The sequence below is a fragment of the Solanum dulcamara genome, chromosome 7 (genome assembly GCF_947179165.1).
Source record: "Solanum dulcamara chromosome 7, daSolDulc1.2, whole genome shotgun sequence".
Taxonomy (NCBI): domain Eukaryota; kingdom Viridiplantae; phylum Streptophyta; class Magnoliopsida; order Solanales; family Solanaceae; genus Solanum; species Solanum dulcamara.
In genome coordinates, this window is record NC_077243.1 from 78,908,984 (window position 1) to 79,034,626 (window position 125,643).

General features: G+C 33.3%; 8 protein-coding genes, 1 long non-coding RNA gene and 3 pseudogenes across 12 annotated transcripts in view; 6 read left to right on the forward strand and 6 right to left on the reverse strand.

Moving 5' to 3' along the window:
- Nucleotides 1-20,007: 20,007 nt before the first annotated feature.
- LOC129895757 (uncharacterized) lies at nt 20,008-21,006 on the forward strand. The gene is made up of 3 exons (XR_008767842.1): nt 20,008-20,086; nt 20,164-20,637; nt 20,889-21,006. It is a non-coding gene; the product is annotated as an uncharacterized LOC129895757 (long non-coding RNA).
- Nucleotides 21,007-23,360: 2,354 nt separating this feature from the next.
- Nucleotides 23,361-28,581, forward strand: LOC129893769 (uncharacterized). Its single transcript, XM_055969151.1, has 7 exons — nt 23,361-23,509; nt 23,620-23,714; nt 25,565-25,764; nt 25,851-25,990; nt 27,032-27,178; nt 27,309-27,368; nt 28,103-28,581. Exons 3-7 carry the CDS (start codon nt 25,587-25,589, stop codon nt 28,277-28,279), a joined length of 702 nt encoding a protein of 233 aa, XP_055825126.1. The 5' UTR covers nt 23,361-23,509; nt 23,620-23,714; nt 25,565-25,586; the 3' UTR covers nt 28,280-28,581.
- Nucleotides 28,582-28,657: 76 nt separating this feature from the next.
- On the reverse strand, nt 28,658-31,533 carry LOC129894915 (probable purine permease 10; annotated as a pseudogene).
- A 709-nt stretch (nt 31,534-32,242) lies between these two features.
- Nucleotides 32,243-39,007, reverse strand: LOC129893768 (probable purine permease 10). 2 transcript variants are annotated; one of them, XM_055969149.1, is made up of 2 exons: nt 38,831-39,007; nt 32,243-33,581 (listed from the first exon to the last, which is right to left on the reverse strand). In XM_055969149.1, the coding sequence occupies exons 1-2, from the start codon at nt 38,865-38,867 to the stop codon at nt 32,473-32,475; spliced, it is 1,146 nt and encodes a 381-aa protein (XP_055825124.1). In that variant the 5' UTR covers nt 38,868-39,007; the 3' UTR covers nt 32,243-32,472. The 2 variants fall into 2 exon arrangements, with proteins under 2 accessions (XP_055825124.1, XP_055825125.1); XM_055969150.1 differs by lacking the exon at nt 38,831-39,007 and adding an exon at nt 36,319-36,640.
- Nucleotides 39,008-44,068: 5,061 nt separating this feature from the next.
- On the reverse strand, nt 44,069-54,153 carry LOC129895629 (protein REDUCED WALL ACETYLATION 1-like). 3 transcript variants are annotated; one of them, XM_055971360.1, is made up of 16 exons: nt 53,778-54,153; nt 51,564-51,655; nt 49,381-49,518; nt 49,236-49,292; nt 49,082-49,154; nt 48,145-48,303; nt 47,631-47,780; nt 47,249-47,504; nt 46,398-46,513; nt 46,219-46,305; nt 46,032-46,120; nt 45,771-45,833; nt 45,467-45,523; nt 44,834-44,930; nt 44,585-44,743; nt 44,069-44,473 (listed from the first exon to the last, which is right to left on the reverse strand). In XM_055971360.1, the coding sequence occupies exons 1-15, from the start codon at nt 53,811-53,813 to the stop codon at nt 44,588-44,590; spliced, it is 1,626 nt and encodes a 541-aa protein (XP_055827335.1). In that variant the 5' UTR covers nt 53,814-54,153; the 3' UTR covers nt 44,069-44,473; nt 44,585-44,587. The 3 variants fall into 3 exon arrangements, with proteins under 3 accessions (XP_055827335.1, XP_055827334.1, XP_055827336.1); XM_055971359.1 differs by having other exon boundaries at nt 49,381-49,521; XM_055971361.1 differs by lacking the exons at nt 51,564-51,655; nt 53,778-54,153 and adding an exon at nt 49,945-50,912.
- Nucleotides 54,154-58,533: 4,380 nt separating this feature from the next.
- Nucleotides 58,534-63,025, reverse strand: LOC129894916 (two-pore potassium channel 3-like; annotated as a pseudogene).
- On the reverse strand, nt 61,669-67,460 carry LOC129895728 (uncharacterized). Its single transcript, XM_055971484.1, has 4 exons — nt 67,187-67,460; nt 64,575-65,230; nt 64,108-64,206; nt 61,669-61,994 (listed from the first exon to the last, which is right to left on the reverse strand). Exons 1-3 carry the CDS (start codon nt 67,314-67,316, stop codon nt 64,114-64,116), a joined length of 879 nt encoding a protein of 292 aa, XP_055827459.1. The 5' UTR covers nt 67,317-67,460; the 3' UTR covers nt 61,669-61,994; nt 64,108-64,113.
- Nucleotides 67,461-75,640: 8,180 nt separating this feature from the next.
- LOC129894917 (ABC transporter B family member 9-like) lies at nt 75,641-89,130 on the forward strand (annotated as a pseudogene).
- A 1,202-nt stretch (nt 89,131-90,332) lies between these two features.
- On the forward strand, nt 90,333-94,911 carry LOC129894252 (eukaryotic translation initiation factor 4E-1). The gene is made up of 5 exons (XM_055969857.1): nt 90,333-90,654; nt 92,683-92,848; nt 92,960-93,085; nt 94,535-94,600; nt 94,681-94,911. Exons 1-5 carry the CDS (start codon nt 90,371-90,373, stop codon nt 94,729-94,731), a joined length of 693 nt encoding a protein of 230 aa, XP_055825832.1. The 5' UTR covers nt 90,333-90,370; the 3' UTR covers nt 94,732-94,911.
- Nucleotides 94,912-95,193: 282 nt separating this feature from the next.
- Nucleotides 95,194-98,405, reverse strand: LOC129894251 (bidirectional sugar transporter SWEET2a-like). Its single transcript, XM_055969856.1, has 6 exons — nt 98,272-98,405; nt 97,244-97,280; nt 96,910-97,126; nt 96,245-96,403; nt 96,027-96,146; nt 95,194-95,324 (listed from the first exon to the last, which is right to left on the reverse strand). The coding sequence occupies exons 1-6, from the start codon at nt 98,339-98,341 to the stop codon at nt 95,214-95,216; spliced, it is 714 nt and encodes a 237-aa protein (XP_055825831.1). The 5' UTR covers nt 98,342-98,405; the 3' UTR covers nt 95,194-95,213.
- A 13,384-nt stretch (nt 98,406-111,789) lies between these two features.
- Nucleotides 111,790-115,655, forward strand: LOC129895641 (GDSL esterase/lipase At5g45670-like). The gene is made up of 5 exons (XM_055971373.1): nt 111,790-112,052; nt 112,839-112,963; nt 113,206-113,451; nt 114,685-114,940; nt 115,328-115,655. The coding sequence occupies exons 1-5, from the start codon at nt 111,806-111,808 to the stop codon at nt 115,549-115,551; spliced, it is 1,098 nt and encodes a 365-aa protein (XP_055827348.1). The 5' UTR covers nt 111,790-111,805; the 3' UTR covers nt 115,552-115,655.
- Nucleotides 115,656-124,476: 8,821 nt separating this feature from the next.
- Nucleotides 124,477-125,643, forward strand: part of LOC129895560 (GDSL esterase/lipase At1g29670-like) — a 4,802-nt gene continuing 3,635 nt past the window's right edge. The window contains exons 1-2 of the mRNA XM_055971284.1: nt 124,477-124,776; nt 125,611-125,643. The exon at nt 125,611-125,643 is cut by the window's right edge and continues 92 nt beyond it. Coding sequence (XP_055827259.1) covers nt 124,524-124,776; nt 125,611-125,643 — 286 coding nt within the window. The 5' untranslated portion in view covers nt 124,477-124,523. The remainder of the gene's footprint in view (nt 124,777-125,610) is intronic.

The following is a 125,643-nucleotide window of genomic DNA, read 5'->3' on the forward strand; positions in this document are numbered from 1 at the left end:
AATGAATTACATATCCGATTCCTAATAAAAGGGATGTTTTAAAAAGTACTTTTAAAGCAAGTGTCTATAGCAAATTTGATATGAAATCAGGATATTGGCAAATTCAGATCTCTAAAAAAGATAAATATAAAACTGTTTTCAATGTCCTGTTTGGACAGTTTGAATGGAACGTTATGTCTTTCGGGTTAAAAAATGCTCCTTAAGAATTTCAAAATGTTATGAATTCTATTTTCAATCATATTAGTGATATCTCTATTATTTATATTGATGACGTATTAATATTCTCTAAAGACATTGATTCTCATTTTAAACATCTGAATATCTTTTATAACATTGTTAAAAAAACGGTCTTGTGGTTAGTGCCAAGAAGATCAAACTCTTTCAGACAAAAAATAGATTTCTTGGACATGATTTGTATCAAGTTAATTATAAACCCATCTATAGAGCCATTGCGTTTTTAGATAAATTTTCTGATATTATAATTGACAAAACTCAACTTCAGAGATTCCTTAGAAGTCTTAACTATGTTGTTGATTTTATTCGTAAGGTTAGGCAACTTTGTAAACCTTTGTATGACAGGTTGAAAAAGAATTCAGTCCCTTGGAATAAGGAACAAACTGCCGCAGTCATTAAAATTAAACAAAAATAGTTAAAAACCTTCCTTGCTTGGGTATCCCTAACCTTGACTGTTTTATAATTGTTGAAACTGATACATCTGATATTGGTTATGGAGGAATTTTCAAACAGAGATAATTTCCAGAGTCAAAAGAGCAATTAGTCTGCTACACTTCGGGAATCTGGAATTTCACACAAAAAAACCATACTACTATTAAAAAAGAGGTTCTTGCTATAGTTTTATGTATTACTAAATTTCAGGATGGCCTGAATAATAAAGAATTCTTGCTTTGTGTTGACTGCAAATCCGCTAAAGACATTCTTCAAAAAAATATCAAAAATCTTATGTCTAAATAAATATTTGCTGGGTGGCAAGCCTTGTTATCCAGTTTTGATTTTCAAATTGAGTATCTTAAGAGACAAGATAACTCTCCCCTAGACTTCCTAATAAGGGAATTTTTACAGGGCAAGTCATGAGGCCAAGAGCACAAATTAGAGGACCCTTCAAGGGGAAAGAAGTAGAAAAACCTACTTCAGCAAAACCATTTAACATTAGGCCAGAATTAACTGAACCACCACCAAACATATATTCAGTTTTAGCACAGTTACCACCCATAAATCCTACAGCTTACCCTCCATTTCCTTCTAGCACCTCGTCAAATATGTTGGTAATGAAAAAACCTTTTGCTCAGACTCAAGAACCTAGTTCTTACTCCCCGTCTGGAAAATCAGATTTTCCCAGACAGATAAAAGATAGTTATGCTATGAAAGCTCTAGAAAACTTTGCAGAAGCTATTACACCCACTGTAGCAGCCCAAACTTCCAGCCCAAAATCTAAGGTAAAGGAAACGTTTAAATTTGTTTCTTTGCCAGTTGCTCCTAGCCTTGCATTTGATAAGGAGTATGAAGGCTATGAGGTTAAACACCTCCTTAAACCAGTCTAAACCAACAGAAACTACGTGGATACAGAGAATCCACTCAAAACTAGAAAATTCTATAAATTCATTCTAGTTGATACTGGCTCTATCGACATAAAGCATGAACTCGCAGATAAAATAGATACTAATAGCATTGCATATTCAAAATTCACGATTAAAAAGATTTTAACCCCTTTTGAATGGCGGGTTGATCATTTGTACATTTCTATCAACTTTTCTAGAGTGCATCGATCGAAGGATTCTATCTTCATCTGGATTATTGTCCAGTTCAAATAAAGTTTTTGAAGTCTCTTATTTAAATCACTTTTTGGTGATTTCTTTGTTGAAGGTGATGAACCTTTCTGAGAAGGTTGTTGAGTCTCCTTTGAAGTTGGTGACCATCCTTTGATAAGGATTTCCTTAGACAAGTATTTGATCCTGTCAAATTCTGCAATTATAAAAGTCTAACTAATAATGTAGAAAATTCTTTTCTGAATAAATTATTTACACATTTGGGTGTGTTTTGGTAAAAATAAAATTCCTTAATCAATTTGAAACTGACAAAATTTTTCAGAAAATATTTTCAGCATAGATAGATGATTTCCACCAAAACAATGCCGCCATTGGTAAAACTATCTTGAGATGATGGATTTGGATAATTCAGGACTGTATTTTACGAACCAAGTATGGTAGATGGACGTAAATACATAAACTTAAACCATTAAAATGCTCCTAAACTCTTCTAAAGCGCAGCTGGGGCTACTACAATCGTTTCTTAGGTCGTTACGGATGCTACTATGGAAGAATCAAAGAAACTTTGACCCAGACCCCTGGTACCTAAAAAATCTGTGGCTAACACACACGAAAATCTGACAAAATCACCAAATTCTTGTTGCATCGCCAATAAAATACTCATAAACCCTTCTAAAGCGCCGCCGGACCTACGAAAGTCATTTCCCAAATCGTTACAGACGCTATTATGAAAGAATCCAATGACCCGGACCTTCGGTACCCAAAAAATCCATGCACTAACACACATAAAAAACTGGCACAATAGCCTAATTGGGATTGCGTCAACAATAAAATGCCCCTAAAATCCTCTAAAGTGCCACCGTGAAAACTGGAATCGTTTCCCAGGTCGTCAAGGACTCTATTATGAAAAAATCCAAGAAAATTCGATTCAGACTCTCAGAACCTAAAAAATCTGTGCGCTAACACACACAAAAAATTGGCAAAATCGCTTAATTCCTATTGTATTGCCAATAAAATACTCTTAAACCCCTCTAAAGCACCGTCGGAGATACTATAGTCGTTCCCCAGGTCATTACAAATGCTATTATGGAAGAATCAAAGAAAAAATTCGACCAGGACACCCGACACCTAAAAAATCTATGGGATAACACATAGAAAACACTAGCAAAATTATCTAATTCCTGTTGTATCGCTAATTAAATGCTCCTAAACCCCTCAAAATCGTTGCTGGAGTCGCTCCCCAGGTCGTTACAGACGCTACTATGAAAGAATCAAAGAAAATTTGACCGGACACCCAACACCCCAAAAATTCGTGAGCTAACACATACGAAAAACTGGTACAATCGCCTAATTTCTATTGCGTCACCAATGAAATGCTCCTAAACCCCTTTAAAGTGTAGCCGAAGATAATGGAGTCATTCCCAGGTCGTTATAGATGTACAATTGTAGAATAAAAAAAAAATCAATTCAAACCCCCGACACATTAAAAAATTGTGGGCTAACACACACAAAAAACTGGTAAAATTGCCTAATTTCTATTGCGTCGTAATAAAATGCTCCAAAACCTCCGTTAAGTGTTGCTGGAGCTACTGGAGTCGTTCCCTAGGTTGTTATAGACACTACTATGTAAAAATCCAAGTAAAATCAACTTGTACCCCTGACACCAAAAAAATCTGTGCGCTAACACACACAAAAAACTGATAAAATCGCCTAATTTCTATTACATCGCCAATAAAATGCTCAGAAACCCTTCTAAAGTTCCGCCAAATCTACTAGAGTCATTCTCCAAGTCGTTACGTAAGCTACTATGGAAGAGTCAAAGAAAATTCAATCCAAACACCCGGCACCTAAAAATTTTGTGGGCTAACACACGAAAACCTAGCAAAATCGCCTATTTCTATTGTGTCGCAAATAAAATTCTCCTAAACCCCTCTAAAACACCGTCGAGTATATTAGAGTCACATCCACGGTCGTTATGGATGCTACTATTGAAAAATCCAGGAAAATTCGACCCGAACCTTGGCACCTAAAAAATTCGCAGGCTAACACACACGAAAAACTATCAAAATCACTTAATTCCGATTGCATTGCCAATAAAATATTCCTAAACCCTTCAAAGCGCCAGCAGGGCTAAGTCGTTACGGATGCTACTATAGAAGAATCCAAAAAAATTTGACTCAGACCCCGATACCTAAAACATTCAGTAGCTAATACACACTGGTAAAATCACCTAATTACTATTACGTTACTAAAATTGCTCCTAAACCACTCTAAAGCACCGAAGGGGCTATTGAAGTCGTTCTCCATGTCGTTATGGATCCTAATATGGAAAAATCAAAGAAAATTTGACCCCGACACACGGCACCTAAATTATTTATGGGCTAATACACATGAAAAACTGGCAAAATCGCCTAAATCTTGTTGCGTCACCAATAAAATTCTCCTAAACCCCTCTAAAACGTTATTCGGGCTACTGGAGTCATTTTCTAGGTCGTTATAGACACTACTATTAAATAATCTAAGAAAATTCAACTGGATCTCCGACACCTAAAAAATCCGTGAGCTAACACAAACGAAAATTTGGCAAAATCGCCTAATTTCTGTTGCGTCGCCAATAAAATACTTCTAAACCTTTTTAAACAAATGTTGGGGCTACAGAAATCGTTCCCTAAGCTGATATAGATGCTACTATGAAAAATTATTCAAGAAACTTTGACCCGGAGCCCTAACACCTAAATAATCTGTGGGCTAATACACACGAAAATCAAGCAAAGTCGCTTAATTTCTGTTGTGTTGCCAATAAAATGCTCCTAAATCCCTCTAAAGCACCACCGAGGCTACTAGAGTCATTTTCAGGATCGTTACGGATGCTATAATGGAATAATCCAAAAGAATTTGGCCAGGACCCCTGACACCTAAAAAATCTGTGGTTTAACGCACACGAAAAATTGATAAAATTGCCTAATACTATTGCATCGCTAATAAAATGCTCTTAAACTCCTCTAAGGCGCTGCTGGGGAATTGTAGTTTTTTTAAAAGTCGTTACGGACGCTACTATGAAAAAAATCCAAGAAAACTAGACTCAAAATCTAAGTACCTAAAAAATTATTGGGCAAATAAACACGAAAAACTGGCAAAATCATCCAATTCATGTACGGTTGCCAATAAAATGATCCTAAACCCCTATAAAGCATCATCGGGGCTACTAAAATCGTTCACCAAGTCGTTACAGATGCTACCATTAAAGAATCTAAAAAAATTTAACCCGAACCTTTAGCACCTAAAAAATCTATGGGCAAACACATATGAAAAACTGGCAAAATAAACTAATTCTTTTTGCTTCACCAATAAAATGCTCCTAAATCTATCTAAAGCACCGCCGAAACTACTGGAGTCGTTCCCCAAGTCTTTACGAATGCTACTATTGAAGAATCAAAAAAAATTCGATCCATACCCCCAACATTTAAAAAATCTGTGGTTAACACACAAAAAAACTGGCAAAATCGCCTAATTCTTTTTGCGTCGCCCATAAAATGCTCTTAAAATTTGATCCAGACCTCCGCTACCTAATAAACCTGCGGACTAACACACAAAAAAAACTGAAAAAACCACCCAATTTCTATTGTGTGTCCAATAAAATGATCCTAAACCCCTCTAAAGTATCATCGGGGCTACTTGAGCGCTCCCCAAATTGTTACGAATACTACTATGAAAGAATTTAAGAAAATTCGACATGAACCCCCGATACCCAAAAAATCTGTAGGCTAACACAAAAAAAGTAGCAAAATCGCCTAACTCCTATTCCATCACAAATCAAATTCTTCTAAACCCCTCTAAAGCACTGCCAGGGCTAATGGAGTCATTCCCCAGGTCGTTACGGCTGCTAATGTAGAAGAATCTAAGAAAATTCAACTCGGACCTCCGGCACTTAAAAAATTTATAGGCGAACACACAAAAAACTAGCAAAATCGCCTAATTCCTATTGCTTCGCCAATAAAATGCTCCTAAACCTGTAATATCCCCTAAAAACGTTGTATACGATATTTCAATTCTCTCCTAAAAATGATACAGCCTCTGTATTTTGGGCATAACGTTTTATAGAATTGTCCATATTGGGTGATTCAAATTTCGGAGTAACCACAAGATCATTACCTACAACTTTTGTGAAGATCATAATTTAAGTTTCAGAGGTTAAGTAAGTCAAATAAATTAATTATTGTAAAATAGTGTGCTATGATGAAATAGAGTATTTGTAGAAGAAAATTCATATCTCACTGTAGGTTGCTCCAAATTGGTTGATTCTTAAACGACATGAAATTAGATTTCTATATCTACAATTCTTATGAAGACACCAAATCCTAATAAGGAATTTATCTTGTTCAAAATCTGCTCCGCAAAGGAGTATTCTATCAAAGATAACTCATTTCACCTACCATGGAAAGATCTAGATACATTTGAAATCACTCATGACATAAATTGTCCTCCAATTAACATCATCCATGGCATCATAATTTTTCACTAAATTTTTAGATTTTTTTTATAATTATTTTATTTATTGTTAGGTCCTTCTTTTCCACCTATAAATACCCACCTTATTTCCTCATTTTATTCATCAAGCTTTCTCAAGCAAGTCTTCTCTCTATACACTTTTTTACACTTTCTCAAATATAGTTTTAGTTTTTAGTAGTAAAAAAATACTATTCCGGTGATTCATATACTCCGGGTAGTACACAAAACGTTCCGACGAGGAGAAAAGCTAGAACTCAAGAGTGTTTATTAAGTCTTTCCGTTCCGACTAAAGCTTCGGATTCCAGGTATGTAAGGCTTCAATGAGATTATTTCTTTCACTCTCATGTCTAAATTATTTTGATTATATGATAAATTATATTTATTTTCTTTAAGCTCTACTCTAAGTTATGTGAGTATTTATCCATGGGTTCTTCCACCCACGTAGTCCAAAAACTCTTTCAATTAAGTCTCTTGATTTCAAGTAATATTTTATTATGATAATTCTTAATTTTACTTAATAGTATGAATCATGGTTAAACTAATGATTATTGCTCTATTTTGATGCAACATAATTTCATATGTATGAATTGATGGTTTACAAGTAATTTCTCTATTTATCTATTTAAAGGTTCTTGAAATTTATGGTGGATTGTTTAAAGCATGATTTTTAATTAATAGATTTCAAAGTATTTATGTATATTTATTTACATACATATTTGCAAGTTGAAGTGATTTAAACCCACCTAGTTTTATTATGTTTTTAATAAAGTTTGACTTGAAAGCTTTGACTCCAAATAAATATTTATGAAAACAATATCTATGATAAAAAAGAGAGTCTTATGAAATGAAAGAATGATGAAATAATATGAATGATGAATTCTTTATGCAATAAGGACAATTCTTGCATATTTGAATTATCAAATGTTTTAATGAGCTATTCTATCGAATATGATGTTTGAATTCTCAAGTTATATGCTATGAATATTTTGAAGTATTAAACTATTCAATGGGATTGACTTAGCACCGAATGAGGCATTGAGGTGGGATTCGGTAGGGGATTCCTAGTAGCAACCCCTTGTCTCATTAACTATGTGCCAACATAGGAGCCCTTGTAGGCTTAGGCTAATGGATCCATGAAAGCCTTAAAGTTAAAGCTAAAGAAATAAATGAAATTGACGGAGTTCTACCTGGCAAGTAGTCTCCCCGGCCAACGTAGGGAGTTATGTTGGATTCCATGTAATAATTGGCACGGTCTTAAATGTCGGTTATGGTTATTTTCCCACAAAATAAATGTTTTAAAGAATATCTATATGATTTATTATGCATGCATTATATTATGTTCCATATTACATAATTGTTATAATGTTTCCTCAATGTTCATGCATCCTTACATACTTAGTACTTCAAAGTACTAACGCATACTCTTTTGCCTATATGATATCACCATGTAGGGACCAGTGCTCCTCCTCGTTCTCCTCTACGTGGCTAGTTGAGATTTCATTGAAGACTAGTTTTGGTGAGTTCCCATGTTCCAGGAATAATACTCCTTTATCTTTTTAGCTTATGATATGTTAAGATATTTTACTATGACATTTCTTCTATTATGATTGAGGGTGAGCTAGAGACTTGTCTTAGCCCCGTTAAATCTAATAGTTAGAGGTATTGTTGGACATATGTAAATTGAAGATTTACTATTATGATTTCCGCTTGTTTATTTATCATTATTACCTATGAAAGGCTAAAAGAATGCTAAGAGGCTTGTTTGAGGTACTTTCGGGTTCCTCATTCGCCATGTCACGACTAGGCCCTAGGCTTGGGTCATGACAAAACCCCTTCAAAGTGTCGTCGGAGCTACTAGAGTTGTTCCCCAGATTGTTATAGATAGTACAATGGATTAAGCCAAGAAAATTCAATTCGAAACTCCGACACCTAAAAATTCTATGGGAAAAGACATACGAAAAACTGACAAAATTATCTAATTCCGATTGCCTCGCAAATAAAATGCTTCTAAACCCCTCTAAAGTACCTATGGGGCTGCTGGAGTCATTTTTCAAGTCGTTACAGATGCTATTATGAAAGAATCCAAGACAATTCGACCCAGACTCCTGACACCTAAAAAATTCGCGCGCTAACACACATGAAAAACTGGCAAAATCATCTAATTCTTATTGCGGCACCAATAATATGCTCCTAAACCCTTCTAAAGCACCGTCGAGGCTATTGGAGACATTTTCTGAGGGAGTTACGGATGCCACTATGGAATAATCTTAAAAATTCAACCTGGAATCAAGGCACCTAAAAAATCCGTGGGCTAACACACATGAAAAACTGACAAAATCGCCTAATTTTTGTTATGTCGCTAATTAAATGATTCTAAACCACTCTAAAGCACCGTCGGGGCTACTGGAGTCATTTTCCATGTCATTACGGATGATACTGCTAAGGAATCCAAGCAAATTAGACCCGGAACCCCAGTATCTAAATAATACGTGGACTAACACACACAATAAATTAGAAAAATCACCTAATTACTATTGCATTGCCAATAAAATACTTCTAAACCCTTCTAAAGAGCAGCCAGAGCTACTGGAGTCATTTCTCAGGTTGTTACGGATGCTACTATAAAAGAATCCAAGAAAAATTTGACCCAAACTCTCGACACCTAAAAAATCTATGGGCTAACATACACGATAAAAGGCAAAAATGCCTAATTTCTGTTACATCACCAATAAAATGCTCTTAAACCCCTCTAAAGAACTGCCGAGGCTACAAGAGTTTTTACCAAGTCGTTACGGACGTTAATATGAAAGAATTCAAAAAAATTCGACCCAAAACCCCTACACCTAAAAAATCCATAGGTTAACACATAATGAAAACTTGTAAAATCGCCTAATTCCTATTGAGTCGGTAATAAAATGCTATTAAACCCTTCTACAGCACCTCCAAGGCTACAAGAGTCATTCCCCAAGTTGTTACAGATGCTACTATGGAAGAATCCAAAAATATTCAACTTGGCACCCCAACACCTAAAAAAATACGTGGGCTAACACACACGAAAAACCGGCAAAATCACCTAATTCCTATTGCGTCGCCAATAAAATACTCCTAAACCCCTCTAAAGCATTGTCAAAGCTACTGGAGTCATTCCCCAGTCGTTACGGAAGCTACTATGGAAGAATCCAAGAAATTTGACCCGAAATCCTAGATACCTAAAAAATCTGTGGGCTAACATACAAAAAAAACTGGCTAAATCGCCTAATTCCTATTGCGTCGCCAAAAAAATGCTCATATACCCCTACAAAGCGTCGCCTGGGCTACTAGAGTCATTCCCAAGTCGTTATAGACACTACTATAGAAGAAACTAAGAAAATTCATAGCGTACCCTCGGCACTTAAAAAATCTGTGAGCTAACACATATGAAAAACTAGCCTAATTCCTATTGCGCCGCCAATAAAATGCTCCTAAATCCCTATAAAGCGCTGCTGGGGCTACTAGAGTCATTACCCATGTCGTTACAGACTCTACCATGGAAAAATCCAAGAAAATTCGACCTAAACCCCCGGCACCTAAAGAATTTGTATGCTAACACACACGACAAACTGACACAATCGCCTAATTTCTATTGCGTCACCAATAAAATGCTCCTGAACCCCTCTAAAAAGTAGCCAGGGCTACTGCATTTGTTCTCCAGGTTTGTTCTCCGGGTCATTACGAACGCTACTATGGAAGAATCCAAGAAAAATTTGACCCAAACCCCCGGCACCTAAAAAATATATGGGCTAACAAACACGAAAAACTGGCAAAATTGCCTAATTTCTATTGCATCGCCAATAAAATGCTACTCAACCCCTCTAAAGCACCGTCGAGGATACAAAAGCCTTTTCTCAGGTCGTTACAAATGCTAATATAGAAGAATTCAAGAAAATTCAATCTGAAACCTCGGCATCTAATAAATCTGTAGGCTAACACACACGAAAAAAAGAAAAAATCACCAAATTCTTATTACATCACCAATTAGTGCCGCCGAGCTACTGCAATCGTTCACCAGGTCGATACAGACGCTATTATTAAAGAATTCAAAAAAATTCGACTCAAACCCTTGGCACCTATAATATCCTTATCGTTCAACTAGCAAAATTGTCTAATTCCTATTGCGTCATTAATAAAATACTCCTAAACCCCCCCTAAAGCACCGTCGGGGCTACTGAAGTCATTACCCATGTCGTTAAAAAATCCATTGGCTAACACACACGAAAAACTGACAAAATCACATAATTCTTATTGTGTCGCTAATAAAATGCTCCTAAACCTCTCTAAAGTTCTACTAGAGTCATTCACCAGGTCATTATGGAAGCTACTATGAAAGAATCTAAGAAAATTCGACTCTGTATCCTTGGTACCTAAAAAATCTGTGGGTAACACATATGAAAAACTAGAAAATTCGCTTAATTACTATTGCATCGTCAATAAAATATTTCTAAACCCTCCTAAAGCATCGTCGGGATACTGGAGTCATTACCCATGTTGTTACTAACGCTATTATGGAAGAATCCAAGAAAGATTAGACCTGGACCCTCGACACCTAAAATATCTATGGTCTAACACACACGAAAAACTAACAAAATCGCCTAATTTTTGTTATGTCGCCAATAAAATTCTTCTAAACCCCTCTAAAGCACTGTTAAAGCTACTGGAGTCGCTCTCATGTCGTTACATACTCTACAATGGAATAATCCAAAAAATTTTGACCCAAATCCCCAGCACCTAAAAAATCTGTGGGCTAACACATACGAAAAACTAGGAAAATATCCTAATTTCTATTGCGTTACCATTAAAATGCTCCAAAACCCCTCCAAAGCATCCCTGGAGCTAATGTAGTCATTCCACAGGTCGTTGGAGACTCTACTATAGAAGAATCCAAGAAACTTTGAACCGAACCCAGGCGCCTAAAATATTTGTGGGTTAACACACACGAAAAACTTGCAAAATCACTTAATTCCTATTGCAGCACCAATAAAATACTCCAAACCCCTCTAAACCGCTATCAGGGATACTGGAGTCATGTGCTAGGTTGTTACGAAAGCTACAATGGAAGAATATAAGAAAATTTAACTCGGACCCTCGGCAGCCAAAAAATCTGTGGGCTAACACAAACGAAAAACAGGCACAATCGCCTAATTTTAGTTGCATCGCCAATAAAATGCTCCTAAACTCCTCAAACGTGCCGCTAGAGATACTAGAGTCATTCCCAAAGTCATTACGGATGCAATATTGAATAATCCAAGAAACTCAATACATACCCCTAGCACCTAAAAAATTCGTGAGCTAACACACATGAAAAACTAGCAAAAATTGACTAATTCCTATTGCGTCACCAATAAATTTCTCCTAAGCCCCTCTAAAGCATTGTAGGGGCTACTAGAGTCATTCCCCATGTCATTACACAGATGCTACTATGAAAAAATCCAAGAAAAATTTGACCTGGACCCTCGACACCTAAAAAATTCATGGATTAACACACGAAAAATTGACAAAATCGCCTAATTTCTGTTACGTCGCCAATAAAATACTTCTAAACCACTCTAAAGAACCACCGGGGCTACTGGAGTCATTTTTCAGGTCATTACAGATGCTACTGTGGAATAATCAAGGTAAATTAGACCTGGACCTCCGGCACCTAAATAATTTGTGGGCTAACACACGATAAACTGACAAAATTACCTAATTACTATTGCGTCGCTAATAAAATACTCATAAACCCCTCAAAAGCATAGACAGAGCTACTGGAGTAGTTCCTCAGGTTGTTAATGATACTACTATAAAAGAATCCAAGAAAAATGTGACCCAAACCCTCGACACCTAAAAAATATGTGGGCTAACACACACGATAAACAGGCAAAATGGCTTAATTCCTATTGCATCGCTAATAAAATGATACTAAACCCCCTAAAGCACCACCGAAGCTACTGGAGTCATTCCCCAGGTCATTACGGACACTACTATAGGAGAATCCAAGAAAATTTAACCTGGATCCCCCACACCTAAAAAATTTATGGGCTAACACACAAAAAACTGACAAAATCGCCTAATTCCTGTTACATTGCCAATGAAATGCTCTTAAACCCCTCTAAAGCGCCACCAGGGCTAATGAAGTCGTTCCCCGAGTCGTTATGAACGCTAATATGGAAGAATCCAAGGAAATTCCACCCACACCCCCGATACCTAAAAAATTCGTAGGTAAACACACACGATAAACTGGCAAAATCATTTAATTCCTATTGCGTTGAAAATAAAATGCTCCTGAACCCCTCTAATGCGCCGACAGAGCTACTAGAGTCATTTCCCAGGAAGTACATACGCTACTATATAAGAATACAAGAAAATTCGATCCAAACACCCGGCACCTTAAAAATCTGTGGGCTAACATACACGAAAAACTAACAAAATCGCTCAATTCCGCCTGCATCGCTAATAAAATGCTCCTAAACCCCTCAAAAGCGCCTATGAGACTACTGAAGTTATTCCTCAGGTATTTACAAATGCTACTATAGAAGAATCTAAGAAAATTCAATTCGAAAACCCATGCACCTAAAAAATCTGTGGCATAACATACACAAAAAATTGGCAAAATCGCCTAATTCCTATTGCATCGCCATTGTCAATAAAATGCTCTTAAACCTCTCTAAAGCACCGTCGAGTCTACAAGAATCATTTTCCAAGTCGATACGGATGCTAATATGGAAAAATCCAAGATAATTTAACCCAAAACCCTGCACCTAAAAAATTCGTGGGTTAACACATAAGAAAAATTGGCAAAATCACCTAATTCCTATTGCGTCGCCAATAAAATGCTCCTAAACACTTTTAAAGCACCTTCGAAGCTACATGAGTCATTCCCCAAGTTGTTACAGATGCTGCTATAGAAGAATCTAAGAAAATTCAATTGAGAACCCTGCCACTTAAAAAATTCATGGGCTAACACACGAAAAACTGGCAAAATCACTTAATTCTTATTACGCTGCTAATAAAATGCTCTTAAAACCCTCTAAAGTACTGTTAAGGCTACTGAAGTCATTTTTCAGGTCGTTACGAAAGCTACTATTTAAGAATTCAAGAAAAATTCAACTCGGACCCTTAGCACCCAAAAAATGTGTGGGCTAACACACACACAAAACTGGCACAATCACCCAAATCCTCTTGCATCGCTAATAAAATGCTCATAAACCCCTTTAAAGCGCCACAACGGCTACTGTAGTAGTTCTCCAGGCCGTTGTGAATGCTACTATAGAAGAATTCAAGAAAATTTAACCCGAAATCCTATGCACCTAAAAATATCTGTAGCCTAACACACAAGAAAAATTTACAAAATTGCCTAATTTCTATTGCATCAACATCGCCAATAAAATGCTCCTAAACTCTTTAAAGCACCGTCAAGTCTACAGGAGTCATTCCCCAAGTCGATACGGACGCTAATATGGAAGAATCCAAGATAATTCAACTCGAAACCCCTGCACACCTAAAAAATCCATGGGTTAACACACAAGAAAAACTGACAAAATCGCCTAATTCTTATTGCGTCGCCAATAACATGCTCCTAAACCCTTTTAAAGCACCTCCGAGGCTACAAGATTCATTCCCCAAGTCGTTCAGATGCTACTATGGAAGAATCCAAGAAAACTAAACCTGAAACCCCGGCACTAAAAAAGTCTGTAGGCTAACACACAAAAAAAACTGGCAAAATCGCCTAACTCCTGTTACGTCGCTAATAAAATACTTCTAAACGACTTTAAAGTACCGTCGGGGCTACTAGAGTCGTTCCCCAGGTCGTTACGGACGCTTCTATGGAAGAATCCAAGAAAATTCGATCCGAACCCCAGGCACTTAAAAAAATTATGTGCTAACACACACAAAAAATTGGCAAAATCGCCTAATTATTATTGTGTCTCGAATAAAATGCTCCTTAACCTCTTGAAAGCACGTCAGGTCTACTGGAGTTGTTCTCCAGGTCATTACGAATGATACTATCGAAGAATCCAAGCAAATTCGACCCAAAACGTCGGCAGCTAAAAAATCTGTGGGCTAACACACACGAAAAACTAGAAAAATTACCTAATTCCTGTTGCGTCACCAATAAAATGCTACTCAGCCTCTTTAAAGCACCTTCGAGGCTACAAAAGTCATTCCATAGGTCGTTACAGCCTGTAATTTGGAAGAATCCAAGAAAATTCGACTAGAAACCTAGTATCTAATAAATTCGTAGGCAAACACACATGAAAAATTGGCACAATCACCAAATTCTTGTTACATCATCAATTAGCGCCACTGGGCTACTGCAGTCATTCACTAGGTCATTAGAACGCTACTATTGAAGAAACCAAAAAAATTCGATACAGACCCCTGATACTTATAATATCCTTGTCGTTCAACTAGGAAAATTATTTAATTCTTATTACATCGTCAATAAAATACTCCTAAATCCCCTAAAGCACCGTCGAGGCTACTGAAGTCATTACCCATGTCGTTACAAAATCCGTGGCCTAACACACACGAAAAACTGGCAAAATCAGCTAATTCCTATTGCGACGCTAATAAAATGCTCCTAAATCCCTCTAAAGCGCTACCGGGGCTACTGGAGTCATTCCCTAGGTCGTTACGGATGATACTATGGAAGATTCCAAGTAAATTCGACCCAGAATCCCTGGTACCAAAAAAGCCTATGGGCTAACATATACGAAAAACTAGCAAAATCACATAATTCCTATTATGTCGTCAATAAAATGCTCCTAAACCTCCCCTAAAGCACCACCGGGGCTCTGGAATCGTTACCCATGTCGTTACAAATGCTACTATGGAAGAATTCAAGAAAGATTCAACTCGTACCACCGGCACCTAAAAACCTGTGGGCTAAAACACACAAAAAATTAAATTTCTATTGCGTCGCCCATAAAATTATCCTAAACTCCTCTAAAGCACTATTGGGGCTACTGGAGTCGTTTTCCAGGTCGTTACGAATGCTACTATGGAATAATCTAAGAAATTTCGACTTGAACCTCCGGCACCTAAAAAATATGTGGGTTAACACACGAAAAACTGGCAAAATTAACTAATTTCCATTGCGTCACCAAAAACTTACTTCTAAACCCCTCTAAAGCGCCACTAGGGCTACTAGAGTCGTTCACTAGGTCGTTACGGACTCTACTCTGGAGAATCCAAGAAAATTTGATTCGGACCCTCAGTACCTAAAAAATTTATGGGCTAACACATACGAAAAACTAGCAAAATCACCTAATTCCTGTTGCATCGCTAATAAAATACTCCTAAATCCCTCTAAAGTGACGACGAAGATACAAGAGTCGTTCCCCAAGTTGTTACGGATGCTACTATGAAAGAATCCAAGAAAATTAGACCCGAATCCTTGGCACCTAAAAAATTCGTGGGCTAACACACACAAAAAGCTAGCAAAATCACCATATTCCAGTTGTATCGTCAATAAAATACTCCTAAGCCCCTCTAAAGTGCCACTAGGACTACTAGAGTCGCTCCCCAGGTTGTTACGGATGCTACTATGAAAAAATTCAAGAGAATTCGACTCGGAACCCCAGCACCCAAAAAACTAGCGTAATTGCCTAATTTCTATTGCGTTACAATAAAATTCTCCTAAACCCCTTTAAATAGCTGCCGGGGATACTAGAGTCATTATCCAGTTCATTACGGATGCTACTATGAATGAATCCAAAAAAATTTGATCCAGACCCCGGCACCTAAAAAATTAGTGGGCTAACACACATGAAAGATTGGCAAAATAGCCTAATTTCTATTGCATCGCCAATAAAATGCTCCTAAACTCCTCAAAGCATCATCGGAACTACTAGAGTCATTATCTAGGTCGTTACAAATGATACAATGGAAGAATCATAAAATTCGACCCAAACTCTCAGCCCCTAAAATATCTGTGGGCTAACACACACAAAAAACTGGCAGAATCGCCTAATTCCTGTTGCGTTGGTAATAAAATGCTCCTAAAACCATCTAAAGTGCCACCGGGGCTACATGAGTCATTCCCCATGTATTTACGGATGCTAATATGGAAGAATCTAAGAAAATTCGACCCGGACCCTCGGCACCTAAAAAATTCGTGGGCTAACACACTCAAAAAACTAGCAAAATCGCATAATTCTTGTTGCGTCGCCAATAAAATGCTCCTAAACCCTTCGAAAGCGTAGTCGAGGCTACTGGAGTCATTTTACTTGTCGTTAAAGATGCTACTATGGAAGATTCCAAGAAATTTCAACCCAGACCCCCAACACCTACAAAATTTGTAAGCTAAATGATACGAAAAACTGGCAAAATCGCCTAATTTCTATTGCGTTACCAATAAAATGCTCCTAAACCCTTCTATAGTTTTGCCAGGGCTACTAAGGTTATTCCCTATGTCATTACGGATGCTGCTATGGTAGAATCTAAGAAAATTTGACCCGGACCTCCGACACTTAAAAAATCTGTGGCTAACACTGACGAAAAATTGGCAAAATGGACTAATTCATGTTGCGTCACAAATAATATGCCCCTAAACCCCTCTAATGCACCACCGGGACTACTAGAATTGTTTCTTATGTCGTTATGGACTCTACTCTAGAGAACCAAGAAAATTCAACCTGGATCCTCGGCACCTAAAAAATATATGGGCTAACACACGCGAAAAACTGGCAAAATCACTTAATTCCTGTTGCGTCACTAATAAAATGATCTTAAACTCCTCTAAAGTGCCGACGAGGATACATGAGTAGTTCTCCAAGTTGTTACGGATGCTACTATGGAAGAATTTAAGAAAATTAGGCCCGAACCCTCGGCACCTAAAAAATCTGTGGGCTAACTAACACACACGAAAAGCTAGCAAAATCACCATATTCCAGTTGTATTGCCAATAAAATACTCCTAAACCCCTCTAAAGTGTCACTGGGCTACTAGAGTCGCTCCCTAGGTTGTTACGGACGTTACTATGGACAAATTCAAGAAAATTCGACCCGAAACCCTGGCACCCAAAAAAATTTGTGGGCTAACACATACGAAAAATTGGCGTAATCACCTAATTCATGTTGCGTCGCCAATAAAATGCTCTTAAATCCCTCTAATGCGCTATCGGGGCTACTAGAGTCATTCCCCAAGTCGTTATGGAGCTACTTTGGAAGAATCCAAGAAAATTTGATTCGAACCCCTGGCATCTAAAAAATCTGTGGGCTAACACTGATGAAAATTTAGCAAAATTGATGCTACTATGAAAGAATCTAAGAAAATTCGACTAGATCCTCCGCACCTAAAAAATTTGTGGACCCACACACACGAAAAACTCACAAAATCACCAAATTCCTTTTGCATCGCCAATAAAATGCTCGTATACCCCTCTAAAGCACCATTGGGGCTACTAGAGTCATTCTCCAGATTGTTATAGATGCTACTATGAAAGAATCCAAAAAAATTTAACTAAAGCCCCGAGACCTAAAAAATCCATCGGCTAACACACACAAAAAGCTAGCAAAATCACCTAATTTCTGTAGCGTCGCCAATAAAATGCTCGTAAACCTCTCTAAAGCGCTATCGGGGCTACTGGAGTCATTTTCTTGGTCGTTATGGACGTTATTATAAAAAATTCTAAGAAAATTCAATCCGGACCCTAGCAGCTAAAAAATCTGTGGGTTAACACACATTAAAAACTAATAAAACACCTAATTTCTATTGCATCGCCAATAAAATACTCTTAAACCCCTCTAAAGCGCCGCCGAGGCTACTGGAGTCATTTCCCAGGTTGTTGCAGATTCTACTATGGAAGAATCATAGATAATTCAACCCGAATCCCAGGCACCTAAAAAATCCATTGGCTAACACACACAAAAAGCTGCCAAAATCATCTAATTCCTATTGCGTCGCCAAAAGGTTTCTCCTAAACCCCTCTAAAGCGCCATCGGGGCTTTTGGAGTCATTCCCCAGGTTGTTACGGATGCTATTCTGGAAGAATCCAAGAAAAATTCGATCCTGACCCCCGACACCTAAAAAATCTGTAGGCTAACACACACGAAAAACTAGCAAAATCACCTAATTCCTGTTGCATCGCCAATAAAATGCTCCTAAACCCCTCGAAAGCGCCGACAGGGCTATAGGAGTCATTCCTCAGGTTGTTACAGAGGATACTATGAAAGAATCTAAGAAAATTAGACCCGAACCCTCGGTACCTAAAAAATCTGTGGGCTAATACACATGAAAAGCTAGTAAAATCACTTTATTCTAGTTTCATCGCCAATAAAATACTCCTAAACCCCTCTAAAGTGCCACTGGGCTATTGAATTCGTTCCTTGGTTGTTATGGACTCTACTACGGAAGAATCCAAGAAAATTCGACCCGGCCCCAATACCTAAAAAATTCGTGGGTTAACACACATGAAAAACAAATAAAATCACCTAATTCCTATTGCGTTGCCAATAAAATGCTCCTAAACCCCTCTAAAGCACCGCCGGGGCTACTGGAGTCATTCCCCAAGTTGTTACGGATGCTACTATGGAAAAATCTAAGAAAATTTGATCCGAACCCACGGGACCTAAAAACTCTGTAGGCTAACACATAAGAAAAACTGACAAAATTGCTTAATTTCTTTTGTGTCGCAAATAAAATGCTCCTAAACCCCTCTAATGAGTTATTGGGGCTACTGAAGTCATTTCCCAGGTCGTTGTGGACGCTTCTCTGTAAGAATTCAAGAAAATTCGATCTGAACCCTCGACATCCAAAAAATCTGTGGGCCTACACACACGAAAAACTGGTAAAATCACATAATTCCTTCTACATCGCCAATAAAATGCTCATATACCCCTCTAAAGCACCATCGGGGATACTGGAGTCATTCTCCAAATTGTTACAGATGCTACTATGAAAGAATCCAAGAAAATTCGATCTAGAGCCCCGGCACCGAAAAAATCCGTGGGCTAACACACATGAAAAACTAGCAAAATCACTTAATTTCTGTTGCGTCGCCAATAAAATGCTCGTAAACCCCTTTAAAGCGCCACCAGGGCTACTGGAGTCATTTTTCAGGTCGTTATGAACGCTATTATCAAAAGATCTTAGAAAATTCGATCCGTACCCCAATACCTAAAAAATTCGTGGGCTAACACACATGAAAAACTAACAAAATCACCTAATTCCTATTGCGTTGCTAATAAAATACTCCTAACCCCCTCTAAAGCACCGTCGGGGCTACTAGAGTCATTTTCCAGGTTGTTACGGATGCTATTATGGAAGAATCCAAGAAAATTAGATTCAGACCCTCCGCATCTAAAAAATTTGTGGGCCAACACACACGAAAAGCTAGCAAAATCGCCTTATTCTAGTTGCGTCGCCAATAAAATACTTTTAAACCCCTCTAAAGCACCGCCGGAGCTATTAGAGTCATTCTCTAGATTGTTACGAATGCTACTGTGAAAGAATCCAAGAAAATTAGATCCGGACCCTCCGCACCTAAAAAATTTGTGGGCCAACACACACGAAAAGCTAGCAAAATTGCCTTATTGCAGTTGCGTCGCCAATAAAATACTTCTAAACCCCACTAAAGTGTCATTGGGGCTACTGAAGTTGTTTCTGTGGTCGTTACGGACGCTACTATGGAAGAATCTTCAACTTGGACCCCCAACACCTAATAGTGACACAACTGACTTGCAGGTAAGATTAAGACCATTGCTTTGACTAATTTTGACACCGAGAGATTAAGGATAATTCTAGAAAATGGGATTCCGGTTGTTAGCAATCAGGTATCGAGTTCTAGGCAGTTCTCATTGTTCTGCTTTTCGTATTTTCAGCTCTAAAATAAAAGGATTTGTTTCTGTAGGTACAACATTCAATTGTTGATATGCGTCCTCAACAGAAAATGGCAGAGATTTGTCAGCTTACAGGAGTCAAACTTATAACGTCTCTCTCTCTCTCTCTCAACTTGTTAGGGTGCCGCAAAATTATTGCAACGATACATCATTTATTTAATTTGTTAATGTGATTGTCTAATAGGAATCCAACTAGGCCTGCCGCATGCTTACATAACTGCCTGATATTAGATTGAGTCTAGTTTTCTCTAATTCTGGGATTCCAAGAATGAGCATCTCCTTTATTACTTCTCAGTAATTCTGCAACCGGAAAAGTACCTTCATTTCTATGACCTAAATGACTGATGTATTACTAAATTTTCTTTGAATGCATGTATGGAACAGTAATGGGAGGGTTATTATCTAAAAAGTTCCTTGATACCAACTTAACGATACCTTTTGCTGGTCCTGCATTGAACACTCCTTCACTACAGAAGTACAAAAGGGTAATTTCCCTGGAAAAACTACTTTTTGCAGTAATGTTTGAATGTGTTATTCCAACATCGAAACTTCAGAACTCATAACCTTTAAATCGTAGATTCACCTATATTTGGGGAACTGGAGCACAACGAACTGTATTGTGTCCCTCCTGTTTCGTCAGCATTAGAAATGCTTTTTTTTTTAACAAGATATAGTTTCTGGATTATATGAGGTATTTACATCAACAAATTTACCGTGTTTGAAAAACAAATTGCAGATGGTTGACGCTTGGGGAGGGTGGAGTCTCTTCCAAGAGTTGCTCAGGACACTGAAAACTGTGGCCAACAAACATGGAATCTCTATTCCAACAGTTGCTGTGAGATTTATACTGGATCGGGTATTTTCCAGTTTTCATCATTTTGTTGCATACACAAAAAAAAAATTGAGTTTACGTATATACACCATCAGGTCAATAAATAACGAATCTCCTTAAAATGTGAAATTCTTAATCTCGAAGCCAGAGAAATTAGGATGACCTGATAGCCTAAAAGATACTTTACACTAACGGTGTATATAACTTAAACTCTAAAAAGATTCATGTCAACTCATCTGATTCATTTTGACAAAATCTGTTGCACTACTGCAGCCAGCCATGGCAGGATCAATGATAGGTGTTAGGCTCGGTCTGTCACAACACATTAAAGATGCTAATGTTGTGTTTTCTCTTGTTCTTGATGAAGAAGACATTAGCAACATCCTACAAGTTACAAACAAGGGTAGAGATCTTCAAAAAATTATTGGCGACTGCGGAGATGAATACAGGCGTGCTTAGAGCAACAGGGTCGAATTCGTTGTGTTAAGAATTCACTTGATACATATAAGCATTCTATCAAGAACCCCGATAAGCAAAAAGGATTATGTTCTAGAATTCAAAAACTTCAAATCCTGAAAATGGCTCTGTAGAGCTATAAAAAGGGTCATTTTTTTATCTTCTCTACAAACTTGTATAGTAGTTGCATTTGAGTTGTAGATATTGCATTGCAACAACCCCTGTGTTACTTTTTCTACTATATAAATAATGTACTGTAGAAGTTCAATTTATAAAAAGGTAAACATCTGTGTGTGATTATTCAACAGGAAACTAGAAATATGATCAATTTAGTTAAGTATGTTACATATTATATGCAATGTGGTTGGGTTTTATACATTGATTTTTCTTTTAAAATGTAACATACAATTATTCTTGTGAGAAACATATTGTTACATATATAACTAGATAATTAGAATTATTTATATCAATGCAAAATACAATATACAATGAATGCGATTTTTGAAATGTTATTGATCATCAATTATTGACCAACTTAACAAGAAACTCTTTTTTAATGCTATTGATCTTATTTATTAAGTAGTTTATATAGTATCATTTCCTTAATTTAAATCGTAGTTTAATGTACTGGAAATTGCACATGCTTAATTGGACTTTCTATCTATAAATTATAAATCGAAAATCTTAAAATTAAAAAATAAACTATTTAAATATCCTCCTTTTTAATTAACTTATATATACCTTATTTAATTTAACAAAACAAAAAATTCATACGCCCAATAAAAGCCCATTAATTTGTTTATAACAAAAGGTTGTTTTTAAAGAGTTAAACTACCAATACCTAATGGTGTCAAATGGGTGAGAATTTGGACAACATAAAACAAGAAGTGTTAATAAATGGTATGTTAAACTACACAACAAATAAATGAGATAAAATGAAATAAAAATGGATCATAATTTAACCCGTTTAATTATCATTAAGTTTTAATTTTCTTTGTTTATCTCTTTGTTGTTTTTTTTTTTAAAATGCCTTGTTAAAAAGGGAAAATTACACCTAATAGATCAATTATGAAAATATTTACCCAAATTGGACCTAACTCAAACTATTTACCTTTAATAGACTTATTGCCCAAACTATTTATCCTCTTACCCCACTTTTTTCCTTTTGTTTTTGAATAGAAAAAATAATTTGGGTATTTAATAGAAAATTTGTTACCTAGAATAAAAAATTAAAAATAAAAAATCATGATTTTAAAGCAGTAAAGAGAAAAAAGCCAAAGGTTGATAATACAAAGGGTAAAATAGGCATTTTGAAAAATTAATTAGGATAAAGGGGGGAAAATGATTATTGTTGAAAGTTGGGGGAGGGGAGTTTGATTTTTAAACCAAATTTTGGGAGTGGGGAGGAATGATTTTGATCCTTTTTCAAACTCACTTTCACCTTTAAAATTGTATTTAAGTACGTTCAATTTTGAATATTATTTTAAATATTGTTTACAAAAAGTATAACTAAACACAACTCCATCTTCTAACTCTGTAAATTTCAAAAACGATAAAATATATTTGAAATCTATAAACGTCTACTAAAAGTGTGCATGTTTTAGTAAATATCAAACATGTCATATTGAAATCTATTTAGTTATTCAAATTAAGTATGATATTTGATATACATTTTAATTATTAAGTGTTGGATATATATTATTTTTTTTCAAATAAAGATTTTGCATTATCAGTGAAGAATTACAAAGCAAAAGAAAAAAAAAGACCAAAATTACAAATTAATCTTAGTCGAGCATAGTCTCACAACAATAACAAAATAAACATGATATTATTATGAAAAAAAAAGTAAATAAATTTTATGACCAAACGGATGATAAAGTCGAGTGAATATATTTAAGGAGCAAATCATCAAAAACAATAAGAAATTGAACCAAAGTTAAAGGTGCAGAAAAGCAAAGTACTCTCATCTTAAATCAATTGAACGGTGGAAAAAAAGGGAAAAAAGCCCTAACTATACATAGAATTCACCACAGCCTTTGGCCATTTTTTCTTAGCTTCCAAATCTCAGAGTAAATTCTCTCTTTCACCTATTTTTTCTGATTTAATCTGTTGTTGTTGTTTTTGTTCTGATGTGTGTAATTATTATTATTATTATTATTAATTTTGTGTGTATTTGTAGATAAGAAAATGAAGGTTATTGCTGCTTATTTGTTGGCTGTGTTGGGTGGTACAAATCTCCATCTGGTGCAGATTTGAAGAAGATCCTTGGTTCTGGTATTGTATTTTTTCTTTTACCTCCTTATATACACGTAAATTAGTTCATGTGGGGGATGGATAGGATGGAGGTAAATGATTCATATGAATGCGATTAGAGTTTTACATATTTAAGCCAATGAAAATCTATCATATAAACATGAGTTCACATGAATCTAATAGTTTTTACACAAAACACATATATGTATTAAGAAATTCACTGAATATTGTATTTATATTTGACTATGAACTCACATATCATTGTATTTTAACTTGAGGCCGCTGTAGGGACCCCTCAAACTTCAAATCTTGAATTCGACTCTGTAAAACAAACTCCAAAGAGTACAAAAGTAACAATTTGTTGGATGGTGAGGGAGTAACCATTATTTTCACCAGAAGGACCATTTTTTATTGGTGAAGATACCTTCAGCTGTCTCATCCTTCTTTCTGTTCTCCACTCCCCCCTTCAGTGCCTCCAGCCTTCTCCTGCATGAGGATTAAATTCAAACAAAAGCTTCGACACAAGGAGGTACGATATGCATCAATGGAAGCACAATTTGCGTATAGCTTCATTGTCAACAATGGTCTTTCAGATAGTTCTCTCCTAAGATTTCGCTTTTAGTTGAATAATAATAAAAAAGAAATGTCATTGATTTAAGGACACCATAAATCTCAAGAAATGGATTGCAAATACTCCAGCTTACTCTGCTTCGACAGGACCTAGTAGCTTTGATTTTGTTAAGTTCAAGCTTAAGATAGATTCATCTCTTACAAACCAAGTTCAGTTTATGCATATTTCATTGTTAATCAAAGTTATAGCTGCACCTTCATAAGATACACTATACCATGGTTTAAGGAATATTATGATCTCAAAATAATCCATCACATATAGGATTCTCCATTGAAAAATTGAGATAGAATGTCTAACCATTTGACATGGCTGATTTTACCACATGCAAAGTAAACAACATGTAGAGGAGAACCATGAGGTCTTAGACTCTCAAATTCCAGGTGAACTCTTCCTATTTGCCCAAACCTTGGTGGACAGAGTTACCCGGTGCTTGTGTCGATGGGAGATAGCAGGTCCCTGTGGAATTAATGGAGGTGCACGTAAGCTGGCCGGATACCACCATCATAGAAAAATTAATTTTTGAGAACAATTTCCTTTTTTGTTTTTTGGTAACTAACCAAATTGTATTAATCACTAAGTGAAGAATGTACAAGAACCATAACAAGGCTATAGCTCAGCCTGTTATCTCATCAGGAAATATAGCCAACACAGTATTATTTTTCATTTTTGAGAGTTAATTCGTCTGATATAGCATAACAGATAACGAGGATTCAAATTGCTGATCCCTAGTGTCCTTTTTTGGTTTTTACTTTGAGGAATAGCTGATAGATTGATATGAAATGTTCACGACAAGAATTTGGATTTGGGATGGAAAGTTTAAAGTCATTACCAAATCCTTATATCAATACTGTGGATTTTAAAGTTAGACCTTTCAAATAAATTGATTTGTAATAACCATAATATTCACATCTCTACTCAAACAGACATTTGAGTTAATGTTTGTATAAAGGGACTTTGATAGTTATTATCTCATGTAACTAATAGTTGTTTTATCTATCAAGATAATTAACCATTAGAGAATGTTCTGCATTGTGCATAATGAACTATTCAAGCTTTAGATTTTCACTTCGGCTTTGTAAACAAAACATATCTAATCAATACTTATCTTGTATAATTGGTATTTGAGTTTCCATTAGAAGCATGCTCAGGTTAATAAAATGAATATCGTGTCCTTTTATAAGCTTGTGTTTTGGAAGTTATGCTGATTGATTGAACTGTAATTTACGATCTCTGTCTTCAGCTGAGGGGCAGAGCTTCTTGTAATGGAGAGGGGGAATTTATGCATCTCCACCATGGCATCATCAAATATTGCAGTTCTATTAACTATTGGTGTCATCACTGTACTTGTGATACGAATTATTTATGTTATTAATAGGAGCAACAAACCGCTTCACTCCAAATCACCACGATCCCTCAGTACTCTTATTGTTCTGGGTTCAGGTCTTGTTTTATGTCTGATAGTTCTTCTGTTTTACTGCCTTTTGCTTATACTTGTTCTAAATCTTTTAAGTTCAACTACAATGTAGGTGGTCACACAGCAGAAATGTTAAACTTATTATATGTCCTTCAAATAGAGAAGTTTAAGCCAAGGTATTATATTGCTGCTGCTACTGATAATATGAGTCTCCAAAAAGCTCATGTATTTGAGGATTCCTTGCTCGGCAAGGTATACTACATCAGTTTAATTTATTTGGCAGTTTTTCTTCCCCCTTTTATATTAAGATACCTGTATGTCAAAAACCGATGACTGAGATGGGGTATGTCGTAGCTTGTGTCTATGAACTGAGAGGCGATAACAGTTTTGCATTAGGCTGCAAATAATTCATGGTTCTCGTGACTTTTTAAACAATTTTATCAGTCTTAAAATAGGATTCTAATTTTCCTGTGTCTTTTAACACCTTGTTCGCTCTTTGCTGTGACCAAACATATGATTGCCTGAGTTGCTTAATGACTAATATAACCATCAGTCTCCCAGCTCCATCCTTATTCCAAGTTGCTTGTCCGTGCAGTTCAATGTGAAATGTTAGACTTCATTTTTTCTACCAGTAGAGGTGTTAAAGAGCCAAACCATGTATGTTCAACCTCAGGCGGCAATTTTCAGGAAGTTCGGCTTGAATATCATTATAGCGTAAAGATCTCTCCGAATCAAAATGTGTTGTTTCTTGTAGAGCCTAATCTTAGAACATGGTTGGACGGGTAGTCCTTATCTTTTACAAATATATCAAAAACAAAGACTCATAGAAGGCCCAGACACCGGTTTGTGCTTCCAGTATGGTAGATCACATGATTTCTCATAAGATCAAATGAATTTTAAAAAATCAAATTATGTATCAAACAATCGGTGTTACCAGCTCCACATAGATACATAGATGCAGTATACCAAGTCCTTTTACTTATTATTTGCAGTAAGAGATAGAAAATGTTTGTGTGAATGTGTTCCATGTATATATGTTGGGAATAGTTAGCTATAAGTTGTCTGCATACAACCATGTACATACCTTGCTTTTCGCCTCTGAGGTAAAACCTTAGTCTTTATGTTCTTCGGGATTGTGTATCTTAGGTCTGGGTGGAGTGTTCATTCTCTTCTAGTTGTTTAGAGTATTCGAAATACATATGCAACACCACTGAAACCTCCTCTTCTCCCTTAACTGATCATGATATTCTATTCCTTAATTGTCTATATTAATAGGACTACCTCTTATTCTAGGAAGTGCTCGAGGAAGTAGGGGGAGCTAAATTCATGCAGATATATCGAAGTCGAGAGGTTGGTCAATCGTATATAACCTCTGTCGGAACCACATTGGTTGCACTTGTACATGCGTTGTGGTTAATGATCAAGATCAGACCCCAAGTGGTATCAGACAAACCTCTCATATTATCTTTTACTACCCTCCCCCTTAAAACCGAAATTATCAATCTTCAGATGCTTTTTACTTTTTATATCATTGTCTTCTAACTCATCCATATATGGTACTTTGTCTCAGATTCTGTGCAATGGTCCAGGAACGTGTATTCCACTGTGCGTAATTGCCTTCCTTTTTAAGGTCTGTTTATTAGAGGGTAATTTTTTTTTCTTTTAACTTATTTGTGTAGTTAAGTTGGATGCTAGAATACTGATTACATGCATAATATCTGTTAATGTCCTGATTTAGAAAAAAATGGATCATACTACCTTGATCTAAAAATAACGTCCATTCCTGTAATTTCAACTCTGTTACTTGGACTCTTAAAAATGCTGATGGAGGCATGTCGGATCCTCCAAAAGTAGTTCATTTTGGAGCATTTCACCTGGATGATACTTCCTGTATTTTCAACTCTGTTACTTGGACTCTTAAAAATGCTGATGGAGGCATGTCGGATCCTCCAAAAGTAGTTCATTTTGGAGCATTTCACCTGGATGATACTACAATTTTAGTGCCTGAGCAACATAGATTTTCAATTGTATAGGATGACAACAACTTGGACCATTTTGTCTTTTACTTGTAGGTCCATAATTATTTGCCTCGACTTATCATGGCATGATGTTGTTGAGAACTCTTATCCTCTAAAATTTCTTGAGCGTATTTGGTTTTGTGGCCTCTCCAAGCTTGTTGGCACCATCCCTGCAGAAAAAAATGAACAGAGATAACAAAAGTTGGAAGAAACGAGTTGGTGAATCAAAAAAGAGAGCACTCGACTACTCACAGTCACATTGATATCGAACTTCCCAACTTTTTTACTTTCTTATGATCTTTTAAGGTGACATTCGAGGTGCTAATTGGAAGTTCAATTGCTTCAGGTTTTGGGAATTAGGTGGTCATCGATTTTCTATGTCGAGAGCATTGCAAGAGTCAGGAAGCTGTCTTTGAGTGGTTTGCTTCTTTACAAGCTACACATGGTAGATCAGTTATTTGTGCAATGGCCACAGCTAAAAGAGAAGTATCCCCAAGCTCATTACGTTGGTCGTCTTATGTAATCAATCAGTATCTGATCTATTATAGCGAGGTACGTAGTACTCGAGCTCTGTTGATGCTGTCTGAAGAGTTCTACAAATGGATGTAAAGGATCTTCGTTTGAAAGAGAATATCATTGCTATCTTCTTGAGGCAAGGAAAAAAATTAATGGTCATTTCGAAGTGATTGGCATCATTGGTGTTGTTTTAGATCATATAGTTTGCTTGTTAATGCTATTTAAAAATTCCAGAGAAAATTAACAAATACCAGTGTATTTACATTACACTTTTCCAAAGTTTTATGCGTGAGTAAGCCTTTTGACATATTTTAATATGAATTTAGACTCGAAGCTCATAACTAGTTGTTAGATCAAACATTCTGGGCAATCAATTCAGTGGTAAACTTGTCTCCATGTGACTTATAGATCAGGGGTTTGAGCCATGGAATCCGTTGCTGATACCTGCGTCAGGTAAGCTGCCTATGTCATACACACCTCAGGGATGTATCCCTTTCTTGGACCTACAGTTCATGGGGTGGATACTTGCGTCAAGATAAGTTGTCTACATCACACCCCCTCGAGATGTGCTCCTTCGTGAGACCCTACCTCGAGATGCAGGCCTTTGCAAGACCCTGCCTCTGGATGCGATCCTTCGCAAGACCTTGCCTCGGGATGTGGTCCTTCACAAGACCCACCCTCGGGATGCAGTCCTTTGCAAGACCCTGCCTTGTGATGTGGTCCTTCGTGAGACCCTTCCTTGGGATGCAGTCCTTGAGATCCTACCTGAACGCAGGATTCTTCGTACACCGGACTGTCCCTTTTCTTGGTCTTGTTTTTTGAATCATCAAGGTAATGCTGATACATGTATGACAAGAAACCCCACATAGCCAAAAATATAGATATCACCTTAACACCATTCATCTTCTCATGAAGAAATAAAACAGAGAAAATAGGTGCCATTGGCACGCCAAGAATGCTAATAACATTGGTGAATAATGAAGACACCTTGAAAATCAATCCTGTTGAACCAATTGTGAAAAATTGCCAAGAAATTGTTGTCCCAATCAAATTCATAACATATGACTCTTTCCCAAGTTCAAACCTATTCATCTCGTCTCAAATTCTTCCACTCTCCACTTGTAATTGTAATTTCATAATCGCAAACTTTCTGTCTTAAATATTTTCTCAAACGATAGCCTTGTGATGGAAAGCATGAATCCATAACCAGCAGATGCAGCAAGTGTACATAAAAAACCAAATATGTACTTCCTCTTAGAGTACTTTTTACTATTATTTGAGTCACTTTTTTGGAACAAAAGCAGTGACGAAGATATTGTGAGAAGTACTAATGAGTTCACTATAAAAGGGGTGATATTTTGTTTGTTCAAAAAGAATGAAAATAAGGCATTGAATTCCAATTGGCTAGTACATATAAGTGTATAAGTTGTAATAGGAAGATAAAATTGGCCTATGGAATAAAGCATACAATTTCCTCCTAAAAATAAGCCTAGTGAGATATAAAGAGGAATAAGAACCAAGAAAGATGGTTTTTTTTATATCAAAATTATCTTCTATATTTTCCTTACTATTATTGGTTGATGATAATAAGAGAAAAGGGATGAGAATTGGGAATCCAATATTTTGTACTAATGAAGCTAACCATATGTTATTTCCTCCATTATTAAAATATAATTTACCTAAAAGTGTACCAATTGCTTGGCCACATAGAACAAAAGTTGAATAAATAACCATTTGGATCCACCATTTGTGTGGTACAAAGTTGGATAATTCTTTTTTGACTTATTTTGATTCTCAGAGATCACTTCCTTTTGAGATTTATCACCTGTTGCAGTAGATATTCTAATTAAAAACACGAAAATAGGAGATATTTGGTCGTATTAAATATGAAGAAATTAATGAAATCATTTGAGCTACAAAATAGAATGGAGCAACCTTGTTTTGGTGGCATCCCGCATTAGCAGGGTCGGGGAAAGGGTCACATTTCAAGGGAGTGTGACATGGACAATCTAACCTGATGCAAGCATTAGTGACTTCTTCCACAACTCAAATATGTGATCTATAGGTCCCATGAAAACAATTTCACTATTTCTCAAAGGCTCCTTTCATGGAATAATAATATGTATTTATGATATTAATAGCACTCTAATTTTTGAAAATACGAATATGATTAGCAAAAACTTTGCATGTGTGAGCTAGCTTGCTCATATTGATGGTCCGAAGCACCAATGGAGGAGTACCAGAAAGGATAGGATGGTTACATCCCAAGGGTTTCGAGTTTATGCCCTGAGTTCGGGAATGAAAATAATGTTGGTAGTCTCGAACATGATTTTCTCCTCTAATGATCCTTAAATAGTACGAATCCAAATAAGTTGGGACCCACATTAGCTAGCAGACGACAAACGTAAGATGGAAAACAAAATTAAGAAAAGAATGACTAAGATAGGTTGACAACCAACATAAAATTAGTTCATAACGATGAATCCTTACAATATATAAATTTATATGCCAGTTGAAAATATATAAAGCTTGTAATACTTTTCATTTTTTTTATTTTATATAATAATAAACTGAGATGAGTTTAGATGAAGAAATAAACAATAATTAATAAATACAAAGTTTAATTTGGACCTAAGAACAAAGGGTGGCATTTAATTAACAGTCTTGCAAATTTGAATTATTAACTGCCAGCCTATTCTAGACAAATAAAAAGAGCAGTTTGGTGTAAAGTATTTCGTGTTTATGCAGGTCCGTAGAAAATAACTATCTTAAGAAAGTGTAAAGTAGGCAATTTATCTTGACTTAATGTCTGGTTTCACAGTGTGAAATTCTGACCTATAGATCACACAAATAATTTTATCGTTATTCCAAAACATTCCTTCTTATTATTGACCAATGATCGAAATAAATAAGAGAAAATAAACGAAATACCCAAGAATCAAATAAAAATATCATTCCCTCCATTTCATTCTATCAGCGGTGTTTGATTGAGCATGAAGCATAGGAAAGACAAAAAAAGATATTTGAAACATAGCAAAAGTACCCTTAAAACTTGCAATCATAAACATGTCATGACGTTTTCATGGCTATAGGAACATGTTATTAAGGTTAAAATAAAAATTTAAAGTTAAAATTTTTCCATTTTTTTTTTAAATATAGTTTTAAACATATTCAAAAGGAAAAAAAATAATCATATAACAGAGGAAATAAGATACTAATTTCACCTGGAACATGGGACTGCAGTTCTGATGCATCAACCATTTCCAAGAATTTCCAAATTTAAGATGTCATAAAGAAGAAGAAAAGAGAAAGAAACATTTAAAAGTCTCTTTGATTTCTCATTTCATTTTGGGATATGTATGTATGTATATATATATATATATATATATATATATATATATGAGACTGACTTTCAAGACTCTGCAGCTCCATATATATTATAATTAAAATATATTTATTTCTCATTCAATATTTGTTATTCATTTTGGAGCCTGATTAAGTCAGATTCACATCGAGAAGTCTCACTTTGGGAGTATAAAGCATTCTCTATCAAAGATGACTTCATCCACAAGGCTCAAATATGAATTATCTAATTAAAAATGGAGAAATACTTATCACTTTATTACGATATTTGATAATTTTATTATAATAACATGGGGTTGTCAACAACAAGAACAAAATAATTATTTATTTATCTTAGGACATCCAATTCTTGATTTACATAGAGTTAGCTATGTTGCCAATATTTTGTAATTCCCTAGGTTTGTGTTCCTTTAAGCTACATATATGTTTACTACATTTTGTCATTTTGGTTGTTCTATTTCTGATAAAACTAACTACGTGAAATATAGATACAACATACAGATCATTACACAAATAGCTGCATGTGTGAGCTTATTCACGTTGAATTCAACCATTTATTGCTCCAATCAACATTTATATCCAATTTATAGGAACTTACTCAAAAATATATTAAACAAGGCCATGTACTTATCCAGTACCAAATTGAAAGGCCCAATAAGAACTTTCTATTTCTAACTTGAATATACAGACAATTGATCATATTTACATGTACACCTCTTGAAAAGTTGAAAAACACTCACAAATTACAATAGAATAAGAGTTATTGCACGAGGGTAAATTTACCCGGTGCGCATAAAAGAGTAGAGATTGCGGTTTTTCCTAGGGGTTCAAAAAAAATCAACTACATGAAGGTTCTGAAATATCTCTAGAGTTTTGTTCTATTGATTCTTCATTGGCTTCCACATGATTGAGATATTGTTGATAAATTTGTGAAGAAAAACCCCAAAAAGCTAAAAACATAGCCACCAACTTCAAACCTTTAATCTTATCATGAAGAAAAATCACAGTAAAAATTGGAGTAATTGGAGCCCCTAAATTGTTAAAAACATTGGATATTAGGGGATTAACTTTAAAAACTAGCCCAGTTGAAGCCACAACATTTAATTGACATGAAATGGCTATAAAAGACAAGATGAGTACATAAGATAATTTCCCTAATTGATATTTTTCCATCTCCAAGATTAAATTCTTCCAATCTCCACTTATTAAAAAACCTAGTAGGATCACTATGCTTGCAACTAGGGTTTGGTAAATTGACATCTCTATGATATCTATGAGCTTCCTACCCTTTATTATTTTTCGATACGAAAATTCGATTAGAGAAAGCACTAAGGAATACATAGTAGACCCACCAATCGTAGAAAAAAACCCTAGCAAAAACTTTTCACTAGATGTTTCTCCGGACTCATCGTTATGAAGTACTAGAATAACTGAGGTAGCTATTACAAGAACTACAGAGTTTACTATAGTTGGGGTAAACTTATGTGCATTAAGGAAGAAAGAGAAGATAACAGTGAACCCTAGTCGAGTGGTACCAGTGAGAGAATATGTCGAGACCTGAAGGTACTTTAGCCCTACTGAGTTGAAAACACTAACTCCACCAAGTAACACACCTAGGACTACATAAACTAAAAAGATTACACAAATATGGGGTTCTTGATTTCCTTTAATCACCTCAATTTGGCTATTATTTTTTAGTGAGACATAGTATAATAAAGGAAGAAGAATTGGGAACCCTGCATTTTGCACTAATGAGGCTAACCATATACTTTTACCACCTTTGGTAAAATATGTTTTAACCAATAGTGATGTTACTACTTCTCCAGTTAGAGTAAAAAGGGTAAAAATGGCAACTTGGTACCACAATTTATGCTTGGCAAAGTAGGAACAATGAGTTGATCCATTTGATTCAATGTTGGAATTTTCATTCTCAAATATTTCTTCATCTGTCAAAAAGAAAATAGGAAAGAAAAATGACTCAATAAGATAATGTTTAATAAACAAAGCATAGTAATATAAAAAACGAGTTTAAGTTATACCTTATATTAGTTTAAAGACTTTATAAATGATGAGATCACCTGATACTATAAAAATTCTTTACAATGACGTGTATATAACTCATATTATGAAAATAAAACTTAACTAATGAGATGAGGTGGGGCAGAAGTGTCTTAAGAATTTAACTTCTGTATACTCGCAGTATAAATAACTTTATATTATCAGTATCATACTGATTTCATATGTTATAACAAGTTATTAATTATCATATTTCACAGATTAAATCATGTTTAGTATAAGAAAAAAATACATGTAACCAAAGAACCCCCAACAAAACATGATTTATTTTTTCCTAAAACAAGCTCTTAATTTTTAACAAAATAGAATTTATTCCCAAATAAAAAATTGCATTAAAAGCTACTCGTAAATGAGTTTTCTATATATATATATATATATATATATATTATTATTTGGATTAAACAACAAATGGATAAACAAGAACCATACATCAACCCACACCAACCCACTACACTACTCCACTATAATTTGCTTTTAATTCTTGTCTCCTTTACTTTACCTGAAATTTATCGGAAATGATCTCTTTTATCACAAAAAAATAGAGATAAGGTCTACACAAATTATATCATTTTTGTACCTCACTTCTAAAATTATATTGAATATATTATTATTTTATATATATTTGACAAGTAGAATTTGAGAAAGATAGAGTTTATACATACCTTATTCTTTCTTAAAAAATAGAATAATTATTGTCAATAGACTCGATTTATTATTTATATATATATATATATATATATATATATATATATATAATGAATTATCATTGCAATTTTTTCAATTATTGTCTCTTTTTTGGCTGCTTTCTCCAAATGTGGCTCTACAAGATAACAAAGGTCACAGTTTTCATTGCCAACCCTCAGATGTCATTTCAGCAAAAAAAAACTTATAATATTATGACAAAAGAAAAAAAGATAATGCGGAAGCAAATATAATAGCTCACCAATTATCACCTGACATCTAAAATAAATAAATATTTTATATATCTACTTGCTATTCGATCAAGGGAGGATGTACCATGTTATGTGTACGGTTCGATTAATTTATATTTGTATTATATAAAATTTAGTGAAATAAAAGGAGTGAAAAAAAAAGAGTGCTTCGTATCGAGAAATTTTCGTTGTTTGTCCCTTTTTGGGATAATTGCTGTAAATGATTCTCTTTTTAATTTTTCTTGTAATTTATGGACCATATTAGATCTTGGTTTAATTTTTTGAGCAAATTAGAATTTTAATGAAAACAATATCAGAACATATTTTAAAATTTTGTAAACGTAATAGACTACCATCTAATATTTTGTCAATCCCAATTCCCAACTTCTAAGGGTTATACTCCACAAACATTTAAAAATAGAAATATAATTTAAATTTTTTTAATAAATACAAAAAGTCTTTCTTTATTTTTTAACCTATCATTTACAAATTTTATTTTCAAATTATACTGACATTCAACCATTTATAAATTGTCAAAGGTATAAAAGTATATATACACATATTTGTGTGTTTTGATAGGGAGAAAAACAATTTTTTCATATTTTATTGGTCAAAATATTTTAAAATTATTTCTTTAGGAAAACAAAATTTTAAAGAAAAATATTTTTTCTTGTGGAGAAGTAAATTTCATATTTGACATTTCAACACCTCACACCAAGGGTCGAATGCAACTATTTAGCTGCGAGCCGATAAAAATATTATTAAAATTACAAGCAAATAATAAGTACGAATTCATAATTTTAATAATAAAATATGTTCAAATACTAAAATTCCTAAAGATCATGAATCCATCTCTGCTCACACCTATATCACTCCCACTCAGACTCCTACCCCTACCCCATTCATTCCCATTTCTCCAAAATAATTTTCTTCTTACTTATCGAACACTTGAAAAATAAATAAAAAATCTATTTATTTTTCATAAAACATTCTCTTAGGAAAAAAGTCCTTCCTACCAAACACAGCCTTAACATAACAACAAACTCCACTATATCTGCAGCTGAAAGATCAGAAGATAATTCCATCTAACAAAGAAACCATTATTTAGATTCAAGAATAAAACCCACTCTTATTTCGGTATTCAATATTTATATTAGTGCTTTGATTAATTCAAATTCATACTGTATAAAATTTATTTACATAAAAAAAATGCTTCATAACAGGAATTTTTTTTCATAATTAGGATTCTAATCAGGATCTTTGATTAAAAGTAGAAGAACCTCAAGAGTTTCCTAACACAAAAAAAACTTTCATAATGAGGTTCGAACTTCAAACATCTAATTAAAGATAGAGAACCTCAAGCGCCCACTAACGTAATTTTTTTTATATAACGAGGGTTCAAACCTAAAATTTCTAATTCAAAATGGAGAAATCTCAAGCACTCCCTAATAAAAAAAATTCATAAGGATGACTCAAGTCTCAAATCAGATATATTTAATTAAAGATGGAGAAAAATTATCCATCCACCACAACTCACTCTTATGCTAATTCCAAAACAAAATTAATTCATCCAAAAAAAAAAAAAGAAGAAGCAGAATGTGGAGGAGGTCAGAATTAAAATTTCAAAATTAGGAGAGAATAATTAAAGAAATTATGAAATTAAATAAATACTAACTTGGGATATCCAAAAGCTTTTGTTGAGCTTCTTCCATGGAGTTATTATTTGTATCAATTTTTTTTTATTTCTTTCTTTGGCTTCAAAATCTTGTAAAATAGATGGTTTTGTCCAAAACTGGAAAGATATATATATATATATATATAAGCGTGAGAATACAACAACAACAACCCAAAATCCCACAATGAGTAAATAATACTTTATATGTTGCCTTGCACCTCACTTGTCCCCTCTTATAATACTCTATTATTTTGGCAACTTTTTTTAGTATATATTTTAATCACAGATGATTAAAGTTGTTAATTTTATATGACTTTAGTTAGCTTTGTATAAAATTTAATTATATATGTGTGTCTAAAGTTATTCTCGATATATATATATATATATATATATATATGTGTGTCCCACTAATGCTTTCTAGCAAATAAGAATTATTCTCGATATTTGAAGCAAAACTTTAATTAAGGATAAAAAATTATTACTATATTAAATTTTTTTAATTAAAAATATTGCCTTTGAAGCAAAACTTTAATTAAGGATAAAAAATTATTACTATATTTAATTAAAAATATTGCTTTCAGAACTAAGTGTTGTAATATATAAATTTAAATTTTAATAAGACCTCGATAAAAATATCGAACATCAAATAAAATGAAGAGTGATTGTTCCTTACTATGGTCCAACCTAAATTGTGAGTCATTATCATTAACATGTGAGAGATAAAATGTCTTTTTTTTCCTACTGTTTTTATTTTAAATTTTAATTTTATTGTCAGATTTTATTTTATAATCTACAAAAAAAAAGACATTATAATAAAGTCGTGTTTTTTTTAAAATTATTTATTTTTAACTTGAAAGCCAGCCAACATTGAATTTGGACCAACATAAGATATCAACTAACTTGCAATAGGGGGCCCTCACTATTTGCACAATTTTAGATCTAAGAACAAAATGTAAATAATGGCCTATCACAATTTTATATTCGTTCACGGTACAAATTAATGATCTCTAATTAAAGAATCAAAATACTATTTTGGTATATTCTTAAAAGAATAATAATTCGAATTATTTTTAATTCTTTTTTTAAATCAAATTGTCATTAATGGCGTGTTCTTCTAACCATTCAAATATCCACACATATTGAGAATTAAAAATTCCATAAACAACGTTTTTGATAGAGCAAAAAATATTTCTTTAGTTTTTAACCATCATTTCCAATTAATTAAGCATGTTGTCATATAAAGTCAAGAATAGAAGGAATCCTAGGTTCTTTTTTCAAAATAAAATAATAATAACGACCAACCAAAGAGAATAAATTTGTAAAATCATTTTTATAAAAGATAAACAAAGATATAATTAAGAAAAAGAATTAAGCTCGAGTGTAATTAGCTCAAGTTTCATACATGACATTTCATGTTATCTATATACTCCATACCTCAACACCTCAATTATTTAGTTACAGATTTCTATAAATGTTAAATAATTCAAAAAATACAATATGTTCAATACTAAAAAATTTAAAGATTTTAAATCTGCCTTTATTCCCACCTACTCTCCCTCATTTATTCTCATTTTATAGTATTTATTTAAATTATATATATATATATATAAATTGAAATAATATTTTTAATTTATATTTACTTATCAAACACATGAAAAAAGTTTTTGAAAAAGAAGATTCTCCTCGGAAAAAAATATGTCATCCCAAACACACCCTTAATGGCAAACTCTACCATATCAGTTGAAAGATCAGTAGAACATTATATCTAACAAAGAAACTTCCCCACCAATATTATTAGATCCAATTTATAAAAATCCAGCCTATGTTTTTTTTATTTATAATTTTTTAGTATTTGATACTTGTATTGAGGTCTGATCAATTCAAATTTATACCATATAATATTTATTTATGGGAAAACACTCACTCACTTGATTCTTTTTTTTCATATCGAGGACTAAACTCGAAACTCTAATTAAAGATGGAATAACCTCATACGCCAATCCCTGACCCACTATATTTCCATAACGAGGGATAGCACCTGAGACTTCTAATTAAAGTTGGAGGAGCCTCAACCGCTCCCTTAATTTTTTACATAATCAAGATTTGAATTAGAGACATCTAATTAAAGGTGAGGAATCTCAAGCGCTCTCTAACAATTTTTTGTATATAATAAGGACTCGAGTAGAAGACATCTAATTAAAGATGGATGAACCTCAAGAAATCCATAACAATTTTTTTGTCCATAATCAAGACTCGAATAGAAGATATCTATTTAAAGGTGGAGGAAGCTCAAGTGATCCCTAACAAATTTTTTTACATAACCAGGACTCAAATTAGAGACATCTCATTAACGGTGGAGGAACCTCAAATGATTCCTAACAAAAAAAATTTATAACTAAGTCTCGAATCTCGAATTCAAGGCTTCTAATTAAAGATGGAGAAGGAGAGTAATGAAAATTTTAAAATTAGGAGAGAATAAATAAAGAAAAATTGAGAATAGATAACTACTAACCTGGGATATCCAAGAGCTTTTGTTGAACTTCTTCCATAGAGTTATCTTTTTTTGGCTGGAAATCTAGTGAAATAGATTTTGTTTTGCCCAAAATTGGGAAAGAAAAATATATATGTTGATATGTAGAGTGAGAAGAATGAGTGAAAAAGACTTAAAAGAGTATTAATATAAATAAGTTGAGAGAGAGAGATAGAGCTCTTTATGAAGTGCAAGGCAACTTATAAATATTAATTGTTGCTTCCACGATACAAGTTCGATTCCGTAAACTGTAGGTCACATAAAAATAATTTTACAGTTGCTTCCAGGCTTTTAATCACTTATAAGGTACTTTTTTCGATTTGATTTTTTTATTTTACTTTTTTTTTAGTCTATTAAAAAGAGAATGTTTCTTTGTTTTTTTGGTAACTCTTTATTTTAATTTCCCATATATATATATATATATATATATATATATATATATATATATATATATATATTTAATACCATAAGATTAAATGATATTTTGGTATATTCAATATGCCTTTAATTTAAAATTATAAGATTTAAATTTTTTCTGTATTTTCTTAAATTCCGTATCAAATTAAAATCAGACAATAAATTGAAACAAAATAATAAAATAAAGTCTCCATTTGATGACGTTTATGATCAAGTGAATTATCTTTTAACTCCTTATTGTAAGTAATTGGTCAGGCGAATTAATTTTAATTTATTTGACCTATTTTTTTTATTTTGAAAAATACTATCTCAGTTTATTAACTTTGCTTGATATAGTTGAAATGGATGATAACTTCTTCTTTTTCAAAAAAAAATATTTTAAATATTTCATAATATTTGTATTATAGCTACCATTTTTTTGAAATTTATGGGATTAAAAACATGTATTTAAGACTTCATTCTCAACACTCAAATTTAAAATTTTTTGATTAAAATAAAAAATAAAAACTTTTACCATTTTATCACGATATTAATAAATGTCAAATTTTCTTAGAGAAGAGACGATACGATTTAACTTGCAATAGCCTATAGGGGCCCTCACTGATTACTTCTTTTTTTCATTTTAGTTATGACAAAAGATTAAAGAAAAAAGAGAAAAGATTGCGGGCATGAGAAGAAAATATTTCTTATTTATTTTCTAATGTTTAGTTGAAGAAAAAATATATATTTTTCATATATATATATATGTGTATGCACGTGTATTAGAGCCGGTGATTATAATTGGACCTCTCTATAATTATAATATTTTATGGTAAGTTGGTAATTAACATTTGATCATAACGGTAAATTTTTTTTGAAATCAATTTTTCATATTATATTATATTATATATTCTTTATAACAACATTTTCTTATAACAACTTAAAAAAATATCAAGATAGACGATAATGTCATAGCAAATTAAATTTGACTATATATGAAATTAATAATAAGATAGTCGTGGTAAGAATGACTTCCATTTATAAGACAAAAAAAGTTATTTTCTCCCTTTTGATGAAAACATTGTCCCGCTTAGATTTCTGAAAACAATTGGAATATCTTCCAAAACTGGAAATATTTTAATGCTTTGTTGGTATGAAAAGGAAAGCAAAATGAAATGTGAAGAAAGTAATAAAGAAAGAAATTGGCAGAATTTAATTCAATAGTTTTTGCGCATATATATATATATATATATATATATATATATATATATATATATATATATATATATATATAGTGAATCCAATTATTAATATATATTAACTGGAGATTATTATAGAAATTCATAAATTTAATTTTGAATTTGCCTTTATCACTTTACTTCTTTTTAATGTATGAACTTGAATTAGCCGAACTGCAAAACTGATATCAACAATCAAACGAGGATTAAAAAATCATGGAAATCGCTAAAAGCTTGTGATAGGGTACGTAATATATTTTTCTTCATTTTTAGATAGTATAAATTTAAAATAGTTGAATCGAAATACAAATATTATACATAATAAAAATATCACATTCATGCAATTAAAAAAATGTGATGTCATATACAAGACGTAAGGAAAAATGATGCTTCATTTTTGTCAACTTTGATTAATTAGGATAAGTAGATAAGTCGTTTAGTTGATTGCTTGCAAGAAATCTCCACCTACATTTTATGTACTTAATAAGAAACCTAGTATGTTTTGACTTTTCTTTTCAAAGTAAATAATTTTATTAATGCTTATCCACTTGTATTCTCATAATTTCAATAATGTTTAATGTTTTAAAAGTCAATTTATGATTTAAGTGAACGTCTGATTTAGCACGAAAGACATATTAATCGATATCTTTAGAGGGTAAAAGTTTATCAACATTCAATATTTATACAAATTTGATAAATACATAACATATATCTTAACTTACATTCTTATTCTTATTAATAGACAATAGTTAATTACTACACATTTTAACCTTAATAATTGACTTAATAATGATAAAATAATAAAATTTGATTATGACCAAAATCATATAGTTTTAAAAAGAACTTCTAGCATTATTGTTTTTGAAAGAGTCTTGCTTAATTAGTATCTCCCCAATAGCTAGTTCAATAGAAAAATATGCAACATGTCAAACATTATTTCCACAATTTTATTTTTTTGCAATTTGTCAGACATTAATTCATAATAATAATAACTGACATGTTTCATTGATAAAAAGAAAAGTGGAGGCCCGCCATACGCTAACATTGTAGTTTTCTATCAATTTTTTTATTAATGACCTACCCTTTTTTTAAACTTTGCCAATGATTGAACTTAAAAATATGAACTAAATGTCATTTATTGTAATTGAGGGGGAAAAAAGAAAGATATTTTGGTATCAATAATTGAACCAAATTGTTGGGAGACTTATATTCCAAAGAACTCTTATTTTTAATACTCGTTACTTTTTGTCTTTTGCCTTACCCACGAGTTCATTCTATTTTTGAATTTTTGGTATGAAAAAAATTCTAATATAAAGCATTTTTTTAGTAAATTTTATGTGACGTAAATTTTAATTAATTTAAAATTTAGTATAAAGATTAATATCGAGGGAAAAACAAAAAAAAAAAAGAAGTTGAAGTCACTCATTGTTAATTTTTCTTTCGCTTTTTATTATTCTATATATTAAATTTACTGATCAGACTAATTAAGATTATATTACTAGGTTCTCTAAGGAGTAAAGCGCTTTCCCTAGAATGTTTCTTGCATTCTTAAGCATGAATTTGAGACTTTAATTTAATAATCACAACTATTTGGCCTAGCTTTCAAAGTTACTTATCGAAAATAGAAATTGTGGGTTTGTGTCAAAATTATCGGCTTCCATCAAATTAATATGTGGAATGGTGGTTTCGCCTATGCTTATATATGTTGAGAAAATCACTAAATATGTAGAAAAATAAAATTCAAAATCTAATTACTAACATTTAAGATCGTTATGTTACAATTCAAAATTTATGTCTAAAATCAGAATCCCCCTCTAACTGCTATCTTAAAGCTTTCCCATAGCTGTCAAACTATACATGAAAGTAAGTTTGATATTTTTCATATATAGTTGTATTTAAATGATTAGGGATCGGCGGGTTTATCTCAAACAATAGTACAATTATATTTTATTTAATAAGAAACACTAGAGCATGTTTGGACTGTTTTTTGTGCTTTGATTATACTATTGTTTGGACGGTTTTCGTTATCTACTTATTTACTCTAATATTCTTGTCTGACCTTGTTCTATGTTTTTATTGAGCCGAGGGTCTTTCGGAAACAGCCGTCCTACATTGGTAGGAGTCAGGTCTGCGTACACTCTACCCTCCCCAGACCCCACGATGTGGGATTTCACTGGGTTGTTGTTGTTGTTGTTGTAGAGCATGTTGGTCTATCAACAGAAAACAGCACTTCAATTTAGATTAAATATGTTATCTTGATATTGTTCTATCTTTTTCTTCTTTGTTTTAAAAATAAAAACAACATCTAGGGACCACACACACACATATATTCAAAATTGAATAGTTATCTGGATTAATTGTTGTTACTATTTTTTTCTTTCATTATTTTTATAAGGCTTTTCTGCTATGCATTTCCTTTTTCGTGTTCTTCGTATCTTATAAGATAGGAATAAGATTGCATATATATCATCTTTTGTAAATTTTATTTATAAAATTGTACAAATATATTGTTATTGTTGTTGTGATTAACACACAAAAAAAATACTAAAAATCTTGAATTCATATTGCGTAACATCGAAATGCTTAAAAAAAAAAATGTCATTAATGAAAATGCAACGAGTATTGGTTATCAAGCCTCTAAATCCCATCCTTTCCAAGTTTCGGAAAAAACAGAGAAGGTCAACTAGTTTCTACAAAATAAGTGAATTGACACACAAAAAAATGTTTATAATCTTGAATTTCTATTTCGTGATATCATGAATTTGAAAAATAAGACGTCATCAATGAAAATTCAATATCTAATGGTGAATAGGCTTGTGAGGCCTGACCTGGCAAGTTTGGGACCCAATGAAGTTGATAGATTAATTTTTTTAAAAAAATCAGTTTTTCGTGTGTGTTAGTCCATTATTTTTTAGGATATGATTGATCAACTCTTTTTTCCCAATTTTTTTTATAGGAGCATCCTTAATGACTCAATGAACTATATTCATAGCCTCTACAAGATCCATGCCATTTGTTTTAGCATTTAGGGGTCACGAAATAGAAATTCAAAATTTTTTCAATTTTTCATGTGTGTTGGTTCATAAATTGTGGATATGACTAACCAACTATTTTTTGCCCAAAATTTTGTAGGTCCATTTTGTAATAACTTAGTGAACTATACCCGTAAGCTCTATGTGATCCATGCCATTTTTAGCATTTGGAGTCACAAAATAGGAATTCGGAATTTTCTTAATTTTTCATGTATGTTAACTTATGAATTTTGGAAAATATGATTTTTTAGGACTATTTGTACTGATCTAATGAACCATATTCATAGTCTCTCCATGATCCACACCACTTTTCATAATATTTAGGGGTCACAAAATAGAAATTAAAAAAAAAAATCAATTTTTCATGTATGTTAGTCTACTGATTTTTTGGCCTAATATTTTTTTGAATCATCCGTAATGACCTAGTGAATCACGACTGACTCTATTTGACCTGAAATTTTGTGCTAAAACATTTTAAACAATAACTACAATAAAAGAATACAATAATGGAAGTAGAAGAAGCATGACACTGTCTATCAAAATTCAAAAGGGAATTCTGAGTGAAGATCAATATTTGCATTTCCAATTAATTAATCAAGTGTGTTGAATGGAGAAAAAATATACCGAGCGTCAAAAGGAAAAATGAAAAAGAAAAGGAACGAATACACTATACACATGATTTCCTTCCTCCGTCTTCCATTGCTTTTTCTCCCAACTTTGAATAGCCAAAAACTGGGAATTCTTCGTTTTCAACTAATCATAACTTGGTAAATGCAAGTGACACTTGACAAAATTGTTGAAAAACATACTTACACAACCTCTGGCTGGGTATTATCATCTGTATCCCCATCAAAGAATTGAATTCTATTACTACTTCAGTTCCACATTCATCCTTTTAACTTTCTAGCATTCTGGGCCTTAGCCATATTGCCAAAACGAAGCAGTCCAGATAAATGGTTCTACAAAAAATGTTAACACGCAAACTTACTATGTGTGCTTCAAGATTAGTAGTTATTCTGAAATATAGGATGTTCTGCATAGCAAATACGCAAATGGGGTGACAAACTTACTCATTAATGAGGGATTTGAACAAGAATAAAGGAAATGCTGTATAAACACACAGAAATCGCGACACCAGCAATAAAGTTGTGGAGCAGCCTCTGATTATCTCTTGTGGGTACGAAAACGGATTTTAGTGTGTTGGTTAGTTCAAAAAGCCGACAGGATAGCTGCAATAACCAAGCAATGTTGAGAGAGAACCCAAAGAGGAGAAAAAAATAGTTGACAACTCAAAATTGAAGAGAGTATATAATGCTTACCAAGACATAAATTGCTGTTGTCAGCATGAAATTAAGCATAGGATAGCCAGGGATAAATGAAAGGAGCCATTTAGGCTGTCCATTCGGCATATTTGATCTACACATAAAAGTCAGAAAGTAATAAGTCCTCGAAGCGTGTTGCTAATGTCCATGAATAATACACTAACAATTGAGAGAATGAAGAAAAGTAGGTTGCTGTTGGATAGACGGATGGATGCTAAACAACAAATTAGTTCGAAATTTAAGATCCGTATCAGATTACTGACAGATGAAGAGATCAAGGATTTTATTCACTTTTTTCATTCACAGATACCAAAATTGAAGAGAACAGTAGATACAAGTTTCAACCAAATCTAAAAACTTTCAAGGTTCGGAGATGTTATCATGTTAATTTAAATATCATTTGTACATGATGCCGTAACCATAAGTGTTGTCACCATTTCACCAAGAGATTATGGAAAAACTCTTGCAAAAATGCAAGGTAAGGTTGCATAAAATAAACCAAATGTGGTCCAACCTTTCCCTGGACCCCGTGGATAGCAGGAGCTCACTGCTATGACGGCATATCGACAGGTCAAGATTAAACCGAGGGAGCAATTATTAACCTTAAGAAGAAAATTGAAATAAACATACCTCAGCCATATGTGGAACTGGGAGATGTAGGTTTCTAAGGTAATTTTGCCGAGCCACCTACAGTAATAGACCACAGTTAAACAAGGAGAAAGCAAGTAGTTTCAGCTTACTTAAAAGAACAAATAAAGATCTTTTCATTCTGTAGAGCTTACTCGTTTGTATCAGAACTAAGTCAGGGACAATTTAAAAGCCACAAAATCGAAAAGGGAAGACAGGATGGGGTACAGATAAAAGACAGGAAAGGGAAGCATGATGGCAGGTGATTATAATTTATAAGGCACTGCCTACTGGTTTAGAAACTTACGCAAAGAGTGTCAGAGAGAAATTCCGCAGCTCCTGAGTGAAATTACGCAAGCATATGTATACACTGTGAGGCAAGGAAAGCAAATGAGAAAAGTAATACAAGAAATTCAGGAGACAAACTTGGTTTGAGTACATTATAGGCAAGCAGGGAGCTTTTTGACTCTGAGTTCTTCACCAATCAAACAAACAGCAGTAATTTACATTATTATAAGTTTCGTGTAAAATCAACAGATAAAGAGAATTAGAAATGTTTAATACATACGTAATGGGAATCCATGATGTGTAGGGGTGGAGTTTGTTGTAAGCTGTCTTGTCCAGCTTGTATATGTATTCAAACCACAAGTACCCGATCTGGGGAATACAATGTCCCAAATGACAAACTTCATAATCTAGAAAGATAATTTGCAACACCTAATTTAACTGATCTGATGAACTTAAATGCAACTCACAATTAAAGTTACTGCACAGATGGATGACTTAATTGTTCGTCTCCGCTTTGATTCAGATTCCTCCAGTTTCTCCATCCACTTCTCAATCTAAAAGGACAAGATACTGCAAACTTCAGTCCCATGGAAGAGTGAAAGAAAAGTGGTACGAAGAACGAAAAGGCAAAGTTCTTTTGAATTACATTTGGGTGAAAATAGGCATATATCATGCCAATAATCCATATATAGCGGTCAAGCCCAGATCTAAAATGCCATTCATGCAGTCGGGGGAGATCCGGCTTAGCTGGATCAGTATAGCCTAAAATTGTGAAAAGAAGAAAACAAGCATCAGATGACAATGCTTAAGCAGCATCTATAAAATATAAAACAAAATCCAGGATATCTTTTCGAAAAAGTACTTTACAATTCATGCTACCTTAATAGGATACCAAGATACTCTGTTACAAAAAACAATACCTGAACCTAAAATAAGCACCTTTGAGCATGACACTAGTCAACATTTAGTTCCACATAGTGATGGGTCCCATCAAGACATCAATCTTATGCCACAAGAATCTCAAACCATATCTACTTCCATTTTTTTCCGTTATATCTACTTCCAAATTATTTATCACAAAGACGTAGTTTAAAATTTTCGGTTGGCAAAAACTCGAAGCCAGTATAATATTTCCTCAGAGTAGAGAGAAATGTTCATATAAACATACTTGAACTGACTTTGAGATGGGGTGTTTGGATTAGCTTATATTTAGGTGCTTTTGGCTTTTAAGCACTTTATTAGTTTTGGAGGCATTTGGAAAAGTTAAAAAGTGCTTTAAGCACTCATCTATAGGCCAAAAAAGAAATTAAAAATAAGCCAAAGCCAAAAGTCGGGTATCCCCTACTTATGACTTTTAGCTTTTGACTTGTAAGTTACTTTTTATAAGTTTTTCCAAACGGGCACTTAAAGCAAACAGTTTTCCAGCACGCAGAATATTTAAGAATTTATGGTGATTGTGGACAGAGAAAAAATGTATGAGAATACAGAGTAACAAACCTAACATAAAGGCGAAAGGACCCCAAAGAAATTCAAACACCCCAGGAATCTCCCAAACCAAGATAACCACAACAAAGCACATAAGAAACTTCAAAGCCATCACTGATTTTATCTCGTTGTATTTGTGACCAATGCCAAGGGCCCCATAAACCATCAGGGTAAAAAGTGTGTGCATCGGGCAGATGTAATACAGCATGTAGTCATTGTTGAGAACAACACAGCAAAATATTACAAAGAAATTCAGCCTCCACATCATCTGCATAAACGATAAAATTTTTCATCATTAGCCGTGCACAGAGAAAATGGATACGTGAGATTCAACTCTAAACTAAAGTCTTCCGACATAAAACAGTGATTAAGTACAACAAAAACCTAATGTTACCTGAGCAAACCGAGCTAGACTAAAATCCTTTCTTATGTAATAATAGGAGAAGTTCCCAAAACCAGTCATCCATACATATGCGGCAATGAAAATCCTAATTGCATTGTATATCTCTGTTGCAGCAAAATAATGATAAATCAAAAAGAGAACCTGTTGCAGAAAAAGGATAGAGCAAGTCAATATAGAAAGAGCAGAAATAAATATCTACAGGGAGTATCAGTGTTTAAATGAGATTCTGAGATAGTTCCTCTTTTCAGGAGGTGCGGTTTTGAGATACATCAACAGATGAATGTTACACATTGCAGAAGAAGTTGCAAGGATCATTCATACGACATATTAAACACAAATTACTGGGAGGTAGTAAAACAAACATGCAGCTATACTAGTGCACAAGATTACTGGAGAAAAAAACACCATAAAGAAAGTATTGCCAAAAGAATCCATGCAAACCAGATTTATGTCATTCTAAAATGAAGCATGAATAAGTGAAGGGAAATACGACACAAAAACTTGCCTGCATCCATCCCTTCCACTCCTCTGTCTGATGGCGGTTAAGATAAAGTATTGATTTGCCAGAAAATGCTGATTTGTCATTATGTTTCTTGAGAGAAGTCATTGCCGAAACTATGATCAGAAGAATATACAGAAAGATGAAGAGATCACGATTGTAGCTCTGTTCAAAGAAAACATCATGCAAAAATCTGTTAATGAGTGCAGGTCTCATGGACAATAAAAAAATCTTAAGAGGTCTAAGCAGTGAGTTTCACATACAAACAAAAGTTGCAGCAACACAGAGAGATTCAAAGATCAAGTCCAATAGAATTAGTCCACTATCACAGTTCATATTTGTCCCTCCATACCCACAACCAATACTTAAGGGGAAGACAGTGAAAACAATTTATCCATAATGAAATGATTACTTGCTTGTAAAGAATTTAAACTGAGTAAAACATGAAAAAATATAGTAAGGCAATTACAGTTCGCCACAAGAACAATCATCAGCTTTGAGAATCAGATAATCCAATGCTATGAAAAGGAATAAGGTTTAGACACAAGCATACTTATCATATGGTAGTGTATTGTATCAATAATTTACAGCAAAGTTTGTTATACATGACCTAAACTTAGAAGACACTACAATAAACCTAAGTTATGGAACTTGCAATTACAACAGTTCAATCAAGACAACAAGGTTCAGGAGTTCATAATGCACACAGAAGCATCTGAAGTAACACGTCATTTCGTCTGAACTGGCTTAGCATATATTTCATTTAAATATGTAAAGCCCTGGTTATTCGATTGCACCTCAAAGTGATTGTATGTGCTTATTCCATGAGGTAATCCAATAGTTGTTATGATGCAAACAGAACTTACAATTAAGAATAGATATTACACAGTACGACCTTAAATCAAATCCTTATACATTGTTACAGGAATAGAAGATCACACACCTTCGTAGAATCTGTAAAGAGATTTGTACGGTCACAGAGATAATAATAAACCAGGATTCCCCCAAATTCAGACCTGTATGGGATCATAAGAAGGAAATATTAAAATTAGAAGAGAAACTATATGCACCATAATCAAAATATTTAAGTGACTCACATTGCTCTTAGAGTTGCTCGATTTTCTAGCAAAAATGCATCCTCCATTGTTAGAAACCTACAAATATGTGGAAAATGTTAATGAAAGATTCATGAACTTAAAAAGAAGAATGTTCAGCAAATTAAATGTATGTTAGCACACTGACCTAATTATGTTTGTTTTTATTGATGAACTTGACAACTTCACAGATGCAGATTTTGACAGACCTCCTTCAAGTAGGACAGCTCGATCTTCTTCCTTGGTTGTTGAGATCTCAAGTTCATCCAGATTATTATCTGAATGACTGCTGGCATGAAAGAGTCAACCATATAAATAGAACACTTCAAAGCTAGATTAAGTAATATCCCTGGACAAATTCAGCCTACACAAAACAATCTTTATAGTGTTTAAAATCAAGATTCCCAAAGAAACTTTTTGTCCTTTAACTAAAAGATCAATTTTGCACAGGCATAAGATAAATGCTTCAATTTCAAAATGTTCTCTCGTTTTAAAAATAATAACAAGAACAATAGTAGTGGTGACTGCCTGTGGAATGAGATGACACAAGCTAATCCTTGGAAGGGGTTTTACAATTTTGATGGGATGAAACATAATCGAGAACCTCAAATGCATTTTAATCATCTATTTGAAGCACTAACAAAATGAAGTCAACCTTCATTTTTTAAAGATCTCTAAAGCATCAAAGCTAATGCAGAATTCAGTATCTTACCTTCAAAGGATACTTGAGCTCCCTCATTTGTTTCTAAATAGTGCAATGCAAAATTTAAATCCTTCAAGTCGAACTCTCCCGTTATGCCCCCTTGACCAACCATTCATCGGTCAAAATTTCTTCCAATCTGATATGAATTTTAAACAAGCCTTGGCTTCTTCAATATCTACCATGCCACTTCTACGGTCCTACCAATAGTTCCCTAACACAACCAAAATCCCACCTCCGGACATTGCTTAAAATAGACCATGTTCTTTACAAATTTCAACATTGGGAGGTTGGGGGTGAGGAAGTTTATAATTCAATTTCTTGACAAGAGCGTATAGTCAAAGCAGGAGTCTCATTTGGAATAGATAGTTTGGAAGATAAAGAGTCAAAATGCTTTTCAAGCTGGACTAAGGCAATGTAACATTCTTTTAGAGAGAGAATTGTGAACCAACAGACTCAAAGAGAGAGACTATCAAGAAGAACAATGACATGCTAAACATGGGGTGTTTGGACAGGGTCATAGGGTCGGGAGAGGGCAAAATTGAACTAGTCAATGGAAGGGGCGGAGGCTTCTAAACGGAAGTGGGGAGAAGGTGGTATACAAGCAATGATAGCAGGGACATCTAGTAATTGGTTTGCTTTTCTTTGCTTCTATACTTATCTTCCTTTTGAGAAAAGTTAAGTTTGTTGCTTCTGCAAAACCTGGCTTGGTCAATTGCTCCATTAGCACTTATGTGTTATTTGGAGAGAGTAATGGAAGAGATTTTGAAGGGGTAGAGATGAATTTTGTGAATTTGAGGAATAGCCTCTTATCACTTATTTTATTTTTGGTGCACCCATGATATTCCTTGTTTGTCGAGAAGAATGGGTTTCTTTCATAGAAAACCATAGTTTTTCTATTTTTTGGCATACTACTTGTATACAAACTTGAGTTGAGAGTCTATCAGTAATATTCTCTCTACCTCCACAAAGTAGGGGTAAGGTCTGTGTACACATCACCCTCCCCAGATTCCACTTGTGGAATTACACTGGGAGTGTTTTTGTTGTTATTGTACTTGTGTACGGACGAGTTTGATCCAAGCATTAATGAAATTTCTTATTAAAAATAATCCGAAAATAATATAACATAGCATTCATATTCCACACATAGCATTCATATTCCACACACACTAGAATCAACATTGTTACCTCTATATTATCCACCAACATTTTGTAGCAAATGAATAACATTACATTTGTTTGCATTATCAAGATGAGAATTGCTCACACATTAAATCCAATTCTGTTTTTTTTTAAATAAAGCCATCAGATAGTTTTTGCCAAGCGACTTAAAGGAAGCACACAAATGCTACAACTGTCTGTTTCCATAGTAGCCCCAAGCATAGAAATAGACCAATTACTTATAAAAATATTTTTTTAAAATTTTTATCTTTAATGATTGTGTTTTCTCCTATTAAACATATCAACAAAAAAAAAATAGCAGCCTATTTTTGATTCATAATATGATAAGATCTTTCAACAATTTTATGGCACTTAGCATGTCTCTGAAAATCTAGCTGCAGCATGAGGATATATGAGTTTTCAGTCTTTTTCATTTTTCTTTTGGATGGAGAATGGATGGATTAACTTACACTTTAAAGGGGAACAACCACTTCTTGTACTCCAACCACTCAGCATATATCCATGCGATGAGGATAGGGATATATCCAAGCAAAAATGACACCTGATACATGACAAGGGTAGGCTTCAGTAGATATCTACGCAAGATTTCCTCAAGAGCAAAACAAATATAGCAATAGTTGATGTTCCACATTACAGCAGAAGTACAGGTGCATTGAAACCTTAAAATGCAGGTACATGCAAGTCCAAACAAACTGTGTGAAAGACAAATTCAGAATGACCAAATTCCACAATCTGCAGATAGAACCTTCTTACTGACACCAGAACCTTAACCCAATACAAGGCAAATTAACCCAAAAGAAAATTTAAGGAAAAGAGCACTCTGAGAATTTGCAAATGAGATATGACCTTATTGGATGTCACCAATGAGAGATCTGAGATTCAGTATCGCTATATAATTGTAACTGTGACAGCCATAAAGTAAACAGTATATATTGTCATAATAGATCAGACATCAAGCACGAACTTCAACTTTTTCTCTATGTGATGTCAAGATTTCATTTAAGGAGTGCCGAGTGCTTGTCCTAGCAGAGGAAAGTTGTTAAAAGGATTATATCTAGCCAACAATTGTGTAATCCTGCACAACATGATCAATTCACACATACCTCAAACATATCTATTCACTACTAAAGGCATACCTATGTGAGTTACTCACCTAAATTTCCCTTAAAATCACACAAACAGATAAACCTGAAAGTTTTCAGGTACCAAAGTGAAAGAAAACCTACATTATTCACCTGAAATTTTTAAAAAAAAAACAATTTTTGAATATCCAAAAGCTGCTCAAGTTGATGAGGAGTCATTTCTAAAGAGTGATGTTGCAAGACAATTCCATTCCTTGTAAAGAAAAATCCAGCATTACATTCTCCCAACTAACTCGGTTTGAATTTCTTTTACATAGATGAGAGAAAGATGAGACCTATAGTTGGAACCCGAAGTCTACTTATTGTTAATGATTGTTAACGCTTTGTCATTTTGAGCAGAGTCCATTTATTCTTTTCGGCCTCGCCCATTGCTCCCCTGGAAGAGAGTCCAGGACTAATCTTTAAACAACTGATCCGTAAGGAAAATCAACCTTCCCCATAAAAGCACCAACTAGTGCACAATGACAAACTAGATCAAAATCTATGAGGAAAATCTTTGTCCTTCAAAGAAATGATCAGCACAGAGAATGTACAAAACACAAGCTGAACTCGTATTTCCTCAGCAATTGACCATCGAGCCTTGGCAGTTAACTCACAGTTTTTTTCCACTCAGAATTCACAACTTACCCATGTTGTAAGATTAGGAGCTAACTAGCTCTGAAGTCAAGCTCAACTAGTAAGCATCAAAACACGAACAATGTGATGAAAACAACAAATCTGTATGGCAATTCTAAAGAATAGCTTGTACTTATCAAATGAAGTAAGTTCTTCACAACAAACAGTACCAAAGTTGTCCAGTGATAAACACGAGCAAGAATGTAACAAAATCTAATATGTTTAAATTCCAACAGCTCAGATCAGCTCATCTCACAGATCCAAAATATCAAAATTCTGCATTTCTTTTTGATAACTATGGTATCCAAACCAGCTTCCGCACACCTCAACTAATTCCATACCTCTCACCACCCATCAACAACACATACCACGTAACTCTGTCCACCAAGACTCAGACAAATAGAAAGAAATCACCTAGTATTTTTGTCTCTGCTAGGTTTGAAGACCTCATAATCTCACAGATCTAATATCAAAATTCTGCATTTTCTTTTGAATAACTACCTGTCCAGACTAGCTTTTGCCTAGGTGTGAACCTTAGACCTCATAATCTCACTGATCTAATATCAAAATTCTGCATTTTCTTTCCAACAACTGAAGTGTCCAGACCAGCTTTCACGCACCTCAACTAATTTCATACCTCTCACCTCCCATCAACAATACGTACCACGTAACTCTATTCACCAAAACTCGAACAAATAAAAAGAAATCACCAGTATTTTTAGGTTTAAACTTTAAACCTCACATTTCATAGTTCTAAACCCACTTCATTGAACCTTAGACCTCATAAGAGCTTCCAATTACACTTCAAATGCTCGAAAAAACTCACATTTCATCAATACCTCAACAAAAAATCATTCCAAAAACTATATCAACAACAAATTAAAAGCAAAAAAAAAAAAAACTCACCTGTCCTTGCGTTACAGGTCCAGAAACCGCCGTCATTTTCAAAAATCTTCAAATACGAAACAGAAACAATACCTCACCAAATCAAAATCCGAATCCGAATCAAATTCAATTGTTGAACAATATATGTATATAATTTTCACATACAAAATTGAACGTATAATCAATATGTATACATCACTGTGTGTGTGTGTGTGAAGATATATATATACAAGAATGATGAAATAGGAAGATTTGAACGGAGCAGTTATAGAAATGGTTGAAGAAGAGATCTGAAGCAATGACGGGTTGAAAACAACGACGTCGTTTTGAAGTATTACTTCAGGAATTGATAATTATTAGTGAGGTTTTTCGGAAGAGATGTCTCTATATTGGGTAGTTAGTGGGTTTAGTTGCTACTATGTTCTTTTCATCATAATATATAATTTCTTATTTTTTTTATTGGGTTTCTGACTTGGGTGTCTGATATCCGCATTAGAGATTGACTAAATGTCACGATCCAACCTCGTAGATCGTAACTAGTGTCCGAATTGGACACTTGTGTACACATCTGTTAACTCTAATCAACCCACGCATAATATAGAACTTAAGAAAACAGAATGTCATCTCAAAACTGTCACATATTTATATATATATATATATATATATATATATATCAAAATCGCTTGTCTCCTGAAGAGTCACAATCATCAAAAGATAACATAGTACGTAAGCCGATAAGGCTGTCATAACGTGTGGGAACGTCCCAACTATATATATATATATATATATATATATATATATATATATATATATATATATATGCAAGCCGACAAGGCTGCCACTACGAATGAAAACGTCCCAAACATAAGTCATACTAGTACAGCTAGATAACATTTATATACAACTCACACATGTGTCTACAGACCTCTAAGAGTATTAACAGTAGCATATAACGGGACAAAGCTCCGCCGTACCCCTTGGATAAACAAATATACACATCAAAAGGGTCGGTTGTGTCCGGATCATAATCCATCACAAATTCTTATTACCGTTATGCTCAATAACCATTGTCATCATCTCGAAGTCAACCTTCTTAATCGACAAGACACCTTAAACCCAGTTATACCAACCAAATCTAATGGAATAACCCAATTTTATGTGCACTCTCACTAAAATTCTTAAATGCATTTACACAAGTATACTCACTGCTACTTTCTTTATCCATAAGCTTATCATTCTGATATCGATCCACTCCCTTGGAGTTTACAGTTAAATTACAAGTCCTCACTTAGAATTTTCGAGATACACTTCACAACCTAAACGCCTTGATCATACCAAAATCCACCACTAAGATCTTTCTTATAAACAATGCTTACCCCAAGCATCCGTAGTAACAAACTAGTTGGTTTTTCAAATGAGAATGCAACATCAAATCTCATCATATGAAAGATGATACAACTGATAACATCACACTTGATAATCGATGTATTTGTTTTTGTATACCAATAGTACCATACCATAAAAGTTTGATAGATCCACTACTAGAATACATCATACCCAACGTAAGGATCATACCTAAATAGTCTACACCTTCCTATCCATTACGTAACTGTCATACATTACCAATGCATTTCAGTCTCCAGTCAAAATCGATATCACCCTTCCTTAGGTAAGGTCAATAGCAAAAGCAACACAACCCTAACCAAATAATCACAAGTACCGCGGTAGTAGACTTATAATAACCCTTCCTGATATACATCCACCCTATCAAACCGTTGTAGAAATTTTGATCTCGATTAGCGCAAAGTCATCTTCATCACACACTATGTAACTCATTCTTTCACGACGAACTTCACAGTTTGTAGTTTTCGAGGGCACAGTGCTCACAATATAGTCATTCCCCTAATTATACCATTTTCAATTGTAGAACCACTTCAAGCATCTGGTCATTACAATATTGTTGTTGATGATATAATTGTATATATAAAATAATTATACTTAATTGACAGCATTGATTAACTATACATAAATCTCTAATTCACAATCATAAGCATTAGTTGGTATTAAAAAATAATGATTTATTTATTATTATAAATTAAATTACAATGACACTGTAAAAGAATTATATTGCTAGAGTATACGATCAAAACTTATAAGTAGACGATGTTCATATCAATTTAATAAAAGCATACTACACGTCTTTTCACATACATTATTATTATTATAAATAGATTGTAATTAATACACATTTTCATCTTAATTTATCACTTACTCATAATAAATTAGCATAAATTAGACAAATCAACGTGGATGAAACATGAGCTAAGTGCATTATGTCTTTATTATAGCAAACAAATTACAGAAAGAAAAACAACATTTTTTAACATGTTAATGTATTAATTAGTGAGGATCTCATTTTAAGTTTATTATGCAATGAACTTTACCTAATTAAATAGAATACTAGAAATGGTGTTGACTAAATTCTATGAAATAGACTTTTTTTTGTGGTGATATGATTAATTGTATAATTAGTTCATTTCATTATTGTTTCATTTGAGTTCCTTCAAAACTTATAATTAACGTTTCATTAATAGGGTAGCTAATTAAATATTGGTTAATAATGGAAACATGAAAAATGATTACAAGTTAATTTCATTCTCGTTATTTATCATCATATGATTAAAGATTTAAGATCACTAAAATCACAGGTCAATAGAAATAGAAGATTTAATTGTAATAGTAATATCAATAGATACAATGTACAAATTCCTCTAATTACAATAGAAACTCTCTAAATTAATATTCGATGAATCAATAAACTCTCATAGATAATATTTTTTTGCGGTTCCAATTTGGGCCAGTTGAAAAAATCATCAATTTCAATAAAATAATAAGATAATATATTTTTAGAAGACCACTATATAAATATATGATCCCATTAATATTAATAATTTTTTTAAATTACAAAAATATCTAAGACAATTTAGTGAAATATGATTCTAGACGCGATAAGTGTTTCTTTTGTGCGTAATTGGTTCCAAAGGTATTGTATCGTCTTCATGTTCATCATCAATATTGTTTTTTTCCGGCGGTATCCACAATTTTTCTAAGCTCTGGACCTCCAAACATGTCTCATTTTCACCCGGATAATCTAACATGCTATTGACATTTATTTTACTGTAGTAATCAATTTTATTAATTATGACCTCAAATTCATGAATGTCGTTTTCACAAGAGGATTCATTTAAATTTCTTGACGCTTCATTTCCCAAATCATGTAATTAAAATTAACCTTCATTAAATCTTAAAAACACTCTTTAAATTAATAAATATTAATTAATTAAATAATATATCTATAAAATAATATTATTTTATGATCTGATAATATTAATTTAAAAAGATTTTACTGTACCATAATTAGTTCATAATAATTTATTTGCTTTATGAATACAAATGAAGCAACAAACTGTTTTTAGGTGTGCCGTGTGCATAACAAAAAAAGTGAAAAAAGATCATTTGTTTGTTGGCAAATCCAACAACTTAACAATGACTAATTAAAATTAGTAAATTATTGGTGATAAGCAAAAATGATAATATTAATCACAAGCATAATTCTGCCATATATATTTTTTCTTATGATTACGTAGAACGTGGGTTTAATTTATGGGTTATAAAACTTTCGAAATTATTTATTGGCTTAGAATACTATTAGCTACATATATTATAGGGATTAGCATTTCCAAATCTCTTAAATATCAACAAATTTTGTTTTTATCCCTTGTGATTTTTTTACACATATTTGACCGTCAATTAAATGATATGTGCACTATTGATCCCTTAAATTATGATTTTTTTCAAATTTAATGAATTATTGATTGTTAAACCATTTAATTATAGATTTATTATGTTAAATTTGTATTGTTACATCATATTTGAAGGCGAAATAGTTCTAAATATTACATATTTCCTAATACATATTTTTGATTGAAAGTTAAACATTATCATCTTAATATTATAAGGACTAAAATTAAAAATCATCAATAATTGAACGACTTAAATGTAGTTAATTTGGACATATTATAAAAATCCATCTACTCACCCCCAATGAGTGTGGTTGATGGGTAGAGTTTATGCATTTTTAATATGAGTCTCGAATTCAAATTTTGAGATAATTTTTTTTTAATAAAAAATAATTTATTTTAAATAAATTTTATCTAACGCGAATTTAAATTAATCAAATAATTGATATCAAATACGAGATACATGAAGGGAAAAAATCATTTACTCCACATGTAATGTTGTGTATTAGTCAGCATTTTTCACTTTTAAAATTACAAATGATGCTTACTTAAAATAAAACAATTCAATTGAAAAAAAATAGATTCATATTGAACAGAACATCTGTCCATCATCTCATTTTTCTAACTTGACTCGGAATAATATTTAAAATTACATTCTACCAGTATCACATAAAAACTATATAAATATATTTATTAAACTATAATATATATATATATATATATATATATATATATATATATATATATATATATATTATACATGCACACCACCCTCTCTCATGTTCAATAAAAAAAAAAACTTATGTTTTACCGCTCAGCACTTGATATTTATATTGGGTTCGACTAAATTCAAATTTATGTATTGCAGGACTCATTTATGAAGGTGGTGCTTTCGATATGATTCTTTTCCATTCAAATTCGAGATCTTTTGAATAAGAACAGAAGAATCTCAACCATCTCATCACAATCCATAACGATCAATAATGGCTTTCTATAATATTAGAAAGAGTAATTCTTCCACAATTAGCAGTGTCCAGTCTCTCAAATTGTTTGTTAATCAGCAATATATCTCTTTCTGTGATTTTTCCCAATTCCTTTAATTTGTATATCACATAATCTGATTTACTGTCACCACAAACATACAAAACAAAATTTTGAGACTAGGAGTTAATAAATGTGGATGGTTCCTGAGAATTATGTCAATTTAGAAATTGAAAATTTTGTCAATTTTAATGAATTATTCAGAAAAGCAAAATGAAAAGGAGGAAAGGTTAAATTTTATTGAGCAGAGTTGAATTATAATCTGTTATTTAACGTATCCGATGCAATTTTTTTTGTTGCATCATTTGGATTAGGAAATGTTTATTAACTTGATCCTTTTAATGTGTCTAAATTTAATCCAACCCGCTTATATTTTTGTCACCCCTAAACTTGACTTAAGAAATATTAGGAAATAGAGCATAATTCTTGCAAATATGTGAAAATGAATATGAATAGCTTCTTTTCTTTTTTTGTTCCTCGCACCATCGTCCTATATTCGTTTTAGGGATCAACTAATTTAAATTCGCATCTGTAAATTTTATTTTTGGGATAAAGTACTCCCTACCTTAATTAATGATTTCAGATTTCAAGTCCTAATCATAGAGTCACATTTAGTAGGGATTGTATCCCCTAAAATGGAATCTTCCGATACAAATTCTGATTAATCGAATTTCAAAACAGATACCGAACACCAGATACAAAATCACAAAAAGAAAGCTTTTACCTTACAAAACCCTTGTTATCAATGTCGGCAGCATGAAACTGATCAACAAACATGTCTTGTTCCATCACCCATTTTTCCACTTTCCTTTGCTTTTCATCAACTCTAACTTCAACCAACAAAACAAAAACTCTAACAACAACAACTATAGAAACAACTAACCAAATTGATCCAAAAATTCTTCCAACAATTGATTCAAATACCCTTTCACCATAACCAACACTAGTAACTCCCATAAATGAAAAATAAAATGAATCAAACCATCCAATTTTCTCAACAAAATGCATTAAAAAAACTCCAATTCCAATACATAACACAAAAATACTCAATGCTAGTGCCACTTTAATTCTTTTTCGTGTATCGAATAGTCAGTATTTTTTAGCGAATCAAGAAAGTAAGTAACAAAATTTGTTACTAAAATATGGAAAAATCCAAAACCAACAAGGGCAAATAAGATGGAAAATAATTTTGTAAGTGTACTATTTGGTGTTATGTCACTATAACCAATTGTACACATTGTGAGTATGCAGAAATATAGAGCATCAATAATTGGATGAGTCTTTAACAAAAGTTGATTTGAGATCCAAGCTCAAATAGCAAGAAATGACATTCATATTGTTGAGTAAAGAGGCTGATTCCTCTCATCTCCCTTTTGAAGTGTCCGTATTTTCTCATCTCCCTTTGTCCGTCTATCAATCTTTAATCTTACTTTCAATATTTCTATATGTTTGTTTGGGGCTTTTACCATTGAGTTGTTATGTTTACTTTTAGAAAATTGTAATTGATCTTTAGTCTTAGTAATATAGTTGAAAAGTTGGTTATTGTTGCATTGAATTTGAGTTCTTTACATAGTGACAATGTCCCTAATAGTAATTATAAGTGATAACTAAGGAGGATTATAGTTGATGGAAAAAAATTAGCAATGAGGTTGAGTGACGAGTAGTGATAGCCATAGTAATAGATGCAAAGTGATAGTTGATGGCGGTGATTTGTCATGGAGGTAGTTGTGTAGTGAAGACTGATTGTAGAAGTGGTTGACGATGGTAATTAGCGGTGAAGGTAATTGATGATGGTCTATTTAAAGTTGCGAACAACCAACAACAATATATTCAATGTAATCCTTTAAGTAGGGTATGAGAAGGGTAGAATATACACAAATTTTACCCTTATTTTTGTAAGATAGAAATGACGTTTTTAATAGACCCTCAGCTCAAACGATGAGGGAATCAACAGAGTTACAAGAATAAAATGACAAAAAAAAAATATCAAGATAGAAAGAAAACAAATTAAGGAACACATATTATAACACCTTTCTAGCATATGAAACTACGTGATTACTAGAAACTATGTACGTATTATTAATAAGGCTACTAAGATATGATGATAGTTCAAATAGAAAATTCATATATATGATAATTCAGGTATAAACCTCAATTTTCCGAATATTTTAAATGTCTCTGATCCCTCACTCTTAACTTAACATTACAACGATTAAAATTAAAATTCATCAATGATTGAAGGACCAAAAATGTAATTAATTTGGTCGTATCATCAAAATCCATCTACTCAACACCCATGAGGGTGGTTGATGGATATAGTTTTTACATCTCTAATTTGAGTCTCAAATTCGAAGTGTAAAAATAAATTTCTTTTTGATAAAGAATGATTTATCCGTTAATAAATTCTACACGATGTAAATTCAAATTAATCAAATACGGAATACATGAAAGAAAAAAAACATTTACTCGACATGTAATGTTGTGTATTAGTCAACATTTTTTCACTTTTGAAATTACAAATGATGCTTACTTAAATTTTAAACAATTCAATTAAAAAATAGATACATAAAGAACACAACATATGTCCATCATCTCCTTTTAAAACTTGAGTCAGAATAATATCTTAAAATATTTTTGACAAAAGATTAAAATCTATCAATATTACATAAACATGTTTAAATATATTTGTTCAACTATATTTCATTTATTTATATACATGCACATCACACCCTCTCTCATGTTCAATATAAAGTTTCTCACCTAATTTCTGTTATCCATATTAATGCCCAACTAAATTTAAATTCGCGCATCATAGAATCTACTTATGGAGCAGAGCTCCCAATATGAATTTTTCCATTTACACAGACCTGAACCTGAAACCTTTGATGTTCGTACCCCTCCAGACTTGATAGCAAAAGGGTCAATATACATCATTTGTCAGACGAAAATATATGCATCGCTTTTAAATGAGGAACATATCTACTCTAATAAATCACAAGTTAAGGGATAAATTTTCCCCTTTTCCCAAATATGAATCTTAGTTCAGAAGAATGAAATATAAACTATTGAAGTAATATAGATTGGGAAGCATATGTTCAGCTAAACCAAAGATTTATCACAAGTATATATATGTGCTGGTTAAAACTATCAACCACCAAAAAATTATCACTTCAAGTTTCCCAGGCAACTAAAGAAACAACTCTCTCTCTCTCTCTAAACCGGATACATCGCGCCAATTGAAAGCACGAAAAGCAGTACTAACAAACAATGGAGGAGTGTCGAGCTGCTTATCGTAAAACAAGGATAACAGAAACATGGATTGTATCACTCAACCTTCACATGACTCTCCTCTGAATCACGAAGAACGTTTTGCTTGGAATCGTAATGCATCTCAAACCTGCAGTAGCAGAGAAATGTATGAATTGACTGATATAATAAAGGTGGTAAATTCCAATATAATATCGATTGAGTGTTGCTAAGATGAATGAGAAAAACAGACAAGCACACATAGGTTTATTATCCTTCAAAAAAGAAACGCTATACGAGTTGGAAAATATAAAAGGCCGCGGTTCAAGACAACCCCATTTGTCTCCTAAACGTAGCAAATTTACGTTTCTGGAGTAGACCAATTCATCCTACATCTATGGCTCAATGTTCTGCATTTATTTCGACAGTATAGCATGCATAATGTCCCCAATAGTGCGATCCCCCGAAGCACTAAAAATAGAATGATGATAACATGCTTTTGAAATGGAAAGAGTTATGCATCTGGCGTACTCCAACCAAGATAAAACTTAAGAAGTTGCAATTTAGCCATCGATGATCCAAAAGTTAGTCAAACAGCTGATCAATATCACTCGTTCTAGCCTAAACACCCTCTAAATCCATTTGAAACCAGTGAGATCAGTTTCAATGAATAAATTACAGAAAAAAGTCAAGAAAAACAGTATTTTTGTCCCCGCGAAGGAAAAAAGAAGAAGGCTGAGAGAGAATTATCAGAACCAAAGAGCTAAAAGATGAGGCTGCAAAAGTGTAATGTGCTCTTTCCGTCAACTGCCAAATCTGAGACACAACAAGAAGATCGTAAATTAAATGCGGATTCAGTGACAAAGATGGAGTTGAAAACTCATCTTGTTGTTCTAAACAATGATCATAAGCACCATCGCCCTCGAAGAACAGGAGGAAAAGCGTTCAAGAAATGTCAGTAGTAATTATCTGTATCTGAATTCAATCCACACATTCCTAAATAAATCTCTCTCATTAGTTTCCTTCACGAGTTAGACATAACTGTACTCCCCAAGCATTCTACGTACCAGCTTATATTGCATAAATCATGAAACCTTGTTCCTCACATTTAGTTCACCAATCTCTCATTGTTCACAACATTTATAACTATTACTGTTTCAACTTCCAATTTCTAAACGGCATCCCTATATACAGACTTTATAACTTCATATTTTGTCATCATTATCCGATGATCCATTCTGATTAGTTGCTTAATTTACTTAAACTGCTAATCAGGATCCCTATGGAAGTAAACGTCAACTGGTTTATGATAAATTATATCCTATAACAAATCAAATCCGTGAGTCCAACTTAGGTACAGGGGCATAGGTAGAAGACCATATATGATTTCAGTCGAATCCACTTGTGTTAAGAAATTCATCAAGTATATACACATATTAAATTTAAAACTCAGTTATTAGCACTTAAGTCAACAACATATCTAGTGTAATTTTACAAAGTGGGGTTTGGAGAGGGTAGAGTATACGCAAACCCGACTTCTACCTCAGAGTAGAACAACTATTTCCAATTGACCTAGTTATTAGCACTTAAGTTGTCGTCATAAAATCGAGAACTCATAAAGTTGAAAGCTGAAATCCTGACTCTGCCTCTACTTACATATGAGCTCTTCTACGGGTGGCATGACTGAAAGAAATTTCTAAATAGGACAACACAGATGCTTCAGAGAAAATGGTGAATTGACTACATTAAAGCATGACAAAAGCAATCCTATGTCGTAAAACAGCAGGAGTCGCCTATCTTTCCTGTTTAGTGAGAACTATCGGGCACTGTGTATAGTCACAAACAATATTCACTTAAAAAAGGTCGCGTATTTGACATGATTGTATTATAGAACCACCATCAATCAGGTGCATTTCAAGCAGACATAAGCATGAGTCCCAGGAAAGTGCAGAACTAATAAATCAGTTTGTTTAGAGGAGTATGCAGAGTTTTCATGAGAACGTGAATAGAAAGCAAAATCAAACTACAAGGGACCGTTCAATTAATGCCAAAAGCAAATAGTGCAATTTTCAGATTACGAAGCAGTTCATTGTTACATCATCAGAGATCAAATTAAAGGACAAGGAACATAAAGAAAACGAAAAGGTCATTAGTACCTAGATCATCTAACTGATATGAGCTATACATTCTTGTTCATATATACCTTCGCTATGTAAAAACCGTTGTGCCAAAAGACCAAAAAATTGAAAGAATGGATTTCCAACCTGAAGTTATTTATTCGATCCTGCAAACACCTCAAACAAACCACAGCAACTCTTCCAGGAAGTTGTTTGCACTGGTCGTGGACCCAAAGCTACTAGTGACTGCATATATTAACAAAAAGGAAAAGTTTACATGATGGCTATGATCGATTCTATAGAAAGGAAGGAATAGTCTGTATTTTTCATTGGGGATTTCCAGGAATACATCGTCCCATATGAAGGTAATCCAAAAGTAACTCACTTTTTTGGTGATATCTCATGGGAATTGAGAGAATAAATTTTACTAAAATAGTTTCATAGTTCCCGAGGTATTATCAAATGAAATTTTGATCTGTTTCTAGTGGGATATTTGAAGAAATAGATTAATCTGTAGATAGTGTCTCACGCATATAAAAAGAATAAACTGCCAGGTGCGTAGAGAATTATTATGACACCGTATTAATAAAAAAGCTAGAGAAGAAGTGGTAAACCTGATGGTCAGGGGGAGAACTTTTGATGTCGTCTGCATGAACACCAGCATCAACTGCTGGTGCATCGTCCGAAGTCTCTAGTTTGTCATCATCTTTTACAGCCACAGAGGGCTTTGCATTTGGAGTTTCTACAGCTTTATCGTCCCTTTTCTCTAATCCCGTATCCACAATAACTTCTGATACTCTGGTTTTCTCATCCATAACGCCCAATTCTCTCTTCTCATTTTCCTTTTCCAATGATCCAAAGGCCACATTATCAATAGCTGAAGCGCTTGTGGCCACCTGAACTATGTTCTCAGACATAGCAGGTTTGCTTCTACTACTTGACCTCCTTCGTAAGCCTCCTTCATGAGGGAATCTCGGGGTTTCAACACGCCCAATGTTAATGTCATTTCTCATAGATTCACTCTCATGCTTCAATTCTTGTTCGACCTGAACGGTACCTACCCTTTCTATTGCTACTTTATTCGCTTCATTTCTTCCTTTTTCCAATGCATTTGGTTTTTTCTTATCAATTGACGACTCACTAAGTGAAATTTCCAATTGCTTCTCCCTAGTTCCCTCTCTATCATTGAACTGGTGATCTTGAGAAGCAAAGTAACTACCCTCCCCGCCATCGGTCTTTTTTTTACCACCATGTATCAAATCTTCCTTACCTGTCATAGATTGGTTCCAACCCAATGATTCAACACAGAAGTATTTTCACAACTTAGCAATCACCTGTCATGTGATGCAATCCAAAATAACAGAACGATTCGATGATCTAATCAAATAATATTACTATGGTTTGAGAGAAAGTAACACTATCTACTCGGACACGTCTGTTGAAAAGCGGACAACAATGAAAGTAGCCTGAACGTCGTTATTAACTAATTATTACAGCAAAAGAAATCATGAAATGGGACAGGACAAAGCACACATCATACACAAATAAACATAAAACAATACATGTATAATAAAGACTGATAACTTACAACAATAATTGAGAGACATAAAGGTAAAGAAGACACGACATAAGCAAAAATGCAGAACAAGAGAAAATTAGCCAAATTCACAAAGCCAAAGTTGAGAGACAGATCAAACTGTAAAGGTCCAGATTTGATTAAGAATAGTAAAAGGGGTATTCTGTTTGATTACCTTAATCGTTAAAACTACCAAAAGACGAGAAATGACTTTCCAAAGTTGTAATTTTCTTTTACAACCATACCAAATCCTAGTTGATATCACTTAGTTCATTTCAATCAACATTTAGCTATTGTTCTAAACTTTCACTACTCACAATTTAACAGTCGCGGAGCCAGGAATCTTAACAAGAGGATTCCTAGAAATACAAAAAGAAAATTGCTTTTTACCTTTACTTGAATGATGTAATTTCTAGACGATTCAACCAGAGGCGAATCGTGCACTACTAAAGAAAGGAGAAAAAAATGCATCAAGCTGAAATTGATTCTTGTACCACTAGCTAATAACTTAGCTTTCAACTAAGTGCACCACTAAGCCTTTTCTGTAGCATGGGTGTCAAAAGGCAATATTAGATAAATTCTGGAAAATATATACATAAAATACCTAGTTTTATGGAAAGATCATGGATTCACGTGCATAATAAACTACCTAGTAAATTAGCTTCTGGATTCAACTGAACCCCTTCCTACCTTTAGCTATGTTACTTCTCACAAACACGTCCTTTTTTCCGGTTCCCTTTGGGACTGAGGCGTTATTGTTGTAATCATTAGTTAACCCTCAACTAATGTGAATTGGCGCCGCCTAGGACCCACTAAAGGAGTCCTCATACCTTTTCTTACAACTTGTAGGACTACCATATTTTAATCCACTTTTTTATTCCCAATGTCATTTAACTGTAGTGTCTAGGCCAGCTTGTCCTCATTTCCTAAGAAAAGTCTATTTTTTTCACGGAAAGCATTTTCCTCCATGTCAAAATGCACAATACTCAAAAGCTAGCCCGGACACCACGGTAATCACCAAAACAAATACTCAATATTACCTCTACACTACCACCCCCATATACATGTGTTTATTAAGGCCATAACCAAAACTCTGCCTAATTCTTGAAACTGTTGACCCACATGCTTTCTATGGAAAACTCGAAACTCTTTAGAATTGTGAATTTTTAGTTATCACACGCACTTGGTGCGCTTGACTTTCTTCCAAATTCTTTTTTAACCAAGTGTGAAAAGTTTAAAATTAAATTGTTTCTTAATAACAAAAAAGTATGACGCATAAATATGACAACCTAATACACTAATACACTAAGCTCAAGCTATGCACGAAATTCAAAAAAGTACCGTGCCACAAAGGACCTTGTTGTAAAGGGTCTTACCATGCATTTTTTTATGCCATATACATGTGTTTATTAAGACAAAAATAAAGTTAAATAAACTGTTCACAAATAACAATAAACTATGACACATAAAAAGGTGAGTCTTGGTGTACTAAGTTCAGGCTATGCATCCTCTTACCCTTTTTGATGTCATATACATATCAAAAAATTAAAAAAAATTACAATTAATTATTTTTAAATAACGAAAAAAAATGACACATAAATTGAGAAAAATAAAACAAATGAATGTACAAGAATGTGGAAAGTACCATACCATGAGAGAGAGAATTAACAGCAATAGCAGAACTTGATACTTGTGAAACATTATTATTATTATTAATATTATTTCCTCCCAAATTCTTCTTTTTCTTTGCAGCTTTTCGTTTTCTGGAACCTGATGGCATAATTTTATATTTAACCAAATAGATCCTTCTCAATTGAAAGAACCTGTTCCTCTAAATTGATAAAGAAAAAAAAAATCGTTTTTCTCTTTTAACCTTTGTTGTGTGAAGCTATTGGCTATGGAGGATTTTGGGTAAATTGGAGAAAAGTAGTAACAGATTTTCTGGGGAAACGGAATGTTAATATTTTTTTGTTTTTAATATATATTTAGAACCTATTTTGGCCATATAAATTACTCCCCTTCCCCTTCTGTCCCAATTTATGTGCGGCAACTTTTGAATTTTGAGATTCAAATAATTTTATTTTTAATAGTGAGTTTTTTATATATTTTAAACGATTAATTATTATAATTTATAATACTTTTTATATAATTTTTTTAAAATATATAAATTTTATTTAAAAAATTTATGGTCAAATTTATGATTAAACTTAAATTCACTTTTCACTTTTAAGATTGCATTTAAGGATATTCAAGCATAAACGTCATTTGACTAGGCACATATTTAAGAAAAAGAAGAAAAGACTTTTAGAACTTGTAATTTTAAAATATATTTATGATATTTGTGGGTTAATTAAATAATGTCATGAAGAATAAAATGAGATATTTAAAATTAAAATATTTTGAAATATAGAAATTTATCATTTTAAAATAAAAGTCTAAAAAGTAAATAATGTATAAGAAACATAGGTTAACAAGGTCTTAGATTTAAGTCATGCGTATGAAAAAAGGTTTTTAAAGAGCGCTTTCTTCTTGAATGAGTTTTACTTGTCGTGAACCTAGAATAGTCAAGGCCCCAACATGACTATCAAATATTGGATGAAAAAATAAAATAAACAAAATCTATTGATCATACAAACAAAGGTTGTAGTAGGATAAATAAGATTCTTCCACTCTTAATCAAAAATTTTGAATTCGAATTTTGGGTATGAAAAGATCCTATTTAGTAAGCAGTACTTTTCCTTTAACTGAGCCTGATGATTCTTTTCCTGTATTTGTTCGATGAGAAATACGAGTCTGTTTTTTCCACTTTCTTCATCCCCGGAAGAAAGGGCTCGAGATGGATTTTGGAGTCTTTGTGCGAGCCGTATGCAGTGAGAGTCGCACGTACGGTAACGAGGGGGGTTCGCGTCTATACAGGGCTTTTTCGTTGTGGGTGTTGGGTTTAATTGATAGGTTGAATGGGAAATTGAGGGAAAAAGAAGTGGAGAGGAAATGATATGTTCTCTCTTATTTTATTAAATAAGCTTTGGTCCCACATAGGTGGTGGAAATGAAAAGTCTCCTATTTAAAAATAGAAGCACTCCTTCATGTTGCTAAAGGGTCAAGAAGAGGGTCTCCCCTCGCGGCGTCGGCGTCGTCGCTCGCTCGGCTCGGCTCGGCTTCGGCTTCGGCTACGGCTACGGCTACGGCTACGGCTTCGGCTTCGGCTTCGGCTTCGGCTTCGGATTCGGATTCGGATTCGGATTCGGATTCGGATTCGGATTCGGATTCGGATTCGGATTCGGATTCGGATTCGGATTTGGATTTGGATTTGGATTTGGTCAATTGATATGATTGATTGATAATCTTTTTGGACCAAATTTTCTTTAAATTTTTAATTAATACCAAATTTTCTTTAAATTTTTAATTAATTAATATTATTTATTTAATTAATTAATTAAGTGAAAAAAATCCTGACCCGCGACCCGCGACCCGTTTTTCCCGGATTAATTTAAAATTTCCCTCCGTTTTTTCCAACGGATTTTTGAATGGTTGCAACCTTGTCCGAAAAGTTGCAAACCTTCTCAACAGGCAAACCTTTTCCCAACAGGTGCCTTTTCTGAAAAGGTATCAACAGTCTATATATATCTGTAAAATCTTCAGAATGTTCAATACGAAATTCTGAACATACCATCTTCTTCTTCTTCTTTCTGCACTTCCTAAAATCGTGTGATATACATCCTTCAAGTGGTTCGCTGTCATCAAAGATTTGCAGTACCTCTACTTTGGTGAGTAATCGTTCTATCCTGGGAGGAAAGATTCCAAAAACCTCGGGTACTTTGAGGGGAATAATTTCCTTAAGGACACACTGTGCACTCAGTGGGCTCGATTCTGTTTCTGCATTAATATTTTCAGATTCTGTTTTTATTATTTTCAGAAGTTTCTGTTACTGTTTAATATTTTCCAATACAGTTTATTAACAATCTTAAGGAAATTATATTATTATTGTTTTCTAACCAAACTGTATTCTGTCTTTGGAGACTAAAACCTGTGTGGTTTTCTACTCCGTATGAAATAAATATTCTGATTTGAAGAGTATAAAAACTTCATTGGAATATTAAAGTTCATACTTGTACAACGATTTGAAGAGTATAAAAACTTCGTCGTTGTTTTTGTAAAAGGTCTGATATTCTGAAATATTAAGACAGTTTGTCTATTTTGACAGTGAAAAGAAATGACAAGTGATACTGCTACTACTTCTGCGACTGTTGCTGCAACAAACCGCACTTCTGTGCCACCGGCAGAAAAACCAGGAAAATTTTCTGGAGCCAACTTCAAAGGATGGCAGCAAAGGGTGTTCTTTTGGCTTACCACTCTTGGTATGCAGAAGTTCACTAATGAAGACCCTCCTGTGCCCGCTGCTGATATGCCGGCCAATGAAAAGTTTATGATTACTGAGGCATGGACACAGGCAGATTTTCTATGCAAGGGTTATATCCTAAGTGCTTTGGATGATGATTTGTATAATGTCTACAGTGCTATAAAAACTTCTAAAGAATTGTGGGATGCACTTGAGAAGAAGTACAAGACTGAAGACGCATGCTTGAAAAAGTTTGTGGTTGCTAAGTTCCTAGACTATAAAATGATAGATAGCAGGACTGTTGGAACCCAGGTTCAAGAACTGCAACTTATTTTTCATGACCTTATTGCTGAAGGCATGGTAGTTAATGAAGCGTTTCAAGTGGCTGCGATGATAGAAAAGTTGCCTCCTTCGTGGAGAGATTTCAAAAATTATCTAAAGCACAAGCGTAAGGAAATGAAGTTGGAAGATCTTGTGATTCGTCTCAAGATTGAGGAAGATAACAAAACAGCAGAAAAGAAGTTGCGTGGAAATTCAGCAATTATGGGAGCGAACATCGTTGAAGATGCTGCTCCAAAGAATAAGAAAAGGAAGCAACCTTTTGGAAAGAATCAGGAGCAGAACAAGAAAAAGTTCAAGGGCAATTGTTATAATTGTGGGAAAGTTGGACACAAAGCTCCAGATTGTCGTCTTCCGAAAAAGGACAAGAGAAAGGGACAAGCCAATATGGTGGAAAATAAAGAAGCTATTGATGATCTGTGTGCAATGCTATCAGAATGCAACCTAGTAGGTAATCCCAAAGAATGGTGGCTTGATTCAGGAGCTACTTCGCATGTGTGTGCAGTCCGAGAAACATTCTCTACTTATTCCCCTGCAGCACCTGATGCGACGATCTATATGGGAAATTCTGCAACTGCAAAGATTGAAGGATATGGGAGAGTATTTCTGAAAATGACATCCGGCAAGGTGGTGACGCTGAACAAGGTGTATCATGTTCCAGAAATGCGAAAGAATTTGGTGTCTGTCGGCCTTCTTATCAAGAATGGATTCAAGTGTGTTCTAGTTTCAGACAAAGTAGTTGTCAGTAAGAATGAAATGTATCTAGGAAAAGGCTACCTCACTGAGGGTCTTTTCAAACTAAATGTAATGGTTGTTGATGATAATAAAGTTCAAGCTTCTTCTTACTTACTTGAGTCAAATAATTTATGGCATTCACGTTTAGGACATGTCAATCATAAAACCTTGCGAAAACTGATTAATTTAAATATATTGCCTAACTTTGATTGCAATAAATCAAAATGTCAAGTATGTGTTGAATCTAAGTATGCTAAGCATCCTTATAAATCTATTGAACGGAATTCTAGTCCCTTAGAATTGATTCACACAGACATTTGTGATATGAAGTCTACACCAACTCGTGGTGAAAAGAAGTATTTTATAACTTTTATTGATGATTGCACTCGATATTGTTATGTATATTTGCTTAATAGTAAGGATGAAGCAATTGATGCATTTAAGCAATACAAGAACGAAGTAGAAAATCAATTGAATAAAAAGATAAAAATGATTAGAAGTGATAGGGGTGGAGAATACGAATCTCCTTTTGAAAAGATATGTTTAGAATATGGAATTATTCATCAAACTACTGCCCCCTACACACCTCAATCAAATGGAGTTGCTGAAAGGAAAAACCGAACATTAAAAGAAATGATGAATGCTTTATTAATAAGTTCCGGTTTACCGCAGAACTTGTGGGGGGAAGCTATCCTTACAGCTAATCGAATACTCAACAGAGTACCCCACAGCAAAACACAAACTATTCCATATGAACTATGGAAAGGAAGAAAACCCAACTTGAAATACTTCAAAGTGTGGGGGTGTTTAGCAAAGGTCCAAGTTCCTTTGCCCAAAAGGGTAAAAATCGGACCAAAGACCGTGGATTGTGTTTTTATTGGCTATGCTACAAACAGCAAAGCTTGTCGATTTTTGGTTCACAAATCGGACAATCCTGAAATTAATGTTAATACGGTAATTGAATCAGATAATGCTGAATTTTTTTGAAAATATTTATCCGTATAAAACTAAAAGTGAATGCTCAAGTGAAAGATCTAAACGACCAAGAGAAGTTCAAAAGGAAAGTAAACCATCCGAAGAGGATCCAAGGCGTAGCAAACGTCAAAAGATATCTACTTCCTTTGGACCAGATTTTGTGACATTCTTGCTTGAAAATGAGCCTCAAACATTTAAAGCTGCAATGTCTTCTTCTGATTCATCATTTTGGAAAGAGGCAATCAATAGTGAGATTCAATCAATTTTGAATAACCATACATGGGAATTGGTTGATCTTCCTCCTGGAAATAAACCTTTAGGATCAAAATGGATATTTAAAAGAAAAATGAAAGCTGATGGCACTATTGATAAATATAAGGCAAGACTTGTGGTCAAAGGTTATAGACAAAAAGAAGGTCTTGATTACTTTGACACATACTCGCCGGTAACAAGAATAACATCTATTCGGGTGTTAGTGGCACTTGCAGCTGTATATGGTCTTGAAATTCATCAAATGGATGTTAAGACGGCTTTCTTAAATGGAGAATTGGAGGAAGAAATTTACATGGAACAACCTGAGGGTTTCATAGTTCCAGGTAAAGAAAGGAAAGTGTGCAAACTTGTTAAGTCACTTTATGGACTTAAACAAGCACCTAAACAATGGCATGCAAAATTTGACCAAACAATGTTGGCAAATGGATTTAAGATTAATGAGTGTGACAAATGTGTTTACATTAAAAATACTCCAAATCATGAAGTCATTGTTTGTTTATATGTTGATGACATGTTGATAATGAGTAAAGACATTGCCAATATAAATGCTACGAAGCGTATGCTTGCTAGCAAATTTGACATGAAAGACTTAGGGGTTGCTGACTTAATCTTAGGAATTAGGATCCATAAAACTCCACAAGGTCTAGCATTATCACAATCACATTATATTGAAAATATACTTGATAAGTTTAAATATTTAAATTTCAATGTTGCAAAAACTCCAATTGATGTAAGTTTTGCACTTCAAAAGAACGAAGGTAAAAGTGACTCACAATTGGACTATGCACGAGTTTTGGGAAGTTTGATGTATATTATGAATTGTACACGACCAGATATAGCATGTGCTATTAGCAAGTTGAGTCGATTCACGAATAATCCTAATCAAACTCATTGGATGGCAATGAAACGAGTCTTGGGGTATTTGAAACACACCCAAAACTATGCTTTGCATTATAATAAATATCCCTCAGTAATTGAGGGATATAGTGATGCAAACTGGATCACCGGATCATCTGAAGTTAAATCCACAAGTGGATATGTTTTCACCGTTGGTGGAGGAGCAGTGTCTTGGAAATCATCAAAACAGACATGCATCGCCCGCTCTACAATGGAGTCTGAATTTATAGCTTTAGACAAGGCTGGTGAAGAAGCTGAATGGCTTCGAAATTTTTTGGAAGATATTCCATTTTGGCCCAAACCTTTGGCACCCATATGTATACATTGTGATAGCCAAGCGGCAATAGGGAGGGCAGGAAATGTTATGTATAATGGAAAATCGCGTCACATTCGACGGCGACACAATACTGTTAGACAACTACTCTCTAGTGGTGTTATCACTATTGACTACGTAGAGTCAAGAGATAATATATCGGATCCACTAACAAAAGGCTTATCTAGAGAGGCTGTTGAAAGATCATCGAGGGGAATGGGGTTAAGGCCTAGGACAAGTCAACATGGCGGTAACTCTACCTAGTAGACTGGAGATCCCAAGAACTAGGTTCAAAGAGATCAAACAAAGTTATGATTGACGGTTCAACATTGTCAAATAACTCAACCCATTCTCGTGATGATGACAATGTTCAGAAACAAAGGATAAAACCTTAAGGCTTTTAATGAGTTAATAAAGCTTTAAAGGTTTTTTAATGATTATCTAAATCTGACGGAAAATAACTAGATAGTGTGTCTATAAGACTACACGTTTAGAAATCACCTATGTGAATGTGAAGTATAAGCCGCTTCAAGGGGAATGACAGTAAAGGCCCATTCTCTATGCATTCACGAAACCAGGCGGTGTTCATGGCTGAAACGAACACAACCGTGAGAACCATAGATGGTTGATGATTGATTGTGTGACTTATGTTGTCTAGTTATACAACAAAGTTCGACGGTTCAAAGATATCGCATCTACCGATTGATCGAGTATATCCTATATAAGTTCACTATGGAAAGTTCAAAGGGAAACCTACTTATCCAGATGCAATTAATCTTCGCTTGTATATCACACACTTATCCGTGCATTCCTTTATCTTGTAGACATTCCCCATTCATGTGGGGGATTGTTGGGTTTAATTGATAGGTTGAATGGGAAATTGAGGGAAAAAGAAGTGGAGAGGAAATGATATGTTCTCTCTTATTTTATTAAATAAGCTTTGGTCCCACATAGGTGGTGGAAATGAAAAGTCTCCTATTTAAAAATAGAAGCACTCCTTCATGTTGCTAAAGGGTCAAGAAGAGGGTCTCCCCTCGCGGCGTCGTCGTCGTCGCTCGCTCGGCTCGGCTCGGCTTCGGCTACGGCTACGGCTTCGGCTTCGGCTTCGGCTTCGGATTCGGATTCGGATTTGGATTTGGATTTGGATTTGGATTTGGTCAATTGATATGATTGATTGATAATCTTTTTGGACCAAATTTTCTTTAAATTTTTAATTAATTAATATTATTTATTTAATTAATTAATTAAGTGAAAAAAATCCTGACCCGCGACCCGCGACCCGCGACCCGTTTCTTCCCGGATTAATTTAAAATTTCCCTCCGTTTTTTCCAACGGATTTTTGAATGGTTGCAACCTTGTCCGAAAAGTTGCAAACCTTCTCAACAGGCAAACCTTTTCCCAACAGGTGCCTTTTCTGAAAAGGTATCAACAGTCTATATATATCTGTAAAATCTTCAGAATGTTCAATACGAAATTCTGAACATACCATCTTCTTCTTCTTCTTTCTGCACTTCCTAAAATCGTGTGATATACATCCTTCAAGTGGTTCGCTGTCATCAAAGATTTGCAGTACCTCTACTTTGGTGAGTAATCGTTCTATCCTGGGAGGAAAGATTCCAAAAACCTCGGGTACTTTGAGGGGAATAATTTCCTTAAGGACACACTGTGCACTCAGTGGGCTCGATTCTGTTTCTGCATTAATATTTTCAGATTCTGTTTTTATTATTTTCAGAAGTTTCTGTTACTGTTTAATATTTTCCAATACAGTTTATTAACAGTGGGTCGCTTCACGCAAGACATTGCTAGTAGGGTCGGGATATCCCCTCCCTTCGAACCGGACATGAGGGTCTCCCCTCATCCGGCGCTCGAGAAAAAGGAAAAAATTGACTTTTTGAATCAGTGAAGCACTAACAAAGTTGTTCGGAAAAGCATCTGATGAAGCAAAAGTCCTTGAACTCCTGTCAGATAATTGAAGCTTTTCAAAGGGTGCTTCGCTTCCAGCTCTTCTTGTTCGATACGGTGTGAATTTAAATTAATTGGCCCAATACGAATATCTTCCACCAGATGAAAAAAATAATAATCCGTATTGACCATACTAGCTAGGTGATTAAATTGACAAGTAACAATATATAAGTGGTTTCTTTACCCTTTCTTACCCCACAACACTTATTTCCCCTAAACATTTATATAACTTTCTTCTATCAATTTCACTTCATCAAGAAAACAAAAAAAAATGGCAAGAGGAGATGAGAAAGTTCCATTTTATATGCTTTCTGCATTTGCAGACAGATATGATATAATTTTAATGTTGTTGGGAACATTAGGTGCTGTTGCTTCTGGTGTTTCAAAGCCATTGATGGCTCTTGTTTTTGGTGACCTTGTTGACTCTTATGGCACTTCTGATCGATCCAACATTCTTGATAAAGTTGACAGGGTATAATTCATCTTTCCTACGTTGCTCGGACGTTTCAAAAATGTTTCATAGGTTCCTCCAAAGATGAGGGTTTGACACGAGAGTGTGACATCATATTTGAAAAGTCTGAGCAACATAGTTGCCAACTACTTTTTTTTTCTTTTTTTTTGTGGGTATAATTCCTCTTTCGTGTGTTGTTCGGACTTTTCAATAATGTTGTCAGGTGTGTATCGGGTCCTCCAAAAATAATACATCTTTGGAGGGTTCGACACATTGTGGCATCATATTTGAAGAGTGAACAACATAGTAGGTAGCTACTATTTTTTTTGGTATAATTCATCTTCCTTGTATTGCTCGGACTTTTCAATAATGTTGTTAGGTGTGTATCAGGTCCTCCAAAAATAGTGCATCTTTGGAGGATTTGACACATTGTAGCGTTATATTTGAAGAGTTCAAGAGCTACTTTTTTTGGGGTGTGTGTGTGTTAATTAAACTTCCCTACTTCATATATATAGGAATGCTAGACACCTATGTTGTTCGGATTCTTTAAAAATGTCAACAAATGCATGTCAGGTCTTTTAAAAGCAGTGCATTCTTGGAGGATCTGATATAGGTGCAATATTATATTTGGAGAGTCCGTGCAACATACTATAGTCGCTAACTATTGTTTTCATTGGCCGGACCAATAAGGATTCACATCGTGTAGCTAGAGCTCCTTACTATTAAGAGTTTATACATTCTCAAATTTTAGAGCTCTAATTAAGAAATGATGGCATTGGACTACCATTACTACTACTAAAAATAATGTTAGTTTCTAATCTGAGACCTCTGACGGTGGAGAGCATAGGACTACTACTAAAAATTTCTTTCATATTCAAACTCAAAACTTAACTACTAAACCAATGAAAATTTTAATGGAGTTTCCATCAGAAATTTGGATGATAATATCAATTCAACTAGGATTGAAAATATTCTAGAATTATTAGGTTAATTTTTATTTTTATTTATTTATAAATTTGAATTATTTATCTTAAATTTTTAGAAAAACTAAATTAAATTCTCTACTTAATATGCAGATATCCCTCAAATTCGTCTACTTGGGCATTGGTGCAGGCATAGCTTCAGTGTTCCGTAAGTATTGTTGATTCCTTTTGAAAGAATTGAAAATTTTATGAGAAAGCATTACGCTATGATCTAAAATTTTGTAAGTTATTGAAAATGTTAGACGAGAATCTAATGTGTTGTTGGTAAGGTTGAGCAAATAGATAATTCCTAAAAACTGTTTGTTGGAAGTCCTGAGAGAGTCTAAGTAAGTTCTTTCGATTTTATGGGTAAAATTTCTTTATATTGAATTTATGGTGAAACCCACATGTTAGGGATCAAAATAAACCTACCCATTACTTTTAAGGTTATGCGCTGCACTCGTGTCGGATCCTACAAAAATGCATAACTTTTGGAGGATCCGACATGCACTCGACTATATTTTTTAAGTATCGGAGCAACATAGCTTTAAGTCTTATTTAATGTTTATTTTTCTCCTATCGAACTAGATATGATTTTGCTTAGTATATTGATTAGATGGAGAGAATAATGTATAGACTTGAAGCTAACGTTAACGCGACTCTAGAATTTAAGCTTTATGGGTTCAACCTTTAAGTTTTTTAGCATCGAACCCATTGCATTTTTAAAATTATGTGTTCATATCCACTATTTGTTGCAGTTTTTTTGGATTTCACACATAAATTTATGTTTTATGTCGAAAGTACTGGGTTTAGATGAATCCGATACCGGTACTCTGCATCCGCCTCGGGACATGACATGTTTAATGTTTAATTCTTGATTGTCCATTGAACCATTTCAGAGGTAGCATGTTGGGTGGTTACTGGAGAAAGGCAAGCGACTCGAATAAAATACTTATACTTGAAAACAATCTTAAGATAAGATATCGAATTCTTCGATACTCAATCAGCAACAGGGGAAGTTATTGAAAGAATGTCAGGCGACACTATTCTACTTCAAGAATCCATGGGCGAGAAGGTTAGTTCTAACTCCCTTCCAAATATAATTGTAATAGTACTGACTAATTTTTTACAGTCGTCTCGTACTCCTTCTGTCCCGTTTTATATGACACTATCATTGTTTTACTAGTTAAAACGCTTTTTACCATAAACAAAGTGCAACAGGCACATGCGCGAACACACACAGAGAAACAAAACAGAAACACATACTATATCAACGACACCTTAATTTTGACTTAGTTGAAGTCAGTTATATAAATCGTCCACACCCAATTTTTTCACATAACCATCTAGATTTGAGACTAACAATAAGCACATGCTCATACGTTTGTAGTTAATCTCGTGTTTTTGTACATTTTATTTGTAAAGATGTTGTGCCTTTGAAACAAGGTTTCTTATAGCTTGAATGTGTTAGGTTGGGAATTTTATTATGCACATCTCAACTTTCATTGGAGGATTTGTAGTTGCATTTACCGAAGAATGGCACCTCACACTGGTTTTACTGGCAACCATTCCCGCAATCGCCATTAGTTACGGTTGTGCAGCGTTGGTCTTGTCCAAAATGTCAGGGAGTGGACAAGCTGCTTATGCAGATGCAGGAAAGGTAGTTGAACAAACGGTGGGAGGAATTAGAACGGTAAATTTCCATCTTTTAGTAAATTTTCTGCAAAATATATTTTGGTGAATTGTACTTTGGTCTCTCAATTGCAGAATAATCTTTATCTTCATTTGTGATATAAGTCAAAAAAAACATTTAACTTTAAATCTATTGAATAATGTTCTAATGATCCGTTGTTTTATTTAAGCATATTCTTTCTTTCCCTAGGTTGTTTCTTTCACAGGAGAAAATTTGTCAATAGTAGATTATAACAGTAAGCTGGAAAATGCTTATAGACCTACTGTCAACCAAGCGCTGACTTCGGGAATCGGACTTGGCACGACACTAATGGTTACCTTATGTTATGGACTTGCCATATGGTATGGAGCCAAATTGATCATAGATAAAAATTACAGTGGTTGCGACATTATAAGTATAATTTTCTCGGCTATGCTAGGTGGAAGGTAAGAATAAAATAATCAGCTTTATATAATCCATTTGATTATGTCCACGTGATATAATCCATCCGTTTCAATTCAAGTGTCATACTTTCCTTTTCAGTCTGTTGAAGAAGGATCAATATTTTTATATTTGGTAACTCTCCAGTTCCAACATTTACGTGGTTTGTTTAAGACCACAAGATTCGAAGGACATTTTGATACATTACACACATCTTTTTAGCTTAAGACCACAACACAAAAGTCTCTCTTATGTTCTTAAACTCCGTGCCCAGTCAAACTAAGACACTTAAATTGAAACGGATGGAGTACTTATTTTTATTAGTCATTGAATTACAATGAATCTTTCTATGTTTCAGCTCACTAGGTCAAGCATCGCCGGATTTAAGTACATTTTCAGCAGGGCAGGCTGCAGCATACAAGATATACGAGACTATTAAACGTACACCGAAAATTGATCCATATGATCCTAGCGGGATTCAATTGGAAGATATTAGAGGGGAAATTGAGCTTAAAGACGTGTACTTTGAGTATTCAGCAAGACCAGACGTGCAAATATTTTCCGGATTCTCGTTATATATTCCGAGTGGTAAAACAGCAGTCTTAGTTGGGCAAAGTGGAAGCGGAAAATCAACTGTTATTAGTCTGCTAAAGATATTCTATGACCCTGAAGCTGGTGAAATACTTATAGACGGAGTTGATATTAAGAAATTTCAACTCAAGTGGTTGAGACAGCAAATGGGTATAGTAAGTCAAGAGCCCGTGTTATTTGCAACTACTATTCGGGAAAATATAATATACGGGAAAGAAAATGCTAGTGAGGAGGAGATCCGGAATGCAATCAAGCTTGCTAATGCGGCTAAATTTATCGACAAGCTTCCGAAGGTTGAAGCAACATTTTTTTAGTATTATAAAAACTCAAACGCCTTTTTTATTTCTTAGGTTCTAAATTAACATTGTACGTACGTATTTGCAGCGGCTGGACACAATGGTTGGTGGGCATGGTACTCAGATATCTGGTGGACAAAAGCAAAGAATCGCCATCGCGAGGGCCATTTTGAAAGATCCAAGAATTTTTCTACTTGACGAAGAGACTAGTGCATTGGATGTGGAATCAGAGCACATTGTACACGATGCTTTAAGTAATATCATGATAAACAGGACGACTGTAGTTGTTGCCCATCGCCTGACAACCATTAGAAATGCTGATCTCATTGCAGTGGTGAATCTTGGGAAATTGGTTGAACAAGGTAATACACTTACTACTCTCTTCGCTCTAAAATTGTTGTCGGACTAATGAATATAGGACCTAATTAGAGGTCGTTGATGCCTATATACCATTTTAAATGCTCTCGGTTTGGTTCCGGATGACAAGTGTTATATCCAAACAGAATGGTTCCGAACTTCTCCTGCAATAGTTTCATGTATGAAATAAGCGCTCCCGCTATGCAAGGGCGGAGAAAGAGTAGACGTTACTGGTCCAGCAGCATCAATTAACTTTGGCTTAAACTCTATATTTGTGTCAAAAAAATTTATTTAATATGTATAAATAATCTTTTTAGAACCCAGTAAGTAAGAAGAATTGTGGTCTAGAACCCATAAACTAAAAAATCCCGCCTCTGCTGGTATGCTTGGGATATGGAGAAAGGCCGGACCAAATTGGGTCTTATGTAGTTTGTGTTACTATATCACATCTTGATATAACTACCCTTTAATATGACTTCCAGGAACCCATGATGAGTTGGTCAAAGATGCAAGATAGTCAAAACACGTTTTGAACGCGTAGTCAAAAAAGGAACAAAACGCGTTTTGAACGCGTAGTCAAAAAAGGAACAAAACACATTTTGAACGCGTAGTCAAAAAGGGAGGTTCAATACGCGGATTTTACGCGTTTCTAGTTTCCTATAAATAGAAGACCTCTTGCCCTCATTTATCCCATCCCAGAAAGAGAGAGTAAGAATACAAAGAGAGTTATACACCAAGATAAATATTGTAGTCTTGAGTGTCCTCTTTAGTAGTTGTTCCTTTTACAAGAGAGAAGTGTTAATTGTTGTTTTTCTCCTTGTATTTGAGAGCTGTGTACTCCATATTAAATAGTGAGATCCTTCTACCCCGTGGTTTTTTCCCTTCTATCAGTTAGAGGGGTTTCCACGTAAAATTCTCGTGTCTAATTTATTTTCATTATTTTTATCATATCAAACTTTAGTTGTGGTGCTTCCTCCCCCCAACAGTGGTATCAGAGCCCTCAGTTATTCTGTCTGTTTTATGCGAAGGTACTATTTGTGAATAGTAAATTTAGTGAAAAGTACTATTCACGTGAATAGTAAATTTGGGTGACGGTACAGTTTGTCACGATTGTTCGCAAAAATATTCAGAAACGATCTAGAAGGGTGTGAAGCAAATAAAAATGTCGAGTACAACAAAGTTTGATGTTGAAAAATTCAATGGGACTAATTTCTCATTGTGGAAAATGAAAATAAAAGCGATATTGAGAAAAGACAATTGCTTAGCTGCAATTGAAGGCAGGACCACAGACTTTGTTGATGACAGCAAGTGGAACGACATAGACAGCAATGCAGTTGCTGATCTACACTTGGCACTAGCTGATCAAGTGTTGTCTAGTGTGGCAGAAAAGCGGACGGCGAAGGAAATATGGGATACTCTTACGGGGTTGTATGAGGCCAAGTCTTTACATAATAAAATCTTCTTAAAAAGAAGATTGTATACTCTTCGAATGGCAGAATCCATGTCAGTTACTGAACACATCAATACTTTGAATACTCTGTTTTCGCAACTTACAACAATGGGTTGCAAAATAGAGGGGACTGAACGTGCGGAGCTTCTACTTCAAAGTCTGCCTGACTCGTATGATCAACTCATCATCAACCTGACGAACAATACAGACAGTCTATTTTTCGATGAAATTGCAGCTGTTGTCTTGGAAGAAGAAAATCGGCGCAAAAATAAGGAAGACAGACAAGCAAGTTCGCAACAAGCCGAAGCTTTGATGATGGTGAGAGGAAGACCAACGGAACGTGGCCCCAGTGAGAGTCACAATCATGGCAGATCTCAATCAAGAAGTAAGAAGAATATCAAGTGCTACAACTGTGGCAAGAAAGGGCACTTCAAGAAAGATTGTCGGTTCAAGAAGAAGAGTGAACACCCTGAGCCATCAAATGCTCAAGGGAATGTTGCATGTACCTCGGATGATGGCGATATTTTATGTAGTGAGGCAATATCAAATAATGAAGGCAGAAAACGTTTCGCTGATGTCTGGATCATGGACACAGGAGCAACATGGCACATGACTTCCAGGAGAGAATGGTTCCATCAATATAATCCTATCTCAGGAGGGTCTGTGTTCATGGGAAACGATCATGCTTTGGATGTTATTGGTATTGGGTCCATCAAAATAAAGATGTATGATGGCACGGTTCGCACCATCGAGGAGGTACGACATGTAAAAGACTTAAAGAAGAATCTATTGTCTTTAGGACAACTAGATGATAATGGATGTTCATATAAGACTCATGGTGGAGTCATGAGAATATCCAAAAGAGTGCTTGTAGTGATGAAAGCGGAAAAACTTGCGGCAAACCTATATGTGCTTAAAGGTGAAACACACCAAGAAGGAGAAGCATCAACCGCGTCAGCAAGTTCATTTGAAGAATCAACGATGATGTGACATCGTAAACTTGGCCATATGTCGGAACGAGGTTTGAAGATTCTTGCTGAGCAAAAACTTCTTTCAGGGCTCAAAAAGGTTTCACTACCCTTTTGTGAGCATTGTGTTACCAGTAAGCAAAATAGACTGAAGTTTAGCAGTTCCTCTGCTAAAAGCAAGGAAATACTAGATCTGGTTCACTCTGATGTCTGGCAAGCACCGGTGGAGTCTCTAGGAGGAGCGAAATATTTCGTGTCATTTATCGACAATTACTCCAGGAGAAGTTGGGTGTATCCAATCAAGAGGAAGGCAGATGTTTTTTCAGTTTTCAAAGAATTCAAAGCGCGGGTGGAACTTGAATCTGAGAAAAAGATCAAGTGTTTGATGACAGATAATGGAGGAGAATACACTGGTGATGAATTTAATAACTTCTGTAAACAAGAAGGTATTAAACGGCAGTTTACGGTGGCATATACTCCACAACAAAATGGAGTAGCAGAGCGGATGAACAGAACCTTATTGGACGGACAAGAGCTATGTTGGCAACTGCAGGGTTGAAAAAACCATTCTGGGCAGAAGCAGTCAAAACCGCTTGTTATGTGATCAATCGGTCACCATCAACCGCAATTGATCTGAAAACGCCAATGGAGATGTGGACAGGAAAACCAGCTGATTATTCTCGCTTACATATATTCGGAAGTCCTACTTATGTTATGTACAACACCCAAGAAAAATCAAAGTTGGATCCAAAATCCAGAGAATGCATTTTCTTAGGGTATGCTGATGGAGTCAAGGGGTATCGCTTGTGGAATCCCACAGCCCGCAAGGTGGTAATCAACAGGGATGTTGTATTTGTTGAAAATAAGATACAAGCAAAAGAAGGTAGCACTTCAAAAGAAAAATCAGAGACTACTACAATTGAAGTTGAAGAAATAGAAGAAATTCCAGTTTCTTCTGAAGCAGCACCAGAGCACGAAGAACAAGAGCAAGCTGAGATCGAAACTCCACAAGTTCGACGGTCAACTAGGGAGAGAAGAGAACCAGCTTGTCACTCAAATTATTCTATGGAGAGTAATATTGCATACTGTCTACTAACAGAAGATGGAGAGCCTTTAAAAGGCCAAGAATCATCTCTGTGGGTGGCAGCAATGCAAGAAGAAATTGAAGCTCTCCATAAAAATAAAACATGGGATCTTGTTCAATTACCACAAGGAAGGAAGGCCATTGGAAACAAATGGGTCTACAAGATCAAACGCAATGGTAATGATCAAGTGGAGAAGTATCGTGCAAGATTGGTGGTGAAAGGATTCACTCAGAAAGAAGGTATAGACTTCAATGAGATATTTTCTCCGGTGGTTCAACTCACAACAATTCGAGTGGTCCTGGCGATGTGTGCTACATTTGACTTGTACTTAGAGCAGTTAGATGTCAAAACTGCATTTCTTCATGGAGAACTTGAAGAAGAAATTTATATGCTCCAACCAGAAGGTTTTGAAGAACAGGGAAAAGAGAACTTGGTTTGCAGGTTGAACAAATCTCTATACGGTCTCAAACAGGCACCGAGATGTTGGTATAAGAGATTTGATTCCTTCATTATAAGCCTTGGATACAACAGACATAGTTCAGATCCTTGTGTTTATTACAAGAGATTTGGTGATGAAGATTTTGTTATTTTGCTGTTGTATGTTGACGATATGTTGGTAGCAGGCCCCAACAAATATCGTCTCACAAATTTAAAGGCACAATTGGCTAGGGAATTTGAAATGAAGGACTTGGGACCAGCAAACAAGATTCTAGGGATGCAAATTCACCGAGACAGAAATAATAGGAAGATTTGGCTTTCTCAAAAGAACTACTTGAAGAAAATCTTGAGACGCTTCAAGATGCAAGACTGTAAGTCAATTTCTACCCCACTTCCTATTAATTTCAAGTTATCCTCAAGTATGTGTCCTAGCAATGAAGCAGAGAGGATGGAGATGTCTCGAGTACCGTATGCATCAGCAGTGGGAAGTTTAATGTTCGCTATGGTATGTACAAGACATGACATTGCACAAGCAGTGGGAGTGGTTAGTCGATACATGGCTAATCCTGATAGAGAGCATTGGAATACTGTTAAGAGGATCCTAAGATACATCAAGGGTACCTCAGATGTTACAATGTGTTATGGAGGATCAGACTTTACTGTTAAAGGTTATGTTGATTCAGATTATGCAGGTGATCTTGATAAAAGCAAGTCCACCACAGGTTATGTGTTTACTCTTGCTGGAGGAGCTGTAAGCTGGGTTTCAAAACTGCAATCTATCGTGGATACATCTACAACGGAAGCAGAATATGTAGCAGCTACACAAGCTAGCAAAAAAGCAATATGGATGCAGATGTTACTGGAGGAGCTCGGACACAAACAAGAGAAGATTGCTCTGTTTTGTGACAGTCAGAGCGCTTTGCATCTTGCAAAGAATCCGGCATTTCATTCAAGGACAAAGCACATACGAGTTCAGTATCACTTTGTTCGTGAGAAGGTGGAAGAAGACAGTGTGGATATTCAGAAAATTCACACTAATGACAACCTGGCAGATATGTTTACGAAGTCGATCAACAATAACAAGTTCATATGGTGTCGATCTTCTATTGGCCTAGCAGAAATGTAACATTGCAGTAATTGGGTAGAAAGGATGGTGTGAAGACTTAATTGATTCTCAATTAAATCTTCAAGTGGGAGAATGCAAGATAGTCAAAGCACGTTTTGAACGCGTAGTCAAAAAAGGAACAAAACGCGTTTTGAACGCGTAGTCAAAAAAGGAACAAAACGCATTTTGAACGCGTAGTCAAAAAGGGAGGTTCAATACGCGGATTTTACGCGTTTCTAGTTTCCTATAAATAGAAGACCTCTTGCCCTCATTTATCCCATCCCAGAAAGAGAGAGTAAGAATACAAAGAGAGTTATACACCAAGATAAATATTGTAGTCTTGAGTGTCCTCTTTAGTAGTTGTTCCTTTTACAAGAGAGAAGTGTTAATTGTTGTTTTTCTCCTTGTATTTGAGAGCTGTGTACTCCATATTAAATAGTGAGATCCTTCTACCCCGTGGTTTTTTCCCTTCTATCAGTTAGAGGGGTTTCCACGTAAAATTCTCGTGTCTAATTTATTTTCATTATTTTTATCATATCAAACTTTAGTTGTGGTGCTTCCTCCCCCAACAAAAGATTCCGATGGAGCATATTCTCAACTTGTTCAAATGCCACAAAAGAAAAAATACGTTGAAAATACCAAAGGAAAAGAAATAAAGGACTCAAATGCGCAAAAACATTTGAGTTATTCGAAAAACGTTTCTGGTAGGAGCCGAAGATTTTCTAATTATAATAGGAGGTCCGCGAGCAAAGGATCGAGCAGTAGATTTTCCGTTGCGTATGACTTGGGAGTTACTGGCGTCGTTGATTTCCATGAGAATATAGGGATGATGGAGCTGAAAGCAGTGAGTATATTGTTGATAGTTACAGGAATGTGTCCACTCAAAAGTTAATGTCACTTGCATACCAAAATATGCCTGAGGTACCCATAATGCTTGTGGGAACTATAGCTGCTTCCATTAATGGTGCGATTTTCCCTGTATTCGGTCTTCTGGTATCAACGACTATCAAAATCTTTTATGAATCACATCACGAGCTTAGAAAGGATTCTCGATTTTGGGCCCTGATGTTTGTGGTTATTGGAGTTGTTGCCATGATTGTTGCCCCTTTGCAAAATTATGCATTTGGAGTTGCTGGTGCAAAACTGATCCAACGGATACGTTCCATGACATTTGCTAAGTTGGTATACCAAGAGATCAGTTGGTTCGACGACCCTGCAAACTCATGGTAAATTTCATTAGTCCGTAAATGTCTTAATGTTTTTCTTAACTTGCCAAATTTCTTGACTCTGAATTTTATCGAATACAGTGGTGCTATAGGTGCAAGACTATCTAGTGATGCTTCGACTATGCGGAATTTGGTGGGAGATGCATTAGCAACGATAGTCCAAAACATTTCTACTGTTGTAGTTGGTATGGTGATAGCTCTTATCGCTAATTGGATTCTTGCACTTATAATGCTGGCGATAATGCCTCTTCTAGCCTTGCAAGGAATCATACAAATCAAACTTTTGCAAGAGTCAAATGCTGAAGCCAAGGTATTATAATCCTCAATAAACTTGCCTTTTTCTCAATTTCATTTTGAATTTACACTAGTACACTAAAAGCGTAAACAAGTTTTGCGCTATTAATGTAATAATTGGAACAAATCTCTCATGCTTAAGACATGAGAACCGGAAGGCGTACCCCTTGAGTACTTTTTCTTAGCTTTGAATCAATCAGTTCATAATCTAGGGTTCAATTAGTGCCAACTTCAGGGGGGGAGAAAGACTGTCCCCTCTGCTCTTCTGGGAAAATTAACTTCCTCATTAGACTTATGAAACTAAGTGGGCGGGGAAGGTATGACCCCTCTTCCATTGAACAAAGGGGATCTGTAGGAAAGGGCTCACTCACATACTATCCAGGTGACTCGGAATTATAGTGCTAGTTCCGTTCGCCACTGTAACAGGTTGTCAGCCTTATCTTTTAGATAATAAGTTTTCACTTATTATATGTAGTTATCGATAGATATCTTTACGTGTCCTGATAGTGTCTAAAAGTTAAATTTTAACAAGCATGTTTGATCAGCGAATCCAAAGGTGTTGTACTGTTTGGAAGGTAACGAATGAAGAAGCAAGTCAAGTTGCCAATGATGCTATTGGGAGCATTAGAACTGTCGCATCATTTTGTGCCGAAGAGAAAGTAATGGAAATGTATCAAAGGAAATCAGAAGCTCCTTTGAAACGAGGAGCGAAAAATGGACTTGTTGGTGGAGTTGGTTTAGGCTTCAGTATGTTCGTGTTATTCTGCCTTTACGCTTTGACATTTTACCTTGGAGCCATTCTCGTAAAGCATGACAAACCAAAGTTTTCTGAAGTTTTTAAGGTACATATCTATAACTTTTTGGCTTTAACTTAATAAACTAGTCATATAAGTAATTTTTACATTATCAGTATATATTAAATTGTTGTAACATGTCTTACTTTCCAGGTTACTAAATATCTCACTATTTATGGACGATTATTCTCTTACATTGCTCGTGTATAGAAGATCAATAAGTTATTTAAACAACTTAATTTTGCAGGTTTTTTTTCCTTTATCGATGGCATCGATTGGGATTTCTGCTCTTAGCAACCTTCCCTCTGATCTGAGTAAAAGTAAAGGAGCTGCTGCATCAATATTCGAGATACTCGATAGCAAACTGAGAATTGATTCAAGTAACAGTGAGGGAATCACGTTAGATGTTATCGAAGGCAATATAGAACTCCAGCATATTATCTTTAAATACCCCACAAGACCAGACATGCAAATCTTCAGAGACTTTAGCTTGAGCATTCCTGCAGGAAAGGTATTTATCCTATTTCAATTCTTATCTTTTTTTATAACCGTGGTGTCCGAGCCTGTTTGCACGCACCTCGACTAATTCTGTTGGTACCTGCTACCTCCTACAAGCCCATTTCACGCACCTTAACATATATACACATTGATTTTACATTTCATTCGTACTAGTAGGTTAATCCTCATCCTTAGTTACCAGGCTACCCAGTGGCACCGAAGCTACAGAGATCGAAGGGTGATCATTTGAACATCCTTCATTGGAAGATTATATACTTTGTAAAGAGAAAATTATACTGTATATATAGATCAAAAATTATTTTCTATACATTCATGTTAAATCTTGCACATACTTGATAAAATTTCTGATTTCGCCACTGACTCACTTCCCAACTAATGCTTATCATAGAAATTTATTACACCTCCGATGCATAGAACATAAACTCGACAAGGATTTCATAATTTCTTGCAGACAGTTGCCCTTGTTGGAGAAAGTGGTTCGGGGAAGTTAACAGTGATAAGCCTGATCGAACGATTTTATGATCCAGATCAAGGTTACATATATCTCGATGGAGTCGAAATCAGGAAGTTGAATTTAAGATGGTTGAGACAACAAATGGGATTGGTAGGTCAAGAGCCAATACTATTCAATGAAACAATTAGTTCTAATATTGCTTATGGTAGACAAGTAGAAGTAACAGAGGAGGAGATTATTTCAGTAGCAAAGGCATCAAATGCACATAGCTTCATATCATCATTGCCTAATGGTTACAATACAACAGTTGGTGAAAGAGGGGTTCAATTATCTGGTGGACAAAAGCAAAGGATCGCGATCGCGAGGGCCATACTGAAGGATCCAAAGATACTTTTGCTCGATGAAGCCAGTAGCGCGCTAGCTACAGAGTCTGAGCGTATCGTGCAAGAAGCATTGGATCGCGTGATGGTGAATAGAACGACTGTGGTAGTCGCGCATCAACTGACCACCATTAAAAATGCAGGTGTTATTGCAGAAGTTAAAAATGGTGTTATTGCTGAGAAAGGAACACATGATGTGCTTATGAACAATACTCAAGGGGTATATGCTTCTTTGGTTGCACTTCAAACAGGATCAACTTAAGCTTGATAAAAGGTTTTTTTTTTATTTTTATTTTTATTTGTTGGTTAATTACTATCCTAAAGTTTTGTAATATGGAAATGCTTACATTATTATTTTCTTTATATTCTCTTGGTTCGAGTTGAACAATGATAAATATAGTCTTTTTATCTCTCCGCGATCACGTTATCTCATATCAATTACACTGGTTGAGAATTATTTTTTAGGGATTAAATCCTTACTCATCCTCTCTTACAATCGTGCTGCTTTCACATATCCTTAGCTTTTGGTACAAGCCATTTAGAGTTTGACTTTACTGACGACTTTCTTAGCTTCCGTATTCTTCAAAAAATTCTTTATTTTCTATTTTTATTTTTTTTCTGTAGCAATCTCTTTTAAATTTAATAACTCTTTGGTCATTCGAGAATTAAAAAAGAACATATTTCACGTGTTTGCCAAATGCAAAAGATATTTAAGATCATCATTTGCCAACCTTTGAGTTTTTTCTAATATACATTCAATGTATCACAAAATTGAAATTTACCAACATCGAATTCTTTAGGGGCAAATAACGTAGAGTAATTACCAATTGACTATTCAAATTCTTTCGTCTTTTTATTTTAAATATTTCTTATATGTATATTTGTATTTATATGTTCATTTGAAAAAAATATTATCTAATTTCTAATAAATTAACTCTTATTTAAAAATAATAAAAAAAGTTCAAACTATATAACTACACATGCACAATCAAACACAACACCAAAAATTATACTGTAATTACACTATGATAGATAACTTGAGTTTCGATAACTATAAAAATTACTTTTTAGTCCACTCAAAAAAAAATCATTGTCAATTTCAAAAATCTTATTTTCAATATCAAAATTGATAGAATAACTATCTACATTCCTACTAATTAAAAAAGTGTCATTAGAGATGATATTCCAAAAGTCTTTAACCTCAAATAAATAATCAACATTACTGTAACTATGAATATTTCCCATCTGTCCAAATTAATTTAATATTGTTCGGATATTGAGAGTAATTTTAATCATGAATAAGTTTACGTATTTTGAACTAGATTAAAAAATTAAAATATATAATATGCATGTGAATTAATTATTTGACTCTCCAAATAGTGCTACATAAGTTTGGTGTATTTACTACATTAGTACTTCCAAAATCTAACAATTACACTATGGTCCAAAAAGTCCTTATAAGTACTCTTTTTTCCTACTGAAGTTAAAAAAAAAAAAGTACTCCACAGAGCAGCAAAAATGGCAGCAGCTGAAATGGAGAAAACGACGTCGTTTCGTGAAGCTGAGAAGTTGAAGGCCGATGGAGGAGGAGAAGAAGATGATGAACTTGAAGAAGGTGAGATTGTTGAAGAATCAGATGATACAGCGGCGGCGTATTTGGGCAAAGAAATCACAGCGAAGCATCCATTAGAGCATTCATGGACTTTTTGGTTTGATAATCATCAGGCGAAATCTAAACAAGCTGCTTGGGGAAGCTCACTTCGTAACATCTACACTTTCTCTACTATTGAAGATTTTTGGGGGTAAGTTTTGTTTTTATTTTTTTTATTTTTTATTAATTAGGGATAGTGGAAGGGGGATAGGATTACAAGGTGAGGAAATCGAACTAATAAGGTAAAAGTTCATGTAGTCAATTAATTGAGTTACTAAGATTGCTGAGATACAATTTTTTTTGTTGAATTTGGGATAGAGGATTACAAGGTGGGGAATCGAATTTCTCACTAATAAGTTGGAAATTCAGTTAGCCAGCCAACTAAGCTACTAAGATTCCTGAGGTACGTTTTTTCATTTTTTATTATATTTGATGAAGTAAGTAGAAATGTCATTAAACAAGATTAGTGTTAGCTCAAATTGCAAAAAAGTAGACAATTATTAAGGAGCTGATGAAATCCAAAAATGTATCAATGCTAGTTGTTACATGGGTTGGTTTTGAGATTTTGTTGAAATATCTATGATTGTAGCTTGTTGGTGGTTTTATTTTATAGTCTTAAGAATTTTGTGGGATGTTGTAGGACTTTGCTGATTTAGGATTTTGAATGTGTTCTGATTATCTGCTTTCATATTGGTGACATTGTGGTAAAGATGGTATCTTTGAAAGCTAAGGACATGATCCAATATAGGAAGATTTGGAATTCGAGGATAAGGGTAGAAGGGTAATAGGAAGCCGAGCGTTGTAGTATTAGTTAGTATGTGTGTAGTATCTCACTCTCCTAATTTTCACTATTACTTGTTGTTTCATTTGTTCTGATTATCTTGCTATTTTGCTGGTTGTTTTTTTCTTTCTATCATGCTTTGATTACTGAGCTGAGGTTTTATCGAAAAAAACCTCTCTACACAGCAAAGGTAGGGGTAAGGTGTTGTACAGCCTACCCCGCTCTGAACCAATTTGTGTATGTTGTTGTTAGTGTTTGATTTTTCTCTCATAATTGTCAGATTTTCTTTGGTACTTTTTGCATTTTTAGTTAGCTTGCTAAGGTGTTTAGTTAATCCGTCGACAATGTGCAATCTTGCTTTAGAATGCCCGAATTGGTTTGAGCTTTAGTTTATACAAGCTGTATTTGTAATTACACATTGCTTTGTCCTTTTCCGGTTAGTGACTTTCTAAAAAATTGGAATTTTGATCTCTCGGTTACTTGTTAATTTAAATTTTAGTTCATGGATCGAATTAAACAAATAGATATATGCTCTTTGGTGGTGGGAGGACAAGGCTATTGAAATTAATCTTGGTGTAAAGGAGGGGAAGTGCAAAATATTAATGGAAGTTGAGACATTCTGGAGGCTGGTGTAAAATGACCGGGGAAGTTCTAGGAAAGAAAAAGTTGACCTTGTACAAAGTCATATTTGTCTTCCGTGCACAATCTTGTGTAGGAATGACTTTAATTGGGTTATATCATCGGATAATTTCTTTTGCTTCAAATTTAAGAACCTCTTTCATGTTTGTCAAATGCCCATATTTGCAACTAAGGATATGTTACTAATACCATTTTGAGCTAATAAGGTAGTGGACATTGCTTTGGTTTTAGTTTTCTCTCCTAAGCAAGATAATGCAGTTACTATTTTCAAGTACGACTACTTCCTTTTCTTAAATTTACATATAAGACCAGGTCCTGTACTTCATAGCTGTGAGCCTGTGATGTCTTTATGTACATTTATCTTAATATACTGAGCGGACTATTCATTTTAAAAAACAAAGACAGATGCTTTTCTATTTCTTAACTAGGCTAAAATACGCTCATCTCCCCTCTAGATTGATGAGCCTAAACTTAGCTGCAGGCCAGTATTTTTGATCTCATGCATGGACCTTTTTATTAAGTCCTTTGGTTTGAGTAACGTAGGTGGTAATGATGTGAATTTGGTGTCTGCCTTGGATGCATGCACCTTGTTTGGTGAGTTCTTTATAGGTCTAATTTCTCAAGTCACTTGAGTTATCGTACAACTTAGACTATGACATGCCTGTTTGATATTCCGCATCATGGATTAGATCTTTTAAATGCTATTATCCTTTTGTCTCTTGATGAAATCTTGAACCATGTCGCTTATTCTGCAACCAGTGCTTACAATAACATCCACCACCCAAGCAAGTTAGTTGTGGGAGCCGACTTTCATTGTTTTAAGCATAAAATTGTGCCACAATGGGAAGATCCTGTATGTGCTAATGGAGGGGTGTGGAAAATGAATTTTTCGAAGGGTAGATCTGATACCAGCTGGCTATATACGGTATGCGGAAGATATTTCCATCCAGCTCTTAATGATAGATCACTCTAGTAATGCTATTTTCCCATTCTGTCTAATTTCAAACTTTTTTTTTCTCATATGGGATTATTGTAGCTGCTGGCAATGATTGGACATCAATTCGATCATGGAGATGAAATTTGTGGAGCTGTTGTTAGTATCCGTGGTAAGGCAGAAAAATTAGCTTTGTGGACCAAGAATGCTGCAAATGAAACAGCTCAGGTAGTTTGCTTTTTATTTTTGGTGTCAACGGCCACGTCTGTCATTTTTCGTGCTGATGTTTATCCAAAATATATTATGATATACATTGTACCATTGAGTATATTAGAAGAAGTTAGAGGGGAAGTCATCAGATATATAGCACGTTTCACTACTTTTATTTATGTTCCAGGTAATAGAGGATATCTCAAACTTCGCCACACTCTGTATTTGTCTAACTTTATCACTTTTGATAGTGAATTTCTATCATGTGAAAAAGATATAGCTGGAAGCTAAAACAAATATGCTTATGAAGGGAAGTGTAAATTTGTCTGCAATAGTATGTTAATTTTAAATTTTTTGATTGTTGTATAATATGTTGAATTAATTATAGGGGAAGTGTTAATATGTATGGAGTACTTTATGATAAACTCACCTCTATGTTTAATAGGCTATGCGTTGAAGTGGGGAGGGGTGCCATACATTATAGAAGGCTAATTAACCGACATTGGTTTTAGACATAGTTTATTGTTTTCAGTACCCAATCATATCTGAATTATGATTATTGCTTGGTTGGCAACTCAGTTATGTGAAGCTTAAATAAAGAGAACTTACAGAGGAAAAGGATAATATTGCAGAGTGGTCCTGGTTTGGGATGTATATTTCTGCTAAACTAGTGTTATTTTTGTCAACTATGTTGCTTGGACTCTTTAAAAATGGTGACGGGTGCGTGTTGGATCCTCTAAAAATAGTGCATCTTTGGAGTATCTGACATGGGTGCAACATGAGTTTTGGAGAGTCCGATCAAACATAGGTTGTCAATTAGATTGCTAAATTGCTGCTTAATATGTCATTACTAAGTATTTAGTGTTGGGAGATTCTGGTATCGTTCCAAGATCTGCAGACAATTTGAGAAGTCTTTCTAAAATTCTTATATCCCAAGTTTTTTTTTTTTTGTAGTCATCTGGTATCCAATATCTGCCCGACTAATCCAGATTCATGCCTTGTAGTTCCCATTAAAATAGGAGGCGCTCCTTATGAGAAATTTCTCCATTAGGGCTCAAACCCGAGAACCCTGATTAAGGGCGGAGGGATCTCCTTGGTGGTCTCAAGGGTTAAGTATTATTATTTCATGTTCATACATTCTCGAAAACAAATAAATTATTATTTCATGTTCATATGGCAGAAACATTTAGATATCCTTATCGTTTTATCTCGTCATTTGTTTTATGCTTAATAAATATTCCTTTTTCTTTCACCCCCCCTTCTCTGCGTTTCTTTTTTCCAGTGTACTTCCTTCTGCTAGAATATACAGTGGTCGGTGTTCCCACTTCGTTAATACTGTTGATCCTTTCAACTGTTTACCTTTTCATTACTTTTGTGTTGGTGCTTATTGCTAGGCTTTTGTTTTTGTATCGTTGTAACTATTCTTACCATCATGCTTGTTCCATCTCCTGAAATTTCTCTTTACAGGTTAGCATTGGTAAACAATGGAAGCAGTTTCTAGATTACAGCGATTCAGTTGGCTTCATATTTCACGTATGAAATCTTGGTTATCGTACGCCTTGAATTCAGTTTCTCTTCAATTAGCAAGACTCAAAAAGAATCTTCTTTTGCAGGATGATGCGCAGAGGCTCGACAGAAGTGCCAAGAATCGTTACACAGTATAGTTCTTGATGCAATGTGGGAATTGAAGAAACACAATTCGTACTGGAAAATTGGTAGGCTTTAGTTTAGTTTCTAATTTGATAAGCTGCCGGTTTGAGTACCTCGTGTTTTGATGTTTGCACTTTCCAATCGCGGAAAATTGTTTGGTTTGAATTCATGCCTATACAATTCTCTTGGAATACTGTTGATGGGGGTGAAAGTGACCAACATATACCAAGCACATAACAAATCACAAATGGGACATTATACCAACTGGACACATTACCAAAAGATCAGCCAAACATTACCAACTGGACAAATTTTAAAAGAATGACAACAGAAAAAAAAAACAATTTTTGGATGACTTTTCGATGGGAATAAGATCAGCCAAACCTGGTGTTTATAGCAAATCAATGAATGTAAGACTATACGTCTCGTATATAAATTGTTTAGTTTGGTGTAAACATAGGTGCGAGTAAGTATTTTCTTCTCGGCCATAGTTATTTTATGCATTGGACTCCAGGAGAGATCTTGTTGGCTCCTCATTAGATCTGCTATATCTCCAGTACAACACCAGTTGTATGACCCCAAGAACTCCTCCTATCCCATTTGGGACCTGATTCATAGAGATCAAAATGTTATTCTGTACACAAAAAAGGGGGGGTGGAGGTAGAGTGTAATACATGGGTTCGGATGAACCAGTAGCCTTGACGCGAACCCTGTATGTGTTAAAAGAATCACAAAATATAAACATATATTAAATTTTCGGAGCCAGTTATTAGTACTTGAGGTTGTTGTCTTTGAACCTCGAACTAATAAAGTTCAAATTTTGGATCAGCCTATGATAGGAATTGACAACAGTCGATGGTGAAATCAGAACTCTAGGTCCCGTAGCACGAAGCTTCCCCCTTTCAGACTCTGGGCCACGGGAATGGCTACACCCAAGGGGATATAATGTAGTGGAACTACCCTACCATAAGCACTAGTAGTGTAGTCCACAACACAGCTCACATCCGTGTCCTATAGGTCACATGAAAACAGTTTCACGGTTGTTCCAAGGTGGGTTCCCTCCCATATTCTCCAAGGTTAAAAAAGGGTACCGTGATCCCACATTCAAGCAGGGTCAAGAGAAGGGTTGCACCCCAAGGAGATGTAATGTAGGCATCATACTACCTTAATGTAAACATCAATGATTGATTTAATGAATCGAACTGATAATTTTTATATCATATGAAAATAATTTTACCGTTGCTCGAAGGTTCCTTCCATAATCTCCTAAAGGTACTTCCAAATATTAAAAGGGAATCAAATTACTTACAGAAATAAATGGATCTTGCTTAAACATTCCATAAGCAAAGAAAGAAAGGCTCATTAGAAAAGTTGCAAGGGAGAGATAGAATGGCATGTACTCAACACTCCTTGTTCTGATCACCAAATTCTGCAGCAAAAAACAAAAAAAATTCAAAAATCTCTCTAAGTCGAATCGAGCTAGCGATATCAATGAAAAATATTTTAATCACTCGTTGATCGACTTACAATAATGAACAACGGAGAAGCAAACATGGAAATGAGAGATACAACAGACAAATATCCGACGAAAGTTTGTCGATTTGGTGGTTGAAATAGACAGATGCTGATGGAAACCACAGCAGCAAATGCAGCAAAAACACCAAGCAAAAGCCCCAACATCTCCAACTACATCTTCAGCTTGTTAGCTAGTTCGACAAAAGTAAAAGGACATTGAAGATATAATTAAGTAAATAAAGTTTCGTTTTGTCAAACATCTTAAGCTTTCAGATGAGATGGTTACACAGTTCAGTATGGTATTAAACAAGACATTACGAAAACATCTGTATGCATGATGATCAAATTGACTCATACGTAACTCATCTTTGAAAAAAAGATGCGCTCCTACATGAGGAGTCCGCACCCCATGTAGTCGTACCACTTACTAATCTATCTCAATTCTCTTGATGGAATATATCAATATCCGAGATCCACCTCAGTATCTTAAGTTCGAGTCTCACTACCACACATTATAATGAAAAACTTACATATACTTGACTAGTAAAAAAAGAATCAATCTTGAACGGTTGGGGCGTATGAAGACATAATTAAGTACATATAAGTATGTTCTCTCTAACAAATTAAGTATTTAGATGAGATGATCACATAATTCAACGAGAGGTAAATGACCTAACCTTTTTTGTTCGCTCTGCATATACGATGAATATGAGTATATAAGCCAACTGGAAAACCGCACCGACAGAATTAACCGTAAAAACCAATATAATACCAGGAGATACAATTGGTGTTCCATACCAGAGACATATTAAGCAATTCAACAAGGCATATATATAAGGCAGCCCAGAAAATTGTTCTGTTGACTTGTTTCTGATGATCCTTCTGAATGTTGGTCTGAAAAACAGGACCAAAAACGTCAGTTTAAACGCGCGCACGCACAGACACACACATATACGTATCTTATCCACATATTAGTGTACAATTTTTTTTTAAAAAAATTAGGATACTTACATTGGTGACACAAATAAAACAAATGCAAAGAGGTTCCCTGCAATATGCATAAGCAAAACATTTGGTCACTAGCATCATTGGAAGGCAAATTGAAGAAATGCTAAGAGTCAAATCTCTTTGTAACAGTATCGTCCGTTTGGATTATTTTTTTTTGTCTATTATAGAGAACATATAATATAATATAACATGAAAAATCGGTTCCAAAAGAAACTTGACTGTTATCGTGAAATGTTGTAATAGAGATGTTTGATTGTATTTCAAAGCAAAAACAAAGATATTATCAAAGTGCCAAGTTTAAGGGGTAATTAAGTCAAAAAATAGTTCAGGTATGCGCTGAATAAATGGTGCCAAGTTTAGGGGCCGAGATATTATGCAAACAAACTCCAAAGAAAATATCAAAAATTATAGGAAACAGAGAACTTTTATTAGATGAATTCTACAATTGGAACCATTCGACGAGTATGATGGGATAGATGAAATCCTTCACTCTTAACCAGAGGTCTCGAATCTAATAGCTCTATAAATGGAAAAAATTCTTGTCGGAAGCTAGAACTTGATGCTCAATGGACTTTATAGGTCACAAATCCAAATTAATCGAACCAGTATATTTGAATACAGGAGGCATATACACAAAAAATATATTGCAATTGGTAAAAAAATCAGCATGAACTTACATGGCATTAAACTGGAAAGTAACTACTAACTAACGTGGTAGGATCCCTCAAATTCCTCTACTCTTAATCAGAAGTCTAGAAAACAAAATTGTTTTTAGTATAAAACACTTCCTCCTTAAAAATGAGCCTACGCGATTTGAATCTAGATTAATCGGGCCAGTGATCCCGAAAGACCATAAAGAAACTACTAAGTAATATGGTGAGATAGATAAAATTTCTCCATTCTTAATCAAACTTATTAGGTTCTCAAAAATTCCTCATACAAAATAATACTTCCCTATGAAATACGAATTTTAATTAGTCGAGCCAGTAATTTCAGACCGATCAGGTAGAAGAAACAAGAAGAAGAGTTACCAGCAATTCCAGCAGCATTACTGCAAATTGAATAAGTTGACAACAAACCACCTGCAGCAGACATTTCCATTTTTGCTAAAAAAAAAATATGTTTGAAAATTCACATATATATCATATAAAGCAAACTTTTTAATTTTTTTAGTACAGCTCAGATTGGGAAATATTTTGTGATAAGTACAACCATATAATGTAAATCAACAGCTGTCAACACCATTATTGGGACCCAATATTCACGTTTCTTTTAATTATTTTTTTTAATATTTTGCGTTCGTGATTTCATTTAGATCGATTCTATAGAGGATATCAATTTAATTTTATAATCGTTACGATCAAATTAAATTATTTTTATTGGTATATTTTATTTTATTTAATTATATGATAATATATTTCCAAACACATATTAGATTGATTATTATTTAGTATAACATTACCAAATTAATTACTATTTGAGAAAAGAAGAAAATGTATACGTAATCAAGTTATATTTGTAGCTTTCTCTAAAAAATTTCGTAATCAAGTTATATTTGTAGCTTTCTCTAAATTTTTTTACACATTATCTAAATATGTAACCATTTCAAGGAACGTAAAAAAAATGGATTCGTACAATAAATTCATATTTGTACAAAAAATTAAAGATTAATTGTGATATACCAAAATATTTTGACGATAAGTGGATTAAAAAGAAGGTGAGGGGTGTGTAGGGGTGGGTGAGTGGGTTGGGGTTGGTGTGGGGGTTGGGGGGAGGGGGAGGGTTATAATTCTTGGACATTTCAGGTAGACATAATTTATGCATGTATAACCAAATTGAGTAATGAATAGTTTGCAACCTTTAGTGGAACCATATTTGATATTTCGATATTCGTATTAGGTTGCGATTAAATCTAAGTTTTCATTAAAAAGTTTTATAATTTACATTGGAGATAACACATTCGTTAACAAAGATGATTTCATATTTATGATTCGAATTCAAGATCTTTAATTATAATGAAGGGGTACTTACCGTTCTCTTCTTTATTATCGACTCCACCTTACTCTTTTTTTAAAAAAATAATCAAGAACTTCGGCTTTAAGGTATAAATAATTATACTAATCATAATTAAAATTTAAGTAAGGAATGTAAATATCTACCCAAATGTGATATATAAAGTTATATGTATCCATTCAATTAAAGATTATTCGTTTTACAGTTAATAAATTAGGATGAAAGAAATTAGGTGTGGAGATCACGTCTAACATAAATTTAAAATATAAGGTTATTAAAAACGGAGAAATTTGTGATAAAATAAATTCACGTGGCATGTACTCAGCGATAAAATAATAATATCGCGATGACATGTCATTTTTGGTCTATTTGGATAATTGAAAGGTATTCTGAGCTAAAAATGTAACTGCATGAGCATTTTTAATCCAAAAACATAAGAAGAAGGTAATTTTTATCTATTTTGAAAATTTGGAGTATTTTTTATCCTTTTCCCTATAATCTATCTATTGGTGGTAATTAAACTATACATTGGGCACAAAGTGACACAGAGTGACGAATTAGCAATAAATTAATTTTATTTAGTGACGAATTAGCAAGAAATTATTAGTAATTACGAGCTATTTAGCAACGTATTGACGACGAAGTTCACAACTAATTATTTCAATTATTAATTTTTGATTGTGACTGAATCAGGCCCATCATTGTCATATCAAGATTGTGATGTATAGCATTAGTTCAATTTTTAGGCTAATCATATTATTGAGACGTTATGAATTCTTAAAATTAAAAATTAAGTGGATTATAACCTTACCTTCAAGTTTTTGATAGGTAGAAGGAACTAATTTATACCTGAAAATTGCTACATTTGTCCCTTTTAGAGAAGTGTTAGGCCTACTAACTACTTGTTCAAGTCAATTATAACAACAACAATATATTTAGTGTAGTTTCAAGTAGGATTTGGCTGACTAAGAAAGATAAAGTATCAGCAAATTTTACACATATTTCATGAAGGTAGAAAGGCAGTTTCCAAATGGCCTAAACTCACAAGTTAATCACTTGTTCAAGTCAACAACAACAATAACAACATATTTAGTGTAGTTTTATAAGTTGGATATGAAAAATATAAGGTGCACGCAAATCTTATTTTTTCACTAAAATAAAAAGACTGTTTTGGAAAGACTCCGATTCAGGTTAACTACTTGGTCAAGTCATGATGATTTATTTGATTGTAGAAGTTTTCTTGGATAAGAAAAACAAAAATGCATCTAGAAGAGTATGAAACTAACAATATTCTTTAATTCAATTGATAGTGTCTCAACATAGTATCTTTTCCCCCTTTTACACTCTCTAATGATCTCATTAGTTTGAAATTAAACAAGAACTTTTCTTCTTTTAAATACTAAATTTGAAAAGATTCACAAACATCCCTAGTTCTATCTATAGTTTTTATACCATATGGTAAAATAAATCTTATTTGTACATCTAGCTATTAAATGTGAAAACGTATCAAAATTGATCACCACACTTATATAGTTATATTATAATATGCAATTTTTAAGTCAATTAATTTTCTATTCGACTTTCCGCTGCCTATATTAGTGATGTAGATTATTTTCACCTAGTGCAACAAGTAATACATATTTTTTAAAAATTTTAAAGTCACATATTTTAATTACAAAGGTTCTTGTAAATATCATTCAAATATAATTATTGTTTACACAGAAAATGTAGGAAATTTATATTAATATACAAATACCAATAATTTGTTCAAATGATAATGCTTTAAAAGAGCTCGTAACCAATCATGTAATTCAATCCATAAGTTAATTTTCCCTCTCCAATAATATCCATATTTGAATTAAACTCGTCACTGAGTTAGTGCATTAAGTGATATTCATAAGTAAGGTGAGAGATTGATTTTTTTTTTCAATGCATTCTCGGTCGAGCTTGTTATATCGAGTTTGTCTAGTGCAATTTATATTCCTGTGTGATTTATGAGCTATTACATAGGCGGAAGTTTATTTAGTGCTCACCCAAAGAATTATAGCCGTTGCGGGTACATTTTCCTAAAATTTCTAAAAACAACAACAATATGCCAGTGTAATTAATCTCATCTGTAAAGTCTGGAGAGGGACAATAAAGAATATGCATATCTTATTCCACCTTGTAAAAATAAAAAGCTTATTTCTAAAAGATATTCGGCTCAATATACCATTTATCAAAGCAATTCTTATGATGTTATGTGAAGACAAAATAAATTCAAATTTTTTAAGGAAGCCCACAAAGCTTGGAAGTTTCCCAACATTTTTATTTTGCTAAAATTAAAAAGAAAGTTAAATGAAGAATGGAGTTTTATTCAAGCTTTCAAACTTTAAAATAAATAAATTTTCTCTATTTTTTTTCTCCATTTTGGAAGTTTTATGGCATAAAATGCTCCAAGTAAACACACTTCTTATAAAAATGGCAACCTGTAAAATATCAATAATTGTCTTATTCTTGTTAGGTAAAACTTTTATTTAATTATATATATAGGAGGAGTATTATTTATATATATGTATAAGTCTATTCCACCCTAATATATATAATTTTTAGAAACAAATATATATGTGATGAAGTCAGCAGAATTTCTAGCTAAGATTTTGTCTGTGGCTCGAAATTCATTTATCAGAATTTATGTCACGTAAAATTTATTTATAATATTTTTTTTTTATTTTCAACAGAATTCAAATTCGAAACCTAATAGAAAAAAAACTTATTTATTCCGCCGTTACCCTTAATGTTACAAATTTACAAGCTTATACACAATAGCTAGCAAGATATGGTTTTTGTACAATTGATGAAATATCAAAATTAATAAATGATTTTCTTTGAAAGTTTCGAATCTCTATAACGTCCAAACAAGAAATTGAGTTGCAAATCAAAGGAAGCAACAAATACGTAAGTCTTTTCACTTTTAAGTTTGACACCTAGCACATCCAAAAGAATAAAAATAGAATAATCTCAAGTGTCACCATCTTAATTATAATTCAATTAATAATTGAAATATTTTTTATCAGTATAAAACATAACGTTGTTTCGTATAATTTATAGTCTATAGGTCACTTATTTGAGGCGTGAAAATTAAAAACAGTTATTAATATTTGCATTATGATAGATTGTCTATATCACAATCCTTGCAATGCAACCCTTTTCGGATGCTGCATAAATACGAAAATACTTTCTACACGAGTTACTCTTTTTGGTATGAATATATATACATAAAAATAAAATGCTACTAATACTTTTTTGTTGTAATATTAACTTTCTTTTTTTTGGAAAGTATGATAATATAATCTTAATGAGGTGCGAGGCTTTATACTTAATGTTTGTTTGGCTTCTTTTTTTTTGCGGGGGGGGGGAGGGTGTTTGTGCCCCGACTTTTTTGTGGAACAAACCCCTTCGATCAAAGATTAGTCAATATATCTCGTGTAACAAGAACATATTGTTCCGATGTGTATCAAGATTCAATCTTTGATTCATATTTCGTCAACTAATTCTTTTTAATTCACATTTTTATTGAAAGAATTTACTTTGTAAGTCCTTACCTAAGAGTTCATCAGTAAATATGGATTGCCATCTAAAATAGAAAAATAAATGAAATAACTATGATTAATGAGCCTTCGTATAACTGAGTCTAACTTATTTATGATTGGTATCGATAATAATTATTGTTTTTATTTTTACTTTTTATCTGACGGTCGATATCCCTATCAGGACATCAGATTAGAGATCTAAATCATATTGTTTTTGACTTTTTAGTTATTTTATAATCTCAATAGAATAGTGTCTTAATTTGTCGTCTTCTTTTTTTTGCCAGAATATTGAGTAATTAATCACGTTGAGGTGGTACCTTAAACAACAAATTACCTTCAGGTCATTAATAGTCTATTTAATTATTTTAACCTTATTTTATTCATTGTTAATTAATTTTTTGTCAGATTTTCACATGTACTAATTATGAAAAATATATTCCCCTCCCCCGCCTCACCTATATATCTATCCTATTAGTTTTGCTTAATCTTTGGATAAACTTTTTGACTTTATCCATGAAACCTGTTGGCCTCCTAGCATCCAGCAGAGATTAATTCATTTTCTTAAGACTAAAATAACTTCAAGATCAAGAACTAATTAACAAATTTTATAATACATACTTGGAGGTGACTATCATTTAATAATATGTCTTTTCCCTAAATAATTAAAAGTAATTTTCTTTTGTTTATGATCCAGTACTGTCTGATATGAATCATCTTGATTAATTTAAATACGTATAGCATAAAGTTCATTAAAATAAAGACAAATTTAGGAGTTCAAAACGCTATTTTTGCCTCTGTATTAAAGGGGAAAACACTTTATATCATATTTTTCATGCACCTAACACATAATTCAGAATTAGATGAGACAAATAAGATATTCCTCATAATCCAAAATCTCTATTTCAAATTTAAAGAATGAAAAACTTTCTGATAAGGGACACTTTTTCATTTATTAGAGATTTCGTTTTGAATTAGTTGAGTCGATAAATTTCAAATACCAAAAAATTATATAAGAACAAACCATTCAAATTATGATAGGAAAATCCAAGAAAACCGATTTCATAATGGGTTGTCTATCATTTTTTTTTTATTGAATAATATAAGTTACTATTATTTTTAAAGGAAAAAGGCTTAAATATGCTATCGAATTTTGAAAAAAGGCTTATTTATGTTATCCGTTAAAAGTTTGGCTTATTTATGTTATTTTCGTTTGAGAAAAGGCTGCCCATCCACGCCATTATTTATAAACTAAAAATATTTTTCATTTTGCAAAATTATTTTGTACACGTGGTCAATTATGATTTGGCCATGTCATTGACTAAATTATTATTTAAAATGGAAAAGGTTCAACTATGCCATTGAACTTTGAGAAAAGACTCATTTATGTTATCCGTTAAAAGTTTGGCTCATCTATTTTATTTCAGTTAACAAATAATTGCATGGATGAGCCTTTTCTCAAACGAAAATGGCATAAATAAGTTAAACTTTTAACTGATTGCAAAAATAAGCTTTTTTTTCAAAATTTAATGACATATTTAAGCCTTTTTTAAAAAAAAAAAAAACATATTGTACTTTTCATACATTGAAGTATGTACATTTCACAATTATTACATTTTTTCCCAAAAGAAACATAACTCACGTCACCCCTTTAAAACCAGCTGTTTGTGTTTGTTTGTTTTTTTTTAAATCAAAAAAACTAATAATAATAATAATAATACAGAAAAATACAAACAGTGTGCCATCGATCACTTTCACAATTCTTTCATCATTGGTTTACGAATTTTTCCATCGATTTTAAAACAACAAATAAGTTTACGAACTCTTATCGATATGAAAATAACATACAGTAATATATGAATTGACAATTGATTATTCATCGATATTTAATAAATTTTAAAAGTCAAAACAAAAGCTATTAATTTTACTTAAATTTGTGATTTGGTTTATAAGTTAACTCTCCCCTGCATAAAGACATAATTCTAAAATCTAGCATGTATTCTAATGAAATAATCAAAATTCGAATTCATGTCCTTTTTTTCATTTTAATTTTTTTTACTTCAACGTATTCTAAAATCATATACATATATAGAGAGAAATGATTTAAAGAGCTAGACAAGAATGAATACCACATAATAGAGTCAAAATCAATTTTTCTAGCAGAACATTTAGCCGATTCATCGTGCTCGAACATGACATATGATGATATGAAGATTATGAATTTTGGAATTCCGTTAAATATTCAGAACATTTGAGTTATTGAATTCGAAATTTAATATTTATACATATTTCTTAATTTATTGAAACTTTCTAACTAGTGGAATTTTGTTTGAATTCTTTGTATTTTCTCCATTACAATGATGAATGGAAATTAATGAGATTCCCATAATTGGAACTCAAAAATAACTTCTTTTTTTCTAGAGTAAACTCTAAAGTTATGTTTCAAGAAAACCAGTCATCCTAAGAATTGAATTCCTTACTTGACTCAAATCTCTTCCCTTAAGTGTCCTTCCATAACCACTACAAATTGAAAATGACATCATTTTTCCGGCGTTTCTCCGGCCGGTGATCACGTGTGGTGGCACCATTTCTCCGTCGTCACCATCTTCGAAAAAACTCATTTGATTATTTTCGACGTGCTTGAACCATGAATTATTATTTCTCGATACATTCTCCGAGATATCAATAGGAACGGAATTGGAAATTCGCTTAGACCTCTCTCTACTATGCGCATTCCTTGAGTTTGAACTGATTAAATCGCGATTTTGAAATTCATAGTAATTTCGATCATCATTTTCTTTATTTTCAATATTTTCTTGAAAAATGACTTCGGATTCTTGAAATTCCTCCTCCATGACACATACAAAAAAATAGTATTTGGGGGAAAGGCAAATGAGGAAATTGTATAATGTGGGGGGGGAAAAGAGAGGAATTTATAGGAAATTAGTGAATGATTGAGTAAACTTTGTGAAGAGGGGGTAGGGGGTAACAGGGGGTGGGGTGATTGAGTGTGGACCCCACATTCGAAGGTGTAAATCCAAAATAAGACGAAATTATATTACTTGAGACTCACGGCTTTTAGTTTGTGTGTATATATAGTTTTGCTTTGTGCATTAACTTATTATTAACTATATATTTTTCATTCGGCATATTGGAACCCGATTAATATGAATTCGTGTCGTATAAGGTCTCATTAGAGGGAAAACACTTTCTATTAAGAATTTTTTCATACTCATGGCTCGAACTCAAGATATCTGGTTAAGAAAGAAGTAACCTCATCCAATGCACCATATCCTTTGGTGGTATATGTATATATAAGCTCATATATAATATAAGTGATATTTGGCATTATGATAGACGTAATACTCCTTTAGTTTTAATTTACGTGGCAAAATTTAAATAGATATTAAATTTAAGAAAGAAATGAATATTTTTCGAACTTGTAATTATATGTCATATTATTTATATAATTATAAAATTTGAAACCTATGATCTTAAATATAGGAACAATAAATTGGGCATCTAAATATGAGAAAAGGGGTTTATGTAATAAAAAGAGTTTAAACTCTAGAAGAACTAAAAATGCATCATCACTTCAAACACATAAATGTTCAAAGTGAATTGTCAGGTATCACAAGAATCAAAATCAAATATTATCAATACGTAATTATGGGATTAAAACAATATAAACCCACTATATTATAAAGAATATATAAATGAACAAGACTCAAACAAAACTACAACCATGTAATAAAAAAAAAATTCAAAAAACCTACGGCCAAAGTAAGAACAACGCAGCAACTACGAGGCAAATAAATGTCATACTTTGCAATTACGCTAAAAAAAATATTCATATAAATAGTTATTTATTAAAATAATAGTCCGTAAATGCGAGAACCAATTCGTACATAACGATTATTAAAAAATAAAATTAATCAGTATTTATTTATATATATTATTATATATTTATTCTATCTCAATTTATATAATTTAGTTTGATCAAACACAAATTTAAGAAAATTTGAGAAGGCTTTATAATATACAAAACCACCCTTATTTTTTATATATATAAATTAATTTTTATATGAAAAAGTACACCTTTATATATATTTTTGTTAAATAAGTGAGACTCAATATCAATAAAACGTTGATAGTTCATTGAATATTTGCCAAATAGAAAAATATCATTATTTAAAATATTAATTAAAGAAAAAGACGTATCATATAAATTAGAAAATAATAAAAATAATATATATATTTATCGAACATAATTATTTTTACCAGATCGACCAAATACTTAACTTGTCCAACTTTTTATCTAGCTAATGATTTGAAAACAAAAAAAAATCTTATCTAGCTAATGATTTGGTTTGAGCCGTCGATTCGAAGCTACCCTACACAGCTTGACGCATCGGACGGTCCGATTTTAATGGTCCACACAATTATCCACAAATAATTTTAAACAAGACAAGCCAATAATTGTGCCGTCACACGCCACACTCTCTTTATTCCTACACTATATTAGATAAAATTACTAAAATCGGAGGCGAGACGCGATGAGAATGGGTCAAATAGGATTGAAAAGTTTGTATGATATCAAGTTTTTTTTGAAATTAAGGTGTACATGAATTGTTTATAAAAAATCATAAGTTTTAAATATCAAATCTATTTTTATACACGTTATGATGAGAGCGGATTAAACATGATTGAAAAGTTTTTATATTATCAAGTTTTTTTAAACGTTGAAGTGTACATGAGTTATTTATAAAAAATTATAAATTTTCAATCCCAAAGTTGTTTTTATACACGTTATGAACATCTCAATTTTGACAACATAACATGCAAATGTTATACTGAATTTGACTCTGATATCATACATTACAAATATTGAACATTGAGCTAATTCAAACACAAAAATTAATTAATGAAATGATGATTACCAAAACTATATAAATACTGTTTAAAACTTGAATTCGCCACCCATGATATTAATCCATGGATTAAAACACAGACAGAGACAAAATTGTAATAATTTAAGATCATTCTTGAATTTGAAGATTGAAGTTTATAAGTAGGGAAGATTTCAACTTGCACGTCCATTTGCTCCCTTTGAATCTAAGATTTTCTTGAACTCATAAGTTTCTTGAAAACTCAAAATGACAGGTAGTTCTATATATTATCTGTTTTTTCATGACTAGGTCAAGTGAATCTTGCAATAAGCCAAAAATGGCTCAATGCCAAAACTTTGCATGTTTGGGAGGAGTTTTCAACTAATAGGATATGTCGAATTGACATTTGTAAATATTCAAAGAAAATGAGTACAAGTTACGTGGAGCAATTATAGGTTTGTGTGAAAATGATGACTAATTCCTTCTCATCTTCAATCATTGGTCAATACTCCCTTTATTCCATATTAACTGAATTTCTAGAATTTTTATTATTATTTAAAATAATTGAATTATTTAAAGTTCAAGAGAAATATTTAATTTTTTTTTCCATATTTACTCTTTGCATTAATGAAGTTTTGTAATTTTCTAAGAGTTAAACTACACTACTTTCAAAGTTATACTTCAATAAGGGGCTATTTGTATTTATGATTTCACATTTAATCAATCTTTATGAGGCCGTTTAAACAAAAGGGTAATAAAAGAAAATATGATTTAAATTTTGTCTTTGAATGCTTTTCTTAATATGTGTGCATTACCTTAGAAATTCAGTTAATATGAAATAGAGGGAATAATTAATGGCACAAGAATCTTTGAACTCTTTCCCTCCACATCCTTTTTGAATATTTAAGATATAAATTTTCAAAATATTTTTGTTTGCGATTTTTCATCAAGTGTTTGATACATATTTCAGGACTTGATCAACTTAGATTCGCATCGAAAAACAAATACCATTTTAAGGGTAAAAGCTCTCTGTCGAAGACGACTTCATTTACAAGGACTCGAATATGAGATCTCTAATTAAAAATAATCAAGATTGTTGGTAGGCTTTAAACGTCATGGTCATCTAGAGGCTTTTTGAGACTACGTCATCCTAAGGTGAAACGTAGTTTTCCTGTTTTTATAAATAGTATTTTTCACATTATGGAATGTCGAACTCTAGAGGAATTGATCACATTTTTATCTTTTCATATCTTGTTCGGTATTTGATATTTATATTGGGGACTGAATAAGTTGGAATTCTCATCCATATTAGACAGTCAAAACCACTACTAGCCCAGATAAATTTCAGCCCAAACTTGAAAAATGGCCCAATAACCATCTTAAAACGGAAGGTGATCTAGTGGCAAAGATAACCCAATACAACTCACTTTGAAGCTCTAATAAGAGGGTCATTTGCACTTTTGCCGCTATTTTATGTTGGTCTTTAGCTTTTACCAATTAACTTTTTCATAGAGTATAAGTTTAAAATTTTACATTATATCCACAAGTTTTTCCCATATCCTTAAAGAACTTATGATTTGCTAGATATAAATTCGGTTTTTTAAAGAAAAAATTAAAGACCAACATATCTAAAGGAAAATCATTATAGTTAAATGTAATTAATATAGAGAAAATATCATTAATAGCCACTTTTACAATTTTATTTGACTATAAATTATAATTAATATCCAAAATTAATCGGCGTTTAATTACTTTTTCATTAGAAAAAATATTTTTCAAGTTCAAAAAGCATCACAGACCTGCTTTTTTTTCTTTTCTTTCTAATTTTTTCCTCTTCTATTGAACTCCGTCACAATGAGCTCAATCTTCTACAAGTTAAATGTATGGAAAAGAATTGTAGTGAGCCATTTATTCTCAAATTGGTAGGGAATTGATAAGAAATCAAAAGTTTTTTTCGTTTTTCTACTTTGGTGACTTGAACACACAATTTTAGGTTTGATGGTGAGAGGTGTTTATTATCCTTACAACTCTTGTATCTTAAGCTCAAACGTTAATTTACTTGTGTGTATCATTCACTAGGTCATTTGGAATGGACCAACAAATTTTGGGGTCAAACTGAGTCAAATAGTCATATTCCGACAAAAAATCATGAAGAAATACACGTGAAAAACTTAGATACTTCTGAATTTCTGTTTTATTATTTTGAAACTCCCTCAATCCTTAAAGATGCGTAATGAACATCGTTAACAATATGCCTTCACATCTGTTTCAAGATAACTTTATTTCATATGATTTTAGGTTTTCCTCTGATCCTCTAGTAGAACCCGTAATTATCAATGTGCCTCCACCCCTGTCCCATGACAACTTCATTGCATATAATTTTAAGTTTTCAACCCACCTTCACTACTTACCATAATTTCATATCTACGATTCTATACATCTATAAATTAACACACAATATTATATTCAAATCATTTCAGACTTGTTACTCACACCTTTATGACTAATAAAAAAGAACAATAGAGAAGGACATTAATTTTAAGACAAGACATGTTGGCAACTAGACCAATTAATAGGCAATAAATTTCTGTATTTTAAGTACACACTATAGCCATGTGGGCAGCAATGTATGTAGTACATTCATTTAATTCACCATATCTATAAAGCTTCCCTTCGAGTTCAATACAAAAAGTCATGAGTCATCTTTGAAATGTGACTTATTTTTTGTAGAACCCTCTAAAAATATATTCAATAATTTTAGTTATATGAGTAATATTATAGAATTTTCACCGGACAGATGAACTCTCAAGAAAATAATCTTTTTTCTCTACACTCATAATGATATATTTAGAAGTAATCACTTAAAAATTTAAATAAAATGTTAACTACTGGACTAACAGGCTAATTAAAAATGAACTCGAATCTATAGTAATATTTATAAAATATAATGATAGTTAATCTTAAAATTTGGATATTTGAAAACTATACAGAAAGTTCTGTAAGCTGCAATTCCTTTCATATTAATATGATGAAAAATATTTTTTAAAATATTGATCAAATTTCATGTAATTTGACTTTCAAAAAACAAAACATGACAAGTGATTTGGGATGGAGAAAATAAATAAAGTTACTTGCGATTATCTTTTAAATAATTTAATTACATAAATATTATTTACACTGTTATTGTATAAACTTTTAATTCAACTTAAAATCTAAGAGAGTAAAGGAACATTAAGGCATGCATGACTACCAAAAGGGGGAAAAAAGTGGATTTTAGTGTCACTATATAAAATCTAACACACACAACATATCCATGTGAAATTCAATGCTTTTAACTAACTTCCATCTGTAAAAGAACTAAATAAGATCAATAATTCAAGTCCAAGTTTTAAATTTTTTGGGTATAGAATCATATTTATTAGGGAGCATTTTACTTTCCAATGTGAAAAATCAAAAAAACATAAACAATGATTCAAAAATTATTTTCTGAGAAATATGTTTTAAGATAAACTATCCCACTATTTAATTTAATATTTTTAAAAATTCAGAAACTATTACAAGTAAACTAAGAGAGAAAAATATAAGTGAACAAATTCCATTAAATTCTTACGTTTTAATGTTGACAACTCAATTCATTCTGGAATTATATGATAGAACTCAATCCAAAGAATCATAAAATTAAATAAATATTAATCTAGTTACAAGAACATCTGTTACAATACCTATAGTATTTAATTATAACATATATTAATTTATCACATATGAACAAATAAACTTATTATTTTGCAAGTCTATGAGTAGACCCGATCCATTAATATTTTCCAACAATACCATTATTAATATTAATTACCCCACTTCCCTAAAAAATTCATCAATTTTTTAATATTAATTAGTTGTCTGAAAATGACTTATTTTTAGAAAATATATATTTTTTAATTTTCTTCATAAAAAAACACTCCCTCAATTCTTAATAGTCTTCCCATTCTTCTATCTTTCTCTCACTTTCCTTCAATATAAATACACACACACTAGACAACACAAATTGTCTTCAAATTTTTCTTTTCACTCAAAAGGCCTCTTTTTTTTTCTTCATAATGTGTGAAGATTTAAAGATAATGTTTGTGTTTATATTAATGTTGAGTTTATTAGGGGATAATTATGGGACAAAAGGAGAACCACAAGTACCTTGTTACTTTATATTTGGTGATTCATTAGTGGATAATGGTAATAATAATGTGATTAGGTCATTAGCTAGAGCTGATTATTTGCCTTATGGAATTGATTTTCCTGATGGACCAACTGGAAGATTCTCCAATGGTAAAACTACTGTTGATGTCATAGGTAAGTTCATCAAACAAAACGTACTTTTATTTACTTAATTATGTATTCAATACATATATCGTTTTTTATGTGAAAGATTGACTTTTGCTTATGGGTCAAGTACGTGAAAATGTCTAATTAATGAAGCTCTTAGAGGAATCATATCACACATTTATTTATTGAATTATGTGTTCAACTCGCTCCTTCATGCGAAAGCCTACCTGGTTAATCTTTTTAATGAGTTAAGCACATCAGTGGTTGTGACTGTAAGACTCGAAATCACAATATTTTATGTCTGCTCTAATATATCAAGTTGAATTTTATAACTATCTCATCGAAAAGTTGATTCAAGTTATTAAAGAGAGCGGACTTTATTTAACATAATTATGTGTTTATTAAATATATTACTACTATGCTACAAAACTTTTGTGCTTCCTAATCTTAGTGCACGTTTGTCCATGGACTAGACATAGAATTGTTAGAATTTTTGGAATTCGACTTTAAGTTGAACTCGAGAAATTTTTTAAATTCGAAAAAAATTCTAAAAAGTTGTTTTCACAATTTTTACTTCAAATTATTAATAAAAATATAAAAACAATTTCAATTTGTATTTATGTCCAAACACGACTTCAATTTTCAATTATTATTTTCAAGCTAAAACCTTGTACATATTATCGATCTTTTTTTCAAATTTCGCGACTTTTATGTTCAAACGCCCACTTAATATCTCTAAATTTACGTCTTCTCAAAAAAGATAAAACCAATATTTTCTCACTATATTATTATATTGTTTGTATATATTTTCAGCTGAGCTTTTGGGTTTTGATGATTATATTCCACCCTATGCATCTGCAAGAGGCAGAGAAATACTTAGAGGTGTCAATTTTGCATCTGCTGCTGCTGGAATTAGAGAAGAAACTGGCCAACAATTGGTACTAACTTCTTCTTCCATCTCATTTTATATGATTTTATTTGATAGAATACGTATGAACAATAGCACAATAACAAGTTTTGCATTATGGTGTTTGATTTTTGATGGAAAGTTTGTCGAAGACAATATAATATTGTGACGGATTTCTGACAGACCATCCATATCGTATATTCTATTTTTTTTTTAAAGTAATTAAATGAGCACTTTTGATCTCCATCAATTTAACCAATTGAAATTTTGCAGGGAGGAAGGGTAACATTTTCAGGTCAAGTAAATAATTACAAGAACATAGTTCAACAAATAGTGAGAATAATTGGAGATGAAAATTCAGCTGCAAATTATTTGAGTAAATGTATTTACTCAATAGGAGTTGGAAGCAATGATTATCTCAACAATTACTTTATGCCCCAATATTATTCAACAAGTAGACAGTTCAGTCCTCAACAATATGCCAATGTTCTTATCCAACAATACACTCAACAACTAAAGGTGAACTTATTATCTTCTTATTTTTCCATTTACATATAATAGATATCGAATCAATACATATGGCCGGTACGATACTTAAAAATTGAAAATTTTATCGGATGTCCAGTCGAAATTTGTAAAAGTTGGCTTGTTAGTAATGTTTTTGACGGATTTCTGATTGATTCCACCAGAGACGTTCATATATTAGAAGTTCTCATTTTTCAGTAGTAGTCGAATATCGAATTCGAACAACCTCATATATAATGTTTAGATTCTGAATTCATCTCTAACAAAACATCTTTCTTCTAGTCTCAACCAATATTTCTTAGTGGAAAAAAATAATTAACGAAATACATACATGATATACATATAGATATACATATGTACAATAAGTTGATACCCCTTGAATAAATAATGTAAGTTACATATTAATTTGGGATAAGAAGTAAAGCTTTAGATCCTCCAGCCCAAAGTCGAACATGGTTACAAGTTGAATTGTGATAATATATACATTGATACTACTTACAAAAATGGGAAATTTACACAGATATATTATATTAAAAAAATATTTATCACTTATAGCAATAATAATTTTTTCACTGAACACTTATAATATATTTATAATACAATTTTAATATATATAACCAAAATAATTTATAAAGCACATATGATACAAGTTTTATTATGGATAATACATTTATCACACACTTTAATACACTTATAATACATTGTGTCAATTTCTTACCAAAAAGGCATAATATATTTTAAAACACTTATAATACATTTATATTGCATGCATAATCTTTTAATACAAATCAGATTTATCATAGTATTGCTATGTATTTCTATAGATAGTAATAAATAAAAAATATCGCTAAAATCAGTAATTATTTATTAAAAAGTGTTTACCTAAATAATTTTTTCTACAAAAATTTTGAATAAAAAACAACCTCTCCATCCCACAAAAGTAGAGATAATGTATAAGTAAATCCTATCCTTTCAAGACTCCGCATATAAGATTACACTTGATATGCTGTTATTATTGTTGAGACTGCTTATAAAATCATGTTTATGCCGTTACCACTCATACACCGCCTCCCTCATCAATCTCAATTACGCAAGCAAATATTAAATTCGAGTTTAACATTGTCCAGAGGATAATTTATTTTGGTTATATTTGCACGACTTTTAAAAATATAGCTGAAAAGGGGGACATTTGTGTAAATCAACCCTAATTGTGTGCTTATGTTTCAGGCATTGTACAATTATGGAGCAAGGAAATTTGTGTTGATTGGAGTGGGCCAAATTGGATGCAGCCCAAATGCTCTGGCCCAAAACAGCCCAGATGGAAGAACTTGTGTTAGAAATATCAATGTGGCAAATCAGTTATTTAACAATAAACTGAGGGCACTTGTGGATAATTTAAACAGCAATACACCGGATGCCAAATTAATCTACATTAATGCTTATGGAATTTTTCAAGATTTAATTGATAATCCCTTTGCTTTTGGTAACTTCTCCTTCCCTCCCTACTATTTTATTTTAAATGCTCTGTTTGGTCGATATTATCTATCGTTTAAGTTTTCTACATGATTGATCTAATCGTAAGAGCAACTATCTATACTCTTATTTATATTTGTCTTAAACATCTCACTTAATTAACACACTAGTGATAGTCGATAACTTTTTTTCTCCACCTAGTATTTCGATCATTTTAATGCATCATTCGGTCAATATTCTCAGTCACGTAAGATTTTCGCAAGGTTGACCTAATCATAAGAATAGTTGTCTCTCTTTTAAACGTCTTAATAATCTATCGTTAAATAGGATTAGTTGCAGATTTAGTGCTTGTAAATTGCTGAAAATTATTTTTACGTTTAACTTTATTATTTTTCAGGATTTAGAGTGACGAACGCCGGATGTTGTGGAGTAGGAAGGAACAATGGACAAATAACATGTCTACCATTTCAAAATCCATGCCCAAATAGAAATGAATATTTATTTTGGGATGCATTTCATCCAGGTGAAGCTGCAAATATAATTGTTGGAAGAAGATCTTACAGAGCTCAAAGGTCAACTGATGCATACCCTTTTGATATTCAACGTTTAGCACAATTGTGAAAGAAAAATATATGGTTATTAAATTTATAGAATCATATATTGCATTCTAAATGTACAATTTCTTATTATATATATGACTATCATTAATATATATATTTATTCTAGCTTCGAGCCCTACCTATGACGTATGGAGTCACCTTTGATACACACGATATATATATATATATATATATATTCTACTTTTCATGTTGTATTTTTTTCCTATATATTCATTAACTAAGACTATGAAAAAAATGGAATTAGCTATGATTAGCGATGATTTTTGCATTTATAGGCATAATTAGCCATAGAATTCATCTCTAATATGTTGCGAAATAACTTGTAGCTATCATGATTTTCTTGATAATATGCCATTAAATAATAAATAGGATTATCAACAATTTTGGAGTCCATAAATGCTCATTCATCACGAATCTAAAATTGTCTATCTGATTACAAATGAATAATTGAATTAAATGTTTATGATGGCCTAGTACAATCGGAATATTTGAGTGTTGCATCGTGTAAACTCAATAGTGTGAATCACATGTAGAATTTTTATCTTTCTTGAAATGCAAAAGTGCACAAAAATTGACAAAGTAATAAATTGTGATTAATTTAAATCAATTAATTACTATAAAAAGAATTGTGCCCAAATCTTTAATTAATATTTCAATAATTGCTTAAATAAATACGAAAAGCCAAACGCAACATAACTATCGAGTTTAGCATCAATATATAGGGATTTAAAGTCCAACTCTACGTCCAATAGTACCTAATTTTTCTTTTAAATGAATTTTCCTATTTGATCTTTCTATTCACTTTTACTATTCCACTAATATCCTTTTTAAAAATATTTTAAAGAAAAAGGAGATGAAATCATATGCCAGTATATGAAAACAAATTAATTCGGGTATCGAGCTAACCAAGCCATCTCTAATAATAACTTTATTGTATTCATCGAGTCTTTTATCAAGTTGCGCTCGAAGCCAAGTCCCCAACCAGAGCAAATTAGTCCAACCAAACTTTGCAACAATAGTACTATAACCTCAGTTGAGTAGAGTTGGTCAAGCCGAGCTCTCATCATCTTCTTTAACGTTTGGTTTTGTGTATGTAATTGCACATTTAAAAAAATTAAATGTGATTTAAAAATATAAATGTTATTGTTTAGGTTATAAATTAAATTATAACAGATTAATAAATTGAATCGAAGACTTGAACTTCATTAATGCTTTAAATTATCAAATTAAAATTCCATCACAGTTCTCATTAAAATGTTCATTTTTAACAAACAGAAAGGAACAAAACTGCTCAAAGAATATTCTTAAAGGACTATTTTTATTAGGGATTTTCTCAAAATGAAAACACACACACACACCCCAATTTAGTGCATATGGGCAAAGCTATAATCAGCAATGAGGATAGTCAATCCAACACCTTTTTTTCAAATTTTTTGCCAACAATGTATACATATAAAATTGTGTTATAAATTAACTAACTTGACAATTTTATAAAGGAAGAAAAACAAGAGAATAATATAGAAAGTATTAATAGAGAGAGTAGTAATATAGAGAGAGTAATAGTAATTCTCTTCTTTTATATGTTTTGTGTGTTTTTACATTGAAGTTTAAGACTATATTTATAGTCATATTTACAAGTGGAGGAAAATATTAGTGGGCAATTTACCCACTTAAAAAGTAAATGGACTATCCACCATTTTAAGTGGACAATCATTTTACTTGGTTGATAATACTCCCCCTTGGATGTCCACGAGAAATGTGTCTCGTTAAAACTTTACAAAAAATAAAATAATATACATTGTTATTTTGAACATCCATAGATGTTGTGCCTCGTTAAAACCTTATTAGGAAAAACCCAGTGGGAAAAGGCCTAATGAAGGAAAAAGAGTACACACATCTGATAATACGCCTTGAGTGCTGCCTCATTAAAAACCTTATCAGGAAAACCCAGTGGGACAAAACATTGACTAAGGGAAAAAGAGTACAGCACGTATTTTGCTCCCCCTGATGAAAATATCACTTAATATCTCGAAGACGACGCATTCCAATTTTGTATCTCATTTTCTCAAAGGTTGAAGTTGGCAATGTTTTGGTGAACATATCCGTCAAATTGTCACTTGAACGAATTTGTTGGACATCTATTTCACCCTTCTTTTGAAGATCATGAGTGAAAAAGAATTTTGGTGAAATATATTTTGTTCTGTCTCCTTTGATGTATCCTCCCTTCAGTTGAGCTATACATGCAGCATTGTCTTCATACAATATTGTTGGAGCGTCTTTTGTCAAAGAAAGACCACATGTTTCTTGAATGTGTTCAGTTATTGATCTTAACCAAACACATTATCGACTTGCTTCATGAATGGCTATTATCTCTGCATGATTTGAGGAAGTGGCAACCATAGTTTGCTTTGTTGAACGCCATGATATAGCTGTACCACCACATGGAAATAAATAGCATGTATGCGATCGACCTTTATGGGATCAGATAAATATCCCGCATCTGCATAACCGATCAATTGTGATATGGAATCATTTGAGTAAAACAATCTCATATCAATGGTACCTCGAAGGTATCTGAATATATGTTTAATTCCATTCTAGTGTCTGCGTGTTGGTGAAGAACTAAATCTTGCTAACAAGTTTACTGAGAAAGCTATATCTGGTCTAGAATTGTTGGCAAGATACATTAATGCACCAATTGCACTAAGGTATGGTATTTCAGCACCAATAAGTTCTTCATCATTTTCATAAGGCCGAAACGAATCTGTATTAATATCAAGAGATCTCACAACCATTGGAGTACTCAATGGGTGTGCTTTATTCATATAAAATCTCTTTAAAATATTTTCAGTATATGTTGATTGATGGACAAATATCCTATTTGTAAAATGTTCAATTTGTAGACCAAGACAAAATTTTGTCTTTCCAAGGTCTTTCATTTCAAACTCCCTTTTCAGACATTTTACTGCCTTTGAAAGTTCTTCTGGAGTTCCAATAATATTCAAATCATCAACATATACTGCTATTATGACAAATTCAGATCCAGACCTTCTCATAAAGACACAAGGGCAAATTGGATCATTTTTATATCCTTCTTTTAGCAAATATTCGTTAAGACAATTGTACCACATTCTCCCTGATTGTTTCAACCCGTACAAGGATTTTTGAAGTTTTATTGAGCAATTTTCTCGAGAATCCTTGTATGCTTCAGGCACTTTGAACCCTTCGAGAATTTTCATAAAAATGTCGTGGTCCAATGAACCATATAAATAGGCAGTGGCCACGTCCATTAAGTGCATTTCAAGCTTTTCATAAACTGCCAAATTCATTAGATACCTGAAAGTAATTGCATCCACCACAGGGGAATATATTTCCATATAGTCAATGCCAGGTCTTTGCGAAAAACCTTGGGCTACAAGTCGTGCTTTATATCTTACGACTTCACCCTTTTCATTTTGTTTACGCATAAAAACCCATTTGTGCCCTACTGGCTTGACACCTTAAGGTGTTCGAACTATTGATCCAAAAACTTCACGTTTTTCAAGTGAAGTTAACTCTGCTTGAATTGCATCCTTCCATCTTGGCCAATCATTTCTCTGTCTGCATTCATCGACAGATTTTGGTTCAAGATCCTTATCTTGTTGCATTATTTCAATGACAACATTATAAGCAAAAATATTATCGACCACAATATCATTTCGGTTCCACCGTTTTCCTGTTGAGACATAACTTATTGAGATTTCTTCATTCTCATTATTTTCAGGTACTTAGACCTCCTCGGTGGTATCACCATTTGTTGTGTCTCTGGGCTCTTCTTGAGCACTCGCCTCCAAATTATGATCATCTTGATCATTTATTCCTTTCCTTTTTCGAGGATTTTTATCTTTGGAACCAAATGGTCTTCCACGTTTTAAGCGTGGTCTAGACTCATTTGCCTGAACAAGTTGTCCTACCGGGACATCAACTCGAACTTGAGCATTAGCAGCTGGGATATGCGATTTAGTAACCCGTTGAAGGTTAGTAAATGCATCCGGTAGTTGATTTGCAATATTCTGCAAATAAATCATCTTTTGAACTTCTTGCTCACATTGATTTGTTCGAGGATCTAAATGAGATAGTGACAATGAATTCCAATCTATCTCATTTTTCAACTGCTTATGTTCTCCCCCTAATGTTGGGTATACTGATTCATCAAAATGACAATTAGCAAATTTTGCCGTAAATAAATCTCTAGTCATAGGTTCCAGATATTTTATAATAGAAGGAGATTCATACCCAACATATATTCCCAACCTTCTTTGGGGACCCATCTTTGTGCGGTGCGGTAGAGCAATTGAGACATATACCGCACACCCAAATATTCTAAGATGGGATATATTTGGCTCACTTCCAAACGCCAACTGTAATGGGGAAAATTCATGATAATTTGTTGGCCTTATGCGCACAAGTGATGCTGCATGCAAAATAGCATACCCCCATACTGAAATAGGAAGTTTTGTCCTCATAAGCAATGGTCTAGCTATCAATTGGAGGCGTTTAATCAATGATTCTGCTAGACCATTTTGAGTATGTACATGAGCGGCCGGATGCTCAACTTTTATTCCAACCGACATACAATAATCATTAAATGATTGAGATGTGAATTCACCAGCATTATCAAGACGAATTGTCTTTATTGCATAATCTGGAAATTGTGCTCTTAACCTTATAATTTGAGCTAACAATCTCGCAAAAGCCATGTTGCGAGTTGATAATAAGCACACATGTGACCATCTTGTAGATGCATCTATCAAGACCATATAATATTTAAATGGTCCACATGAAGGGTGAATTGGCCCACATATATCACCCTGTATACGTTCCAGAAACGCAGGGGATTCAATCCCAACCTTAGTTGCTGATGGTTTGATAATCAGTTTTCCTTGAGAACAAGCAACACAAGAGAATTCCTTAGATTGAAGAATTTTCTGATTCTTCAAAGTGTGTCCATGTGAATTCTCAATAATTCTGCGCATCATATTATAACCGAGATGGCCCAACCAGTCATGCCAAATGATAAAATCATTAGAATCAGTAAACCTTTTGTTTACAATGGCATGTGATTCAACAGTACCAATATTTGTATGGTACAACCCAGAAGAAAGTGCAGGTAATTTTTCGTACACAATTTTCTTCTCCATATTTATTGTAGTAATATAAAAGTATTCAACCTTTCCTTCATTTGCAGTCTCAATATGATAGCCATTTTGGCGAATAACCTTGAAACTTAACAAGTTTCTTTGAGACTTACTACAATATAATGCATTATCAATTACCAATATCGTTCCTCCAGGTAGTAATAAGGCTGCTTTTCCAGAGCCTTCAATTAATTTTGTACTACTATATATTGTATTGACATAGGCCTTTTTCATAATCAAATGACAAAAATATTTCTTTTCTTTTAATATCGTATGAATTGTGGCACTATCCAAAATGCACATATCTCCATTATTCATCTTGAATTCAATTGAAGACTGATAAATTTATTTATCTTCATAAAATAAAAATGCATTGTAAGAAATAAAATAAGTAACAATTTTGCTAGAAAAACATAAGTCCCTTTTTTTTTAAAAGTTAAATTATGGTAATTTAGAATTTAAAAAATTATATGATTCAATTATGATGAATGTTACAATAATTTAGTTTATGGAATTATATACTTATTAACCTTAAATAAATATTATACACAAGTATTAAAAACAAATATAAAATATTATAAAACATTAATAGAATATTATTCATCATGTATAGATAATTTGTTTATTGACAAAAATAATACAATCATTATATATTATTAATGTCTAAAATATTAACAAGAATAAACAGTTAGTATAATGACATTAAATAAGGAGAATATTATTTTTAGTAACAATATGATATTAAGATTAAATAATAGCACACTAATAGTAATTAATTACAATATTGTAAAATAGCACAATGTAATAAACAATATACAATTATCATAAAAATGTGACCTTGATTTTTTTTTCTTCAAATACATAAACGTAAAAACACAATAATTCGAAGTACATGCTAACATATTGAAAAACATGAAATTAAACATCAATTAAGATCCTTAAAAAATCTTCAACCTCCAAATGAGTAATATCATTGAGGTCATTAAAATCATCATCCCTTAAGGCCAGATTTGCTTCAATATTATCATTATTCAAAGGTCTTGCCTCAACATTATTTTCGAACGCCAAGTGTGACTCTATCCGAGCATTAGAAGAAAAGGCACCACCTCTATTTGCCTTTCTTTTAAAAGAATTTTGATAAAGTCTTACAAAATGCTCAGGCGTCCGACATTCATTTTTCCAGTGGCCTTTCATGCCACAACGATGACAGTTACTTTTTGAAGGGCCATTTTGAGAACTGATATTGTTCTCCCTTTTATGTTGACCACCACCTCGACGATTATTAAATCGTCTTCTGTCATTGCCACGTCCGCGCATATTATTGTGGCCATAATTTTTATTTTGTCTTCTTTCAGACTGGCCATGTGCCTTTACCATATTTACCTCCAGTAATGGAGCAGTTCCAGTGGGACGGGCTTCATAATTTTTCATTAAAAGGACATTATGTTGTTCAGCCACCAAAAGGCATGATATCAATTCAGAGTATTTTTTAAAACTCTTTTCACGGTATTGCTGCTGTAATATTACATTAGAGGCATGAAAAGTAGTTAGTGTCTTTTCTAACATGTCCTCATCATTTATATTTTCTCCACATAATTTTAATTGGGAAGTTATTCTAAATATAGCAGAATTATACTCAATTACGGTTTTAAAATCTTGAAATCGTAAGTGCATCCACTCATAACGAGTCCTTGGCAATACCGTTGCCCTGAGGTGGTCATACCTCCATTTTAAGTCTTTCCACAATTCAAGTGGATCTTTCACTGTCAAGTATTCCATTTTTAGGCTTTCATCTAGATGATGACGAAGGAAAATCATAGCCTTTGCTTTATCCTAACTTGATGCTGTATTTCCTTCAATTATAGCATCACCAAGACCCTTAGCGGTAAGGTGAATTTCAGCATCAAGTACCCATGACAAATAATTTTTACCAGAAATATCAAGTGCCAAAATTCCAATTTTGACAAGTTTGACATGATGAAAATTAATTTGAAAGTAACAAAGACAACTTAAAAATTAAATTGTTTTAGTAGATATACCTGATATAGAAGTTAATTTTCTGAAAAATTAGAGCTTCGTGCTGATAACGTGTTATAAATTAACTAACTTGACAATTTTATAAAGGAAGAAGAACAAGAGAATAATATAGAAAATATTAATAGAGAGAGTAGTAATATAGAGAGAGTGATAGTAATTCTCTTCTTTTATATGTTTTGTGTGTTTTTACATTGAAGTTTAAGGCTATATTTATAGCCATATTTACAAGTGGAGGAAAATATTAGTGGGCAATTTACTCACTTAAAAAGTAAATGGACTATCCACCATTTTAAGTGGACAACCATTTTACTTGGTTGATAATAAATTGTTAGTTTTTAGCATATGGTATAAAATTCAAAAAACCTAGACAACTAGTTGCAATTCCATGATATGATTATCTTTGACCGTTCCACAATTTTAAAGTCAAAGATGTGGAGGTGGGGGTGCAAGGCCCATATTGAAGCTAGCTAACTTTTGACTTCTCCACAAATTTTCTATTCATTTAGGGTATGTTGAAAATGTTTTTCTATAAAAAAAAATGGAAAATAAGTTATTTTTGTTTTTACTAATTTTATAGTGTTCGATAAGCAATCAAGAAAGTCTATTATGATCTATATCTAATCTTGCAAAATGCTCTAAGAATGGGAGGGTGGGGAGTGTAGTTTAAGGGGTGAAGGGGATGGTCAAAAAGGAAGGGGAGGAAACAATGACTTAAGTCACACTCTTACTATTAGGATGGTCGAGGCTCGACCTTAATCATACCTGAGATAAGTTTTTATATTTATAATATTTTAACTTATAAATAATAGCTTAAGAGACTTATAACAGGTGAAGGAAGGGAGGAGACAATGACTTAAGCCGCACTCTTACTATTAAGATGGTTGGGGCTCGATTTTACCCTACATGAGATAATGTTTTATATTTATAGTATTTCAACTCATAAATGATAGTTTAAGAGACATACAGGTGTCTCCTTGCGGAAGCGACTTAATGTTCAGTAGAAATTATCACAAAGCGAAAGAATTTCTTTGATTTTCACATCCTTGACATCCTCTATGAATAGGTAATGTAAGTTCCACTTAATTATTTCTCTAGCAAAATTACGTATATTTCATTTTAGTGGATCTAAGCCGCACTCTTACTATTATGGTGGGGCTCAAATTTTGAGACGACTTTCTACCTTTACGATATTCCAATTAACAATCATTATTATTAGTATATAGTTTTCTCCATAAAAATTCACTAGATAATATTTGGACATCACTAATTAATTTATATCTATCTTTTACTTTTTTGTGTATAAATATTCACTTCGAAACAACTTCAGATACGTGTCTGAAGTTGTTAGGTTTAACAAAAGTCAACTTCAAATATAAAGATGACTAACATTTAGGCAAAAATAGTTGTATATAGTTCTTCATACAAAAATGCTTAAATTTCAATCATATAAAACTTCTGTCATTTTATCTAACAAGCTTAACTTTAAACATGCAACTGAAATAAATAGACTTGCAATTTTTCCCACACTACGAATATGGCCTAATTAATGATTGATGGTCCCAAAAATAGGTATATTTACAATACTTAGCTGACTTTTTTCTTTCAAAAGTAATCTGCAACAATTACGACTCAAATCTCCTTCGCTTCCACAAGCTTGATATCCTCTATAAATAGGTAGTTCTAAGTTCCACTTTTTGCATTTATCACTTTCCTTCGCATTTTTCTTTGATCTCTCTTTTCATCATTCAATAACTAAAGAATGTCTTCATGTGGGGATCATATAGTAATATGGTTTATTTTGATTATTTCAATGTTTATCATGTTTTCAATGGTAAAAGGGAAACCACAAGTGCCATGTTACTTCATATTTGGAGATTCAACTGTTGATAATGGGAATAACAATAACCTTATAACAACAGCCAAGGCCAATTATTTTCCTTATGGAATTGATTTCCCCACTGGTCCACAAAATGGAAGATTTACCAATGGCCGCAACAAAGCTGACTTTATAGGTACATTTTCTTTCGCAATTTTTCCTTTTCTTCAACAACAACATATTCAGTGTAGTTCTATAAGTGAGATTTGAGAAGGGTAGGATGTATGAATATCTTACTCTTTTCATTGTGGAGTATGGTCTAAACAAAGATTGTTTTCAATAGACCCCAGCTCAAAAATTTTGTTGATGGTGTTCAAAATATACTACATATATAAACTCCCACACAGGGCTACCTTTTTCCAAAGCTCCACAAGACCACCTATCACTTGTTGTTAACCATCTTCGTATCATCTTTTCTTCTACTGCGTATCTTATCCCTCAATCAACAAACAGGTTGGTCTTATTGGAAAAACATAATTATATTGATATAAAATAATATTTGACTTATATAGAGAGAGATTTCCTCTGTCCCAACATCATCTCCCAAAATAATCACTCTTTTTATATATTTAGAAATGATTTAACTTTACAATTCTTATCATCCTCTTAATTAATGAGATGAATTGTATCCACATAACTGTTTACTGCTAGTTTTAGACCATAGTTTTTTAAAAAAACTTTCTTTATTTCTTGAATTCTATACCGAGTCAAATCAATGATACATTAAATGGAATAGAGGCAAGGGCGGAGCTACATTGGTTGAAGGTTGGTCAATTGGATATCTATTGTTGAAATTTTTACTATGTATATATATCAATCAATTATTAAGCTCTATACATGTGTATCAACTCTATTTTAAACACCCTTTAGTGAAATTCTTGACTTTGTTACTGGGCGGAAAAAAAATTACGATGAATCTTTACCGGTTATAGTATCGTCCCTTGACTAACAGTTTTTTTCTTCCGTTCAGCTGAACTCATAGGATTCAATAGTTCCATTCCGC

Bases quoted from the DNA above. Each gene is read 5' to 3' on its own strand.
- LOC129893769 (XM_055969151.1), top strand. From the start codon at position 25,587: ATGGAGAGGGGGAATTTATGCATCTCCACCATGGCATCATCAAATATT. The intron at 25,991-27,031 runs GTATACTACATC...CTCTTATTCTAG, and splicing joins AGGATTCCTTGCTCGGCAAG to GAAGTGCTCGAGGAAGTAGG. The intron at 27,369-28,102 runs GTCTGTTTATTA...CAATTGCTTCAG, and splicing joins TAATTGCCTTCCTTTTTAAG to GTTTTGGGAATTAGGTGGTC.
- LOC129895641 (XM_055971373.1), top strand. From the start codon at position 111,806: ATGTGTGAAGATTTAAAGATAATGTTTGTGTTTATATTAATGTTGAGT. The intron at 112,964-113,205 runs GTACTAACTTCT...GAAATTTTGCAG, and splicing joins AAGAAACTGGCCAACAATTG to GGAGGAAGGGTAACATTTTC. The intron at 113,452-114,684 runs GTGAACTTATTA...CTTATGTTTCAG, and splicing joins AATACACTCAACAACTAAAG to GCATTGTACAATTATGGAGC.
- LOC129895728 (XM_055971484.1), bottom strand. From the start codon at position 67,316: ATGCCATCAGGTTCCAGAAAACGAAAAGCTGCAAAGAAAAAGAAGAAT. The intron at 65,231-67,186 runs GTATGGTACTTT...AATCTATGACAG, and splicing joins TGTTAATTCTCTCTCTCATG to GTAAGGAAGATTTGATACAT. The intron at 64,207-64,574 runs GTTTACCACTTC...TAATATATGCAG, and splicing joins GTTCTCCCCCTGACCATCAG to TCACTAGTAGCTTTGGGTCC.
- LOC129895629 (XM_055971359.1), bottom strand. From the start codon at position 53,813: ATGACGGCGGTTTCTGGACCTGTAACGCAAGGACAG. The intron at 47,781-48,144 runs GCAAGTTTTTGT...TTTCTGCAACAG, and splicing joins AGTGGAAGGGATGGATGCAG to GTTCTCTTTTTGATTTATCA. The intron at 44,931-45,466 runs GTATGTTTATTT...TTTTATGTGTAG, and splicing joins CAGTTCCACATATGGCTGAG to ATCAAATATGCCGAATGGAC.
- LOC129894251 (XM_055969856.1), bottom strand. From the start codon at position 98,341: ATGGAAATGTCTGCTGCAGGTGGTTTGTTGTCAACTTATTCAATTTGC. The intron at 96,147-96,244 runs GTAAGTCGATCA...TTTTTGCTGCAG, and splicing joins CTTCTCCGTTGTTCATTATT to AATTTGGTGATCAGAACAAG. The intron at 95,325-96,026 runs GTAAGTAATTTG...TCTATGAATCAG, and splicing joins AGCAAGATCCATTTATTTCT to GTCCCAAATGGGATAGGAGG.
- LOC129894252 (XM_055969857.1), top strand. From the start codon at position 90,371: ATGGCAGCAGCTGAAATGGAGAAAACGACGTCGTTTCGTGAAGCTGAG. The intron at 92,849-92,959 runs GTATGCGGAAGA...GGATTATTGTAG, and splicing joins ATACCAGCTGGCTATATACG to CTGCTGGCAATGATTGGACA. The intron at 94,601-94,680 runs GTATGAAATCTT...CTTCTTTTGCAG, and splicing joins CAGTTGGCTTCATATTTCAC to GATGATGCGCAGAGGCTCGA.
- LOC129893768 (XM_055969149.1), bottom strand. From the start codon at position 38,867: ATGGAAGAAGTTCAACAAAAGCTCTTGGATATCCCAG. The intron at 33,582-38,830 runs GTTAGTAGTTAT...TCTTTTTGACAG, and splicing joins AAAGCTCTTGGATATCCCAG to ATGAAGAAATATTTGAGAAT.